Raw genomic sequence first — 123,821 nt, 5'->3', positions numbered from 1 at the left:
TTAAATCCTTTGATCCTCTAATTATCAAGTTACCCTCTGGCCAATGTAATTATGACTTGTGTATATTTAAAGAAGTTTCTATATATATCTTTATTCTCATAAAGCAAATGCATTACATCGGTACAGAGATAACAAATACAACAATAAATATTTACAATATGTACAAAACAAGCGAGAGAGGTTACAAAAGTTACAAGCCAGGAGTACATCACGGGCCGACAAACACAAGTATTTATATTTTCTATAAAAAAAAAAAAAAGCTTCTTCAGAACTGGTTTTCTTGTACTTGACATAAATTCAGAGAATTTAACTGTATTTTGCCGTTTTGTAGTATATGCAGTTAAAAACTCTTTTCGTTTTTGATTGAAAAATTTGCATTCAAATATAAAATGATATTTGTCACCTATTTGTCGATTGTTACATAGACTGCAAAAGCGGTTTTCTCCGATTACGTTTTGCCATCTTCCTGTTTAAATCGGCAACTTAGTATTAGTCGTTTGAAATCGACAACAAACAATAGCGTCTTTGAAGTCCAAAATATTAAAATATTCTTCAATTCCAAGTTTTTCTTAAAAATTTTGTAGTTTATACCTTTTGACGAATTTTGAATGAGGGAATTCCAGTTCTGAATATATTGATCTAGTAATCTCTGCTTTATGACAGTTTTTAACCATTCTTTATTAACAAAATTTTGTGACTCCCATATGTTTGAGAAACCACAAGCTTGAAATATTTTTTGTATAAACAAGATCCATTTTATCTGGTTATTATGTAGCGACAACGTGTCACCCTATTCAATATATAGTAAAGATAACATTAAAAAAAAATTTAAGATTTTCAAGCGGTGTGGTTGGGTGTCACGTTGACAGGGGGGGGGGGGGGGGGGGCTGGGTTCACCATAATTATGATTAAAACATGGTTTTTTTACTGCCTCTTATTAACAGAAACTAAAATCTCATTAAAAATGAAAAATCAGAATATATTTTAATATAAAATTTGTAGAACAGAAGTTAAGTATCCCATAAAACATAATGAATCATTATACATGCAGAGACCAAAGCAGCAAAGATATAGTCAATAGAATCTATTTGCATTTGCCTATGTTCTATCCTTATAAAACCTTGCTGTGGGGCATGGTCTCTGACATCAGAAAAATGAATGAAGTATTGGCAACTGGACGTTGTAGCAACCAAATATAAATCCTCACTTTTCCGTGAAGTGTTCACAATTATTTGTCGTTTTAAAATTAAAAGGATTAAAAATTCCCAAACTGAAAAGAGTTGAAAATACTTTATTACTTTAGAAGTAAAAATTATAGCAGACAGTATAAATACGGCAGAAACAAACAAATGGGAAAAAAATAGAGAACAATTTGAAATACCATATATACATGTTTAAACAGTATACTAGCAGATTATGAACGGGTCAAGGTTGAGCGAATGTGAATTTCTACCTATTACACTATTTTAAAAGGTGACAATCACTTTTTTGAGGCACGTGTCAAATACACATTAGATAACTTTCTAATTAAAAAAGGTATAATTGTAAAATTTAAAATTATGAATTTTTACAAAGTCTATTTTTATATGCCATGTCCTTTGTAACAGTTGTATCATTCCATCAGGTCCTTAGTGCACAATTTTGTTCTTAGTGCACTAAGGAGGTCCTTTACTACGGACCCCATATATTTGAAGCTGTTCAAAATACTGTACATTATAGGTACGTGTATCAGATTGAACAATAATTGTCATATCTATAAAAAGAATAAGTAATCTGGTATGAAATATGTCCACTGGAACGACCGTGCAAGTGCTATATATATATTATAGCCAGTCAAGGTCGTTAAAAACTTCCATTTGTTGTTGTCCACTGAAAATAAGCTCTTGAATACACGAATCCCCGTTTTATTAATGCCAAATTTATTTGTTAGTATTTCTTATTCTTTTTCTTATGATTTTATCATATTTTTTTGGTGAAATTTTCTGTGTGGTTGAACATGAAATTGCCTCCGATGCTACAAAGAAAATTTGTTTAATGTCAAATGTTGGAATATATGCTAAGCATTACACGTGGACAGGATGTTCCCCAAAAAATAAGTTATACACACCCCGAGGGTACACGCTAGTGTCATATGGAAAATTACTGGGTCACCTGTAAGATGGTAATCAGCCATGCAACTAATCAGGTTACTTAGCTGACCATGTCACTGTCTTCAATTTAAAGTTTATCGGTAGATCAAAATGATAAATTCGTTTTAATTAAACATTTCAGATCTAAAGGATTTATCATTATACAGTCATTCCCCAAAAATGGGTACAATTACAAAATTTCAGTGTCGCCGGCAAATAACCACAAAATGCAAGCTTAACATATGTCACAGATAATCTTTTTCGTGTTCTAAGTGATTAATATGTATACTAAAATAAAATTATATTCTTTTGTGATGTATATCGTAAATATGTTTGTGTGATTTTGTATTCAATATACGGAAATCACACGAATTCCGAATGTCGCCAAGAAAAACTCCAAATATCGGTGTGAATTAAAATACTTTATTTCATCTAAATCATGATTAGATTTGTTTTTTTTATTTGACACTATATTGATTTTTATCCACAAAAATATTTTAGAATCAAAAGTTATAATATACACTTTGATTTACCCATTAAACCAATGTCGCCGATAAACGTATAACCTACCGTAACGTATCTTTAGGTACAGTCAAAACATATTTATATGATTGGAAATCATGCCCAAAGTGACTTTAAGCAAAGTTGATACATCAAATTTTAAAATCCTGCCTTTAACTTTTATTGCAATGAAACGAAAAATGAAAAAAAATCTTCTCTTTCTCTTTTTTTCGATTGTCGCATATAAGAATCCAACCTACGTAACGCGTATTTTGGAACGCACTAACCAAGAACAAATCAAAATAATGATTATTTCATTGAAAGCACCCATAAAGCTTCTCAATAATCAGTTTTGAGAAAGCAACTCAACAATATTGTTACATATTTCCATGTATAATGTAAATAAAACTAACCTCCGTTTAAATAACCTCCGTGACGCAGTTATTTACAGTTAAGTTGTCAGACTTGTTTTATCAGTATCAGCGACTGCCGACACTGCCGAAAGTCATTTTTGTAGCAGACATCATTTATTATAAAGAAAACAGACAAACAAAATACAGATTTTGAGAAAAAAAATGTTGTTTTGAGAAAGGTAGATTAACTTGTTTTTTCCCTATTATGTGAGCAACATTATAACGTTTAATAAACGTTATATTAGCCATTTTCTTAGATTTAAAATAGTCTACAACACAACTTGTGTAATTACGACGACGATCATAACTTTAACAGCGGTTTATGGCAAACATTTTCAAGATTATTTAGGACTCATCAACGGAGGTTATGCAAATAAAAAAAATCTAAAGATGCATGTAAACACGATCATACCAATTGAAATTCTTGTACATTGTTATAGATACCAAATTAGTTCATCAATTATCACTAATAAAAATCAAAAGATGATGTCAATCATAGACGACATCATTGATTTACGTTACGGAGGATAGAAATTTAAGGAAAAAAAGTTTTTTTTCACTAACAGGACTTTACTCTTTTTAGATAACGATTTACTAAGAAAAATGTTTAATTCTGTTGTCTTGTTTGTCATTTAATTCCAATATTTACATTCATTAATATGTTTGCTGTTGGTAAGAACTGGAATTGTCCGTTATGGAGGTTTTAAATGTCGTTACGGAGGATAGAAATTTTCGAAATGAAACTATTTTGACTCCAAAACTTCATAGTTGAGTATAATACATACATTATGGTGTGAAGGAAGATGACATTATCTGTATAGAGCTAATAAAATTAAGTTGAACAGTATTCGGTTTAGGTAAAACATATTTTTGAGTGAAAGTTTATGAATCGTTACGGAGATTTTGACAAGAACAAGTCCATTTGACTAAAAGAAACATATAACTTGATAGAAAACATTTTTTTAGTTTGTAATGTCAATAAATTGTTTAGAAAAGCTAGCATTAAAGAGTTAAGTGTTACTATGTATCAGCATTCAGATACTGGTTTGATATCAACCTCCGTAACAAAGATGGGGGTGTGGATTAATACAAGCATAACAAATACATACAAGTGATTCAAAACATAAATAATAGGGTTTTTCCTGGGAAGCTGTATTATGAAACTAAAATATTATACAGCATAACATTTCATTAGTTTAAATTTATTACTAAATAAGTTGTGAAAACTTCTTATTTGAATTATTTTTTAAACACTATATTAATTCAGACCTTAAAATTGGTATTTGCTTTCAATATATACAGAATAATACGTATAAATCAGTTTGCTATGGTGGTAAATGTAACCCATGTCACATGAGCCTGGATTTAAATCTTGTGTTTTTCTCTAATGCAATTTTTAAGATGACTTTATACAACACTAACCTCCGATACGTTCATACTTACCTTGTCTTACAAAAAATGCTGAAACTAGAAAACAACTAAAATGGTGTAAGTAAAAATTAAAAAAATGACAGACTAGATATAGACACAGAAGAAAACAACACTCTCTCTCTGCTCAGTTGAAATTTATTTTTTAACAGTGTCTACATTCGAATTGTACCCATTTTTTGGGAATGACTGTATAATGAAGTGAAATAATTAAACCATATCGTACTATTTCTCAAAAGATTATTTATTTTCAATTTTTTTTTATCTATGCCGGGAAAGAATTGAAAACTGTATTTATAATTTTTAAATTTATTTTATAAAAAATCCGTGTAGGTCTCATGAAATGGAACCCACGCATGCCTACTTAAGATTTATAAAGGAGTAGGTTCAGTAAGACCCCTTTTCGGCCCCAAAATATAGCAGTTTAAAAACTTTTACTAAATTGTATCGTACTAGAACCGAACACCTGTTTTGGGATATATACTACATATAGTTAATTTACCGTAAATAACTGCGAGAAAATGAATAATACACAAGTTGATAATTGTCTCTTCTCTGCTTATTAATTTGCATGCAATATTTTCTCTGATTTACTTGTGAGATCACCGACACTAATAATAATTACCTAAAAAAATTAGGTGCTCCGTACTGGGAAGATCATATCGGATCATTGGTTCCATTCCCCCAATTAAATGAGTCTACACGTCTCCTTAGAAAAAATGCCTTGCAATGCGTCTGGACTACTAAGTACTTCCATATAATTTCGAAAACAGATAATAATCTATTTCACTGGATGAGATTGGGCTGACGGATTTTTAAATGGAAATGTATTAATTTTTATTTATAGCACAAGTTTTACAAGGCAAGATTATTCACCCTTTTCGCCCTACAAATCAAATGGTTGCCTCCTTACACCTACACGAGCTAAAACATATACATATGAACATTTGATATCATTTATTTTGTGTGACAACTCTTCACCAATGACCTGAGTGAAAGGTTGACATGGGCAGATCCAGAAATTTCCATTTAAAAAAAAAAAAAGAATTTGGGGGGGGGGGGATGCTTGCTCCAATCATGCTTCAGTGATTCCCTATATAATCAACAAAATATTTCACACCAAAAAGGGGGGCGGGGCTTTCTCCTTAATCATGTTAATAAGAAATCTCTGTTTTCAGGCATATATAGGCTCATATGAATTTGCCTTTTGAAGAACTGAAATAAATATGAAACGGCTAATGAGTTTTCAGTAGCTGCGGTATCGTAGCTCTATTAGGTCCTTATGTTATTTTTTGACTATTTGCGGACCATCTGGTCCGCAAATAGTCAAAAAATAACATAAGGACCAGATGGTCCGCAAATAGTCAAAAAATAACATAAGGACCTAATAGAGCTACGATACCGCAGCTAAGTTTTGACTATTTGCGGACCATCTATGGTCCGCAAATAGTCAAAAAATAACATAAGGACCTAATAGAGCTACGATACCGCAGCTAAGTTTTCAGATGCTTTACATTAAAATACATCATGTACATACATGTGACATACACAATTATATATAAATGTAGAATCAAATCTTGATAAATGTATGTAGTTGAAATTGTTAGCTTTAAATATTAAAAAAATGAACTCCCAAAGTTTAAACACAATTAAGAATGACCATGCACATGATGTAGTCTGTAATGACTATGCCATTGCCATGAAGCTAGATCATTGTAGGTAAACTGTCATCTGTTCCCTTAAATCTTTGTCCCCAGTCACCCCAAGTTTGATTTAAATTTATAGTCAAGTATATATCTACTCTATTAGGTCTCTAGTTTGGATAGTGTATAACTTGCAAATTAAAATCATACTCCTTCCAAATTTCTTTCTTTAAAATATTATGGATGAAATAGCAAGTAAAGGATGAAATTAAATTGGATGAAATGTGGCAATTTTTTTTGGTAAAGTCATGAAAGTAGTATGTCTGAAGTTGTCAAACTTAATTATAGACCCTTCAGGGGCGGATCCAGTCATTTTAAAAAGGGGTTTCCTAACCCAGGAAAAAAAAAGGGGGGGGGGATAATTACATGTCCCCATTCAAATGCATTGATAGTCCAAAAAAGGGGGGTCTTTGACACATTCCCCATTCCCATTCTCTATTTATCATGTAGTCGTTGTAGTCCGAAGACACTTGGTTTTCCCATAATTACTTTTAGTATAAGTTAACAGAAATCTATGAAACTCAAACACAGGGTTTGTGACCAGGGTTTTTGTCCAGAGTTTAGGAATTACATGAATTAGGGGCCAAAAGGGGCCAATATTAAACTTTTGTTTGATTTTATAGAAAATTGAATTATTGGGGTTCTTTGATATATATATATATATATATATTCCAAATCTAACTGTGTATTTAGATTCCTAGTTTTTTGGTCATGTTTAAATTGGTCTATCTTAAGGTTCAAAGGGTCCAAAATTAAACTTACATTGACTTATTTTGATTTTAATAATATTTAAATTCTTGGTGTTCTTTAATCATGTTAATATGCTGAATCTGAATATTTACTTAGATTTTTAGTATGGGCCCAAATTTCAAGTTGGTCCAAATTGGGGTCCAATATTTTACTTTGTTTATTTAAAAAAAAATGAATATATGGGGTTCTTTGATATGCTGAATCTAACCATTCATTTAGATTTTTGATATTTTGGCCCGTTATCAAATTGGTCCACATTGAGATCTAAAGGGTCCAAAAATGAACTTAATTTGATTTCATCAAATAATGAATTATTTGGGTTCTTTGATCATGTTGATATGCTGCATCTAACCATGTATTAAGATTTTGAATATTGGACCATTTTAGAGGTTAATTGTCAATTTAAAATTTTTAAGTACTTGGACCACATTCATTCAATGTCAGAAACCTATGCTGCATCAACTATTGAATCACAATCCAAATTTACAATTCAGAGTTGTATCCATAAAATTGAGAATGGAAATGGGGAATTTGTCTAAGAGACAACAACCCGACCAAATAAAAAAACAACAGCAGAAGGTCACCAACAGGTCTTCAATGTAGCGAGAAATTCCTGCACCTGGAAGCGTCCTTCAGCTGGCCCCTAAACAACTATATACTAGTTCAGTGATAATGAACGCCATACTAATTTTCAAAGTGTACACAAGAAACTAAAATTAAAATAAAACAAGACTAACAAAGGCCAGAGGCTCCCGACTTGGGACAGGCGCAAAATGCGGCGGGGTTAAACATGTTTGTGAGATCTCAACCTCCCCCTATACCTCTAACCAATGTAGAAAAGTTTGAATTGAATGTTGTGTCCATACTTGCTCCAACTGTTCAGGGTTTAAAGTGTACGTTTGTATCAAGCTGAGCCATGCATAGCATTCGTATTGGTTATTTATATATTAATTTGAAATTTTGACGAGTGAGACACATACAGATTATACTGTAAACAATATTTCAGAGTTTAACGTAGTCAAGCAAAACAAATCATAGAAGAATAGTTGAATCATGTTTTTGTTGTCCAATGAAAAATTAGTACGAACACCAAGAAAAAGTATGGGAATGTTTGTTTTTTAAACTATTCACCAGGGTGAAAGTCTTTGAAAGTCATGACTGACAAAAAGTTTGTGAAATGAAAACGCACAAATATTCCATTCTTATTAAATATTATTGTATATAAAGAAAATACTGATGTTTAATAATAGTTTTTACCCTTTTTATGTTTTATAGGACAAGAAATATAGAAAAATAATGAAAAATATAAACAGTTTCAATAGAAATGAGCGACAAAACAAGATAAACAGAATACAACAAGGCCTAAATGGTAAGACCACTTCTATATACTGTAAATTCAGAAATTATTGCTTGCATTTATTATTGTGATTTTTCAGGGAATGGACAACTTATTGTGATTACAAAAAAAATCTGCATCAATTATATAAATATGTTTCTGTTATCAAAATAAGATTTCTTATTTTTGCGATACTCACCCAGTCACATTAATCGCATTACTAAAAACCTCTGGATAATTTCTAAATTACAGTAATAAACATGATAAAAGTAATTGCCTTTGAATGATGACTCTTATAAAAATAAGAAGATGTGGTATGGTAAATGAGTGACTTATCCACCGAGTTCAAAGAAGTGGATGCAAGAAATTAACTATGATGGGCTGGCCTTCAATAATGAGACAACACTTCCTTTATAGGTCAGCCAATAAAGATCCCAACATGAAAAGATTTAAACAATCCAATTTAGTTCAACATGTTCAAAAACAATAACAATTAATAAAAAAATATCATGTCTGTGAGCACTCAACCTCTTACCTGACCATAATATAGGACAGTGGTTCAAATAACACAACATATGAACATTCTATAACAACTTTTGCAAGTGGCTAAACTTTAAATATCACTGCAAGGCACTAAACAACGAATATTAAATCTTGGACACAAAGCACTGAAATAAGAGAACTCATATAAAGCATGACAAGTAAGAATATCAAATGAAAGTTTCTCAAATGTTAAAGTCATATGAAACGAGTGAGTGATGAAAAATAAAGTTTGTCCAACTTTTGAACCAATGCATGTATACATCATAAACTTAGTCCTCTGTGCACGATTTTATCATTATTTTCACAAGTATATCATATAAATCGTCAATTTTTTTTTCTCTCTGTTTGTTATGATTTAACAAATAATGCTGCTCATTAAATGCCGTGTTTTGAAGCTGAGTTTTACCGATTGTCACCTTATAGTAAACAAATCACAAAAAGCATGGGTATTGAGCACGTGTTTAACATGTATAATCAGCTATTTGTTTATTTCAATGACAGATCCTTGCATATTGTGGTCACCGGATTTTTGCAAGGAGGATTACGCTCGGGTCACTATGTATATGGAAAATATGTATCGGTGAATTGCTTCCTGGAAGCAAGCAATTAAAAATAAGTAAACTTCTTCTAAATGTGGACAAATTAAAGAATTTTCCTCAGAAAAAAGTATATGTACTTAAGTTGCATAATGAAAACTATCCATTTAGTTATAAAAAACATAATTATTATACATATTTTTTTTTTAATTTGAGGTTTCTTATGACTTTAATTAAAACATGATAAAATAAACTTATATATATTGCTGTTTTTTTCTCCATTTATCATGTTTATAACTTTTTTTTTATTTTGTGTATTTATAGGTCAGATATCTTGGTTTTTATGATCATCGTCAGGTCCTGCAAGTCTATACTGAAGAGGAAACTTATTTGTTAATACTTTTCTACATAATGTGCTTATTGGATTAATCAATGTGAAATGAACTCAATTGTGTGTTTTTCTGGAAAAAGAAATAGAAAAAATTCTACAAAATTGCTATAAACAAAATGGAGTACTATCAAAGATGCACAAGAACACAATGGTGTAAAATGTAACAACCTACATATTCACCGATGGATTATGGAGAAATTAAGAAAAAAAATAGTATCTTTGTCATGTTTGTTGTCGAAATAAACACATGCGTTATCCATTCATGTACATAATATTATGTACATGGCTCTCCATCATATCAAATATACAGAGAAGATGTTTGAAGAACAAGTTGCCAAAATTTATTCAACCAATTGAAGGAAGATGTCTTGTGGATGGAATTATTTATGCACTGAACTGTTATGTAGGGGGTAGAATAATTATACACATCAGCTTATGCTTATGACCTTAGATATACTATTGCTGTATGTTGATTGTCTTTTGCTTATGACCTTAGATATACAATGTATAATATTGCTGCATGTTTATGCTTATGACCTTAGATATATTATTGCTGCATGTTTATGCTTATGACCTTAGATATACTATTGCTGTATGTTGATTGTCTTTTGCTTATGACCTTAGATATACAATGTATAATATTGCTGCATGTTTATGCTTATGACCTTAGATATATTATTGCTGCATGTTTATGCTTATGACCTTTAATATAGATATACTATTGCTGTATGTTGATTGTCTTTTGCTTATGACCTTAGATATACAATGTATAATATTGCTGCATGTTTATGCTTATGACCTTCGATATATTATTGCTGTATGTTTATTGTCACTTGCTTATGACCTTAGATATATTATTCATGTTATTTGTGCAGGTTTATTGACACTTGCTTAAGTTATTTTATTGCTGTTTGTTTAACTTTCTGTATTTGTTTCACACATTTTACTTGATGGTGTTATCTCAGTGAAAGATGAAATATTAAAACACAAGTGCCTTATTTGTTATACCAATTGTAATGTTTTGTCTTTTTGAAAATGATATTCTCAAATGTACATAACTTAAATTAGGGACGACATCAAAAGATCGATGTAGGATAAAAAACTTAAATCAAATAGTTTGGGGGTGGGGGGGTCAACATTGCTGCAAGTTTTGTTAATCTAAAATCGATTTTACCTATATTCATATAGGTAAATCAATTTTTCCCAAATTAAGTTAAGGGGGGTGGTCAGCGAAAAAACTATGTGAATTAAGTTTTTTATCCTACATTGAACTTTTGATGTCGTCCCTTAAGAAGTGTTGAAATTAAGTAAGGATATGGTATGTGATTGCCAATGAGACAACTAAAAACCAGAGATAAAGGTATTTTCAGCCAGTGACTGAACAGCGTCAACAATGAGCAAGACCTATCAACATTTAAATGTCTGCATGAAAAAAACACAAAAACATTCAAATGGATAAACATAAGACACTGTGTGCAATGGTGTGAAAGCTATATATGCAAAACTATATACTGAAAATTCAGAAATTATTGCTAGCAATTGTAAGTGCGATTTTTCTCAATTTCATCATTTTTTTGTGTGCAAAATTTAGAATAATCCTGTTTAGTTCATAAAAAATTTCAATATGCAAGTGTATATTATTGTGATTATAACCCTGTCACTATTTTCACAATAATAAAAACAGCAATAATTTCTGAATTTATAGTAGTTAAATTTTTGACACATAGTGATTTACTTTCAATTAAGCATGCCAAGACAAAAATCGTATAACACACAATTATATATTTCTACAATTAAGATTCAAAGAAAAATTTGTACCCATAATAACTTAGTCCGTTTTGTGAAATTGCTTCACTCATGCAATGAGAGAATTTTTTTTATGTTTTCATTTTAGTTATATCACTTCCCATGTGAACAATTATTGTTCCCATGGGAAAGCATATTGTTCCCTAGGGAAAAATTATTGTTCCCATGGGAAAAATTATTGTTCCCATGGGAAAAAATATTGTTCCCATGGGAAAAAATATTGTTCCCATGGGAAAAGTATTTTCCCATGGGAAGAAAAGGAGTTCCCTTGGGAAGAAAAATTCCCTTGGGAAATTTAGAACTTCCCATGGGAACAAACAATTTACTTATGTTCCCATGGGAACTTTAAAGTTCCTATGGGAACTCTAAACTTCCCATGGGAAAAGTAATTTTTCCCATGGGAAATTTCAATGTTCCCATGGGAAATTCTAATATTCCCATGGGAATTATCAAATTTCCCATGGGAAATGTACTTTTAATCAGCTGCAGTGACAAGAGTGACAACAGTGACAAGTTGGGACATATGGCATTTTTTTAATTTTTCAATAATCTATCACTGGGCAAATTTTTTTTTTGATATCTTGTAAACCGACAAAGTCAGATTTGCCGATACCGGAATGGCAAATTTGTCCCGCACAGTGTTCAAATATGTTACACATAAACTAACGACAACCACTGAATTACAGGCTCCTGACTTGGGACAGGCACATACATAAATAATGTGGCGGGGTTAAACATGTTACATGCACATTCATGGCTACAATCTGTTGATACCTGTATTTTTTGCACAAGGTAATATTTTTCTGTCTTTTAAAGACGTCGTTCAACTTGATGGATGTGTACTGATTGATATTTTAGTCTTAGATAAATAGTTTATTTTATTAAATGTTAGTGGCTGTGAACTAGCCACTAGTAACTGAGAGTACTCTCAGATTTGTACTTCGTGTATTTTTGTTGTTGGGATGTACAATGTACAAGTACCCTGCCACGTCTGTGTTAGATTTGTTTTGCTGTGTATCGATCTGATGAGTTACACCCCAGCTCCTTTGTTCTAACAGGGGTGATCTGAGCCGGATCACCCCAGTTTGAGTTTCTTTGTTATGTAAGCTTTCATTTGTTCTGTAACATTTTGGCGGGAATGTCAAATCCACTTTAAAACTTATAATTAATTATACGGAAAAGACTATTTGTCAAAAATCACGTAGAAAAAATCCGGTGTATATGCTTGGATTCGAACTCAACATCTTTAGCATATCAAGCTACGATACACACCAGTACACCAGGACGACTGGATACGAACTATCAGTAATTTAACATACTTAAAGGAAGCAAGATATTTTTATATGTGGGGCGAGTTGGCACACCTTTATTCAGTGGGGTTTGAACCCTTTTCGTTTATAAGTGAGTTGTCAGACTGATTGTTTAAATTAATTTTACACTTTTTCATAAGTGGGGCGAGTCGGTAAACAAGAGTGAGGCGATTTTTTTTATAAAGTGGCGATATAGTGTGTGCCGATTGGCCAGTGGGGCGAGTTTACATTGTTTGATATCAACTCATCGTGTTCGGAGGTCATAAAGGGTATACATCATATAGTAATATATAAAGTATATTATAATGGTTGTGTGGCATTCTAAACTAGATTTTATGAATTGTAAATGGTTTTTCGTATAATCTAAAACAGCTGGGATGTAAAATCGGACTTGGTGTATCAGTGTTAGATCACCCTCTGGCCTCCGGCCATCGTGGTGATCTTACACTGACACATCGCGTCCTCATGGGATAACTATTACTTAAGCCTTGTCAACTGATTTTCACTCGGATGAACTTGAGGGAGTCCGTTGTAATGCTCAGTATCAATGGGAATTAAAGGGCTACTTTTTTGTTGTTTTTCAACCCGAGGAAATAAACCTACGCGTACAAAAACTTGTCGCTTGATTTCATGATGTCATATTTGCTCTAAAATCAGAATTGCTACCTAATTAAGATTATCTGCTTCTGATAGAAGTTAATTTTCATATCATTGTTAAAATAGCCAGTACTATATCAGATAACACAAATAATCATGCGTGCTGACGGAGGTGAATAACATTAATACGCATCCATTTTCTTACATGATCAACGGTTAAAATTACCAATCTTGAATATCACTTATTTTTAAGAACTTGAGGTACAAAATGTATATATATATATCTGAGTAGTAATATGAAAGTTTGATATTAATAAACTATAAAAGGTTTATTTTAAGAAGACGGATAGAATAGAAAAATTGGATTGCTCCATTCATCATGTTTGCCCCTTCTCTTAATTGTTTTTTCTTGTCAAATGCGCATGCATGTGTCTAAAATAACCCGTGGTTGTGTCTTGTTCATTGGTTGTCGTTTGTTGCTGTGTAACATATTTGTTTTTCGTTCATTTATTTTTTATACATGCATATGAACATTAATTAGGCCGTCAGCTTTCTCGTTTGAATTGGTTTACATATGTGATTTCGGAACCTTTTATAACTGACTATGCAGAATTGGCTTTGCTGATTGTTGGAGGCCATACGATGACCTAAAGCTGTTAATTTGTGTGTCATTTAGTCTCTAGTGGAGAGTTGTCTCATTAGAAATCGTACCACATCTTCTTTTTTCATATAGACTATATATTTATAATGTACATGTAACCGATGGTTTCAGGATATTGATTCATTTTTCATTGAGGTGTAATTTTACGTTAAATTCTTTCGAAATTATATTCAAGATTACTCAAAGTTTTGAAGACATAGTTGTGGTTTTGTGTAATATTCAGACATTAAAATAACTTGCGTCTAATTATCTGTTTTAGAATTTCCATTATCAATGTAACAATGTCTTTTACTGTGAATCTAGGCAAAGATTTTGTATGATTTGTCGATATTATGAAATAGAGTCAGGTTGCAATTGGCCCTAGTACCCTTTGAATGCAAAGTCAAATCGAACTTTTATATACTCTTGAACGTGTTGGAAAAGGAATGTATTCGCGATATGACGTCTGTATGACATTGTATCGGACTGTGAACATTTTATATAATTCATATTCTTGCATTTAGACAGTGCCTTATACTTTTCTCTTTCAGTTGTCCCATTCGATATCAGCTGTTCGATATATTATCATACTAGTATTCAATTTTATGCAAATATATGATACAAAACGTAAGAATATCAATGTAAGTGATTTCTACTAAACAGTCTACAGGGAGATTAAATTCTGTGCAATTTATTTGACAGACATCAGATCTTGGGGTCATCCGAAGTAGTAGTACGTCAGTGCTTTGATTATAGTTTTGTTTTATGGTTCATCACTTTACCAGGTTAGACGGAGGGTTAGTGCGCCTTACAACTAGTTCAACCCCGCAACATTCTGCACATACACGTCCCAGGTCAAGACTCATGTAATTCAGTGGTTGTCGTTTGTTGCTGTATTTTAAATTTGTTTTTCGTTTAATATTTTTTTGTTCATAATTCAGGCCTTCAGTTTTCTAGTTTGAATTGTTTTACATTTCTTATTTCGGTGCCTTTTATATTTGACTTTGCGGTCTATGTTTTGCTAATTGTTGGACGCCGTACGGTGACCCTATATTTGTCTTCTGTCATTTAGTCTCTGGCGGAGAGTTGTCTTATTGACAATTATACCACATCTTCTAATCTTTATTCATTATATGTTTTTATTCACCAACCACTAACAACTGTTTACTTCAACAAAAGACAAACAAACAATGAGAAACAACATCGAATGATAGGCGATTATATGTGTCGATAGGTGTTTTATCTAGGCATTTTAATTTGTTTTGAAATGTTCGAGACTAGTATCATCAATATTTAATACCAATGTATATTGCTTTGAATGTACAATGGGTTGAGATCTCATAAAACATTGTTTAACCCCGCCTCATTTTTACGCCTGTCCCAAGTCACGAGTTTCTGGCCTTTGTTAGTCTTGTATGTTTTTTAAAGGAGTAGGTTCGGTAAGACCCCTTTTTGGCCCCAAAATATAGCAGTTTTAGAAAATTATGAAAATGTAATCTTTAAGCTATATTTTAGAAAGTAAAATGCTTCTGTTACATGAATATGAGCTGTTTTTGACAATACTATGCACAAATATCGCGTTCTAGCATCATTAAGTCATGCTAAATTACTGAAATCTTCAAAATTTTAGCATTTTTGTTAATTTTTAGACGGTTTCCGTCTAAAATGAAAGTGGCCGCATTCGTGTTCATTCATAATATTGAAATGTAAGGTAGCAATACACAGTTAGAAGTTTAGTTTCGCATTATGGCCCCTGTGAATTTTTTAAATATGAAAGTTTTTGTACAATAAAATTGATTTTTAGATAATTGAAGAATAATATAGCCTTCTTAGTGGGTTTATATGAACATTTAGATTGATTTTAACATGTTTTATAGGCCATTTCAATGATTGACAGTCCGTATTTTCCTATCCGTACCGTTCATAGGTCCATAAATTATTGTAGTGTTTATCAACAAAGATTTTGCGCTCGATCTTTTCAATTCAATTTTATGGAAAAACGAGCAGGAAGACATATGATTTTTTTTGGACCACTTGATAGATATAAACCTATGGATTCAGGAAAGGTATCACTGTAATTCATTGAAATTTTCCTTTAGACCAAATTTTGGAGACTTTTGTGACATGTTCACCCCCCTTTTTTGCTATATTTTGTATCTAAGAAATGCAGATTGTTGCCATGGTTACACCCAAAAGGGATTATATTTCACCCTTATGACCATTAGAAATCAAATCTATGGAAGATTCTCTTTCTACAAGTATATACATGTATAACACACAAATAAAGCCTTCTTTGTTAGACAGGGGGAGAAAGAGGGTGTTTAAAAATTATGAGTGTCAATTTTAAGTTTTTTTCCTAACTGTGTATTGCTACCTTATGGCATTTTACAAAGCAAATTATTGCCTTTTTTTTAGACAAACATACCACAAAACTATTGATATTTAGGTTATAGATACAATTTTAAGGGAGAAACAACCTTTAGTATGCCAATATATGTTAGTTTTGTTGTTTATTGTCCTTAGCAACCAATATAGACATTTTGACACAAAGACTTGGTTCCGTTATTAATTGATACTTTATTGGCTACCCCTTGGAAAAGAAGATTGCGCGTTATGTAGAAACCTTAGAAGGGAACGCTTTATATTTTTTCATGCGACTAAATCAAATTTATTATTTTAGCAAGTATAAAGTCACAATTTAGCATGAATTAAGCCCAATTTTTTCCACGCTGTTATAAATAAATTCAGTATTGACTAAATTTTAACCAAGGCCTTGGTATGGTAATACACAACAAAATTGACATTCTAGAGCTTTAAAATAGCTTTAACTTGTAAAAGTTGTCTACTGTTAAGGTTATTTTAGGTTTTTAAACAAGGAAAGACAGGCTTAGAAGGTATAGTTTTAGAAAATTGACTAAAAAAGGAGAAAATGTACTTTGACATGGCATGTTTCATAAAATCACTTTTTTGTTGCATTTCAGTGTCAACTGCTAACCTTCATAAAATATTTATTTCTGAACCGATTTTCAAAACAAGCAGGCGAAAATGCTCGTTTTAACTAGTAGAAAACAGAAATCCATTTAAAGTGGAATTGGGAAAAAAAATGTTAATCCTTAAGGTAGCAATACACAGTTAGAAGTTTAGTTTCGCATTATGGCCCCTGTGAATTTTTTAAATATGAAAGTTTTTGTACAATAAAATTGATTTTTAGATAATTGAAGAATAATATAGCCTTCTTAGTGGGTTTATATGAACATTTAGATTGATTTTAACATGTTTTATAGGCCATTTCAATGATTGACAGTCCGTATTTTCCTATCCGTACCGTTCATAGGTCCATAAATTATTGTAGTATTTATCAACAAAGATTTTGCGCTCGATCTTTTCAATTCAATTTTATGGAAAAACGAGCAGGAAGACATATGATTTTTTTTGGACCACTTGATAGATATAAACCTATGGATTCAGGAAAGGTATCACTGTAATTCATTGAAATTTTCCTTTAGACCAAATTTTGGAGACTTTTGTGACATGTTCACCCCCCTTTTTTGCTATATTTTGTATCTAAGAAATGCAGATTGTTGCCATGGTTACACCCAAAAGGGATTATATTTCACCCTTATGACCATTAGAAATCAAATCTATGGAAGATTCTCTTTCTACAAGTATATACATGTATAACACACAAATAAAGCCTTCTTTGTTAGACAGGGGGAGAAAGAGGGTGTTTAAAAATTATGAGTGTCAATTTTAAGTTTTTTTCCTAACTGTGTATTGCTACCTTATGGCATTTTACAAAGCAAATTATTGCCTTTTTTTTAGACAAACATACCACAAAACTATTGATATTTAGGTTATAGATACAATTTTAAGGGAGAAACAACCTTTAGTATGCCAATATATGTTAGTTTTGTTGTTTATTGTCCTTAGCAACCAATATAGACATTTTGACACAAAGACTTGGTTCCGTTATTAATTGATACTTTATTGGCTACCCCTTGGAAAAGAAGATTGCGCGTTATGTAGAAACCTTAGAAGGGAACGCTTTATATTTTTTCATGCGACTAAATCAAATTTATTATTTTAGCAAGTATAAAGTCACAATTTAGCATGAATTAAGCCCAATTTTTTCCACGCTGTTATAAATAAATTCAGTATTGACTAAATTTTAACCAAGGCCTTGGTATGGTAATACACAACAAAATTGACATTCTAGAGCTTTAAAATAGCTTTAACTTGTAAAAGTTGTCTACTGTTAAGGTTATTTTAGGTTTTTAAACAAGGAAAGACAGGCTTAGAAGGTATAGTTTTAGAAAATTGACTAAAAAAGGAGAAAATGTACTTTGACATGGCATGTTTCATAAAATCACTTTTTTGTTGCATTTCAGTGTCAACTGCTAACCTTCATAAAATATTTATTTCTGAACCGATTTTCAAAACAAGCAGGCGAAAATGCTCGTTTTAACTAGTAGAAAACAGAAATCCATTTAAAGTGGAATTGGGAAAAAAAATGTTAATCCTTAAGGTAGCAATACACAGTTAGAAGTTTAGTTTCGCATTATGGCCCCTGTGAATTTTTTAAATATGAAAGTTTTTGTACAATAAAATTGATTTTTAGATAATTGAAGAATAATATAGCCTTCTTAGTGGGTTTATATGAACATTTAGATTGATTTTAACATGTTTTATAGGCCATTTCAATGATTGACAGTCCGTATTTTCCTATCCGTACCGTTCATAGGTCCATAAATTATTGTAGTGTTTATCAACAAAGATTTTGCGCTCGATCTTTTCAATTCAATTTTATGGAAAAACGAGCAGGAAGACATATGATTTTTTTTGGACCACTTGATAGATATAAACCTATGGATTCAGGAAAGGTATCACTGTAATTCATTGAAATTTTCCTTTAGACCAAATTTTGGAGACTTTTGTGACATGTTCACCCCCCTTTTTTGCTATATTTTGTATCTAAGAAATGCAGATTGTTGCCATGGTTACACCCAAAAGGGATTATATTTCACCCTTATGACCATTAGAAATCAAATCTATGGAAGATTCTCTTTCTACAAGTATATACATGTATAACACACAAATAAAGCCTTCTTTGTTAGACAGGGGGAGAAAGAGGGTGTTTAAAAATTATGAGTGTCAATTTTAAGTTTTTTTCCTAACTGTGTATTGCTACCTAAGTTGTATTTGATGATAATACAAAACATATATAAAGGTTGAGGATGAACACGGATGCGGCCACTTTCATTTTTGACAAAAACCATCTGAAAAGTGACGTTTTTGGGGATATTTGATAGCTTTTTCATATTTAGCTTGAATCAGAGCGTTTTTAATGACTAAATCAGTTAAAATCTGTCACATAAACTAATCGAATCAATTGAAATAGACACTTAAGTGTTTAAAAAGTGTTCAAAAACTTTCGTTAGATGAACCTGAAATTTGAGGCCAAAATCGGCCCTTACCGGACCTACTCCTACTTACATGTTTAGGAGTTAAGCTAGTATGACGTTTCTGTACGCTGAAATAGTACACATAATTTTTTTTAGAGGCCGCTAAAGCCCGTCTCATGGCGAGATATTTTCTCAGTGTGTTGAATACCCAATGGTGGCCTTCGGCTGTTTGATGTCCACTTCCATTCATAGTTTTATCTACATGATGTTAGGAGACCTTTCAAATAGTCTCGCTAATGGAAGCTTGTTTGAGTGTTCCGGGTGGATTATAATAATCACGTCGAACCAGCTTTGGAAAAATGAAATACTTGTGTGATAGAACGGCATATCATCGGTAATAATCGATTGCGATAAATCTGTATTTCCAATAATTTATTCATGTTTTGTTAGTTTTACCATCATCTTCCATCATTAAAACTTTCATAGAATATTGTCTGCCCGATGCATCTATATGAAAATAATAATTTGTCGAATGACACATATAAATCTAAATTTATTTTTTTTGCTTGTTCCCGGACATATACAAGCTATTGTTAATCAATCGATTTCTTGCGTTAACTTAGCGAAATATGCTTCCTGTTTTAGCATTTGTTTATCTAAATGCGGGGAGAAAATACAAAGATGGCAATGAACAAAATGTACAATCTAAGATAAAGCATACCCGTTCCAACTGAATTTCAGGTTAGGGGGAGGGTTTGGCATTAGGTTGGTACCCTCCGTAAAATATTCAGTATGCTTCAGAATAAACAAATATTAAGTATTGTCAAGAATTTCAATAACGGCCGGGAAACCGACTAGTTTGGCATTTACTTATTTGTTTAATTCCGCCTCATTCTGTACGTGATTTTCCCAAGTCGGGGATCTGTAATTCAGTGGCTGTCTTCTGGCGCCGAATATCTTTTTTTTGGGTCATTATTTTGTAAATAAATATCAGGCCTTCAGTTTTCTCATTTGAATTGCTTAACATTTATCATTTCTTGGGCTATTATAACGGACTATACGGTATGGGTTTTGCTCATTGTTGATGCCCGTATGGTGACCTATGGTTGCAAAATTCTATGACATTTGGTCTCTGGTGAAGAGTTGTCTCATAGGCAATCATCACGCATATTCTTATTTTCAAACATAAATTTATATGTACTTATAGGCAACAATCAACAGCTTCAAAACACAACACATTACAAAGAAAACTCAACATTGTGGAAAACATTAGGGATGACATCAAAAAATCAATGTAAGATAAAAAACTTAATTCAAATAGTTTGGGGGTGGGGGGATTGAACTGCTGCAAGATTTGGTTATCCGACATTGATTTTTACATATATCCATATGTGTCAATCAATTTTTCTAAAATTAAGTAAATAGGGGGGTAGGGGGGTCAGTGAAAAAACTATTTGAATTAAGTTTTTTATCCTTCATTGAACTTTTGATGTCGTCCCTTACGTACCTGTTCATTTTCAACATTGTCCTATATGCTTACCTGACTTTTGCTCGAGGTACATTTTAAGTTAAGAAAGAGAAATATACTCCCTGTGCAGTAGCATGTGTCGTTTTTCAATGGACATATATATATGTTTTGCACATTTTATTTTTTAAAACCTTTATTTTTTCTACATTTAAATTTTAACAATATCAAGTATTGCTAAAAATATTTACAAATTTTGATAAAACATGCACTTGTTGTTATTTCATTATTCATTTGCAGAAACAAAATCGTATTTTTCAATGGCAATGTCTTCAAGAAATCAAGCAAGATTAACAATCGTCCTTTTGTTCTTTTTTCTTGGCTAAACACTTACTTTTTGAATGAACTTTATGCTTATGTGATTTCAGTTGATCCTTTCTACCGAATGATTTTTCGCATTGATCACAGGAGTGTGGTTTAAGGCCAGTATGGATAAATTCGTGCCTTTTTAATTGAGATAAAGTAATGAACATCTTCTCGCAGTGACTGCATTTATAAGGCTTGATGCCAGCATGATTTCTATAATGACTCGTTAATGAGGCCTCGAACACAAAATCCTGTCCACATTCTTCACATTTATATGGCCTGTCGCCCGTATGAACCATCATGTGTTTATTTAGTATAGATTTATAAGCAAATGTTTTCTGACACACATCACATGACCAAGGTCGCGCCACTGCCGACTGAGAATGTCGTTTGGTATGTTCTTTCAATTCTGAATTTCGCATAAATGATTTTTTGCAAATAACACATTGGAAAGGACGTTCGCCTGTATGCGTTCTTGTGTGAACACGCAGATCTACACTAGTTCTAAGTTCTTTGTTACAAACGTTGCAGACGTAGGTTTGTGTTCCCTTTTCCGTAGCACGACCTTTACGATCTTTATGCCCGGTTGTCATTTTATTTTTCTCTGACGCAGACGCACCTCCGTCAAGTGATTTGTCATTAGTATTTTCACTGCTGTTCCGCATTTTACAATGAAAGCGTAAATGTTTCCTTAGATGGTTGAAAACGAAGGTCATTCCACACAGTTTACAATTATATGGGCGTTCACCAGTATGAATATTCATATGATTCTTCAAATTAAATGACAAAGTGAAGCCTTTATTACAAACAGTGCACTTAAGAGGCCGTTCCTTGGTATGTGTATAGATATGATGTTTTAAAACCGTTCTCAATCGAAATTTTTTGTCACAGTAGGTACATTGATGGGGTTTTTCACCAGTGTGCAGCCAAATGTGTTCTTTCAATTTCTTTTTGTCACTGAATTTTCTTCCACATTGTTCACACTGATACGGTTTGATGCCATAATGCACCATCATATGATATTTTAAATGGTACGCTCTTTTAAATGTTTTATCGCATAGTTTGCAAATGTGCTTTCTAAATCCTATATGCATTTCAGAGATATGTTTTCTCATGTAACTGATGTGTTTAAAACCTTTTCCACAGTGTTTGCAAGTAACACTGTTTTTCTCTGCATGTGTTCCCTTATGGGTGTTCAACGCTATTTGCAATCTGAAAGTCATTGAGCAAATATCACAGGAGTATGGCTTGTCGCCGGTGTGGATGGACTTGTGGTCTTTAAAAGAACCGAGCCTGCTGAAACTCTTAGAGCATAAAGTACACTTATAAGGCTTTTCCCCAGTATGAACGCGCATGTGTACTCTCAAGTGGCTTTTATCTATAAATGCTTTGTCGCATACGGTGCATTTGCAAGAACGTTCGCCAGTATGTGTCATCACGTGGACATCTAAATGATGCTTCCGGCCAAATGCTTTATCACAATATTCACATTTAAATGGTTTAATCCCCGAATGGATCCTTTCATGCGTTTGTAAGTTGACCTTTTGGGAGAAGCTCTTGTTGCATGTAAGGCACTGAAAGGGTTTAATACCATCGTGTGTTTGTTTATGTTTTTCCAAAGCATTTTTAGCTGCAAAATCTTTGTTACAAATATTACAAACAAATTTAGTAACTCCACGGTGTCTTTGCATGTGGTACCTAAATGAACGTGGATCACGAAGTTTTTTATTGCAAATATCACAAACAAATATTTTACGGGTGGATTTTCCATCACTTCCGGTTGAATCTGCAGGTTTAGTTGTTGGTTTTGTATCATTCGTGGCGACTGTGTGCTTTCCACACATTGGTTTGATTTTTTCAAATAATTGGAGTGATTCAGATGAATCGCTTGCCTTACTCGATTGGATTGCTCTGGTAGAACCAGTTGGTTGGTCTTTTAGGCTGATGTTAATTTTAGGGTCCGTTTCAGTTGTATTACTCATTTGTATTTCTACTACTGGTTCGTCTGATTCGAATACCCCGGATGTATTATCTGGTCTGTCTGAAGAATCGTCTAGTTCAATTATGATTGGTGTATCCTGTGATTGGGATGCCCTACATGTATCTCCTGCTTCATTTGTCTTATATAAATCAGCTCGTTTGAATATCTCTATAGTTTCTAGTTGTTGGTTGATCGCGGGTGAACCGTCTGATTGGATTATCTCAACTGAATCATCTGACTGGATTATTTCGATTGAATCATCTTGTCGGGTTATCTTTGGTGAATCGTCTGAGTGGATTATATCGGGTAAATCATCTGGTATGATTATCTTGGGTAAATTGTTTTGTTGGATTATCTCGGGTGAATCTTCTGATTCGATTATTTTTACTAAATCACCGGACTGGATTATTTCGACTGAATCATCTTGTCGGATTATCTCGGGTGAATCGTCTGAGTGGATTATCTCGGATGAATCGTCTGAGTGGATTATCTCGGGTGAATCTTTTGACTGAATTTTTTCGGACGAATCATCTGGTTGGTTTATCCCGTATGAATCATTTGGCTGGCTGATCTCAGATGAAACATTTGATTGGTTGTCATCGGATATATTTATCTCGAATGAATCATCTAGTTGGATTATATCAGATGAATCATTTAGATTGTTTGTCATGGGCGTTTCGTCCGTTTTGGATGCCTTTGTTATATCGTCTTTATCGATTGTTTCGGATATTATATCGGGTTTAGTTATGTCGCTATGATCATGCAATTCGATTGCTTTGCGTGTAGCTTTTGGAAGTCCTTGTTTTGTGGAGTCATTTGATTTTAGTATTTTAGACGCTAAATTGTCGAGCTTCAATCTCGGTTTTAACTTTTTATGTTTCATTTTGTTATCGATGTTTATCCTTATTGGCCGACTTTTCGATTTCGACTCGATAAGCCTTTTTATCGACTTTCCTTTCGAAAGATTATTTTCTAATTTATCATTGACTTCGATTCTGTTCAGAAATACCACTGAATTGTAAAGTTTAGGATCTACATTTTCTATTTGTCGTTTAGGTGACTTGGTTCTGCCTTTTGGAATGTACTTTACATCTTTGAGATTATTTTCTATGCTGGGAATAGGCATTGACTCTAAATTGACCGTCGGTAGTATGTCCGTGGGAAAAGATTTTATTCCTGACCTCTCAGTATGTTTGATTTTAGAGAGACACACTACAGAACTAAACATTTTGTCTCTAAATTGTCCTGTCTGCAGATTAGGACCATCTTGTAGCTCGTGTACTTCTGGTTGTGATGAAACTGTTTGTTCAGAAATGTTTGAGACTTCATTCGCTTTAATGTTAGTGAGACAAACTACCGAATTGAACATTTTATCATCATTTTGTCCTGTCTTCAGATTAGAAACATTTTCTTGCATTGGCGTTACTGTTTTTGAAGCATACGTTTGTTTTGACTTTTCCGGAATTTCATCAGTGTTGATTCTAGTAAGACTAACCATGGCATCAAAAATGTTATCACTATGTTGTACGGTCTGCAAGTTTGAACTATTTTGCAGTATTGGCGTTACTGTTTTGGAAGCATGTGTTTGTTTGGACTTTTTCGTTATTATATCAGTGTTGATTTTAGCAAGACATACCACTGGGTTAATCAGTTTGTCCCCATGTTTTCCTGTCTGCATGTTTAAGCTTTTTTGCAGTTTGGGCGTTTCTGTTTTTGAAGCATGCCTTTGTTCTGATTTTTTCGTAACTTCATTTGTGTCAATCTTAGCAAGGCAAACCACAGGGTTAAGGTTAAGCGTTTTATTCCCATTTTGTCCTGTCTGCAGGTTTGAACTATTTTGCAGTATACGCGTTTCCGTTTTTGAAGCATGCTCCTGTTTTGGGTTTTCTGATACTTTATTTGTGTCGATCTTAGCGAGGCAAACCACAGGGTTAAGCATTTGATCCCTATTTTGTCCTGTCTGCATGTTAGAACCAGTTTGCAGTATTGGTGTTACTGTTTTTGAAGCATGGTTTTGGTCCGAGTTTTCGGTAATTTTATCATTGTGGATTTTTGTAAGACAAACAATCGAGCTAAAGACTTTATCATCATATCGTCCCGTCGGTAGCTTAGAAGATTCATGATATTCTTGCAGTGAAACTGTTTTAGAGGCATTCTTTTGTCCTGAGATTATAGCTGTTTTGAGTTTTGTAAGAACGAGTTTAGAGTTATATATTTTATTGCCTGCATCGCGGTCACGTGGTACAGGACTATGACCCGTATTTGACATTCTATTCGATATATCTACTATGAACTTCTGTCTTTCTTTTCACGCTGAACAATTTGCATTGTCTTTTTCATTGGCAACGGTCCTCCACCTTATTGGTTTTCTTAACAACCTCAATGGTTCTGTCAAAATTACCTGTACAAAAAAATAACTGTTGTAAGTATATAGCAAAACCATTAATATTTTTATTTAATATTAAACGACAATGTTGCTGCTATAGTTGCCAAAACCTGCAACAGTATTTTACTAGTTGAGAAGAAAAAGTATTTTATTTCACTAGTTTTTATACAATTTTTTTTTTACTTTCATTTAGTATAAATGTATACTATAGATTTTAAATGTAAATGTGTAAAAAATTGTGTATGTATACATGTATATTGTGACTTAAAAGTCTCTCATAAATCTGTTTAAGATTGGTGCATACAATGCAAATGTTTTAATGTTTTATGTTTATTTCTGTGAATCTCATTTTATGAAAAAAAAAACACTTTGTATTTGGTGAAAAAATAAAATATTGAATCCTTTTACAAATTAGCACCTGATTTTAATTTATAAATTTTGGTATATTATATGTATCTAATCGTGCTAGAGAAAACAAATATCACGGTATGATTATCAATAAAGGAATTCTGATTAATTTTTTTTTATACTTGATTCTAGTTATAAATTAATCGTGTATTATCAATGATGCTATTAACGTGATTGTCATAAAACGGTAATCAGTAACACTGTACCATTATAACATTAAACATCTTAAATTCAGGGGTCTTCTATTTATTAATTCATGAAGTGTTATGTAAATAAATTCTCGAAGCGTTTACATTTAAGCTAAATAATACATGGGCCATCAGAGAAGGTCCGTTGATTTCAATAGAAACCAACAAAAGCCCAACCATAGCTTGTTGATCTAATGAGATAAAAGCGAACAATAATGGCAACACAATTGAGAAATTGTGGTATTAACAAACAAGATCATGTCTATAATCTCGTATACGTTATAAATTGTGGTATTATAATCAGACCGTGACTATAATCTAGGAAACGTTATCGTAGGTCTGTTGATTTTGTTGGTTTTTAAAATATTTGACTGGACAGGTTTAGTTCTATATGATGGCGAGTGCGAAGATATGCTCTTGATACGTCAAAAATATCTTGGAACAACTCTTGTATACGTAATTGATCTTGATGGCGATTTATGTTTCTGTTTCATTTTTCACATATTTATAGGCCATGGACTATCTAGAGATGAACATATTGTAAGCACACATTTCTGATGATGCCTTTACATTTCGTGCCGGTCTGACGTAAACGCCACGGCTATTTTTCGTAGGTTAATAATTGCAAGACAAATTTTTGACCTTTTAGTATTTTTCATTTTAGCTGTTTATAAAATTTCTGCAATTCCCTGTCTGCTTACTTTCTAATCAACCAAAGTGTGTTTGAATTCCTTAATTGGTCTGGTCCAGAATATATATAAATGACACATTTGTTACTTGACTTTGATAAATAAAAAAATCATATACTGAGAAACACAAGAAACAGAACATATCTTTGCAGGCGGCGAGGACTACTTGAATTTAAAATTTATTTTTTGACATTTTAGCCTTTGCTTGTAACCGATTTAAATTTGGAAAGAAAAATATACAAGCATTTATGAAGCAAACATTCAGATTCAATCAGACAAGGAAATGTGCTTGTGAAAATGTAAAAAAATCAAAGGTCTGAGTTTTGATAAGACCAATTACAATATTTAAGTGTAATACTATCCTTTAAAATGCTGTGAAGTAAAGGTTGGAAATGAGGTTGAAGATTTATTTTCAATCGTTTTTTTACTGGTCGCAATACTGAAAACAGTTCGATTTTAATAGTATTTGTTCAAATATGACCCCCCGAACAAAAACAACAACAAAAACCAAAAAACACAAAAAAAAAACCAACCAACTTCAAAGCCACCCTCCCAACCTCCATTTACATGATTTGAGAAAAGAACTGAAAATTAGTAATTGTAGGGTTAGAGGAAACACGTTTTTAAAGCCTAAAATTTCAGACAGCAAAAAATGTGAAACAGAAACAACTATTGGTTCTCCTTTTTGTTTGACAGTAAACAGGCTTCTTTTTCCTTAAACCAAATATGATTTTCGTTTTCGTTTTAACCAATCACATTAAGCCATGTGATTTTCTAGTTGCAACTCACATATAACGGCTGAGCGTTCCTTCTGTTGTTCAGTATATCCGTGTAATTAAGTGAAAGAAATTTACATCATAAATAGAAAGTTAAGTTCCCTCTGTGGATGAATACTCTACACATGCTACACTCAGAGACTCGTACATTTTTGATAACAAGGAAGATCCCGTACCGCATGGTCGAACATGAAAACATGGATAAGGTTCAATTGGACCCTTTAGCTAAAATTGCCATGTTTACACCACACAAATTACTACTGTTAGTGCAGACAAGAGGGTCTGGTTGGATGGGAAGATGTGGTTTTCTTCATTTTTTAGACCATTTTCTCTATTCTATATATATTTTGCCCATTATTCAGTTAATTATTTAAAATTGACCACCTCGATCATTCTTCTCTATTCTTTGTTTTTTGCCAATTATTCTGTATTCTGTAAACCCCCGTCCACACCCTCGGGTAAAACTTTTCATCTGGAAAATTTTTGAGGCATTGAATGACCTAGATTTTAAAATTAAATGAATTTTATGTTTCAGGAAAATAAATTCTTAATCAGAATTTTCTACGTACTTTTTATCGTTCCTACAGTAGATACAAAAACGTTTGGAATTATCGTTGATCATCTCAACAAGATTGATATTCTCGATTGATCCGGTCCGGCGAAAGCGAGAAAAGCAGTCGAGTCAAGTTGAGATGACCAATGATAATCTGTATATCGCCGTTTTACCTATGACGACGTTGTCGATTTCATTAGCAACGCCACGTGTCTCCTTAAGTTTCTAGCGATCAAGCGAGTAGCATGATGAAAAATTATCACAAAAAAAAAGATCAAAGGAAAAATGCACAAAATAGCGATAATAATAAATTATCGTCGAAGATAACTGCATAAATAGAGAAGCGAATATCTGAACAGAATAGGACATTTCTAGAATATGGGTCATGACATCTGACATGCCTTTAAAGAGGGGGGATAGGAGGGGTCCTGATCCCGAAATCCCAGGCTTAAAAACACGAAATCCCGAAATCCCGGGCTTAAAAACATGAAATCCTGAGGAACCGAAATTCGAAAAAAAGAATTCCCGGATCCCGAAAGGGTCAATCCCGAAATCCCGAGCTTAAAAACACCCGATCCCGGAGTCCCGATAAAGGTCCTATCCCCCCTCTTTAAAGTTATAAACTTTTCCAGGTGCATAGGTTTGTCTGTACGAGTCAATGTTGACGTGTAAAGTAAACACTGCCATTTTATATAGTCAAAATATAAACGAAAGATTGTTTGTCCAATGCGTTCCCGAACTGTCCATGACAATATACCTTTAGACTCAGGGCCATTATCACTTACCTTTTCATAAGTACTGATTACATTTGAGCACCGATGAACAACATATCTAGCATGTCTAGCAGGGTAGTATTTTATTTCCTTGTTCAAGTTAAAACGTGACTACACAAAATGGTCACATGACATATATAGATTGTATGTTAGTTTTAGTAATAATTATTTCTTTTAACGAACGGCGTCGCATACCAAAAGAAGACAATTTAAACATGTATTTTTCTTCGGTAGAATTTAAGGTGGCCATGGTAAATCGTTTCATTCTTTACACCTGTGATTCATTCACCCTAATATTATATATTATTATAATTGTTGTCCTTTCTGTTTATAGTCCAGTCAATCTAGCCAAAAAAAAATCACCCAACCTCAAAGAAATTGCAACAAAAGCTTAAGGTTTCTTGGTATTATGATTCGATCTATTGACCATTTAAAAAATCGACAGAAATCGAATTTTTGGGTCAAAATAAAAGTTTTAATTTGCACAAAAATCGCTGAAAACTGGAAAATTTCTTATATTTTACTATAATGACAAAACTATAAGAAATGAGTATAAAATAAGATGACAGTAAGGGGAACTACTTATAATATTAGTTTCTTTTAACTTATTATAAGTTAGTGTCGTCATAATGTATATTCGTTAAACGTTATATATATTATATATAATTGTCTGGTTGGTTGTCCAGACGGATTTCGACAAATTAAATAAAACTTTAAAAAAAATTAAAACAAATAATGTTTTTTTTTCTATTTATGTGAATTAATAAGTTATCAAACAGCCTGAAGATATGATTAAAGATAAAATTTGAAATGAGTCGCCAAACCTAAGGCTAGCTCATTTTCTTGATATCTTTTAACGTGAATAAAATATCTTATAAACTAATCGATTGAGATATCTTATAAATATAACATAAGATACCTTACATATTAAATAAGTTATAGTTTTATATATTAAGTAAGATATCTTATATAAATTATGATGATTCAAAACTGAATATGCGGATTGGTTCTGCGGCAAAAATGAACAATGTCGAGCAACATAGAAAGTTCTCTCTTGGCTATTTACATTTCAAACGGTCGCAATATTATACAATGCAAATTAGGTACAACTGGCCATCGTGTTATCTTGTTCCTTTCTGATTATGTTTTTAGGGTAGCCCTAAATAGCCTCAACTGTGTTGGCTGATCATGTTTATAAACTGTTCTTATCCCTGATGATCCTTGGACAGAAAGATACGTCGTAGGCATTGTTCTTTTTTTGTTGAAGCGGGTTTTACCGCTGGTTTAGTTATTCTAATAAGGTCACATATTGGTGACAGTCTATGTCCTAAAAATCATGCTGGATCAAGTACCCTTAAGGGGGCTCGCGGGTCTAAATCAAATTTTTTATTTAATATAGGATTTCGCTATATTTTTCTATAAATGAACTTTATCTTATACCTAATAGAAAAATGAAATAAAAAAATGGGGTCACTGTTCATTTACGCTCACAATCTGACTTCGAAAGAAGCATACATTTTTGTTAATGTCCTTTTTTTCTGTTGAACTTATAGGAGAAATAGCGGTAATATCGAAATAAAAAAAGAACTAAATTACACAAATCGCTTAAATTTTACAATTATTTAATTTATGTACAGCTTATTCGAAAACAACAATAAAAAATATAGGTCACCGATGAGTTAAAAAAGATATTTCAATTTTAATGCCAAAAAATGTCATTTTTTAAACCAAAGGGAGATAATTTGGAGCTTTTTCAATGATATCTACATTTTAAAAATCATTTGGGGCCAACACGAATTGATTTTATGGAATGGTTTTTGTCCCATATGACAAATTTGCAAAGTAACAACTACTAAAGGTAATTAATAAAATTTGTAATGAAAAATAAATGTTTTTTCTGAAACCTTATACCCGCGAGCCTCCTTAACTGTTTTATGTATGCAGATGACCTCATTATGATTTCTGAAACTTCATCTGGATTACAAAATTGTTTAGATAATTTAATGGGTTATTGTAATAAATGGGGACTAGAAATTAACATGAAAAAAACAAAAGTATTAATTTTTAATAACACAGGAAGAATATCAAAGGAAAAATTCACATTTAATGGTCAGCTTATTAATAATGAGAAAAAGTATAATTATCTTGGCATGATATTCACTGTATCTGACAGATTTACAGATGCTAAGTTTAATCATTATAATAAAGCATTAAAAGCCTTTTTTTAAATTAAAAAGACATTTTACCCATTTTAAACCTAATATTAAAACACTTTTACATCTTTTTGACCACATATTGAAGCCAATTTTGTTATATGGCTCAGAAATTTGGGGCCAATTCTTTCCAAATAAGTTGCAATCAAAAGGAGACAACTATTTTTTCCAAATGTGCAAAGTTCTAGTTATCGGAAAATTGCATGTTAAATTTTGTAAATATTCTCTACAGGTACATAGAAGATCAACTAACCTAGCAGTGATGGGAGAGTTGGGGTGCTACCCCCTATCTCTTGAGGTTATTCTTAATATGACTAAATTTTGGCTCAGACTCACAGAACAAAATAGCTCCCTCATTAAAGAAGCATTTCAAGAGTCCAAAATTTTATCTAAAATATATAAAGACAATTGGGTGGGAAGCATTTATTCATTATTTAAATATCTTAATTTAACCCCAAATATTTGTTAAATCACAAATCTCATATAAAGTCAATTATCATTAAAAAACTCCGAATTAAATATGATGAAATTTGGCTTAACCAACTAAATAATGACAAACCTGGCATGGTGCAAGGAAATAAATTAAGGACCTATAGACTATTTAAAAATAATATAGGCCTTGAAAAATATTTATTGTTAAATAATTGTAAAACATTAAATGAGTTAACCAAGTTTAGAATTAGTGCCCATGAACTTGAAATAGAAAATGGAAGACATAAAGGAATACCCCCAGATAAAAGATTTTGTAAATTATGTAATTATGACATTGTTGAGGATAAAATTCATTTTCTTCTTCAATGTCCATCACTTAAAACTGAAAGGTCCAGTTTTATTTTAGATTTATCCTCTAAATTTACTAATTTTAAAACTTTAAATGACCAATCTTAATTTGTATGGTTGATGTCAAATGAAGATCCATTTGTTAATAACATAATGATTAAATTAATAGATAGTTTAATAAAGACTAAAAGAGTAAAATCAAGTATTAATACATGAGTAGCCCACATCTGTTCTTCTTATTATAAAACGGTACTGATTGTGTTCACACACTCATTATCTTTGAGAATATATACTGTGTTTGTTGTCTCCCTTCTCTTATATAATATATAATAGTTTTAGTTTTATTGTCATGTATTGTAATTTCAATGAAAAAAATCACCACAATTATTTGTACACTTTAATTTAAACTGTAATTGTGCTGCTCCTCGGGGCGTCTTGATTGACAAATAAAAATTGTTGTTGTTGTTGTTGTTGCCTGAATAGCATGCATAATCTGTTTGTTTTCCTCCGTTCTTCGAACTTCCGGTACGTTGTTGAGGAAGCAGCACGCAAAATTTACTCTTGAACAAAATCGCTACAAGATTGACTATAATCAGCCGAACAACTAAAATAAACGATTTAAAACGGTAAGAAGATTTCGTTTGATATTAACTCTGATCTTTGTGTAATTTATTTGGCCATATTCTCTTAAAACCGTTTTCTACAAAAAACTTAGGCAAAACAAGAAGGAATTTGTATCTATAGTCATAACGTCACTATACCTCGGAACAATTGAAAACAATCGGATAACCAAAGCAACGTCAAAATGGCCGCAAATACCCAACAAACCGACGATGAATTATCGGGAAACTTGTTATATGACAAAGATGCTAGAGTTATCCTTATGGAAATCCTGAAGTCGCTACGAGTTCTAACGGATAGGATCGAGAAAATAGAGAAAGAAGTACAGAAAATCGATGGTATAAAGGAAGGCCTGTCAAATTTGTCTACAAGAGTACAGACAAATGAGGAAGCAATTGTCGAAATCCAAGACCGAAATAGCAAAGTTGAAGAAAGTGTTGAAAAAATGGGTCAGATCGTTCATACTATAGTTGACAAATATTCAGCAAATGCTGATGAGATATCTCAAATAAAAGACAGGATGGAGACGATAGGAGAGGACAATGGAACATCCTCAAACATAGTGTAGATTATTGCGTTGCGTTGTGTATTTGATCGTAAGCTAACTAAGGCGTTAAAGATAGAACTACGTCTGCCATTATACGTTTCTATTCAATACAACATAAAGTATAACAATTACGCGACATCACAAAGATTCGGCCGTACCGCAAAAAGGTACGTTGATATTAGCGCAATTCTTGACATTCTGGGGCCGCAGAAAATGATATTTAACTTAAATTTGAAATACAATATGAAAAATTCGTAAATTGTGACATAAAATGAAATAAAATCATAGTTAAAGTCTCTCAATAGTTTTTTAACTGTTCACGTCTGAATAATTTAACTTTTTCACAAGTCTATATAATAACTGGAGTTAATTGAACAGTCTATACATCCACTAATTTCTCCAGGGCAGAAAAGTTCTCCAGCGGAGAAAAGTTCTCCAGGGCAGAAAAGTTCATTCACTGTCATCATGTGTACTGCGTATTTCCAACGGATAGAGCTTCACAATCGGACGGTTGGTGATTCCTGTGTCGGTCTTGATAACAGCTGATCGAATGAGTCCATCCTTTCCACGAACTAAATCTTGTACAACTGCTAATTTCCACATTATACGATTTGTGTCATTGTGTACTTGTACAATGTCACCTATTTGTATTGTTTGTTCGTTTCTTCCAGATGTACGGTGGAATTCACGGAGTGACGTCAGATATTCGTGTTTCCATCTTGAGCGAAAATGGTTGATTAGTTCATTATTTCTCTGTAGATTTTTATTCAGTTTCACGTGCAAGTCTTCTGAAGTAACACTGTCTATATTCTGTTCCGATTGGTTGTCAAGTCGACGACCATATAACAGGTGCGCTGGCGTCAGCGGTTCGGGATCTTTAATATCAGTAGAAATGTGAGTTATAGGACGATTATTTAGAGTTCCCTCGATTTCGACTGATTTGACGGAGATATTAGTACGCTTTAGAATGTACAAATATGCAGTTACAGCAGATATTGAAAAAGCATTTTTGCATATTGAATTAGATGTTGATGACAGAGATGTCACAAGATTTTATTGGTTAGAAAATCCCATGGACACAGAAAGCCGTTTGATTACTTACCGGTTTAAGGTTGTACTTTTCGGCGCCACCTGCTCGCCATTCATGTTAAGCGCCACGCTAATGAAACATTTTAGAGACAATCCGTCAACTACATCAACAGAGTTACAGAGAAATTTATACGTGGATAACGTTCTGACCAGTTTTACAGATAAACAATCACTTTTGAAATTCTACACTGAGTCAAGAAAATTATTGTCAGAAGCAGGATTCAACTTACGGTCTTGGAATTCTAATAGTACGGAATTACAGAACGTCGCAGGACTAGACAAGATCGGCGACAATGACGACATAGTCAAAATTTTAGGCATGAGATGGGATAGGGAATCCGATGATTTGAAATTTCAACAGATTGAATTTATGGAAAAGGACAGAATGATAACAAAACGCGAGGTTTTGCGCACATCGTCTAGAATTTTCGACCCCCTTGGATTAATCACGCCAATTACGGTGAAAGCTAAGCTGTTTATGCAGACTTTATGGAAAGCAAAGTTAGATTGGGATGAATGTTTGTCCGACGAACTGAGAAGTAAATGGCAGGTAATAGCTTTAGATATCGAGGAGGCTACCAAAATAGTATTTCCACGAATGTTAACGGAAGGAGTAATTAACGAGAAAACGTCACTACATATTTTCACAGACGCCAGTCAGTTAGCATACGGGGCTTGTGCTTACTTAGTTACAGCAAATTCATCGATCCTCGTCATGGCTAAAAACAGAGTAGTACCCGTTAAACCGATTTCATTACCACGTTTAGAACTTATGGGCGCGCTTATCGGCGCCAGATTAGCAACGCATCTTCTTAAAGTCATACCAACAGAACATGTGTATATGTGGAGCGATAGCCAAATTGTTTTGAGTTGGATTAAATCGTCAAAAATCTTAAAACCGTTCGTAGAAAATCGGCTTAAAGAAATACGAAAATTAACAGAGAATGCTGAATGGAATTATTGTCCAACAGATGACAATCCAGCTGATTACTTAACTCGCGGAATTTACGCTAAACAACTTTATAACAACAGCTTATGGATGAACGGTCCACAATGGATTTTAAATCGTAAAAATTGGCCGACATGGACGAGGAAAATTGAAGATTGCAGCACGATGGTAACTGTTAGTGATGAAAATACAGATGATGAAAGTACAAATGCTTCAAAACCTGGAACATCTCGGGATCTTTCTTAAGGCGACGAATAACGCTTTCCGTTCTGCGTTTTGCGATGTCTTCATTTGTCGGTAGTTCTGGCGCATTCTCTCTCCATGGTAATTTCGTAACATACTTATTATTTTTCTTCGTAATGGAGGTTTGTAAGTAATTTTCAATTGATTCAGCTAGGTCTGGATCATTTTGTTCTTTAGCGTCAATTCCCAATGATTCAAGCTTCCAAAATTTTTCAAGATCGCACTCTTCTTGTTTGTGACATACTAGTATATTCATCATTGAGAAAGATGCATTACTGGTTCGTGTAGGGACAGGACCGGAAAGTAAATATCCAATTTTCGAGCTAACTGCGGTTGGACCGTTTCCACGCACTATTTTGTCTTGAACTATGTCCCAGTAGAAATCACCTCCAATTAATAAGGATATTTCAAATTGCTCTCCATCCATGACTGGGTGTGCTAATTGTAGACCACGTAAATAAGAAAACTTCTGCGTTATTCCTATGTTGTGAGTTTGAAGTGGTGAAGCAATGGTTGGTACAATTAAAACTTTAATAGGGATTAATTCTCCTTCGGTAGACTTAAGATTAATTGTTGTTTTGTCAAGATTTCTCACCTTTTTTGTAGTACTTCCAAATGTAGCTATACTTAATGTTTCAGAACCTTCTTTTTTAATGTCCAATTTAGCTGCTAGTTCTTCTGTTATAAATGAGCGCTGAGCTCCCTCGTCAAAGAGTATTCTTGCATCTATACATGTATTCTTGTGAACGACTGGACTGAATGCGGTTTTCAGTAAAACAGTGGACCTTTCTTCGCTAGCGGTATACAACATAGAAGTTTCTGTGTCTACTTTACTTTGTGATTGTTCAGTTTCAATATGATGTTTATTTGAGTACGAGTTCTGTTTACATAATGAAGAGTGATGCTTCCGGTGGCAACACTTACACGTATTCTTTGATTTGCAATCGGCTATTTTATGCTTACCCAAACAATTGAAGCATAATCTCTTTTCTTTTATAATGACTACTCTTTTATCGTGATCTATGACATTTTTACATTCGTTTGGCCAGTGGTTTCCGTCACAATATGTGCATTGTTTCTTCCGATTCGAGTTTAATGATTTGTCTGTTGTGTTTATCGGACGGGTTTTATCTGTAGTTACTCGTTTAACGCCTGTTACGAAATTTGCGCTAGGGGTTGCGGTTGAATACGTCTGGGTATAATCTCCGTATCCGGACTCTTGAATAGAAATCTCTTTACCTATCGCGTTTCTAAGCGATTGAATATTCCAACTGTCGCTCCCGTTTTCTCGTGTTATATTTTTTTCGTACTTCATGCGGTATCTTCCCGAGAATTACTGGTATCAATAGCGATCCGTACATTTCTGACATTGTCCGAGAGACTCTAGACCCCGTATGTAAGCTTCTGATTTGTCATGAAATGTTCTCAAACTTTCTAATGTATCATGTGGTGCGGGTATATCAAGTAGTGCTCTCATATATGCATTAATGATTTTATGCGGTTGCCCATAGCGGTTTCTCAATAATTCAATTGCTTTGTGATAGTTTGGATTTGTCATGGTCAATCCTGAAATTACGTTTGCAGCTTCAAATTGAAGCAATGAGTTCAAGTACGAAAATTTCTGAATGTCAGTTAATGTGTGATTGTGATGAATCGTGGTCTCGTATGAATCCCAGAAATATTGCCATTGTAGAATGTCTCCATTAAAATTGGGAAGAGATAGCTTTGGTAGGCGATGGTTATTACTTGAGGTCGAACTTGACTGAGATAGCTGCTGACTTGTGTGAGTAAATGGGTTTGTGTACGGAACAAACTCTGGTGCGCTTGAATCTAGTATCGAAGATGTTGCTTTTGGTACGGGTTTTAAGAACTTTTTAAATTTTCGAATTTTACCCTCTAAATCTAAATAATACTCATCTGTTTCAAGAATTTCATTTGTAATATCTTCTGATTCGACTGCATTTAATATCTGTTCGTCTATTGAGGCTAACGTCTTCTTTTTCTTCTCAATTGCTTCGAGCAATGTTGATACTTCCTCCGTGTCTATTTCTGAATCTCCGATGGCTTCCTCCAGTTTTTTAAAAACTTTTGTTACTGCTGCTTTGTTCCCCGCTCTCAAGGATTTTAATCGGCTGATGTCCATTCTCTCCGTTTGAAGTCACGGCACCAATGTAGACTATTGCGTTGCGTTGTGTATTTGATCGTAAGCTAACTAAGGCGTTAAAGATAGAACTACGTCTGCCATTATACGTTTCTATTCAATACAACATAAAGTATAACAATTACGCGACGTCACAAAGATTCGGCCGTACCGCAAAAAGGTACGTTGATATTAGCGCAATTCTTGACACATAGCCATTAAGGAATTAAAAGCCGATATGTTAGACCTAAAATGCAGAAGCATGAGCGATAACCTAGTATTCTCCGGTTTAGCGTTTCAGCGGGAAGAATCGTGCCAATTGAAAATTCAGAACTTTTTATTAAACGAACTGGACATACCGTATAAAGTAAATCTCGGTAGCGTTCATCGATTTGGAAAACCCGGACTGAACGGAGCCCGTCCTATTGTAGCCAAATTCATCCACAAAGATGAGCTTAAAGATGTACTTAAAAATACATTCAAGCTGAAAGGGAAACAATTTGGGATAAGCGAACAATTTCCAATTGAAATTGAAAGAAAACGGAAAGAACTCTACCCTGTAATGAAGAAGGCTAAGAAGGAGGGTAAAAAAGTTAAACTGGTAAGAGATAAATTATATATCAATGGGAAACCGCATGTTTCACTCGACACAAAACCAAACGGCACTGAATATAGGGATGTTCTACTACGTCAAGCCCAACAAAATTCGTATAGAAACAAAACTGTAAATGAACGCCCTTTTAAAAGGTCCCGACAGGAATCCGGAAGCAATGACGCCATTAATGAGGAAACCATAACCACGCCGATGTAGGACGGGTCGAGAGAGTCCTAAAAAAATCAGAATGATCAGTTAAATTATTTAAATCTTACTTGTATTAATTGTTGTGGAATTAAATCAAAACTCAAATATCCTGAATTTACGGAACTGCTACATATAAAACGGATATTGCTGGCATTGTAGAAACAAAACTAGACGATATTGATGATATACAATTACAGGGATATGAATTGATTTATAAAAACAGAAATAAAATTGGCAAAAGAAGGTCGGGGGGTTTAGCTGTAGCGTACAAAAACCATCTCAAAGATAATATTGAATATATCAAAACTGAAAGTAAGTTTGTTTTGTGGTGTAAAATATCGAAAGTAATAAATAGATTAGATGACATTCTTTTGGGAATTATTTACATCCCTCCTGAATATACTTCATATTCATCCATTGATGCAATAAACGAAATTGAGATGGAATTATTTGAACTATCACATAAGTTTTCAAAATGTTTACTCGTTGGCGATTTTAACGCAAGAACCGGGTCCGAGGATGATTTTATATTTGTTCCCGATAGTGAATCTCATGTTGTAGATATCGAAAATATACAAATAAATGCTGTTTGCAATTTAGACCAGTATGACTTCTCTCGCAAAAGGAACAGTAGAGATAAAAACAAGAATAGGTTTGGAAATCAACTACTAGAATTTTGCAAGGGAAATAACTTCTTCATCATGAATGGGAGAACTCTAGGTGACATAGATGGAAAGTTCACATGCCGTAATTCAAGCGTTGTTGATTATTGCCTATGCAGCGCAGAACTTATTCAAAATTTTACCGATTTTAAAGTACTTGATTTTTCAAGTCTCTATTCAGATGTTCATTCCCCAATCGAGATATCCTTGAAACAAACAGATCAAGAAGTCAGCACAAAATGTAGCGATGATACTAGAACAAATGAACAAAAAATAAACAATTGGACTAATGAAAAATCATACAAATTCTTAGAATGCTTGAACCTTACAGAAATAGAAAATATTAATCCTGAACTTGATGGCACAACAGTAGTGACGCAAGAAACAGTAGATATGATAATCAGTTAAATAGGCAAAGTGTTAATAAATTCAGCGGGAAACACTTTTGGGTTTAAAGTCAGTGCAGGAAAGAAGTCAAAACATAGAAAAAATAAACAATGGTTTGACCATAATTGCAAAGCCGCTAGGTCAGAATTCCGTAAGATGAAACGAAATAAAAATAAGTCACCGTTCCACAGAGCACTTGTGTCAGATGCCGAGAAGAGATATAAAAATACAATGAATAAAGCTCATAAGAAATACAGAAGCGATTTCCGAAAGAAAATGGATGATCTAAAGCAAAAGGATGCTAAGGAATTTTGGCGACTTCTTAATGAAAACAAAAGTACAGCTCAGCCTAAGATTGATTTCGACAAATTGGTCTTATATTTCAAAGAGTTAAACAGTGATCTGAGAGATGATACAGAAGAGCAACAAATTGAAAGTACTATTTCCCACGAAGAAATAAACGATGAGTTAAATAGCAGAATTACAAAACATGAAATTCTTAAAGCGCTGAAAAATCTGAAAAATAACAAAGCATGCGCCGAAGACAAACTGATTAATGAATATTTAAAAACATCCGCACATGTTCTGATCGACATATATGTGAAAATTTTCAACCTAGTTTTCGACTCCGGAAAAATCCCAAAACAATGGGTCCAAGGAATGATAAAACCTGTCTACAAGAACAAAGGTGACAAACGCAACCCCAAAAATTACAGACCAATAACTATTGTGAGCTGTTTCGGAAAAGTCTTTACAGCGGTATTAAATGAACGCCTTAAAAGATTCTCAGAACAAACATATCTTCTTAAAGAAAATCAAAATGGTTTCCGAGAAAAATACTCAACAATTGATTGTGCGTTTCTTCTGAACTCTCTAATTGAAGTTTTACAACACTCAAAAAAGAAACTATTTTGCGCATTTGTAGACTTTGAAAAGGCCTTCGATACGGTTAATCGTAATTTCTTATGGTTTAAAATGTTGAACAACAATATAAAGGGGAAAATGTTTAATACTATTTTTAGCATGTACCAGAATATTAAATCCAGCTTGAGCTATAATGGTCAAAATTGTGAACCTTTCGCTTGTGAAATCGGTGTCAGACAAGGAGAAAATCTGTCACCGTTTTTATTTTCTTTATACTTGAATGACCTAGAAGACTATCTCATCATGGAAAATGTTTTAGGTATGAACACAATAAGTAAAGATATAGAAGAAAAACTTGGAACTTTAATGAAATTATTCATAATTCTCTACGCAGATGACACTGTTATCATGGCAGAATCACCTGACCAACTGCAACATGCACTTAACAAATTTAAAAAGTATTGCGAAACCTGGAAGATGCGAGTAAATGTTGCTAAAACTAAAATCTTAATTTTTTCAAAAGGAAGAACTACAAACCTTCCACTTTTCCGATTCAACAATCATCATATTGAAACTGTAAAACACTTTAACTACTTAGGAATTATTTTCAGCAAAACAGGCAGCTTTAAACAATGCAAACAACATCTAAAGGACAAAGCAACAAGTGCAATGTACGAAGTTTTAAGGAAGGGAAGAATTCACAATCTATCAATTAAATGCCATGTAGATTTGTTTGACTTACTGGTAAAACCTATTCTGCTATATGGATGCGAAATATGGGGTTACGAAAACATAGATATACTAGAAAGAGTTCAAACTAAATTTTTTAAACTACTTTTACATCTTAAGCCATCTACTCAAAACGACTTCATTTATGGAGAACTGGGTCTGTTTCCCCTAGAAATAGATATAAACACTTAAATTATATCTTATTGGACAAAGTTAATTACCGGTAAAGAAAGTAAGCTCGCTGCTGTAATGTTTAGATACCTTTTCAAGTTAGCACAAGAAACAACATTTCGATCGCGATCGTTAGACATGATGAAAAGTATTCTAGACAATTGTGGATTCTCTTACTTATGGTCATTCCAAAACACATCACCTAACATTAAATCGATAATTAAACAAAGACTAGAAGATCGGTTTACACAGTCATGGTCAGGAAAGGTAAACGATTCGCCGAAAGCCCTGAATTATCGCCTATACAAGACATAACACAATTTCGAACACTACCTTAACGTACTTGATGAAAAAGATATAATAACAATGTCGCGGTTTAGGACAATGAACCATAAACTGCCGATTGAAAATGGTAGATGGCAAAACATTCCCCGAGAACAGAGAAAGTGTCCGTTGTGCAGAGTTGCTATAGGTGACGAATACCACTATGTAATGGAATGCAGCAGTCTTTTGACAGATAGAACACTACTTATTGACAAGAAATACCTAACGAACTTTAATGTTTTAAAATTTAATGCTATTATGAACCAAAAACAGAAATCTAAACTTCGAAAATTGTGCCAATATATTAGAATTATAAATGACAAACTGGATTCTCTCTGATGTTAACCTGTCGGCTATACTGATCATACCGTTGTAAAAAAACTCATATTTATTATGGAACGCCGTAGCTGCCTTATGTGTACTTGTTTTTAGATACGCTTATACTTTTCAATATATGCACATAGTTTTTCTATATATGCACATACCTTTTCTCTATATGCACATAGTTTACTTTATATGCACATAGTTTACTTTATATGCACATAGTTTTTCTATATATGCACATAGTTTTTCTATTTATGCACATAGTTTTACTATATATGCACATACTTTTTCTCTATACGCACATACTTGTTCTCTATATGCACATAGTTTACTTTATATGCACATAGTTTTTCTCTATATGCACATAGTTTTTCTATATATGCGCATAGTTTACTATGTATACACATCGTTCTCCGTGTGTATACTTTTCCCTTATTTTCTTGATAATTCTTCAAGGATATACTTGTATTCAATATACTTTACTATTTCCTGATTGAAGGAATCCTGGGTACCGTAATGGTAAATAAAATGGCAGAGCCACTGATGCTGACTGTTTTAAGGAAAGTGGGATTGCAAGAAGTTTACGAAAGTTTTGAACGGGAAGCTATAACTCCTGATATAATAAGTCTGCTTTCAAAACAAAATTTGCAGTTTTTAGGTATTCCAAACGCAACCGACATGATGAGATTGCGGGCAGAATGTGTAAAATATGGAAAATCCAAACCACAGAAAATAGGAGGATACTCTGGAGCACCAAAATTTGATATTGATAAATTAACATTAGACAGTTTGTTAGATTGTGGATTCCAAATATCCGATATTGCAAAACTTTTATTAGTATCAGAGCGCACAATATATCGCCGAATGGCTCAGTTTGGATTGTCAAAACAAGGCTATTCAGAAATAGACGATGGTGATCTGGAAAGAGTAGTTTCGGAAACCATTAAAGATTTCCCAATGTGTGGCGAGCAAATGCTTCGACAACTGTTAAGAACGAAGGGTTTAAAAATACAACGACTGCATTCATGAAATAGATTCGTCTGGAGTTCGAGCAAGGAAAGCTGGTCGTCTCCATCGTAATGGCCCCTAACCATTTGTGGCACATAGACACCAACCATAAACTAATTCGATGGAGGTTTGTAATAATTGGTGGCATTGACGGGTTTAGTAGGATGATTATGTTTCTTTCGTGTAATGACAATAACACTTCTAAAACTGTTTTGGAAAGCTTTCTCACCGGTGTTGATAATTATGGCATACCATTAAAAGTAAGATCCGACAAGGGACGGGAAAATGTTTCTGTAGCAGATTTTATGCTGACGGAACGAGGTGAAAGCGGCATGGTCACAGGTCCCAGTACACATAATCAACGGATCGAAAGACTCTGGAGGGACATTTTTTGAAGGCGTCTTGTGCTATTTTTATAATCTTTTCTACTACATGGAGGATCATGATATCCTTGACCCCTTAAATGATCTACATTTGGCAGCGCTGCACTATAATTTCAAGGATGAAATTAACAGAAGACTGAATGTGTGGTCTACAGCATGGGGTTGTCACAGAATAAGGACCGTTAAGGCTACTCCCCTGCAGCTTTGGGGCTCAGGGCAAGTTCAGAACCCAGTTGGCATGCAAATGAATGAGACGGAATTACCAGAATTAGGAGTTGGAGAACAGAACAATGAAGCTCCCAGAGATGGAGAAAGGCCAATATTTCAACCCTTAAATCTTATAAATGAACAATGTAGGGAGATCCTAAATAATTAATTGAATCGAACAGGCGAGAACTTTGGTATTGATGACTATTTAAAGTCTTTGGAGATCATTTCGGCAAATAATTAACATTAACAAAATCATTAAAATTACATGTGATTTAAAGTAAAACATTGTTGTTGTTGTTGTTGTTTTAGCATGATTAAAGACATAATATTGTTTTTGGTACTAGGAAGATTTTGTATTGATTCTGCACCTTTATCAACAGTTAAGATAACTTAGTACCTAAACTTTTCTCTATTATTCACCAGCAACCACAAAATATAGGCAATCTAGCATTACATAGCTCGTCTCAAACCAGGTTCTGATTACAGAACATATTGACATGTAGTAGTTATAAAAGTAAAACTAGAGGTATTTTATGCAATGCTCACACAGGGCTACCCCACGTACACATCAACATAATTAGTAAATTATTCCGTATAAGGTACCCCCAGTTACAAGAGTTTGTGACCTTGACATACTTTATGTGCCTGTCCCAAGCCAGGATCCAGTGTTCAGTGGCTGTCTTTTTTTATTTGTTGTTTTGTTTTCATGGGGTCATTTTGTCGCTGTGTCTTCCAGGTTGTTTATGTCTAGTTGCTTGCACTTTTTGTAAGGAGCCTGCTTGAACTCACTTGGTAGTGTAGGTGATGCCATTGTTGAAGACCACTACAGTGACCTTTGGCTGTTGTTTTGTGCATGTCCTTGTGCTGTTCTGTGGTGGGATGATATATCATGTGTTTTTTTTTATCCCCTATCAGTTCTTTTATATATAATGATGGACTAGTGTTGCAAAGTGTTCAAAAGCTGTTGTATTTGCAAAGATGCGGCATAAAAATGACATGAAATTTCATTCAAAAAGATTGCATTTTATGAACAAGTAGATGTAAATTGTAATGCATAAAGCATTTACACTTTGAGCTTAGCATAATAATACATGTACGGGTTAAGTCTTCTGTGAACTTAATAAATATGGAAATAAGACATATTTGGCACTTGCAATGTTTTATGAAGTCAAGTAGTATACAGTGTATTCCTTTTAATCACATAACCAATTTGTTATAGAACAAGAGGCTCAAGTGGTGAGCCTGTAACCTCACCTGGTATGCTTGGTATAGGACCTCCCATAGATGGTTAATACCAAGTTTCAGTTCATTTGGCTCTACTGCTACAGAGGAGAAGAAGTTTTAAATTTCAACCAATCAAAACATGTAAATCCTCATGGCAGCCATTTTATTTTTAACGGACCTGGATGATTTATGCAAATTTTGTAACGGACCTCCCATGGATGCTTCATACCAAGTTTCAGTTCAATTGACCCAGGGGTTTCAGAGGAGAAGATCAGAATGTAAAAGTTTACGGACGGACGGACGACGGAAGCCAAGTGATGACAAAAGCTCACATGGCCTTTGGCCAGGTGAGCTAAAAATGTGCAACTAACAGGAATATGCAATTATAATCAAAGCCCCAACGGTGCTAAAACTAATTGCAACTAGAAGTAGGGCTGTCGGAACGACATCAATACCCGCACCCCACATTGTTTTGAAATATTACTATTTTTAATTACTTATTGCACATCTACAGATGATGGACACTCATATGCAACAATGAAGAAGTAGTTCCAGGGACATGAGGCATGCCTGAAATATGACTTAGACACATTTGGGCCTCTTGTTTTGGCCCCTGGACCAAAATAAAAAAATCCTAAACCTTATTGCACATCTGCGAACTATATACAACCATTCTATAATAAAATTGAAACCCCAAAATGCAGAATGAGTTCCAGGGACATACCTCAAATAGGACTTAGACCCAATTGGGCCTATTGTTTGGACTCCTCGACCAAAATCGAAATTCTGAAACCTTATTGCACATCTGCAGATGATGGGCAATCATATGCAATAAGAATTATCTTACTATGGCTTAAAATGAAGGAGGAGATCCAGGGACACGAAAGTGTAAGGGACGGACGGACAGTCAGACGGACAGACAGACGGAGACGAAAACAATATACCCGAACTTTCTTTAGAAAGTGTGGGTATAATAATCAGGAATATGCAAATAACAGGTATGTGATTAAATGGAGACTACTGTATGATAATTTTACTACTCAGGCAATACATACAATGTTACATAATTTAATATCCAAATAAAATTAACTGTGAAATCTAAACACAAATAACAACATCTTAACTATATGAAGAGGCTCCTTAGAGAACAATGTATAAGTGTAAAATACTGTAAAGTACTGCAACAGTACCCAAACATTGTTCCCAATTCTTACCAGTACCTTATTTAAAAAGTACTGTTGCAGAGGTTTGTCACAGTATCAAGGTATAAATGATTAAAATAATTAAGATCTGTGACATTGCTGTTGTTCCCATAGCAATAGTTAATCCTTTAACTTTGTCTTAATAACTCAATAAACCATAATACATGAAATACTAACAATTGTCTAAAATACTACTAACAGTGACAATATCTAAAATCTAAAAACTATCTACATGGTATATCAGAGAAAGCAAGTCGTCAATCAGCACCTTATATAAACAGGTTTGTAGTTAAAAGTTTAACATCATGGTGTCAATCATATGCAATATAGATTATATATATATAATACTGAGAACTCCAGAGGCCATACTGTATTTCAAAGAGGCAAATTACTTGCATATTAACCTCATATATTAACTTGGATGAACTGTTTAAGATGACTAAAAATATGACTAGAATAATGACTAGAACAAATAATACTACATACAATTAATAGTTAGATTGTTTGATTGGTTATTGTTCATAATAAGAGATAATAACTTTATCTAGAAAATGAGTAACAAAATGTTTGGCCACAATTGAAACTAAAGGAGACAAAAATCTTTGAAGCTATCGTCCATCTGCTTGATTCATGTATTCCATAGGTAACATTTAGACACATTGATCCTCAATAAGGCAGGTTCATGTAATCTTCTATTACATTAAAGGAAATTAACACAGAGCATCTCGAATAAGAACTACACCAACCCATAGTAGGTATTTAAAAAGGCATAGTCATAGAGATCAAACAGCTTGTCATCTGCAGGAATTTCTAGTTCTGAAGATGGTCTTGGTAGCATCATTGAATTGGAACATGTATTATCTGTAGGCAGGAAACTAATTCCATCTTCAACAAATTCTATCGAAGGTTGTAGTGTAAATCCCAACACCGGCTCCTCTGATGCACCTGTTACAAATTCCATTAAATTACTCAGGGTCAATCCTAGTCTTCTTCCACCTGAAATACATGTACATTGATTTACTACTATATTTTTATTCACATTTTTATTTATACACATAAGGCCAAACAAAAATAGATGAGTGTTTACTGTTTCCCTATGTACCCTAATTTATTGTCCCCAAATATGCCTACCCTAAATTTTTTATTGACAATTTTGTATGAATTTCCCATAGGTTCCAATGTTAAACTATGTTCGGATTGGTGGCCATCTTGTTTTTCCAATCAGCACAATAAACAGTCCTTTTTAAGGTCCATCCAATGATCATTCATGCTATGTTTGTTAACATTTGGCCCAGTGGTTTCAGAAGAGAAGAAGAAAATGTGAAAAGTTAACGACAACAACGGACGCCAAGTGTGAGCTAAAAATCAGAAGGCAAACGTCTTGTAATTGACATTTATAGTCCAACGCTAACAAAAGAGGCAAACACATTACCACTCATCACAGTGACACGCTAAACTGTCAGAACTATTTTGGATCAGTTTATATAAAATCAGGAGTTGTCTGTAGACAAGATCACCTAGAGCATGCATTTCTTTTACTGTTCACTTCTAGTAATATTAATACGCTGAATAATTAATATTTTATTATTTTATTAATTTATTAAAATTGATAACAATTAAAAAATATTAACCCTTTTACAAATTCATTTATACGGATAAACTGTAAAATATTTTTTGCTTATCCTTAAATAAACCGGGTACTCCAATGACCCCCTCGAATTTTTGAATGCAAACTTAAAATTTTCTTACTTCCAACAGATCTGACATATCTAACAAATGCTGAATAAGCACGGTCTTCTTGAATTCGAGTGTTAGATCCTTTCTCTGAAAATGATGGCTTAAGGATGAGTAGGACTCATTTCAGTGTCAGTGGTACAGAGCTTGGTCTTAGGAGGTGGAGAAAAGCTGGCAATACTGTTCCAATCTGAAAATATTTTAAAACAAGACTAACAAGAGTTCTTTTAGCACTACATGTATGAAGAAAACTGGAGGCTCTTAAGAGCCTGTATCGCTCACCTGGATTTACCTTTTCACCTTGAGTGAGACGAAAAAATTTAAGTGCTGCAGTGAATTTAGCTGGTTTTTCTATAGAGAACCATATGAGGACCAGTACTGCTTAGTCTTGTTCCAACTGGCTAAGTGGTTTCAAGCAAGAAAATTTTTAAATGAATTTTCCCATAGGATACTAGATGAAACTAAGTTTGGCTGTGTTGGCCATCTTAGTTAACAATCCAGGTGATTGGACACAGAGGACCGAAAAAATCTGTTTCAGGGGCGACAACTCCTACATCAGTTAACGAATCATTTTGACAAATTTTGGAATATGTCAGTCTAATAATACTGAACATTTTTACAGAGGATGACCTTGAGGTCACTCCGATGTATTGTTATCGCTTAAATTTCCGTCATTCATAAATTATAGTCAAATTAGTTTTGGGTTTTCAACACCAGTGAAAAAAGTGCATTTTCATACCTGCGATTTCTGTTCTCCGGTTGTACGATGTTTCAACAAAATAAGGAATCATTTCAGTTGTTGATTTAGTGGTGAAAATTTGACTGAATTATATCTGAATAAATACGATTTTATATGTTCAATTGGTGTTTCAGAAAGAGGTCAAGTGCTCTTGTTCATTCATAAACTTATCGTTCATTCATAAATTTATCGTAAAATAAAAATCACTACACAGGTTATACGTGTAGTGTAAATTACCACCTGTAATCTAAAAATATCGGTCTCACTAATAACGACAAGAAGAATTTTAGCGACAAGAAGCGTCAAGAACGGACAGTCAAGAAGAATAAATTAAGCGACAAGAAGACTATTTAGCGACATGAATATTAACTTCTCGTATCGCATGAGGATGACACATATCAAATGAACAATTATGTGTGGGACTAAGTTTTAAGAAATGATGTCAAAGTAACACTATGAAAATATTTTTAGTAAGCTGAAATATATATTTATTTTTTACATGTTTATGTCTTGTAAGTTATTTTATTTCTGTCCCATTTTTCAACATTAGCGTCTCGAAAGGTGAAATGTTTTAACTGAATAGTTAATTTAAATTATTTATGAAAATTGTTAAAATTAAATAAATGAAAGTAATTATTGCCCAGTTACAAACAATACCAGGGGATAATCCATAATTACCCCCAACTTTAGCCTGGTAAACTTGTTGTCTCCTTGTGAAATATAAAACATATTAAAAATGATTTCCTGCTTAAGTCTTTTATTGATATAAAGTCAAAACCTTCTTGCTTTTCACTAGACAACCATGTCCTGTCAGGTTTATTCTTATATATGTAGATGAAAAATAAAAGTCCCCAAAACATTAACATGGCAGCAATTGCTTTTACAGCCTTTAAGGCTTTGATTTTTTTTACAGAAGAGTGTCCACCATGCACTTGCACTGCACAATAATAATAGTAGAATAGAATTATCATATACAAATAGATGAAAATTATATATACATGCAATCGTAATATTAATAATATATATAACAACAAACCAGTGTATTCTCTACGACTATTATTATATAAGTATAATAGTCCAAGGTATACTGATTTCTTGCACTACAATATAATAGTTATTACGGTGAGGTTGAATTTCCTGTCATTTATTCATCATCCAAGCACGAACTTCTATCAGAAAAAAAATATCTCTGTAAATTAACCCAAGTTTCAGGTATATATAGAGATGCATGTGATCTGTTTCTGTGACATGCGCTTTTGACCATCCACAAGAACCTGCGGTCATCCGATGTTCAGTACTTCAGTACTTTGATTATCCCTGCAAGAAATTTGCTAAAGGCAACGGTTTATGAGTTATTTGCATAAACTGGCAGATGACCCCTAAGTTCTATTGATAGTAACGTTGTTCATGTTTTTTCATGGAACAAAAATCCCAACGGTTATTTTGTGTCGGGTACCCTAAGGAACATATATGCTAACTGAAATTGAATTCTGTACAATGGATAATGAGAAGAATTTTCAAAGTTGCACATGCAAAAAATGTCAAAAAAAAACTGTTTCAGGGGCCGTAACTTCTACATCGGTTGAGGAATCGTTTTGAAAATTTCAACATAGGTCTGTCTAATGATGCTGAAGATTTATAACATTGACAGAAATTTGCTAAAGGCAACGGTTTTTGACATATTTGCAAAAAACTGCCATCTGACCCATATGTTCCATTTTTAGTAACGGTGGCCATGTTTTATCATGAATCAATAATTCCAACGGTCATTTTGTGTGGGATACCCTAAGAAACATATATGCCAAGTTTGGTTCCAATTGGCCCAGTGGTTTTAGAGGAGATGATCCTTAAAGAAAAGTTAACGCTGGACAACGGACGATGGACAACGGACGCCAAGTGATGGCAAAAGCTCACATGACCTTTTAGGTCAGGTGAGCTAAAAATGACTTAGACACGCACAAAACACTATATCCCCTTGTTGGACTCACAGATCATAAGAATTCAATATTTTACAATGGTTTTCCATGTCATCATTCTGTTGGCTAAAATTCAATGACGCTTCTTGTATTTTTGTATGCTTACCCGTACAAGTCCTAAACAGTCTAGACCAATCCTCAAGTTTTTGGTGCAGATTGATTCAGGGTCATCTTTACCAAATATATCATTTAAAATCTCTTCACCTAAGAATGTTGGTATGGATCCATTCTGCAGTATGCTTAGTGCTGTTTGAAAGAAATTGATATAATTGACTGACATATAAACTTCTAATGTATACAAAACCAAGAGGCTGAAACACTAACCTAACTCAAATTAGCCATGTCTGCCATTTTGACTTAACTAAACTATAATGAAAAAAAATCTACACTCAACGCAGCATGATATGACCACAGCTTGTCGTCAAGGGAATCTGAACACTATTAAAAAACATATTTTTGATTTAGACCCCTTTTTGGTACTTAATATCTCTGAAACGGTAGAAGTTACATTAAATCAATTAAAAAGGGCAGGATTTTTTTCTAAGAATTACAATGAATAAAACAGTAAAACCCCATCTGAATCTTACTATTTCTGGCATCGCCCTAAATAACCCCTCTTTGACTTAGGGAGCTACCATTTGATTTTTATGGGGGGGCTAGGATGAAAAATTTTGTCCTGCATTTTTTTTTAGCCGTAATCTCTGTCCTACCTTTTTATTTTTCACTCTGTTCGGTCCTGCCTTTTTTTTTTTAGTTTATCCTGACTTTTTTTTACCTAAATTGTCGTCCTGACTTTTTTTTTTTGCAAATGTCTCATCCTGCCTTTTTTTTTTACTCAAAACTCCGTCCTGCCTATTTTTTTCAAATTTCATCCTAGCCCCCCCATAAAAATCAAATGGTAGCTCCCTTAATTAATCTAAAAAAATGTTAAAAGTCACACCAAAGCAGACAAAATCTTTAAGGCAAGGAATTTAATGCAAAAAAGCGCGTCAAAATCTTACTTCATTTAAAATTTTACTTTTAAGACCCTTCCCCCCCCCCCATTTCATGCATTTGTAGTATATTAATATCCCTAAGGCTGAGTAGCAGTCCTGATAAAGCATAATTTACCCATAATTTTTCCAATTGTTCTGTAGTCTGTTGCCATATAGTCTCGAAGTCCATTTTGAAAGTACTTTCTGCTGTCTATAAAAATACAAGAATCAGTATGTGTATCAAGCAAATTTTTAGTGCATTTTTTTTTAACACATTATATTACAAAAACTGATTCCCCTTTTGAATTGATTACAATCCTTTATTTTTTTCATTTGAGAGCAAACAGGACACAGGGCATGTTGGACATTATAATAAAACAAATTTCTGGCCCCTGCCCTTGCTATATTCAAAATTTCATGTAATTTGGTTTGCCCGAGACCACAAATAGTACTGTGTGCATTTTTATTTCAAAATTTTGACATATTATAAAAAATTGCACCAGCACAAACCGACTGATTCATATAATTCATTACATGTTTTTTTTTTCTATGATTTAATTCATCCCTTTCCTTTCATTTTGGGCATATAACACTAAACAGTTATAATGAGGAACTAAATTTGTGGACAACGAAAATCATGCCCAATAATTGAGGTCTTGGGCGACATGAAGACCCCTCCCCCCAAAACAAACCGGATTTGCATGGGGAAAAAATTTGTTCTAGTTGTTTACCTCATGATAGAATTGAACTTCTAGGGTCTTTCTCAAACCTTTATCTTTTGTCTGAGCTATTTCGTCCAAGGCAGTTTCTAATAGCTTCTCACGGTTGACCATTATGAAGTTTGTTTCTCCTTCACATGTCTCTCCACTGTGACAGCTGACATCTATATCAAGTTTTCTTCCAGTAACTATTTTTCCCTGGATGAATCTTAGAATTTCTACTGGATCTGTAATGTTTTCATTAAAAACTATCTCTATTGCGTTGGTAACTATGTAGTCAATTCCACTTTTATCCTCTGCAAAATCTGTATTGGATATATCTGCAGGACCTGTGCATGTTACAGTATTTGGAGGTTCAATTATGTATTGTGCTGTGTCTTCTGCATTTGAAATGTCAACATATTCTGCATGACTCTGAGTGCTAGCAGGTAGGTGTACATATAATGAACTAGATGTTGTAGTTGAACTAGAAAAGGATTTGTCAACGGGCGGATTTTGAATATATATACAAGTAACAATGTCTTCAGATGCAGAAGCGGTGTACTTATATTTTCCAAATCCTGAGTACATGTACTAGTACATGCCACTTGCATATGCTCAGCCTCTTTGTGATCTAACTTATTGTAGCTAGGAGTCAAATGGGGATCTTTAAGATCTTCAGAATCACTACTGTGGGTAGAATCATCAATACAATCTATACTAAGAAAGCTTTTACATTTTGTTAAATGTTCCCGAGATTCTCTGACAGAATATTCAGATAAACAGTTATGACATTTAACTTTGGCTTCTGCATCAGAAAATTTTTTAATAGCTGTTACAGAGATATTCTTCTGTATGGGTCTAATGTATAATTTAGCTTGAGGTCCTAAATAACATCTTAGATTTCGAACATTCCACTCACATTCAACCAGATTTAACTCTCTGGAATTTTGACGACAAATTAGCAATTCAAACCCACCACATTGCTTCAGTTGAGGAAAACCTATTGTTTCATTATCAATGGTTTCATCAGAAACATTTTTTTCCATAACAATTGCTTCGGTGTCATCGGTTTGGAATCTTATTTTCCGATGACCTAATCCGGCTTTAAATAGGATCTCTCTTTCAGTAGGTGATGGAACGGTTTTTGCTTCCTTATCAGCCAAACAAACTACTGTTACAGTCCAAGATCTAGAATTAGTTCCACTTGCTTTACTTTTCTTTTTTCTCGAGTGCATATTTTTACCATCAATATCCAATTCTGGTAAGACATGGGGAGATCTTTTGTGTGATGCTCTCTTCCCCGTACCAAATAAAGTATTCCTGTGCTGCAGGATGTTTCTGGCAATTGATGACTGTTTAGTTGTTGATAACTGAGACTCTTCTTCCGATTTTTTCAATTCTAACCGGACTTTCTCCGTTATTCTGGCGATGTCACCTAATTTATGAACGCCTAACTTGTTAATATGTGATTCATTAAGGCTTAAAAAACATTGCAAGTCAATACCTTCCTTTTGGAATTGGGGAATTAAGTGATTTAGACCTAAGTCTTCTAGAATGTTTTTTATCTGTTCCTCTCCGTTTTTCGCCATTTTAATTGAATAATAGTTTAGTCGATGTCGGTAAAGAAATATTAAATTTCTGGCAAAAACGTATCTTTTGAAAACTATGAGTCATCTATGTGCATATGGAGAAAAAGTATGTGCATATAGAGAAAAAGTATGTGCATATAGAGAAAAAGTATGTGCATATAGAGAAAAAGTATGTTCGTATAGAGAAAAAGTATGTGCATATAGAGAAAAAGTATGTTCGTATAGAGAAAAAGTATGTGCATATATAGAAAAAGTATGTGCATATATAGAAAAACTATGTGCATATAAAGTAAACTATGTGCATATATAGAAAAACTATGTGCATATAAAGTAAACTATGTGCATATATAGAAAAACTATGTGCATATAAAGTAAACTATGTGCATATAAAGTAAACTATGTGCATATAGAGTAAAACTATGTGCATATATAGAAAAACTATGTGCATATAAAGTAAACTATGTGCATATAGAGAAAAAGTATGTGCATATATAGAAAAAGTATGTGCATATATAGAAATACTATGTGCATATATTGAAAAGTATAAGCGTATCTAGAAACAAGTACACATAAGGCAGTTACGGCGTTCCATACTTCCTCAACAAATGTATACATGTATGCAATGTAATGTAAACTAATGTGTTTTTCTGTATACCTTTGTCCAACTTAGGTGATACCAGAATAAAATGATATATAAAGGCTTTCCCAATTTAGAGTTTTAACCATATATGTGACACAGCCAGGTGTTTGGTCTGTGTGGTTGTTGTTCACAAATAGTGCTGTTCTTTTCTGTACCTGGTCTATCACCTTTATCTTATTTTTGGTTTATTGGATCCATACTGTGCATGCATAGTCCAATGCAGATCTTACCCTTAGTACATATGCAGCTGTCTTTACAGATTTTGTGAAGGCTTTAAAATTTCTGCATATTTCTCATATATCAAATCAGTGAGTCTAAGATATCTTATAAAACTAATCAAAGTACTGAAGTACTGAACATCGGATGACCGCAAGTTCTTGTGGATGGTCCGACTATCACTTGTCTCAGAAAAAAATCACACCTCTATACCTGAAACTGAGGTTAATTTACAGATATATTTTTTTCTGGGACAATTTCGTGTGTGGATGATAAATTAATGACAGGGAATTCCTCCCCACCGTAATGACTATTATATTATAGTGGTACAAATCAGTATACTCTGGTTTATTGTTATATATTATTATAGTAATACTTGTTTATTACAGTTACATGTATATATCATTTTTATGCATTTGTATATCATTCTATTCTACTATATTGATAATAGTACAGTGCAAGTGCATGGTGGACACGTCACTCTTCTGTAATAGTAATAATCGATTTTTCTAATAGAATGGATTTGAGTAGGCATTCGTTTTTTCCCGCAAAAATGTTTAATTATCCGCTGAGTTATTGTTCCTTAAAATTTCGTTCTTGAGATATTCTTCCGCATGCGTGTTCATGTATATTAATGATTTTTCACTTATATGTAAAATTGAAAGTGGAAATGTGGAATGTGTTTAAGAGACAACAAACCCGAACATAGAGCAGACAACAACAGAAGGTCACCAACAGGTCTTCAATATAGCAAAACATTTTAATATTATTAATTCATCTTCTTTAAGAAGTATTTGACAAGTATTCATTGTATATCATGCATCGGGAAAATACCACAACAGTACAAAAGATCAATACTAAGTGTTGGTCATGGATCTGAATCATCGCACCTCTTAAACAACAAATGTTATACCTAAAATCAAGTTATTCTACTTCAATTTGAAAAGGGAACATTATTTCGTTAAAAAATTACTTTGCTATTAATCTTTTTATTTCAAAGACAATCCGGTAGATGTTTAAATTTTTCTATGTAAACCTCATGTTTCAACGTCATGTTTCACATTGTTGTGACAGAGGGTAACTTTGTTGCTAATGTTTTCTGTATAACATTGTATTCATAATTCTGGACTTGATAGAAAATAACCCTTTTTTTAATGGTAATCATGAACACAAATCCTAATGTATCTGTCATAATGATAGCTATGTGTGCATAATTATAAATATATATATATATATATATATATATATATATATATATATATATATATATATATATATATATATATGATCTGCTTTCCTGCTTCTGTGTTGAGAGAACGTTAAAATTACAATTATTGTTTATGTCGCTGTACATTTTAGGGCAATCGTCGTGGTCCGTGTTTAAGTGATGTCGATTTATTTACGAACCATAGACAACGTTTGAGAATTAAAAAAAAACCAAAAAACTTTACAGCGTCACGGTTGAAATACAGGACTGGGTTGCACACACGTCTATGAAGTTCAATTCTTTATTAACCAAATGTTTTACAACATATACATGTAAGTACATGTATAATCAATATATACTAAATATAGATTACAAAAATATACGATCATGACAAAAACAGACAGAAGTATCAAGTACACAAAAAATAAATACATATAAATATAATTCCAAATAGCAAATATTTGAATTACAAATCATCTTACTGAAAACTGTCATTTCTGAGCTTCAGGGCCCGTATGCATAAAGCTACTTAAGTTAAGATTTTCCTTAGTAAACACTTAAGTTAAGGAAACTCCGCCCTTTTTATCTAAGTGGTATGCATAAAAAATCTTAAACTAAGTATTTCTAAGTAAAATCTTAGTTGTTTTAAGTCACGCCCACAAAACTGAAGTGGTATGCATAAAACTCCTTATACTAAGGAAACGCCTAAGATAACACTTAAGTCTAAGGTACCTGTAGAGCTACCTTAAATTTTCAAAAATATAGTTAGAAATTAGTCGAAAGTTTGCGTTTTTGGTAGAACATTATTATGTTACCTACAATTTGATTGATTAATATATAATATATCAGTAATAAACTAATTATTCGTTTATTTATTGCTAAAATTTAACCCCAACTCTTTAAAATAAAAGCATGCATTGATCAATAAATTAAAATAATCATAACAAACTTTTACACGGAGGAGTACATGTGATGAGCTAATATTTATCATACGGTAACTAGAGAAAGGTTCCGATTTTTAAAAGTATTCCTTAGTTAAGTGAATACTTAAGTAAGTTTATGCATACCATTTAAGAATTTGACTTAACTAAGGAAATTCTTAGTGAAATCTAAGTTTAAGGAATACTTAAGTTAAGATGTTTTATGCATACGGCCCCAGTGCTGTAAATATATATTTCCCCAAGTTGCACAAGTCTTTTACATTAGTAGTGCTTAATAGTTGTAAAAGTTTATAAACAGATGGTTTACGCCTTATGGTTTTATCAAACATTCACGCAAATTAGAATATGATGGACATGATAAAATAAAAATCCATCAATACCATGACTCTTTACTTCTCTTTAAACTAGATATAGCACATAGTATTTCTTTATTGGTAATAACACAATCTAATTCCTCATATACCGGTATTTCATCATTATTTGAATTTCCATTTCTTGAATTTTCCTCTGAATTAATTTCGGACGCTATTCGTTTAAAATGATAAAAAATTCCTTCCCCGTAGCTTTAGGTTTAACTTTACGCTTAGATGAAAATTTTCTATAGAATAGTTTAGGATTGTGTCTCTTTAAGCTTTCTAACATATTTCCTTGTTGCTTTTTATAATTCCGTTTCAGTTTTGCTTCAAGTAATTTATAATTTCGTTTTGCTGTTACTAAGTTCAAATGATGTGTACTACACTTGCTATGGTTAAACACATTCAGTGAGACATCTTTTATAAAGATTATACCGACGTTTACATTCATCATTAAACCATGGTTTGTCTTCAATTACAGGCATAATTCTGTCCTGTTCTTTCCTAGACGTACTCACTTTTGGTATAACTTTAAAGTTGGAGACATGATTCCATTTAAAAATTCACTGAAGTCGGAAACAGTTTTATCTATGCCATCCTGTGATTCTAAATTTAAATTTTCACACAATGAGTTGAGATTGAAAATGATAGATGTTTGCTGATAAATAAACGAACACCTCATTCATCTTTCTTTGGTACCCAAATATGGAAATATTTATTAATCTGCAATTCCTGCATATTTACTTCTAAAAAACTACAAGAAGAAATTCTGAGTCGACAATATTCTCCTTAAAAATAAAAATATAAATAAACGAGTAAACCTAATAGTACGATGACCAGACCCAATATTTTTTAGATTTAATCGTCAAACCTACTATATGGCTATATTATATATCATTGGATTAGGAAAATGAGTACTATTGAAATATCGATGTCGTCAAAAAGAAATGTGGTAACACTTTTGCATAAAATGAGGTCAAAGATCAAATTCTGTTTTTATTTTTTCTTCTTCTATACTTTCAAAATTTGAAGAAATATACAACAATTGAAGTTAAATTCTAGATCAATTTGCAATGAATCATCTCGAAAATGTTTAAAAAAAAAATGAAAAAGAAATCGATTTATTCTGGAAATTGGCGTTTTTCAAATATTTGTTCTATTACACAAGATCAACACCTATTCTGTTCAAATTAGTGTAGTTACAGTGGAGATCACTTCTAACCTCTCATTAGAACTGTCAGAATATTCTGTCATAGAACTGACTGTACATCCAAAGGAAGGTGTCAAACGCGGAGCTGTGTTTGATGAAAAAATAAATAGGTATTTAGCAGTTTAAGTACAAACAATTGTAACATTGTATTTGCGGTTTTTGTAATCAATTTCTTTGATAACCGAAGTTCTAAAACATCCCTAGCCCTTACTCCCTTTCACAATTCCATTATGGCACGGTCGAGAAAACAGTCCAGACGAGATGCTTTCTTAATGTCCTTAATGAAAGATAGAAATACTGTTTCAAGTGAAAGGTTAGTTTATAATTTGAATCTCTGTGTCTTTATATATTTCTTACTTGCAACCTGAAAATTTTGCCGAGTTATGTACCGTATTACATCCATGGGAACCACAGAAAATAAACAACTTCGCAAATGCATCTCATTCTGATTTTAGTGGTTTGTGGCGAACACATGTATATTGATTCTGGCACGACCACCGAAAATCAAAACAAGTAAAAAAAAAATAGTATGGAAAGGACAATTAAAAATCACGGCGGAAAGGAGAAATTTTCGTTTGCAAAATCTAATACTTCTATTGGTCAGGTGAGCTGTTGTGATCTGTGTCGTCTCACTTTGCTTCCGTCGGTCCGCCCGTCTATCTGTCAACTCTTCACATTTCCATCGTCTTAACCAAGTTTGTTGGGGCTTCCGTCGGTCCGCTCGTCTATCTGTCAACTCTTCACATTTCCATCGTCTTAACCAAGTTTGTTGGGGCTGGTGTTATGGAGTGTTAAAGTCATTATTAAGTGAACCGGTTTCATTTCACATTATCGAAACCATGTAAAATTGGCTTTAATAGATACATTGACGATCTGCATACAAGGGTTATTTATTTTTGCTATGTTTCTATATTTCTTTTTGTCACAACTACCAGCACCATGTCTTTCAAGGATTGGTTGAGATATGTATTACCTGATATTGCTCTATAGACCATTTTACAACAAGTGCTGGTGCATGTCTTGATTGTAGATTGGTTTGCATAGGAACAAAGAATCAAAATAAAATGATCTGCATCTGTTTTTGGGCTGCAGCTTTATAAACAAATATATATGCAATATGAATCTCTTAGTGCATAAGTTAGGGGAGTTAGGAGATTGTTGTAGATTTTTCTAATTTGTAGGAGACCTTGTCATCATAACTCGAAGGTTCTTCGCGGAACAGAAACATATTGTTTCACCTCTCTCCATCAATCTGTCTGTCAGTCATTAGTGATTGTAGATTGTTGTCAGAGTGGATTTAGGTGGTTTCTTCTTGAAACTTTAATTTCTCGCCTATTTTATTTCACAATAGTCCAAAATACCTATATTCCACCCCTTTAGAAGAATATTTCAATAATGTTACCTCAAAAATTTTTCGCCTCGCTCCGCTCGGCAAAAAAAAAGTTTGCGCCCCCCCTAATCCAAAATCATGGATCCGCCCCTGGGTATCACACAGGTTCCCGTAAAATTTTGACGTCATAAAACAAAATATCTAACGCCACAATGGAAAAGTAATATTTGTATGCTTCAAAAGTTCAAGAGGCCGGGTCAGCCAGGATTAGCGATAAGGTGTATTGTGTTTCAAAGTTGGTGTCATTTTTATCATACGATCCGTCCTCACATAGAAATAATAGTGGTTTACCATGTTTACAATGAGGCTTTATACATGTATATTTACATGATAAAGTGTAAATAAGTTCAGTTTTGGTGGATGCGGTCAAATAATTTTGTTAAAACAACTCTCACTCAGTCTGATATATCGAAACCACTGAAATTTGTTTACAATTCAATTTTTTGATAAAAAAAGGACTTGAATGACTTGCTGATATTCTAAATTGATGTGGAAATTTTTTGTAGCCAATGTGTTCCAATATTCATTGATATTGCTGTCATTTGAATTATACAATCCATCGTAATATGTATTGCTATAAGTGATTCAGTATGCGGCTATATATATATTAAGATTTACATAACAAAGTGTAATTATGGTCAGTTTTGGTTGATGCTGTCACATATGGTCAGTTTTGGTTGATGCATTTCAAATATGGTCAGTTTTGGTTGATGCGGACAAATAATTTTGTTATATTCATGAGTCAGTCTGAGATATCAAAACTACTGAAATTAGTTTACGATTCAAAATTTTGATGAAAAAGAGGACATGCTGGCACTATAAACTGATGTGAGCATAATTTTATTTTCCAATATTGCTTTCATTTATATTAAACAATCCATCCTGATATAAAAATATAGGTGATTTACTTTGCGGCTATTAAGATTGACATCATGTACATAATAAAGCGCAAATATGGTCAGTTTTGGTTGATGCGGACAAACTGTTTTGTTATACCAGTCAGTCTGAGGTATGATAGCTACTGATATTTGTTTATGATGCAATATTTTGAATAAAAAGAGGACATGCTGGCATTCTAAATTGATGCAAATGAAATTAGGTAGCATTGTGTTCCAATATTTCTATCATTTGTATTTTCATGATTTTACAATCCATCCTTACATAAAAATATTACAGATTTACTATGTGACTATAAGAGTTACATAAAAAAAGAGCAAATATGGTCAGTTTTGGTTGATGCAATCAAATATGGTCAGTTTTGGTTGATGCGGTCAAATATGGTCAGTTTTGGTTGATGCTGTCAAATATGGTCAGTTTTGATTGATGCAGACAAATAATTTTGTTACATGATTACATGTTACTGTCAGTCTGAGGCATAAAAACTACTGATATTTGTTTCTGATGCGATATTTTGAATAAAAATAGGAAATGCTGGCACTCTCAATTGATGCGATAAAAAAAAATTGTGGTCATTGATTTCAAATATTGTTGTTATTTATATACTACAGTCCCTCTTGACCTAAAATTATAACTGAATTACTGTGCAGCTATTTAGATTTACATAAAAAAAAAGCAAATATGGTAAGTTTTGGTTGATGCGGTCAAAAGATTTTATTATACGACTCAGTCTGAAGTATGAAAACTACTGATATTTGTTTATGATTCAATATTTTGAATAAAAAGAGGACATGCTCATTGGCAGATCAAGGGGGGGGGGGGGGGGGTGGGGGGTTCAGGAGTTGGAACCCCCTTTTTTTACGATCAATGCATTTGAATGGGAACATATAGTTGGACCCCCCCCCCTTTTTTAAATGGCTGGATCTGCCCCTGCATGCTGGCACTATAAATTGATGCGAACAAAATTGTTTTCCAATAATATTGCTGTAACTTGTATAGTACAGTCCCTCTTGACCTAAAATTAAAACTGAAGTACCGTGTGCAGCTATATAGATTTGCAGAAAGAAAGAGCAAATAATGTCAGTTTATTACATTGGTTGCAATGAATTACATTGATTTCTCGGTTAGATAAAAACCGATAATTTCACATGTGAAATAAACGTGGTTATTTCACTCTCTGACGTCATACAACAATAGGCGTTGTCAAGACGTCGATAACGTCGGATCAAAACAAATTGTCAATGCGTAGGAAAAAGATATAGTTCCTTACATTTTCTACATTAATTTAAAAAAAAGCCAAATTTTGCCAATGTAATAAAAAGAATAACTAATCGCCGTATTTGAATATCAAAAATAAGACAACTTGTGACCGAACGCCGCTATGGATTAAACTCGTGCTGCGCACTCGTTTAATCCATGCGTCGTTCGGTCACGCGTTGTCTTATTTTTGATATTCAAATACGGCGATTAGTTATACTATAATTAGATTGATGTGGTCAAAAGATTTTTGTTAAACAGGTCCGTCCGAGGTATGAAAACTACTCGTAAACAGATATTACATTTGGTTAATGAGGTCAGATAATTTTGTTATGTGATAACGAGCCATCCTGACTCCCACAATAACAAATGTAAAACAATTTAAATAATAACTCCCCCCCTCCCCCATAATACTAATTAACGGCCTAATTTATGTACAAAAATGAAAGAAAAACGGGAAATATTTTATGTTACACATCAACCAAAGAAAATCACTGAATTACGGGCTCCTGACTTGGAACAGGCACATACATGCAGAATATGGCGGGGTTAAACATGTTCTCTTGCCGATTATAAATCTGAAATAAAACCGGCAACATAGCAAAACTCTATATAATATTAATCGCTATTTTGCCAAAGCCTTTATATTAAGACAAATATTTCTTAAAACTTATAAATCAATTCTAGCCGTAGAATTTATAAATCAATTTTAGCCGTAGAATTTATAAATTAATTCTGGCCGTAGAATGTATAAATCAATTCTAGCCGTAGAATTTGAAATCAATTCTAACCGTAGAACTGTTCTAGAAGTAGAACTGACCAAAGATTTGGTCAGTTCAAGCTAGAACTGTCTAAAACTGTTCTAGGGTAGAACTGTCAGGATCAGTTCTAGTTAGAACTGTCCAAATCAGTTCTAGGTAGAACTAACCAAATCAGTTCTAGCTAGAACAGTTCTAACCTAGAACTGACTAAAAGGTGTCAGGCTGACAGTTCTACATACTGTTCTAGGACAGTTCTCCTGACAGAATTTATGAGAGGTTAGAACTGATCTCCACTGTACCTTGCCGGCTAACATCCAACCTCATCAATAAATGATGAATATTATTTTTACCTGCATCCTTCTGTCATGAAGGCATATTTTGCATAAGACCATTCATGAAATTCATTAAAACTAAAAAGCACTCAATTATTCGAAAATAGTTACAATTCAACATCCCAATCAAAGAGATCCACACAACAGAATTATATCTTCTGGCTAATTGTCAAGGAACATGATTTGAAATTTCTACATAATTCTGACCCTTTACAGGACCAAAGCCCCGGACATGTAAGGTTTTGTAGTGAACAAACACATGTCTCTTTCACATGCAGATTTTCCTTCAATGAAGACACAAGATCCTGCAAGAATTCTGCTGAAATATGCCTTTTAAAATACACGGGGTGTAATGAATCACTTTACTCTCGCAAACCGTATTCTAAAGGTGACCGGATAGGGGTTTAGCAATGTGTAATGCGTTTCAATTTTTTAGTTTGAACATACTGTTTCAGTGCCGTCTCACAGGAAGGTAACCTGACTAAACTTACATGATCTTACTTGTGGTAAACTTGAATAATTATTATGATGGAGTGGTTTTAAAGAGACAGTTCTGATCACAAACCTTTGAAATTATCTTTCATGCCAAAACAAGGGCTTCATCATTGTCAATATTACCGAAACTCTGAACGCAACTGAAATAGTCGTGCGTGTCCTTCGAAGTCTTGTAGACAGTTTGTATACCTACTCCAAACAGAGACGAAGTTGCGTCGCATCCGGTAAGTACATGTGCAGCAGGCAATAGTTTACAAATTGTTGGGGAAAGACAGACACATAGTTATTGAATGGGTGAAAATCTCCGCCCATCATTTACACTGCTAATGTTCCACATCTGCAACCACAACTCGCTTGTATGTGTCCTATTTTTATAGTAGCGAACACACAAAACAATTACAATTGTATAAGAGGTCCGTATGATTGTTCTTCCACTCTTTCACATTTCCCGTAACTCCGTGGCATTGGGTATAGGCCTTCTCATGAGTACTGAACAAGTTACGACAGCCATGAACAGTGTTGGTAAAAATTACTTAGTTTCAAACGTTCTGACTATGTAAAGCTCACATCATGTGGAATCTTATCGGATTTGTCAAGGTTTTCCAGTCAGGAATACTTCTCCGCTCTATAATCTGATACACTTTGGTGGAAGCTTTAGTCTCTGTGCGGCGTTCCCTTTCGGCAGACTTTATAGAGTTGTTCGTGTCGTAGCGGTCAAAAACATATGCTACTATGTGCGCCATAGAAATTCATTAGGACATATTTTTTTAATAGTAAGCTGCAAGGTCGCCACATGTTTTACCTTTCTTAGCATTAATAAATTGAACCAATGCCATACCATCTCTTATGTAAGTTGTGAGCGATGATATAAAGGAAGGTAGGGAAAGTGCACAAGAGACTTAAGATTCGAATTGCTTCACAAAATCCGACTTGCATGATTTTCTCATGGTGCCGTCATTTTGAAAAGGGGATAATGGAATGGGTGCGACAACACATGTTCTATGATAACATCATTTCTACATTTTGCCGAAATTAGTGCACGTCTAATTACAAGTTATGGATTTATGCGACCTGAAAGTATTTCCCCCGATTTATTTTTCAGGTTTGTGTTCGACTTTGATATTGGACTATAAAAACTCCTTGTGATCTTAAGAAAGAGCACTAATGATAAAATGTTTAGACATTTTCAAGCCTTCCTCGACAACTGTGAGCAAAGAACCTCGAATATGTCTTGAAGCATGCATTTAAGAAGAGATATTGATAAGACATTGAGGGTGGGATTCCACACCAAAGGGATCAGTCATGGATCATTTAGATGGTTCACAATGGCAATAACATGTTCTTTATCTCTGTTCATTGCTGTTGGCTTTGTTTCTTACTGTGAATTTGCATAATTTTCAGCATTTCCATCCCTTTTCAGTATTACACGACTAATGGATTAAATGAAATGTCTAGTAAGGGCCCATCTAACAAGCGCAGACTTTTGAATTGTTATGCCTACAGTGCCACCTAATCCCCTTGAGGCTTTTATAACGGTCTTTTCTGTTGCCATGTCATAGTACTTTTAAAATGTCCAGGAATCTGTCTAAAAAGCAAAGTAGCCATCTATAAAAGGTGATCAAATGTTCACAGAAAATTGAAGCATATCGAGTATGTAAAAATCATATCACGGATGTTATTTTACAATGTTGACCTCAAAACTTTTCTTAGTCGATTTTTCGTTCAAGTTAATTAACGTACTTCAAAGCCCATTTTACGAAAATTGCACCGTACGATTTTTTGACGACAAGTCAAAATGTTAAGTGTAACCTTTGAACTACCAATACTGTGATTTATAGCCGTATAGTCCGAATGACAATTAAACTCCTTAAATAAGCGACTTTTCCTTTCTCGGTCACCGTACTATAAGTAGAACAATGACTTATACGGATAATGGTTTTACCAGCACAGACAAGTCCACTTGATAACCTAGTCAGCAGATTATATCTTGATGTTTACTTAATATTTACAATTAGTCATTTCTAGATAATTAAATAGTAGTAAGAAAATGAGTTAATTTGAAATCCTTTCAAGCCATTGATAGAAGATGGCCTTAACAAATGTGAATAAGTTTTTTAAGATATTAAATCAGTTCTTTTTCATGTATTATGTGACTGACTTCCGATATATAAAGGCAACAGAAGTCAATTTTGCTTTACAGTTAGTTAAAATGAAAAAATTATTTCCTGTGGACACTAAACATTAAAGAATATTGTAAAATTGTTGACGTGGTGTTATTAAGATTTAGGATCATTTAGTTTATCACGAAACAAAGGTTGCACGAAACAAATTAAATTTATTACAATACCGCCAACCTTTAAATGAACTTTATGTCATTTTTTAATCAACTATAGGATTTACACTCAACATGTATTGTTGCCCATGCTCATATTGCTTAAACCAATTTGGTCTAAATGTCCAAATCGTACTTGATGAATTGAATAAACTCCTAAAAGCGCATATAAATAATGGCTATGAACATGTGCAATAAAATTATACTTGATAAACGCATTCCTATACACACGTGCAAAGACAGCGCACTTGAAGAATACATTTCTATAAACGCGTGTGAGTATGAAGCGCTATTGATAAATACATTCCAATAAAAGTATACATTTGAAGACACAAAATTACTTGGATACTTTTTGCAATGGTAATCAGTCAACTATATTTAAGTTCTGTCTGGCAAAGTTCATGTAACTTTGATGTAATTTTCATGGATTATTGATATTCTTCAATTTATGTGATAATTTGTTTTTTTTTACTTGTTCTTGAACATGTATTGTTTAGCCTTTCCTAAAAAGAATCAACCATATATGGTAAGTAAAGCAATCGAGACATTTCATATTCTAATTGAAACTAAATATCCGTACTCGTTCATTTTTGTCGATGCGTAAAAGAATCATGGCGTAACAATCTTGTATGCTATGTTGTATTTTTTATTAGAGTTACAACATGATAAATGCCACTGTAGACAATCGCTTCGTCTTCATAAGTCTAGAATTACTGAAATAATTGAACATAGACAGCTAGTACATAGCCTATTGTCAATTATTTCAGTAATTTTAAGTAAACTTTTTATTTTAATTTTTAGACGCTATCAATCAAATTATTTTTTTCAAATTTAAAACTATAAGGTATGGAGATAATCTGGATTCAGAATATTGTTTTTGTCATCTGCTTGACCACAACATTTAAAAAAAATGAAATAGAGGATATTAAGCACATTTCTTTACGAAAATAAAAACCAACAGTCCCCATCCCCTCTCTTCCTTTCTTTTTTATAAGGTTTAATGATCAGTCACGAACTATAAACTGACTCTCATGATAGTATTTCTAAAGTTCTAGTTTTTAATGAATGAAATATGTCATGTTATAGTTAAACCTGTTGCAACACTGCATTCGTGGTTTGATTAACTACATCTTAATGTCGTAATTGAATTTGCATGTTTATGTTCTGTTTATGGTAATATCAATCATTTAAGTCTTTAAAGACATCTTGTAAATATTTCTGGTTAACGCATTTAATAGAGTTTAACATGTTCAATACTAAAAATAATTATATAATTGTCTTTGATCACCACAATTATAACGAATGAAATTGAACACTTTTACATGTAAGATTGACTGCCATTCTAACTAGAACTGTTTCTGTAAATCTTCATCAGGTACCATTGTATTTCACAAATAATTAAAATACGTAGCACTTTTTTTTTAAAGAATATGCGTTACATGTGCTGACATGAATATCAATTATTTGGTCATTTTTATTTATTTTGTGAATTTTTTGAAAAACTAAGGATTTTCTTTTCCCAGGCATAGAACTCCTTAGCCGTTTTTGGCACAACTTTTTGGCATTTTGGGTACTCAATGGTCTTCAACTTTGTACTTGTTTTGCTTTTTCATTATTTTAAATTATAATCCTGGTACCTTTGATAACTATTTACAATAAACTACTGATTAAAATTTGTAGGATCCAATATGCAGAAGAATCAAAGGAAACACAAATATAATGTAACAAAAATGGTCCCCTAAAAGTGCCATGTACATTTATAGATTTCAGAGTAACTTGAAATTTATATTGTCAACAGGATCTAATTATTATTCATTCACTGTAATTTATGAATGTATTTATAACAAAGACTCATTGTGGTTTTATTTATTAACAGTTGAAATACAAAACATAAAAAACGCATAATGATCGCCATTAGAATGTTTTATAAGCTTAAAGTATGGAAGATTTATATATGTCATGTACATGTCTGTGAACTTTTTGAAGTTCAGAATTCTTCGATTAAAAAAACCCCATTCAAATTTGAGTTATGTGTACTGGCGTCAAGTGAGATATTCAAAACGAGAGACATGTGCCCATTATTAAAGCACAACCAAAAAGGCATATATTTCATTTCGTTTGAATTTGAATTTTCCCGTATGCTATTTGTATTACTTATATATAGATGGGAACTAGTTTAACTAGAGCTGAAACTAGTTCTGCGACAGTACGTACTACTTATAAAATTTGATGTTACGCGCACAAGGCACGAGCACAGTTTTGGCGATTTCTACGGGTGGGATTTCATGGTACTATATAAAGTTTGGCATTTAAATGTATTAGTATCGAAGGTGCTCGCAGTTATATTCCCATCGTCACGAAGTTAGTCGCATTTAGTGGTTCGTCCATATTTTTTCATAAACGGGGACCCACTGACTGTCTCACAGGGGCCCCGCTAACATTATGCTTCAGTGATTCCCTTTATAACCAACCAAATTGAGGATCTAGATCCGTTTAGTATATTAGTATCAGGCATATTACAGTGGCTGCTATGTTTATTAAATGTATTTATGTGTTGTTTGAATCATGGAAACCTGTATTATACAGTTAATTAACACATGACATACTAGGTAAAATCTCTTTGTTCTTAGTGTGCTATTAGTCCTATAATATAAGACGTTTTTTTTATCGGATATATTTTTTTTACAATCAATGTTGAAACCCATCCGATAAAAAACGTTGAATGTAAATAATATGAAACTCCAAAGTCTTATATTATAGGACTAACTGTGCTATAATCTGAATAATGCACTTCTAACGTCCTTTAACTACCTCAGATATATACTGCACAGTTCTAATGTATTTTTACCTTCAGGGGCAGTGCCTGGATTTTGAAAGGGGTTTTATCCTAAAAAATAAAATAAAAACAATATCACCGAGTGCAGCGAGACTAAACACAACGATGGTATGCTAAAACACAATACGTTGTCGAATCCAAGGGTGGTCGACCTATTCACCCCACCCTCGAATATGCCATCTGCCTTGAAGTTACGACAATGTTGATTAACATCGAAGTTTCAGAATAGGAAAACAGAAAGGTTTCTCATTCCTTTCTTTGTTATATTTCGTGTATACAATTTAAATGTAGATACTCAACTATTTGCAACAAGATGAGTACCGTTGTGTGAAAAGTCAGTTCCTACTAGAAGACTTTCCCTTGGCCTTTTAGTTCGAAGATAAATAAACTGTACCTTTTAAAAAACAAGCAAACAAACACAAAGGAAAACAAAATATCGAAAAAACATTAGTTTCACTTACATGTATATGATTATATTCGACGTCAAACTAAAAAAAACCGAAGATGTGGTATGATTGCCAATGAGACGACTCTCCACAAAAGACCAACATGACACATAAATTAACAACTATAGGTCACCGTACGGCCTTCACCAATGAACAAAGTTCATACCGTATATAGTCAGCTATAAAAGCCCCCGAAATGACAATGTAAAACGAGAAAAAAATGAACGAATAACAAATATGAAACAAATAAACAAACGTCAACTACCGAATTTGTCAGGTTTTTGGACGTTAACTGGGCAAGTCTACACCAAATGGCAATTACATTGTATCAAACCTAAATCTCGAAGAAAATACCACAATAATGTTTTGCTCGCACATTGTCAAAATAATGGAATTATATGCGTGTGAGGTTTTGATTGATATAAAACAGGTAAAACTCCACAATTTTCTACAGAAAGAAATGATTTTGCCAAGTCTGTATTATGTCAGTTGTTTCCATTGGTTTGATGTGTTTGAGCTTTTGATTATGCCATTAGATAAAGGACTTTCCGTTTTGAGTTAGGTATTTTTGTTATTTTACTTTTTGCTTTATACCGTATCGATATACGTGTTTTATTTTTCTTTCTTTTTGAAATAGCTGCGATGATTCATTTTTAGCCTAAAATACAAAGATTTAGGAACATTGAACAGAGATTTAATGTCCATTTAAAAAAGAATAAATTGGATGGAAATATACTCATTTCTTAGATTATTTCCAGTATATAGAAATTTGAAGATGCGATATGAGTGAAAATGAGACAACTCTCCATCAAAGTCACAATGTAAAAAAAGTAAACAGCACAAACCATATTACAAGATGCTCTGAAAGGATCAGCAGTTCAGTATTGAATTCTCACACACTTACATGTAATCTTGTCATGGCAAATTGAAATAAAGCAGTACAAAGGAATGCTCGATGGAAAACTACAAACAGGAAAAAGAGGCATAATTTTGAAAACTACACATGTTATTTGTCTTAAGACTGTCGTCCACCATGTTCATTAAATAACACTATAGACACTTTTAATTTGCAAAACACCCATTTGCTGATCCACCACCACCTCTTCTTAGAGCTAAAATGTACATATCATGCATATAACCAAATTGTGCAGAATAACATGGGTTTCAATAAATTCAGTGCTTTTCTGCTGTTATTATTAAATACATTTTGTTATTTGATTTAGAAAATCATGAATATCCCATGGGACAGGGCAAAATACCATGGGATTGACCATGATGACTGTGTCCGTAGAAGAGTATTGCTCCCAATTCGTCATTTATACAAGATTCAAATCCTACCATTGGCATGTTAATACACGTGATAGGGCTCTCAAAAGAAAAAAAGAACTGATGGATTGTCCTAGAAGCATATTTAATTTTATTAGAATAATAATGGTCTATAAGCAGGTGCATGTATTTCATGTTTGAAGCGATGCAAATTTTTAATTTGATAATTTGATTTGAGTTTTACCAAAAAAATACATTGTAGCAAAGAGGAAGAATAATTGTGGTCTGAGGCCAGAAACATGAAAACAATTGAATTTAACAGAAAGGAAACAGATAACGGACTTTGGAAAAAAGTGAGATTGCTTTTGATACCTTTTATGAAATTCTCCAGACATGATATCTTTTTACAAAAAAAAAAAATCCTACAACAGTATACAACTGTGTATGCCCGCGATTTCGCGGGTGTGATCTAGTATAGATTAAACAAATACAATGGGGTAAGGATGTAGGTAAAATAATTGCATTTGCATTGCAACCGTGCATTTGAGGTATTTTTTGTTCTTCAAGAAAACAATGCCAGTGCTGATATATAAATCAAAGGATTTTGTTTCGGAGAAACACAATACATATAAAATTATCAATAAAAGTAAGCATTTAATGTTGAACGGTCTGAATTCAATGCTTATACAGAGAGTTTCATATTCATAAAAAAAATCAAATTTCAAAAAGGGGATTTATATAACATTGTGTTGCTTTTTAAAAAACAAAATCTCAAGATATATAGGTATTAAAATTTACCTGAAGCAGAAGAAGAACAATTTATCTATTTGGTCCTCACAAACTATGTCAGTGCTATTTCATTTCATCCATTGAAATGATGATTACCTATGTATTTACATTTGGTTCATTATAAAAAGTGAACTCTTATTAAGGTTTGAATATTACAATGAAAAGGCTAATTTTGTAAGGTCACTCGAAAGTGTGAATATGTTCTAAATTGGTCAGACAATACAGTACTTGGTTATCAAGGCCGTAACTAGGCATATATTTTTAGTGAGGCAAAATAATTGAGCCGAGCGAGGGTATGGAATGAATGGTGCAAAATCCTGCATTCTAGGCATTTCCAGAGGGTTTGACAACGTTTTAAATTTGGACACTTTTTATATAAAATTTTCATATTCAAGACATTTATAAAAACCAAATTTTTAACAACTTCATTTCAATTTTATGTCAGATAAACATTCAAATTAATATCAATTTGAGTCTGTCGCCAACGCATAGAACAAACACAGATTCAGTAGAGTTTGCCAATTTGTATATGGCCGGTTTCGTCAAATCGTTTCAGAATATTTAGTCTGCTGACATCCTTAACACGATGAACATGGATCATGGCAAGACCGCACAATCTCTCGCCACTCATGCATGCCCCTTCCAAAGTTTTCAGTCGTTTCAGGGCAGTGTGTGTTTCTAGCGGCAGCACACCTATCATCAACACAATGATCGACGTCTTCTACCGATTCATTCTCAATCAGCACTCTGGTAGCAGCATTGGAAGTAACAGTGTCTGCAAAAGGGAATTAAGCTTTCCAGTAAGCACCATCATACACTCGCTGTTACAAAATATTAAACTGGCTTTTATGCTGACAAAGAGTAAACAAACTAAGGATAGAATGAGATAAGATATATGTATATGGTTCTATCTTTTCTTGTATGATATGGGTATAGGGGAATGACTCAATTGGAATGGAGTTTTCGTCGTTTACATGTAGGTCCGTGATTTCAAATTATTTCTGGAACTAGTCGGTGGTAAAATATTTTAGTTCCAGAATCTATAAATTTAAAGGTTAGGGGTTGGGGTGTCCAATTCCGAAATCCCGAATATAAAGACACGACATTACGTAGTCCCGAAAAAGTAAAGACAAAAACCCGTTTAAAAGGTACTACCGTTCCTCAATGAATTAAAATTGGAATACGTGATATTCTTTCAATTTTTAATGTTAAAGAAACATGGATAAAAACTAATCCATGCATGTTTCATATTATTTATATTTCGTTTATCTGTAAAGAGAATGAGAAAAGTAGGGAAACGGATAAATGAATACGCACACAGTACTGCCCTTTGCGATACCCAGTACTTGATTTGTCAGTCTACTTGTCGTTTTTGGATTAGTTCCAATGAATTTATATTCAATACTCAGACTCTGTTCACAAACAACATTAGTTTACTAGAATTATTCCTTCTTTACCTTTAGTATCGCTTTTCCTTTTTCTGCAAGAGCCTGTTTTAAACCAGAGATCCATGATGATAATCGTTTCTAGGTTAATGTAATCGAGAAACATCACCCGTTTGGATGCTGGATTATATCCAGAAAGAAAAATTTAAAAGGATTGATGATAAGGTTGAGACAGAACAAAAAATAACTGAGTCAAAATTTTAGTGAGGCAATTGCCTCACTTGCCTCAATGGTAGTTACGGCCTTGGTTATGTTTTATGAAGATTTAAGCCCTCGGCTTCGCCTTTGGCTTAAATCTTCATAAAACATGACCAAGTATTGTCTAACCTATAAGTAAACATGTTTACTGTAGATGGCGTTTGGTGTGAACACGGCCTAAGGTGATTATATTATGTTCAACAGTTACAAGTACATGTATTAAGATAGTTTGTTTGTGCTTGTAATATTCAATAACAAATTAGTATTCACAATAATTGTCTTGCATGGTGTTCCTACAGTTTGAGCATGCTGTGTCTTGCTAAATCGACGCGCTGAGTCTTACTGCTATAACACACCGAGTCATACTACTCTGACACGCTAAGTCTTACTACTCCGACTATCTGAATGTTACTACACTGATGCGCTGAGTCTTACTAATCTGACAAGCCACTTTGCTACTTTGACTAGCTGCATGAGTCTTACTATTCTAACACACTGAGTCAACGTCTTAGTATTCTGACATACTTCGTTTTACTTCTAAGACACGTTCAGTCTTACTAATGTTTTACGACACACTGCATTTTTAATAATTTTACACGTTGAGTTTTACTTCTCTGACATGCTGCGTTTTCTTCTTTCACAGGCTGTGTCTTTCCTCTCTGACACACAGCGTCCTACTACTTCGACTTGACGAGTCAGACTACTCAAACAAGCAGAATCTTACTACACTAAAAAAGCTGCGTTTTCCTTATTTGACTCGATGCGTCTATCTTATTTGACATACTGCGTCTTCCTTTTTTGACACGATATGTCTTCTTTATTTCACATGCTGAGTCTTCCTTATTTGACACGATGCGTCTATCTTATTTGACATACTGCGTCTTCCTTATTTGACACGATGCGTCTATCTTATTTGACATACTGCGTCTTCCTTATTTGACACGATGCGTCTATCTTATTTGACATACTGCGTCTTCCTTATTTGACACGCTGTGTCTTCCTTTTTTGACACGCTATGTCTTCTTTATTTCACATGTTGAGTCTTCCTTATTTGACACGATGCGTCTATCTTATTTGACACTGCGTCTTCCTTATTTGACACGATATGTCTTCTTTATTTCACATGCTGAGTCTTCCTTATTTGACACGATGCGTCTATCTTATTTGACATACTGCGTCTTCCTTATTTGACACGATGCGTCTATCTTATTTGACATACTGCGTCTTCCTTATTTGACACGCTGCGTCTTCCTTTTTTGACACGCTATGTCTTCTTTATTTCACATGCTGAGTCTTCCTTATTTGACACACTCCGTCTTCATTATTTGACACGCTGTGTCTTCCTTATTTGACACGCTGTGTCTTCCTTATTTGACACGCTGTGTCTTCATTATTTAACACACTGATTCCTACTAATTTTACACACTGTGTCGTACTACTCTGACACGCTGCACCCTATTACTCCGACTAACTGAGTCTAACCATTCTGACTGGCCGAGTCTAACTACTACCACTAGCTGAGTCTTACTACTCTGACACGCTGCACCCTATTACTCCGACTGACCGAGTCTAACCACTTTGACTGGCCGAGTCTAACTACTACCACTAGCTGAGTCTTACTACTCGAACTAAATAACTACTGTGACATGCTACATCTTACATATCTGAAACGCCGATTCCGACTGCTAGTATTCTAACCAGCTCTGACAATCTACGTCCCATTTCTCCTATTAGCTGTGTATAACTACTCGTACTAGCCGAGAATCAATACTCCGAATGCTCCGACACGCTATAACACACTGTGTTCTACTATACACAAATAAGCGGAGTTCTACTACTCCAACTAGCTAGTATACTAAGCACGCTGACTCTTCCTATTTTGACAGACGGAGTCTTACGACTCTGACACGGGGAGTAAGATTAAATTCGGTCAGGTTTGAATGAAAATAAACACTACACTGATACTAAAGCGTATCCTTCTGAAGTCGAAACGACCAGGTGTTGCATTCAATCAATAACAGAGCCATCAAATACTAGTTTTGCATTTCGATTTCATATTTATATATATGACATCCCATACATTTTATGAATTTGAAGATACGATTACTTATGCTTCAATAATGCATGAAAATATTCAGATACAGTTATGTCTTTGTCAAAATATACTTAAATTTAGGAGATAACGCGTCGCCAGTAAACTTAAAAAGTAATGGCAATCGAGTCCTTGAAAAAGCTTTCCTTTTTGAACTGTCACTCAATATCCAAATGGCTAAGATTGTTCACTTTATTGATATACAGATTTTTCATCCATTTTAATGTGATTCGTTGTAAAAATTATGTTCGACAAATATCCATAAAAATTGAAGGTCAAATGATTGGATATGGCAATTTGCGAATACTGCAAAAATTAACCCACATCTAAACATTTAGCAAATCTACAAGATGTTTTAAATCTAGCAAAAGTTATATGTACACACATATTCATATGGTATAATCTTTGATCTTGTAAAGTCATTATGAAAAAATTCAAATTATATATCGACAATTCTATTAAATATTTGTTTGAATCTGCACATACGTATTCTCATCTATGTATCAAAATTAATTCAATTTCACGTAATTTTGTATTATTAATAAGCATATTTACAGTCTACCGTAACTACTTTTGTATAATTCGAGCATTTCGAGACATTTTAATGTCTTTACCATGGGAGGAAATATAAAATGTGTAACGTTACGCATAAAAAAGCAAATACAATAATAAGACACAAATGGTGTAAATATTACACATGATTAGGCGATTGTCTGGCAGTGTTCTTGTTCATCCTACATATAGAAACATTGAGCTATCTTTGGTTTCTATACAACTTTGTTTTTCTTGAAATGTCAATCATTGTCCAATCCCTGAGACTTTACGATGTTATCACCATGAGACTTTCAAAGAAACATTGAAACTACTTTTACAGGTTCTTCAATTTTCAACCTCTCTAACCAATATGTAGCCATTGGCCCCTTTCCCTGCAAATATTTGAAAAACATTAGTGTATAATTTCATTAAAAAAAATTCTGTCGTCTCCACCCTAGATTCTCAGATTAGTTGAAAGATTCGGGTTAAATGTCGGAGAATAGAAGTTTCTTTTTGCGCATCAGCAATACAACGCCGACCAAAGATTATAAATACTTATACCTGTTAAAACCAAACTGTTATGTCTATAATTCTCCTCACATGTAACTTTAAATTGAAACAAATACAAGTATGAAAACATATAAGATCGTAATGTTTTATATAATAAGCTAAAATTTTAGATCGATTATATAATTTCCTTTTCCCTTTGTATGAATTGATGTACCTATATACGTTACAAATATTTGTAATATCCCTAGATTTCTTTTGTACTTGTCTGACATGTTCCTGTTAAAAGTATTCTTGCCGACTTGAACGGAACAAATCATGCCATCTTTTATAGATTTTCACCTTGCTGCACATGTCGTCCATTATATACAACTAGAGATTACCACAGGGATTCCACATTTCATCATTGGCTGATCATTACCGACAACTAGAAATTACTATAAGACTACGGGTGAAATGCTCGACCTCTGTGTACATCGAAGTACAAGCTATAGAAAGTTTAGTCTGGAGAAAAAAATCAACCATAAAAGCAAGACACCTAACTTGCTCTTTAGTTCTTTACATCATTGGTTTTTTTTTGTGTTTGGTGGATCATAGTAGACAAATTTGCAATCATATACCATATCTTGCAATCTAAATTTTGAAATCAGAGTAGCAAGTTTGTTTTGCTCAGTGAAGGATACTTCGCCTTATCAAAAAAGACACATACAAAGAACAAGATAAGTTACCTTAACATCAATGATACCTCTAAACTCAGTAACAAAATTTCCATGATCGTTTAACAGAGCTTGTGTAACACAGCTTATGTGTATTCTTCCACCTGAAATGAAACAGACATCAATTGCAATGATTATAACGATCGCTTGAATTGCTAGTGTACACATTACTCATATATCCATGTCCCTGTTATACCAGAGGCCAAAATAAAATGACCATGAATAGTGAGCTTTTGCTTAGAATTAAGTAAAAAGTCCGCACTTTGAGATTGAAAACAGAAGTAAAAGCGCTGTTTCTTTCATTCGATCTTGACAAGTCCGATTAATGATTTTGTGCTATGCATTTCTATTCCACCATTTATCGATTTTTCAACCAATTAGAGGTATTCACGAAAAAGTGTGGACAACCGCAATACTTATGTTGGTAATACTACTTAATATCATTTACCTTGTTTGTCATCGGCTATCGGTAATAATGATTTTACGATCGTTCAGTCAGTCAGAGGCCTTCCAATGGGGATTTAAATAGAATAAAAGAGTAAAGTGCATGTGCATAAGAAGAAACAAGAATGTTTAAGTGTTCAACATTAAACTCGATACACAAGATTAATTCCTCTGCTAGTTTTTTGTATTATTTGTTTTAAGCCTTGGGAACCTTTGGCGACCCCAGTTTTAATGTCTATAAAAAGTGCGATGTGATAATTAAGCGTTACAGGGGAACGTTAATCTAATCTAAACCAGTCAAATGACAACCTGAGTGTGTCGAGAAATGGTCTTGTCCACACCATTATGAAAACAATTCTATGTATATCCATAATTTGAAGGAAAATTGATGATAAGTCTTACCCATGCCACTAGACTCCATTCTCGATGCTGTATTGACAGTGTCTCCAAACAAACAATATCTCGGCATTTTAGTACCAACAACACCAGCAACACATGGTCCTAAAATATATCAATGTAGATATTTATACATAAACAATACATACGATGTATAACAAGACCTAGTAAAAATGTTGGACAACCAACAGACAGCACCACCTACATATATCTCTACATATATAACATTCGAATGCTTGCACACAAAGAAGCATTGAACAACAGCAATTTTGTATTTTACATTACTTTCATTTAAATCTACCAATGATATTAATCTTAAAAGTTTTATGCAACCAGGGTGAAATACCAATGAGTAAACTTCCTGTTTATTTAATCTAAACATTACTTTATAATTTATTTACATAACATGTACATGTATGTTTCATTGTAATACGTTATTTTGATTGGCAAACTGCAAGCTCGTGTCATTCTGAAATCAACCTTCATTTCCATATCAAATGTAATAATATTTATATTGACACGAGCTTCCAAAATAAAGTTCACATGTAAATAAGATAAAAAAAAAACTTGACAGAAAACGTGTTTTCATGATCATATAAAAAAAATGTTATTATAAGTATTGAATGCTTCTTTTAGTAATGTTATAGGGTTGTAAAAGCGATGACCTTGCGTACATTTTTAGAATGAAGCGCTTCGATCCGCTCTTCATACAAAATGTACTTCGTTCAAATCTTTTTCACCCCAAAAAATTAATAAAAAGAAGCTATCAATTCTTAAATTCATACCTAGATGTCAATTTTAATGCACTTTTATAATTATGTATGAGATTTTCGTTGTAACCATACTCATTAACAAGTAAACAAGAAAACCTATTTCGACATTACCGAAACTGTTCTCATCACACTGAACACGTGTATCAAGTTTTAAGTTGATATAATTACATAACATGCATGTTATATTATAATACGCTATTTTAGTTGGCTAACAGGAATCTCACAATTTTCTGAAAGCAACTTTCATTTCAAAATGAAATTTAACGAGTTCCACCAAAAAATGCACAAGTAAATAAAAGAAAAAAACTTGATGTTTTCCTGAATCCTATCAAAACAAAACTGTAAATAATATGTATTGAATACTTCTTTTAGTTTAAAAAAGTTGTTAAAGCTTTGACCTTGCGCACATTTTCAGAATGAAGCGTTTCATACAAACGTACATCGGTCAACGTTTTGACATTCCTAAAATTTACAAAAAGAAGCATTCAATTCTTAATTAAAGACACACTGTCCAAAACCAAAAGTATAATCTATCGTTAATCAGAACCTTAACCTAATACAAGACGGGCGGAAGAATGCACATGCCGGAAAGCATCATCCTCCTTTATTATCGCATACGGGGTATACACATGCCAATTTGATCAAAGTTATTTTTATAACCAACCTGAATGTACTCCAATCCTTATCTGCAGAGCTCTACCCGGCATGTGTGGTATAGTATAACCGTTGACTTCCTGTCGGATTCTTAGGGCCATTGATGCTATTTCTGGTGCATGTTTCCCTCCGTTATGTGTCGGTACACCACTGGCAACCATGTAGGCATCTCCAATCGTTTCTACTTTATAAACATCATACTTATCTATACATTCGTCAAACAAACTAAAATGTAAATAGAATTATGATTATGTAAGTGTTTATCACTTTTAGCGGGAAGTTTAAAAAATGAATCAATTATTACTAGCTGTTTCAGAATCTAAAGGATTATTGGTAATTTCGTACATCATTACGAAAACAACGTCACGTCATTGGTTTAATTTTCATTTTTAATGATGCGTTTAACCAATCAAGACGTTTTGGTGTACATTTTTTAGAACGTTACCCAGAATGCATTAGATTTTGAACCGGCGAATTTCACATTCTACAACACAACCATTTACTTATAATCAGCGGCATACACAATAAGTTTTAAAAACTAGCGATTTGTAAACATCCAACATCAACTATAGTTTTTTTTCACTTTTTTAGAGGATGGACGGATAGTGTGATGGATCGATGGATGGATACATTGATAAATGGATATGTGAGTTCATGAATGGGTGGATAAACGGATGATTGACAGGTTTAGTAGATGAATGGATTGATTGGTATTTAACTTCCATTGGTTATTTTAAGTCGTCCGAATTGTGTTAGTTTTTATAGTGATTTAGCTTATAAACATGATGTAGACTATTGTACTCCTATTTTTGATTGTTTTTACCTATTATGCCCGTGTTACTTTGTTCACACTTTGTTGTCAATATAAAGAATTTTATGTAACTGTCATACAAGTGAGAGGCAGGTTTAATCCACCATTCACCATTACATGCCCGTACCAAGTCAGGAGTATACATGATTGGTGTGATCTATTCTTTTATTATTGATCTTACCATTTGATTAAAGACTTTCGGTTTGTATTATTCCTCGGAGTTTGGTTGTATTTTAATTTAATGTCTTTTGCCATTTATTAAATTTCTCATTTAAGACAAAGTCTCATACAGAAATATGAGTCGTCCGCGCTTTAATTGATATAATACTTATTCTATCTTTTTAAATTCGGTCATCGTAAAATATATAATGCTATTCTTTTTCTATCGGCTAAAAGAACAGCCTTTTTTAAGAACACGATGAAATATAACAGTTTTTCTACAACCTATTTAAATATAATCTTAATTAAAATGTCAATTGTTCTTGAACAATTGAGAGGTCTTTCCTTTTGTAATGTAAAATACATGTTCCAATAGACGTAGAATGTATTGAAAAGCTTGAAAACACACTGAAAATCCTTTAAATAAGGTCAAAAACACATAATTCGCTATCTGGGACATGACCTTGACCTTTGACCTTGTGACCTTTGTCAAGGTCATAAGTCCCCAATATCATTGCTGAAGACCCCATGGGTCTAGGACCTTTGGTTATATAGTAAAAGCTGATTTTGTCTTTTCAGAAACCTAAATCAGGGGTTATGCCCCTTACAGAAAGGTCAAATCTCTTCGGTCAAATGTAACAAAGTTGCACCTTAATGACCCAAACATTTTCCACTATTCAAAACTTCTGTAAGTATAATGGTTTCTGAGATGTTCTGATAACAAGGTGTTAGGTCAAAGGTCAAGGTCAACATACACATTTGACCTTGAGATATTTTTCATAGTCACATGAATTGATGATGAATGGTGAAGATCCTAGGTGTCTACGACTTACGGTTTCTGAGTTTTGGTGGCCAACCGACACCGGTTAATTCTAATAGGGGCATAACCCTACCAATGAGTCGTTGAATCTTTTCGATCCAAATGTAACGAAGAACCAGGGTCTGGTCCTGAACAAATTTCATCCTTTGTTTTTTTTTCTACCTATTACGGTTACGGTGTTGGAATGATAACAAGGTTTTTGGGTTTCGGTGGGATTACTCCAAACCGACAAAATATTTTGACTCAAAGGGTGAGTTCCGGATAGGTATTCATGACACCGATACAAAGTGTGAACATGAAAGCGACACGTCTTACGGTTACGGAGGCTAACTTCGTCATAGTTTGGCGGAAAAAGAATAATAATTAAAAACCAATTGTTCAGAGAACAATTGAAGGTCTTTCCACCAGTTAATATCTATTTTGATATTAAAATATTAAAAATCAGTCTAAAATGTCAGTTCATATGGCTTTATGATGTATAGATATGAATTTAAAGCAAAGGTCAAAATCTAGAACCTCAAATTAACCTATGACCTTGACCTCAATTGTCAAGATCACAAATTGAGGATCTCAAATCAAAAGACCCTAGGTCTCTAATATGTATGGTTAATAAGTTATATCACTTTACACATAATTTTAGATATGATAGGGGCAAAAACTCCCATTCATTGTCTATGCACCCTTTCAACTAAAATTATTAAGTTACGACATGTCGCAACTAACAAGTTAGTCAAAATAATTTGTCGATATCTAATACGGTTTTTGGAAATGAGTGGAAATAAGCCTAATTCAAAAGTTAGAATATGACCTTGATCTTTGACCCTTGACCTAATTTTCATTTTTTTGGACCAAGGACCTCAAATCAAAATATCCTAGGTCTCTATCACTTATGGTGTTCCAGTTTAAAATACATTTCAAAATTTAAATACAAAAGGGGAAATAACTCTCATATGGAGCGTTCATATTGCTTCGGTCGAAATTGGACAAATCATGCGAAGGATATAACGAGCAATTTTATAAAATAAATTTGTCGTAATCTTTTACGGTTGCGAAGGAGTCGTGATCACAAGGAAAACAGTGTTTGGGGAGATAACTCCTACAAAGAAAAGTATTCGGTTACGCAGGGTAAATTCCAAAAGCGCATAAACTGTTCGATATCATATACCAAATATCTAAGCGACATATTGCGAAACAAATGTTTATCGCAAGAACAAAATTTGGCGGAAGAAAAAAAAATAATCAGAAGAAAATCAATAGGTCTTTCCACAGAAAAGTGGAAAGACCTAATAATAAACAGAAGAAATACAGTAAGGTCTTTCTCTTTTGAAAAAGGAAAAAGGAAAGAATAAAATCTCAGTCGAAACGCCGTAGCATATTTAACATAAACTTGGATATGATTTAGTGATGATTTTAATGAAAACAATTTGTTTCTATTGACTTAAGTATAGGCTATTACGTATACTATTTAGAAAATTATATATGAACTTTTGTTCTGGTTCCTAGAATTCTTATTCATTATGATAGATTAAATCATATATAAATACTATTAATAGTACCTGTATAAATCGTTGAGTAGGTTAACAATGTCTAGTGGTTGACTTTGAACTCCAATTGTGGTAAAACCAACGATATCACTAAAGTATATCGTGACTTCATTGAAATGTTCAGCATCAGAAGTATTCCCTGTTTTCAAGATATTAGCAATTTTCTTTGGTAACATCTGATAAAGTAGGTTATCAGTCTTTTTCTTCTCCTGTGCTAGCTCGTCACTTTTCCGCTTGACTTTACTAGCATACTTTGACAAGTTTCCAGTGAGTGTGGCAATGCAGTACATATACCAAGTGGACAAGATACCACTAAGTGATAAAGCAACTATTAAAGTGGACAGAAAAAGTGTAAACTCAAATTGTGCGATCGATTGTAGTTCTTTTAGACCGGATCGTATCTCTTTATTGATAGACTCACGAATTTCGAAGAAGATATCAATAAACACTGTCATATTGCTAAACCATTCTATACTGTAAGCTTCTCTCTCAGGTAGTGAAGTAGAACTGCAAATATTTTCATACTCCATGAATAATTGAAATGAATCATGAGCATTGATAAAATTTGACAAATTTGCCGAGCTTTGTTTGTGCTCTGTAAGCTGTATTTCAATCTTTCTATCATGATACATAGCCGTGTCTAAAAATGCAGATGACCTTCCCTGCAATGACTTATAATTTGTCTCTATATCTTTAGATGGCCACCCACATGACGTAAAAAATGTCGTCCCAAGAGCTCTCTGTATGCCTCTGTCATCTGTCATCGATAACAAAGCGCCACTAGCCACAATTAACATCTGCACAGCAGCGTTATCCGGTGGAGTTAAAGACTGGGAAATATACTTCAATAAAGCGTTTGTTAGTGTTGTATAAAAGTCTAAATTATACACGATATCTATAGATCTAATATCTACATCCTGTCTATGTCTGTTTAAGGAAAATATTAAGTCATCAACTGACCATTGAGTGTTCTGAATAGAAATACCAACGCCAGGCCAGTTTACATTCCACAAACTAGTATTCGTTTCTTGTCTAAGTACATGAAGTTGATCTAATATAGAAGATGAAAAGTTTGATGCCCATATGAAGGATGTAGACATACCTCGTTCTCTTTGAATATGTTTTACCAAATCACTGATCTTAAGACTGTAGTTAATACTCTCTATAGCTGTAGATGTACTTTGTCGGATTTCAGACGCTCGACTTAAAGAGAACGAAGACAGCATTAGCATTGCTGAGATAGGTACGATGATGACAACGAACATTTTCCAGTGCTTGCAAAGTCTCTTTATAGTAGATGCACTATTTTCTTCTATTACAGTGCTAAGTATCTTTCGGTCACTCTCGTTACCAACGCTCGACGCTTTGGATCCAAAATCTAACCGCCACTCTGGACTTATTTTCCCGCTTTTCATCATTTCTCAAAATTGTTTTGGCATCTGATTTTTTGCTGTCTGTAAAAATAATTAATGAAAGGAATTGGTATAGAATAAATACAAAATGCTAAATGACATTTATGGTATTTATTTCGTATACTTTAAATGTACATTGTCCAGTTATTGACTAAAACTTGTTTCAAATTAGATTACCATAACGATACAATGTCTTGAAATATCTTTTCTCCTTACAAGGAAACAAACACATAATTCATTTGTATCGTTCTTATTACACTGGTTCAACAGATACAGAGAGATGAAAGGACAACATGCATGTACCAAATATTTTTTTTATTTTTCAGAAGCATGACATTGTCTGAGTGTTAATTTCATTTTCTTTCTTTCACATGACCATTGGATCATATAGGTAAAAACAAATATTTACCGCTTCAAATTGAATACTAAATAAAGATGCTATCTATATAGCATATACCAATCATCTTTAACTAGAGCCTGATTCATTCCTAAACCCCCCGATTGAACCCAACAGTGAAGATAATGAACCCATATATACAAAGGCCATCAATACACTTCTTTTGTCGGGTTTTTATTTTTTTAATGAGATCAAGATCGATAAGCGAAACTAGAAGGTGGGTTAATATTCTAATAACACCATGCAATTAGTCATGATACTACGTTTAATGAGATTTAATAAACCACGAGGTCGGATTATTAGAAGTCGATTAAATACAGGGATCATGTCCAAATTGAAGAAATGAAAAAAATAGACACACTGCATGAGGAGATGTGGTATGGTTGCCAATGTATATCGAAGAGATGTGGTATGATTGCCAATAAGACATAAAGACGTAGATGGTAGCAAAGATTGTTTTCCATAAGGGAGAAACCATTTTAAATAAAAAAAGGGGAGAGGTAGATGGTGGTGGGTAGGGGGTGTATTTTATTTAAAACAAATTTATTTAGTTTTTTCGACGCTATCAATTACATTATTTTTCTCAACAATTTAACACTATAAGGTAAGGGGGAAATCTGCATTCAGAATAGTTTTTAGGTCATTTGCCTGATCAGAATATTTTTTCTTCATCAAATTGGGGAGCAGAATATATTTTTAGGACGAAACCATAACCCCCTTGAAGTTAAAAGGTCGTTCCCTAACCCATTATGCGACCCGTAGAGAAATAAAAATATAAAACATAAAACAATCCAATGATATCTCGTATACTTGATAATGATATTTTGAACACTCATTTGGTTAATATAACGTCTAAGCTGAACCCAATGTGAATAAAACGATTTAGTTGTATTTGAAATTATGACTCCTTTGTATCACAATATGTTATCATGTATATTTTAACTTCAGCACTTGGCTGTCGAGGCACGATTACTATATGCTTAACTGTTGTGAACAAGGAAAAAATTGTCAGTAAAATATTATTGATTCTTGTCATATGAAATATTGTTATCTTATTGCAATCTGCCTATTTTTCTAAAACAAAGTAATTAATAAATCAATTGATGAAAAGAAAAATAATAGGGAAATATGCATGGAAGTTTCACTAGTCCTAAACGAGTCATTTTGTGTCTTGTGGAGAGTTACTTCATTGGCAATCGTACATCATCCAATTCTTACATTAAGCATTTGAAAACACATTGAATATCAGAAAATGTATTTACTTCTTTTAATTATTATTTAAACGTTTTAGTTTGAACAGACTACAATGCAAGCCTTAAAATTTTCAACACATCTATATATAAAACTTATTTTTAATTCTCAAAGAGCCCCTTTTTATGATAGAAAACTAATGACATGTAATGACGTAGAATTAATCATCTCTTTGTTCGTATATGGGGCATACATTCTTTTATTAAGAACTGTTCCAGCTGCGTATGAAAATATTTTCCTATTACATAACGACGATAGGTTTTACTTAACACCTGAGCCTGAGACTTTTGTTTCATATTATCTAATATTTCTATTTTTATTAACACACTGTCTCTTGATGTCTTTTACACCACATATCAACATTAAAACGCTGTATAGGCGTTAAAACAGAACATTGTGTTAATACGTATAGATTATTACATGTCATTTTTCATATCAGACCCTTTATCGGCCCAAGGTTATGATATCAGCCCAAGAGCCGCAGGCTCGAGGGCTAATATCATGAACGAGGGCCGATAAAGGGTCTGATATGAAAAATGACATGTAATTATCTTTTTATCATATACTTCAGCAGAAGAAATACAGACAAGAACTATTAAAATTTTATTTTGTTTGTCTTTGCGCTTTCAGATAATATTTACAGCCTACAACCAAAAAAAATCTTATCTTTAACTTTTTTTTATTGATATTACAAGCATTTGATTTATCTTATCACATCAACTATCATGTTCTTCAATAATATTGTCACCTCATTTACGTCTTTCAAAACATTTTTAACTTAATTTATTTTTGCTCCTCAACCATTTTGTGAAAAGTCTTATCACTTGCCGTTTTCCGCGTTCTGTTGTCGTTTCAAACAAATTTCCGGAAATGCACGAAGTTGCATGTGATAAACGTCACGGAAATTAACGGAAAGGCATGTGATAACATTCCGGAAGCAGTCAATAAAGGTACCTTTATCAGCCCGCTATGGAGTTTCTTATGAATCTGATCAATAAACCTAGTAATCCTTTCATAGCCTTTTGATATTTTCAAATGTTATTGAACTGTAAAATTTTAGTAATATTTTATACAAGTATATGATAAAATAGTTTATTATATAGAAAGTAATCTTTTATTTGAGTTGTCTTAGCGAATAATATATGAGACAACTATTTCTAATTAACATAGAAGTTGTATATTTTAGTGTTATTAACTGGCTGTTTCTGTATTGTATATATGTTTTTTAAAAATGTGATTCTCCTTTCTTGTTTTTAAGAGAAATTAGTTTTGATAAAACAGTTTTAATGTAATTATCTCAAATTTGTCAAATGCATTAACACTTACCACGGCCGACACTCGGCTAACCGAGAGATTGGTCGGTTAATCTATATTGAGTATGCGGCTATATGGGAGATTGGTCTGTTAATCGGGTTGGTTATACGTCTGTTAAGAGTAAAACGCACAATTTAATGTTAAACTGTATCAAATATACAGATTTTTGGCATATTATAAAAACCAAATCAAAAAAAGAAAAGTGTCTGACAAAATGATACCTATCATAGAACATTTTCCACTTGTAAAAACATTTCATAGTCTACGCAGTTTTCAGTAAAATTAAAAGGCGTCGCGCAAGTATGTAGTATTTATGCTTATACGCATAGGAATTTTTTAATAAAAGTCGAAACAAACAATTTTAGATATCATTTAAAGGACATAAAATAGTACTTTGGGTCTAAAAAATAAAGGAGTAGGTCCGGTAAGGACCGATTTTGGCCTCAAATTTTAGGTTCATCTAACGAAAGATTTTGACCACTTTTTAAACACTTAAGTGTCTATTTCATTTAAATTTAATTAGTTTATGTGAAAGATTTTATCTGATTTGTCATGAAAAACGACCCGGTTCAAGCTCAAATACGAAAAATCACCAAATATGCCGAAAAATGTCACTTTTCAGATGGTTTTCGTCAAAAATGGAAGTGGCCGCATCCGTGTTCATCCTCAATCTTTATATATGTTATGTATTATCATAAAATACAACTTACATTTTAATATTAAGGATCAACACGAATGCGGCCACTTTCGTTTCACACGAAGACAGTGTAAAATTTAACTAAAATGCTAGAATTGTGAAGATTTCAGTAATTTAGCATGACTTAATGGTGCTAGTACCTGATATATGTGCATTGTATTTTCAAAAACAGCCCATATTGATGTAGCAGAAGCATTGAATTTCTACTGAAAAATAAATAACTAAAAGTTTACACTTAAGCAATTTTGTAAACCTGCTATATTTTGGGGCCAAAAAGGGGTCTTACTGGACCTAATCTTTTGCATTGGTGAATATTTCATAATTGTAATATAACGTGAATATTACCACATTTTAGTGAAAATTATGGGAATAAAGTCTGTTAATGGGTTGGACAATTGAAATTGTGTCAGTTAAGAGTTATTTAGCCACAGTTATTTTTGCTACCTTTATATTTTCCCATAGAAAAAGTTAAGAATAAGTAATAAAAAAATGATAATACGGTGCAACAGTATCCTACGGAAGCGAATTAGCGCCACACATTTAAAAAAAAATTTCTTCCTATATTTGCGTTACAATGCAAACCTCAAATATCTTGAGTGCAATTGTTCATTAAGTTTTGTAAAAAATGTCCGTCTGTCATTCATTTCAGTTGTGATTTACTAGTAAGAGCATTTATATTTTGACTTTCTTTGCATTTTATTGAAGGGTGTCACTTCAATATAGCGTGATATAAATTGACCGCTGGAATATGCATGAATTTATTATTAATGTTTTCAATCAGCCTCAATTTTTGTGTCTGTTCAAAGTAGCACGTTCTCAAATCCGACTGAAAGTGTCTTTCTTATACAACACAGGGTACCGGTAAAATAAATATAAATCTGTCCAGTGCATATAACGTGTTGTCATTCTCTTATGCACATGATATTTGTCACTGGACGAAAAATCCTTATTCGTAAGCATCCTCCAATTGGTTCGTTATTTCTATTACTTAATCATATGTTGTTTACAAAAAAAAGTAAAATCACAAAAATACTGAACTTAGAGGAAAATCAATTCGGAAAGTCCATAATCACATGGCAAAATCAAATAACAAAACGTATCAAAAACGAATGGACAGGAACTGTCATATTTCTGACTTGGTACAGGCATTTTCAAATGTAGAAAATGGTGGATTAAACCTGGTTCTATAGCGCTAACCCTCTCACTTAAATGACAGTCTCATAAAATTCCGTTATATTTACATTGATGGCGTTAAATAAACAGACACAATAAATAAAATAGTCAAAATATGGATACATTAGTCACCATCGTATAACAATTTTAAAAGGAACAATTTAACAGAACACAAAAACATCTACTATCTACGAACACATTCATTGATTTGAGTGTCTGACATCAGAAAATTTTATACGTCACATAAATTTGTCGTTCAATGTGCATACAAACGATTTTAAAATTTTACATAGGCAATGTTAGTCATTCTCAAGAAGTACATGGAAAGGAGCGAATGCAGCTACATTTGGTCATCTTTAGTTTTTATACATTTATTCCGTTTAGTTCCTTTCTTCATAAGTGTAGAGGAGAACGGCAGTTGTCCGCATGTAAACTTCTAGCATTTGTCACCAATATGAGTACATCGCAATCCGTTACTGTTTCAACACCCAGGGGTGTTTCATGTGTGTATTCTTAAACAATTATTATTTTTTCTCTCTTTTTTAGCAATGCATCACTCTCTACTGTCCTTATCTATTATTCTATATTCTGCTACTCCATCCAGATTATCGTGTATACCATGAAGGTTCGGATTGGGGGTGTTGTTTATTTCTGTATTCTTTAAATTGTTATGTCACGTTTCTTCCGTGACGTTGTTTCCTTTTACCTTTTATTTATCTTACTCATTATTCTTTCTCTATTTATATTTTAGCATCCCAATATATTTTACTTACTGATGTTTAGTTACATTACGACGTTTATCTCTGATTTATATACTGGTTACCAATGTAGATGACAAGTTGGTGTCATGCATGACAATTAAACAGAATCCACATGACATATGCGACCATTCTTGGATGAAATTAACATTACTTTAATATTACACTTTTTGAAACCGTTTTTATCAATTTTCTATTTCCAATGTTTAAATTGTTCATTGTTCACAGTGGCGGAACCAGCCATTTAAAAAAAGGGGGGGGGGTCCCAACCAAGAGTAAAAGGGGGGGTCCAATTATATGCTCCCATTCAAATGCATTGATCGGCAAAAAAAGGGGGGTTCCAACCCCCGGAACCCCCCCTGGATCCGCCACTAATTCATGTGTTGTTTCCGTATATTTTATGTTTCATTGCTCATGTGTTGTTTCCGTATATTTTAGCCGCTCGTCTTGAGCCTACCCATTTGATCCGATAACATTCCATATAGCAATAAAATTATACTTTTATTGCCATTCATAACTCTTAACAGACCAATTAACAGACCGAGTTTTATACATCCGACCCATTAACAGACCAGGTTTTAATTAAAGATTGATTTATGTCACCAAAATACAGATTTTCGTGAAGATTTTTCACACAATGATTTCAGTATGGTAAACAAACATAATGCCTGTCTTCTTTCGATGTTTAAAATATTGCATGCACGTAAATTCAACCAACGTGTCATTTTGTGTACAGTTTGTGTGTGTAAAATGTGTATAAATTTATTGATGAGTAACCCACCTTTTCATTTTATAGATCGAACATTGAAGCTAGAAAAATAATTATTACACCACTGGATTCAGTACATTAAATCGTTTTGTTAGACATGAATATTTTTTATGATTAACATATATTTAAAAAGTTATACAGTGAAACATGCTGAACTTTCAATGATTTTCTCGATAACACATGATTAACAGACTTTAGCCAACCCGATTAACAGACCAACCGCCGATATAGCCGCATACTCAATATAGATTAACCGACCAAACTCTCGGTTAGCCGAGTGTCGGCCGTGCTTACATGATGTATGTACGCGCGTTTTATAGACATTCTTTGGAAATAAATACGTGTATTTTTCTGTCATCTAATTGAGATCGTATCACTGCTTGTATATGGCAATATGAATGCTGTTATATCTGTTTTTCTCCCCAATTAATTGATAAATCCTTGAAGTTTTAGGTAACAAACGATTTATGTGTATCAAATTATTGATTGGTACATGTGCTCGTCTAATGACAAATGTGTGAGTAGACACTCTTAATTGAGACCAAACACATATTATTTATAGAATAATTAATGCTTCTTTTTTATCAAACAATGATTCTGGAAATGCGATAGAGACAACTCATTATCGTTACTAAATATATTATACTGTCGGTTGTCGTCAATATAATACGTCCATGTTATGTTCTACTGTAAACAGCTTCTTGTATTTCTCTCCATTAATTTGACGACGATAAATTTCAAAATAAGTTATACAAAATTTCGTTTACTGACATTGAGGTTGACAACTTTGATTCGTTTCAACTTTAATAAAAATTGCGGTCAATTTTCGTTTTATAGTGTGTTTTTGGAATGCACTCAGTTTTAAAACATGACACCATTTAGTATCAAAGAGGCGAAACTAAACAATAGAAAATATTTCTGATGACTTAGCATTTAGTAATTTGTAACAAAAAAGGACGAAACCATTGATATTTATGCCAATATTTTGAATTTGTTTTGTCTTTCCCACTCACTTGATCAATATTTTTTAATTGAGCGTTTTCCACGATCAAAGTTGTACCATTCTTTTAGGGTTTGTGTTACAGTTCAGAAATATGTCTTAATGTTGCTAGAAAATATGCTCCACTGTTTGGGAAATTTAATTTTAATGGAAAGAATAACACGATAAGTCATTGAGAGAATAACCTAAAAGTAAAAACATAAAACTCATCAAAGAACCAAAAATGTTAAGATAGGGTAAGCATGGAATATTGTGGTATGCACGAAATGAGACAAGTCTTCACCCGCTACCAACATGACATAGAAGTTTACAAATATAATAGGTCACCATACATCAACCAACAATAAGCAACATCCATAAGCACAACATAGACAACACAACAACCGAAAAGGCAGAAGTATGTTAGTTCAGTGGTCTTAGGAAATGTGAGTGATTTGTAGGATTTATTTGCCATTGTTTTGCTTATGTGGCCTTATGATGTTCCGTGGGTTTTTGTCGTCAGTGGCCTCATTCTTTAGTAACCTTAAGGTGCTTAGGTATTCTATAGGGACACATTTTTGTACAACAATTGGTTAAACATGTTAAAATTAAATAGCATTGCATTTCAAAGATTTAAAAATTATTTAACGATGCCTTCTATTTGTTAAAGGAGCAAAACTTTAGTGTTAGAAATATATAAACATTTGCTTAGTAGTTAACATGAATAAACTTACTACATCAACGATGTATTACAAATACAAATGAGAGGTTTAGTTACAAAACCAGGATTAATCCACCATTTTCTACATACGAGAATGCCTGTACCAAGCAAGAATATGAGAGCTGTTATCCATTCGTTTGATGTTTTTGAGCTTTTGTTTTTTTGCCATTGATTAATGACTTTTTGTTTAGAATTTTCCTTGGAGTTCAGTGTTTGTGATTTTACTTTTTTCGCTACAATGAAAGAAGGATCGCAGTTAATTAACGTTTAGAATTCAAGAATTCTGAAATATAAACATCTCGTCAAGCACTCGTGTATCTCTTGCCACAATTAGACATTTTTGTAATCTGTGAAGTCTTATTCCATTCCTATAAATATTGTTTTGGGACAGATTATATTTTAAGAAAATCTTCTTGTTTTTACAATGTTGAGGTCTGTTAATGCTACATTGTTCCAATGATAATACATGAATCTAAATGTTTATTTCTTAAAATTTAGGAAGAACTAAGAGGTCCTAAATGTTTGCTAAGTTTTTTAGTAGAATATGCTTTGTAATTGTCGAAGCCTTTCTGTGGTGAAACGCACTGTGGGTATAATCGACCGTTGTTCCGTTAATTTTGAATGTTTAAACAAGTTTCTTATTGTTCTTCTTTGTCCATTTTCATTTGAATATTTTGTATGTGCTAAACTCTCAAATATGTTATTTGATGCAGTTCAAAAATTATATAGGTGTGTTTTGTTTTTTCCTACGGAATTAAAACCATCGTTCGTCTTAGTTCAGGATATCAACTAAAAAAGGTACCCAACGAGTATTCGAGTACTAAGTAATTAGTTCGAATACCAAACAAATTTTCGAATATCGGTCATCTGTTTCATTGTTGCTGTCTCTTTTATACAAGTGGACAAATAGGATAACTATTATTCTGACTTTAATTTATAAATGAGTAAATATGTCCTTCATTTGAGGGGAAATTGTATATATGCTATTGATTTCGTTTTTTTTATATGGACAAAGTAAAAAGTAAAATCACAAAAATACTGAACCCCGAGGAAAATTCAAAACGGAAAGTCCCTAATTAAATTGCGAAATCAAATGATAAAACACATCAAACGAATGGACAACTGTCATATTCCTTACTTGGTACAGGCATTTTTAAATGTAGAAAATGGTGGATTGAACCTGGTTTTATATCGCTAAACCTTTGAACAGCAGTATACTACTGTTGTCTTTATCTGTATGGCAGTCGCATCAAATTTCATTATATTTACAACGATGCGTGAACAAAACAGACTAATAGGTAAACATTTTAAAATAGGGATACAGCAGTCATCACTGTGTCATAATCTCAATTAGAACCCCCCCAAAAATGTGACTTATCGATAAAAATAAAAATAAAAATAATAATAATAATAATAATAGTTAAAAACAAATATTATAATAAGATAATAATTGAAAAAAAATAAAATAAGATAAATAAAATAATAATAATAACAATAACAATAATAATAACATCAAAAATATTGCTTTAAAGTGTTAAAATAACTAACCTGTTACAGTACATGTACTTGATTTACTGTTTTTAGATTACTACTAATGTTCTTTCATCTATGTTTTTATTCGGTAATTAACTATACGTTGAAAATATACAGCTTATTTATTATATCGTATAATGAAAATCCATAAGCCTGCTATTGTATTGGTCACCTCATTAACGAGTCTACTTCAGCCCACTGAAGTGTCTATATAACAATAACTTTCCGTTCAACATAGATAAAGGTATAAAGCATAAAGCATAATCATAATTACAGCGGCATATGTACTTAAATCTAGGTACAAATCAATGTACTAGCATCCTTGTAGTTCGGTTACTTGTTTTACGTCTAAGAGCTGGATAAGATAAGATAGCAATTTGATATTTACAAAACAAATATGATGTGTTTTATCATTTGATTTTTCCATTTGATTAGGGAATTTCCGTTTTGAATTTAACTCGGAGTTCAGTATTTTTATGATATTACTTTTTTATGCATTGTCGCGTTAATCAAACTATATTATTAATTGGGAGTTATTTCGAACTTTTGTGAAACTCGTAGAAGTGAATCTGAATATCAAAAAAATATTGAAAGCATTCATTTTTTAAGATATATAAAAATAACAAATTAAACTAATATGATACAGAGGTTTTAAATGTATAAATGTATATAGGATACGTGTATAGGCCCAAGAAAGAGAAATAAATGTCTCCTTCAATTTGGATTTTCTAGAAATTCTATCATACAAAGATTTTAAAGAAATGAGATATCTTCATTTAATACAATGTGATATGGAGTTCATTTCGCTGAATTAATCATTTTAGGTGGAATCGAGACAAATTTCGTGAGTTCGATTTCAAAGCGTCATTACATCACAACTATTTTTTAGCTTACCTAATACCAGTTTTAGATCTCTTATAAAAAAAAGATGTGGTATGATTGCCAATGAGACATATCTTCACAAGAGACCAAGTAGTACAGAAATTTAAAACAACTATAGATCACCGTACTACCTTTAACAATGAGCAAAGCAACAATACTTGACTAATTAAGCCAACAGTAGTTTATCGATGGTCAATTCGCTTATTTGATTATGAAAATTAAAACCAAGGTAACTAAAAAAAATATATGGGGGAATAGCTTAAACTCTCAAAATCGATGACGAGTGCGGTGACAAGTTTAGCGTATCATGCTCTATATGCCCTACCTGCCATGTGAATTCACAGTCATTCAAAATGTTGTAATCGTAAACCAAATAGGTCACAATCGGTAAAAATACACATGTTTAGACATGTAATCTTTTATGTAAAGATCTAATCCTTTGAAGACATATTGCAAGTCAGTTGAGACACAGACATATCATATCGGTCAACGTATTCGCAATGGTGACCGTAATGAGGTGTCGATTTCACTCGTTCTAACATTCGAATAGCTCTGTTGCAGCAACAGTTTTCAACTACAGGGCAAATTCATTTATTTCTGAATGTGCATAAAATGGAAATTGGGGGTCGGGGGAAATATTGTAACGAGATTTGTCGAGAATTTAAAGGTAAAGTAGTGGTTTAGTCTATTTTGAGCTAGAAACGATATGGTATTTTGTTTTGTTTTTACACTTGAAAAAGTTTAGGAAAATGAAAAGTGTAATGTTAATGCACTGGTCTACACTCCACCAAATCTATGCTTTTCCTATGACTGATGGTCAAAGGTGAAATTTGGATTGCAATAACTTAAAAACCATTAAGTTCAATGTTTTCGTCTAGCAGAATGTTACTCAACGGAAAATTGACATGTATGTTACGACAGTTATTAACCAAATGTATATTGCAAACTATTTAACAAAAGTGAAAACCCAGTCTGCTTTCTACATATTTATACGTGGTTCACAGTCTAGCGAATCTACAAAACTGCATGCTTCATATAGCAGACCTCTGGACTTGACTGGACAATGTATATTTGTCAGACTATAAAAATGAAAACGCATGGAAGAAGAAAATACATAGTCGAACAAACTGTTTTTGGGTTGAATTAAGAATAAGGATTTTTTTTCAAATATCAGTTTGTATACCAATTTCCTACAAACATCGAATTTGTCAAAAGTATATTCGTATATTGATTATTTATCAAATATAAAAAAAATGACTGCTCTAATTTGTTACATTTGTCTAATAAAGGAATTTCAAGATTGTACTTTGTCGCTTTTTTTTTTATTTTATTGGGTTCAGTTTTACATATTGAGTTGTTTATTGTTGTGCAGGCCGTTTCATTTGTAAGAAATCGTAAGTGAATACTAAATAAATGGAATGAATAATGCAATAACTCAACGGGCATGCAATATTTGAGCGGGAAAATGCACATAGGGTCACTTGAGTGCCGACATCATATGATATTTTAGCGCCGGAATATTAACCTTACCTGGGTTTCCAAAAAGGTCGTTCGTATCGAAATTTCGTGTGATACTTTTATATGAATTAAGAAAATATTTTCAAAAAGTAAGAAAAAGTTTACGTTTTGAAAATGAATATATTCAATATTATTGAACAACCGAGTTATTCCACTGGTACTAGCTAGTTAATAGGAGAGTAGTCCTGAGTTAATATATACTTGTCAATAAAGTCTATTATTATAATTAATTAGATATGCAAATTTCTTTGTTCCATATTTCTTATATTTATAAAATGAAATGTTTTATAACAGTGTTTTGTTTTCTTTTTAGATTTTTTTTTTTGCGTTATAAACTCCACATCTTATTAACTATATACTTCCTGAAATCCTTTTTCCACCGCTCCGTGGTTAGCAGGGGTAACATGTTATATATGACGAACTGAAGAGGTTCTCCTTCATTAAACTATTTTTTTTCTCTCGCTATAATTTCCTATGTTTATTTATTTTCTCTCACTCAAATGACCTACAATTTCGGATTTCAAATGTCCTATACTTTGTCGCTTAAATGTTAATCGTTTCATCGCTCAAATGTCCATGCCATTTTGCCCTACTGTTCATTGTCGAATTCACTACGGGTAAACGGTAAGTAAGTAAATACAAAACAAAATAAAAATACCAAAAAACAGTAAAATATATGATAATAGCAAACAATAGGTGCATCAAATATACCGACAAATAGCATATGACGTTACATGTAATATACGACATTATTCTAGGCTTTAAAAAATACTAAGTTTACACAAAAAACAAGACAGACAAACTTATAGCTAAAGCAGAAAAACAAATAAAGTGAATATAAAACTCACAAGAGATAAAAAAAACAACAACAAAAAAACCCAACAACATTAAGTTAAACGAGCCCATAAAATAATGTGGGTTTAAAACGTTTTTATACGATGCATTTTCATACATCTGTCATAAATCATGCGCCTATATACATATGTTGTCGTTTGATGGTGTGTTTGATAAGTTTTTCTCGTTTCTCATTGTTTTTTTTTATGTATAGACCGTTGGTTTTTCCTGTTTGAATTCTAGTTTTTCCTAGTAATTTTTGGGGGTCTTTATAGCTTGCTGTTCGGTGTGAGCTAAGGCTCTGTGTCGAAGGCTCTTTTGACCTGTAATTGTTAAAACTTTTTACACATTGTGACTTTCACCTGTACTTATTACATCGTACATGATTATCCTTATCAACATATTGTACCTACTGAAAGGAATGATTCATAGAATTAGAAGCTATTGCTGCAAGATATTACAAAACGGTTAAAAGAGAAGAAGTTTAAGATGATTAAATGTTAACCAGATACGTCAAAACTATGTTTGTCTACATTATCCATATAGACTGAAACTCCATCAACCGCGAGACGCACTAATAATGAAACAGAGGCATTTCATAAGCACTATTAACAATGATTGTTTTTTTTTGTAATTTTTGACATTATCGTAAATATCCAAGCCCCTTCTTACACTAAACTGCACAGTATCATTATGAAGCCGGCATAACTCAGAAAAGGAAACATTTGCCATTGAAAAACACAAGACCTATACAAGGGGTGAACTGAGTCGTAGAAATTCATTATGTGTCTGAAATAAAATTGTCAGGCTTTTCTATAATTATTTGTTTGACTGGAAATAGTTTAATGTTTCTTTGCATACTTTAATACAAGTTTCATTAACCAACTCGAAATGACCTTTAAATCAATCAAATGAAATGCAAATGCCGGTCCATTGCTTATTGGTTGAAAATAAATTGGTTCAATCGTATTTTGTTTTTACCTTTGCTGCGATTGATACTAGTGACACAAATGTAGCATTGGCGCAATCGGATTTCTCCCTATATTTTTTAAATTACATAAAACCAGTTTAAATTCATTATGTAAAATGAATTTATGTCGATGTTACTATCCCTTTTAATGTATACGATAGTGAGGTTTTGGGGAAGTTGTGAAACTACGGCTTGCAATTGTTTTCCCATATAATATTTGTCCCTCATAATATAGCACAAATACAATAAAACCAAAAGTATTTTCTTAATTTTATTTCCCAGAGTTTCTAGAGTAACCGCGGAGACACTGACGTTTGAAGAAAACGTTCACAGAACATAATTTTTATTAAAAACAAATATGTCAAACTGAGCAAAAAGAAAGTAATTTCCAAATGGTGGATATAAACACATTCAAAAGTTAAGACAGCAAGTGCGGGTTCTCCATTGCTATTACACATAATGTCATTTGTATGAAATCTTTAAATCAATTGGCTTCCAACATGATTCTTAAACGTAGTAAACACAGAATTTATAAGAATTTACATCATTAAATACATTTTGTACGATGTAAAGGAAGTAGCAAAGTTATAAGGGATATTGCTTTTTTTAGACGACTAGCTTCTATATCTAAAACCATGTTCCAATCTTTAGTATTTTTTCATTCCGATTGTTTAAGAATTTGACTAATTGATTTTGTTTTCTATTAAATGTATAGAGGACTCTACTATATTTGGTACTCTAAATTAGGTTGTAATTTCTAAAGAACGATTGTTGTCACGAAAGTGCAATTAACTCGCTTTAGTGCTATAGCGTCATAGCTGTATCTGTCCTTCATTTTCATGATGAAGTCAAAAGTTCTTGCTATTCTTTGAAAAATCTTATTGTGATGTTTTGGAAATGAAAGACCATGCCTTATGACGGCGTATATATACAGAACATAAGTTTTTGCAGAACATTGAAAGACAGATTACATTTGTTTACATATCGTCGAAAACTATGATAGACCTTTTATTGTTTATTTTTTCTGGTGTCTAAGAAAAGAATGTGGAGTTTTTCAATTTGAGATCATTGAGCATTCTACTCGTATAACCCATTAAACAATAGTTGCATTCACGTGATTTTAGATAAATATTTAGCGTTTTTTTTAGTTTGCAATATACGCGTGAGGTTTGGCTAGCAATTAAACCAGGTTCAACCTACCATATTATTAAATGTCATGTACCAAGTCGGGAATATAGCAGTTGTTATCGAATAGTTTGTTTCTATATGTATGTTGGGGTTGGTTTAAGTAAATGTTCAGTGTTTCTATTGTTCCATTGTTTTCCTCTTTGTTTTATTTTTCTCGGGGTTTTTGGTTTAGGTCCCGTATTTTCCCCCTGTTTAATCAATATATGACTATTTAACAGCAGTATACTACTGTTGCCGTTCTGAAATATAAGTTATAGATGACCATGAGGATTTCCCACTTGTATAAACGAACATACCACCCTTTTTTCTCTGATTTGTAGATTTCTTAATAAATGGGACCTATCAACAAGTTCATATTTTTCTTTGAACAACACAATAGATACAACTTGTAGAAAAAAAACTTCTGACAATTTCGGAGAACTAAATTTAGTTAAAAAATAAACCATATTGCTTTTGATTAAGTTTTTAACTTTGTGGTTTCTATGCAATAATCGGTCATTTTGATTTAAACAACTCTTTACGACAGCAAACAATAAATAATTAATTTTCAGTCTTTAAGTAAATTTTCTAATTTATCAACTGCGGTAAATGTAGAACTGTATCAATACGCTTGCAGTCAATTCAGATTTGTTTAGTTTATGTTCAGACAGTTCTGTAGTTACTAACCGGTACAAATCAACATCACAGTTCCTCAAAAGGTTCTAAATTTTATTGAATTTAGAATGAAAAAATGGAAGAACACATGATGTTCTTTTCAATCTATTTAAAGCCTTTTGCCACATTTACGTGATTGGTCATGTTTGCTCTGTTAATTGTGCATTCCCGAATCAACGTTCACCAAATATTCAGGTAATTTAAATAAGCAGTTCTACAACCAATGTTATATTAATCTCGGAGGAGAAAGTACTGTCCAGCTCAATTAACTGATAATAATACAAACAACTATGTTCTTTTTTTATATATATAAAACTATATTAAAAGTACATACATTAATTAGAATATAGTAAAGTGCTCTCGACCAATGACATTGTAGGATTTGATGTGTCTTAATTGTGAAGAAAGAATAAAAATTAATGTTCTTAGTGGGTGATTGTCCTAATGTTTAGGTCTTTTGGAATTTAAAAACAAAGAATTTCAATAAAAGAGTTACAACTGCCCGAAGCCATTAATATTTATTAATTACATCAATCAGCTGGAAAAGACTAGATTTAATGAACGGATTAAAGATAAAATTGTAAAACAAACAAATAAATAAAGATAGGATCATGAGCATTCAAAAGGATAAAACCAAAGGATTTCGAAAATCTGACAAAATTTCCAAAACATGACAAGCAAACATCCTTAAATGATATTAGCTGTTACTGCAACTACCAAAATTCTTCTATCTTTATTTATTCCCTTTTTTCTTTTTATTAAAATTAAAATTTTATTTATTTTGCAATAGGTTTTCAGAACTTTAACTGGTCTATGATAAAGCTTTGAAAAATCAGTTATAATTTGAATATTGATAACTTAAGAATTATAACAACAAAAAATATCAAAGCAATGCTATAAAAACAGAAACAATTAAAACCTTAATAAAAACAATTCAATTCTGATCGTTAGCTTATAAGATTATATAATTCCAGCCTACGGTTGGCAAGGATATTACTTTTATTAGAGCAGGAGATTTGATTAACCTTTGAATTTCATATAAAAGATATTTAATTGAACTTTTCAATTTTGATTAGTAATCACAATTTAAAGAGATGATATTTGATATACAAAATTGGAATATTGGCTGTTGAATAAAATTAAGTTGTGACTAACATCTAGATTTATTGATTAGAAATGTAAATAGACGACACCTCCGTACTAAAAGATTCATGATTTGTATTTGTACTCACAATGAGGAAACTTATATCATTTCTACGTAGTTTTTGTGTATTCTAACGTCTCACTTTTTTTTATTGGAAATTCTGTACTTATTATAAAGTTCGTACATTACCAACAAGTAAAATAACACAAATCTCTAAACGGAAAGTCCTTAATAAAATGGCGTAATCAAAAGCTAAAACACAACAAAGGAATGGATGATAACTGTCATACTCCTGACTTGATAAAGTTTTTTGCATAAAATGGTGGATTTAACATGGTTTTATAGCTAGCTCACTCATGAATTAATATTTTTGAAAAGAATGTCAAGCTGAGATTAGTTTATCGCCTATCCAAATGTGGAACTGTACATGTTTAATTAAGTTGGTGACGTGGTTCAGAAATTGTTTGTTTAGTAAGATCGGGGGTTCTTGCATTAGTAATTCAACTTATCTTTTCTTGCATTTGAAATCCAATTCATCTATAAATTTAAGAAGATGCAGTATGAGTGCCAATGCGACAACTCTCAATCCAAGTCACAATTTGTAAAAGTATACCATTATAAGTCAAAGTACGGTCTTCAACACGGAGCCTTGGCTCACACCCTACCTCAAGCTATTAAACGAAAAACGAAAAACGAGAAACACATGTGAACCACAATAACATAAGACAACCACTAAACATTAGGGTCTTGAGTTAGACAGGTGCAAACACATGCACTGAATTTAAAACGTTTGAATAGGGGCCATCGTTCTCCCAACCTGAAAGACTTTTGTATAAACACAACATAAAAAGACACACTATACAATATCAATTGAAATGGCATAACTCAATCAAAAGACATTTTAACAAGTGAAATACACTGAACGAAATCTGATATATGACACAATGTAAATACAAAACTAATATTATAACAAAGGGGGTCAGAGGTTAAACAATATCAGAAAGATAACTAAAACCTTGAAAAAATTACCTGAAAAGAAAAACACGTACACAGGTAAAACATTATTTTGTAGTAAAGTATACAATAGAGTACGGAAATGTATATTACAAAATAAATAATGGTGTTGTTCATAATATACCCAGATATACCTCGCCTTATTTTGTGTAATTTTGTTGCTAAGTTGGTTTATAAATGACGATAACAAAAGAGGTTTTAATTATGTATATCAACGTCACCTTTAATTCATCATTTACATTTACAAATAGATTTCATTTATCAGGTATTGGTGAAAATAAGTCAACGACCACATACAGAAATAATTTCAGTTTCACACATGTTATTCACAAAATATTTAAAAAAAACAACAGAAACTTGACAAATGCCGGTCACATAGTTCTGGGCAAAATGATTAAAAACTTTTTAAACTAGACCTTTTATAAATCATTTCATGTTTTTTGTGAAATAATTTCAGAACATTTGCAAAACATGTGTAAAAACAACTGACGAAAGGACAGTATGATGAAACTTCGTCCTTTGGCTTGAAAATCTCGCAAATTTACTTCAAACTGTATCAATAGATCAGCAATACAGTTCTCGTTTTCAATATGAACAAATGGGCTTGTATGTTTAAAAAAACCAGTTAATAGCATTGTTCTGTCTCGTATAAGACCAAAGACCCCACAAAAAAGAATAAGCACCACAATTAAAATTTCTTTTTATTATACATAATTATTCTTGTTAGAAGGTGTTAAAATATTTCCCTGATGGAGATTAAACAAAACATTGTGCCTCGTTTTGAGATAGATCTAAGTAAAATACGCCATAGGTTCGTGTTCCAAAGGAGAAATACATCTGGTAATTTTGCGGAGGTTTGGATACCATTGTATTTGTAAGAATGTAATGTACTAATTTTAAGGCACATAAGTTGACACTTCTTAAAAAGCTCGACAAATCCCGTTTTTAATGTTAAAAATCATCTGTACAAGTGTAGAAATACCGTGTCAAACTTGATGCAGCGGTAGAATCTATACATATCTAGTTTCGTCTAGTACCGCGAATTTCTAACCGAACTTTGGTTAAATAAGAATAATCAACACGTCAGGTAAACATGGTTAAGATTAAATCGAGTTAGATTTAGAAAAACATTATAAAGTGGTTTTTGTGCATTTCCCGGACCATTTTTCTTCAAGCAGGAGGTATTTATGATCTCCAGTTCGATGCTTTAATATCGATAATATTTTTCTCCAGATATGAAAGTTATTCAGTCTTAGATTGTAGTTGAACTATATGCAAAATCACCAACATATGTTTTTTTTCAAATATCGCATTACAGATGATAGACATAAAGTGAGGGAACTATTCATATAAAGAATATCTCACAGTTATCTTTTCTTTTGAATTGAGAATTTATATCTCTTGTTGTTTTAAATTTTTGTTTATTGTTATAATAAATTATCTAACGTTTTGAGTACGCTCCTTTGTTTTCAATTTTTTTTCTTCTTTCTCGCCATTTTATTTATGCTTATCATTATATCTGTACTATCTATTGTATAAATGGTTTCTCTTTTGACGATCGTTTAATCAATTTTACAGTAGTTATTGAAATCTTAATGCATTTCACAAAGTTTCTGAATTTTTTGAATTTCAATTTAAATTGCGTTACTGTTTAGACAATTACTTATATCGATAGTTATCAACTGTACCACGCTTATGATTCAATACGACATACGCGCGTTTTGTCTACATAATAGACTCATCAGTGACGCTCAGATCAAAATAGTAATAAAGCCAAACAAGTACAAAGTTGAAAAGCATTGAAGACCCAAATTCCAAAAAGTTGTGCCAAATCCGGCTAAGGTAATCTATGCCTGGGATAAGAAAATCCTCATATTTCGGAACAATCATACTTTTGTTAACAGGACAGTTATTAACATGACCATATACTTTATTCCGAATACTTCTGATGTGTGTGTACAAATAGACACATAAACCGTTAGATAGTTAGATTATATTTTTTAAACAGTTAATTCAAAATATTTGTTTATGAGTTTGAATGTGACTTGCTATTTGAGTCATTTTTTTATAATGTACTGATTCAATACCAGTATGATTCATGTGATTGACAAGATAAAAGATAAATAATATATATTAATAGGAAGACAAAAAAAAAATCAGTTTAGTAATGAACTGTAGTAAATCAATAGGTCACACCATCTTTTGAATATCATCTTTCCATTAGTATCAAATTATTAATGACATGGCCAGAGAAGACGAACAAATCAGTTAACCATCTAGATGTTCTCAAAATTAAAAAAATTAAAAGAATATGTCTCATTTATTGAACACTCGCCTAAAGTTAACTATATAATAATCCCATATGGTAAGCTACGCAAATGAAAATTTCTTTATACCACCCGACAACTATTGATCACCAGTGTCACATAGCTGTTAAAAGCAGTCATAAGGGTAGGAGTTTTGTTTAACTTAGTTCCGTTTCAAATATTCCTTATGTTAATTGGATAAAACCGATGTGGTTAAAAGGGGCATTATTTGTCTAATTCAGGTTTACCAATTTAACTCAAATTTTCATATTTGATTACTTACATCTTACATCAAAACTTAGATTCAAATCACAAAAAAGAAACAAATACACTTGTTAAGTACTAGTATTTTGCATTGTGCGTGTACCTAAGACTAGACGCCTTCGATATAACCATTGTATGACCTTTCAGAAATTCCGATAGTCAAATGACCCGCTGTAACCATAGATATAAATATAATCATACAAACAAGCAAGTGCAAAAAATGTTTTAGGTCTGTTTGATTCCATGTGATTGCTTAAAAGTATATGAATCATCGTTTCAACTATGTGAAAATATTTTCCGAATTGTCCTGCTGATTTCTTTCTTCCATTTAACTATTACGAAATTCTTTTCTTTTTAATATTTTAAACACATTCCTTGTATATGAGTAATCTCGCCGGCTCTCAAATTGAACGTCTTAAATGTTATTTAAGGTGGTACCTAATACTACAAGGAGATAACTCTGTAAAATCAGCTAAACGTTTTAATTACGTTGTGATCTTATGGGATTATTAAGCTTCTCAATGATCAAAACTAGTGTTTGTCAAACTGCTATGATATAACCAGTGTAATTTTTCTGATAAAATGGTTGGTTCAAATTTTGAGAAATTTTTATATTTTTGTCAAAGGGTCAAAGTAGATACTTTGTCAAAATTTTATGAAAATTAAACGAGCCAAATTAATTTTAGTGACACCTTAACAATATTTAATAAATTTTTGAAACATTGGGTAAAGTTATTTCAACATGTTATATACTAAAAAAGTCCAAAGACAAAATTACGATCTAGAGTATGTTTGATATCATATATAGACATGATACAGGTATATCGTGAATTAAAAAATTGTGTGTATAAGACAGATCTTTGCTCAATCTTAAAAAATCTTCAACAATTTACCAACAGGAATATAACAGTTGTTATTCATTCGTTTGATGTGTTTGAGATTTAAGTTTGCTATAACGGAATTTCCGTTTTGAATTTCCCGTATTTGCGGTATTTTGTTTTTACTTTTTAGGACGTTAAATTATTGGCGTATGGTTTTAGACTAAGACATAAAACTGTCCAATCTAATCGTTTAACATTTATATGCGTATGAGAATTTAGAGATTGACATGATTTATAGGCACCTTTATATCACTAATTACTTTGCACTGCCCACTTATTTTATTGTGATTATTAGTGTAATTGGTTTGCTTTTCCAATGATGGTTATCCCACATATTCTTTTAACCATACTAACAATACTAATTATCAAACGTGTTAGAATGATACTTTGTTATACGTATTTCAGTTTAAAATAAGCTTTAAATTAGGGATGTCAACGATTTCGAGTATTCGTGTATCGCTCGGTAGTATCGAGTAAAGAATACTAAAATGAAAATTCACTTATCAGTTTTTGTAAGAATGCCGTTCTTTTAGAAAAAAAAACCCAACATTTTTATGAAGAAATTTAATATTATTCACAAATTTAGATACGCTCCAAATGTTTGTGTTTAATTGTAATTTACAATTCCCTCGCACTGATGAAGGCTACACGAGCACCTTTCTCTTTCCAAACCTTACACTTTAAGTTACTCGTGTCTTAGTCATTCAAACATATCTGTACCGTCAGAGCAAATATGTTCATCACCAGGACCTGCGAAGTTTCGAACAACGTTAAAAATGACTCTTCTCAGAAAATGTACATGTTGAAAAGATAATATTTCTAAATAACAACAAATTCGTTGCACTCTGTGTCGACCATTAGAGAATGGTTAAAAACATCAGTGTGTTCTAATCATCAGACCTTTATTGATTGCGTTTTTGTACGATTCACAAATACTGTTGTTTGAGTATTTATTTTATATATGTTTATGTTTTTTAATTGATAAATTAGATTATTGCCAGGTTAATTATTATTGCATGTGTGAAATGAGCTAGATTTATTGTTTACAATTCCTAAGACTAATATCTAGTGTCAGGTTATAATGTTGAAGGTTTTCCGTCCTTAATACACAACCCACAAAAACGTAAAATGGACAAATTAAATTTCCCCCGATTTTGCAGATGTTTTTTTCGAGGAAGTACTCGCGTTTCGCTCGGTAAATCTTACGAGTACGCGATAGTTAATCCGAGTTGACATCCCTACTGTAAATACATTGTACGATGATAAAAAAAAATGATACATAATGTTGCTCTTCATTTTCACTAAATTCCCATTTCAAAGCGATAATCTTTTTTTTTAATTGCATCTTTTTCTACCTCTTACAATACATATATTTCTGCCAAAGATATAATTTCAGGACTAATATATAGGACTGTTAATTTTTAATACTATATTTTTCATTACGAGTATAACGTAATGCTTTGTCCCTAACTTATTTTCAATTTTTTAATCCAATTTCATTTGTAAGGAAACGGATTGAAAATGTTTGTTTATCAAAGTTTACGGAGAGAAGATGACGTCACTTATGTTGTAACAAATTGTGTCCCTATCTATTTTTCTACTTCTGCAAATGAAATATGTTTAAACTAAACTTAAGTTTACTCCGTCATTTATTTACAAAACATACGATCGAGGGAGATATTTAACTGAAATAATACACACGAACATTTTGTTACTTTAATCTGATAACCTTTCTGCTGGAATATTTAAAAAAATTTCTTCATATACCATCTGTACTACATTTTGTTTATAAGAAGGATTAGATTATTCAATTGCAATAAACATACACATTGAAATACCTATCAGAATGTTTTTGAGAAACTTTTCTGTGATTTATTCTCCATTCGGATTTGTGAACTATATCCTGTGACCGTTTTTTCTTCCGTCTACCGAATAGATATGTACCACACAAACAGCAATATAGTTAGGTAATATATATTGCCAACTAAACCAGAAGGATATCATATACTGAAAGCGAGGGCATATCCTCCTCTTAATACAAAAAAATAACATTTACTCAATTTTTAAGATATCTTGAACTAATTATTGTTAGTTTTGGTAAATATTTAAGGAATGGTTGTCTCAATCATGTTAATACGGTTATTCAATATACATGATATAAACACATATCATTATTTTCCTGAATAGTTGCGAATAGCAGTACGTGTTATATTGTTTAAGTGTATAAAATGTGAGTGTTTTGCCTAGTAGATGCAAACAAAAGATGAATAATTAGCTATCAAAAGTACCATGATTATAATTAAGTACGCCAGACGCGCATTTCGTCTTCATAAAACTCATCAGTGACGCTCATATCAAAATAGTTATAAAGCCAAAAAAGTACAAAGTTGAAGAGCATTGAGGATCCAAAACTCCAAAAAGTTGTGCCAAATACGGATAATGTAATCTATTACTGGGATAAGAAAAAATCAGTCAAAGTTTTGTAAACAGGAAATTTATAAAAATGACCACATATTTGATATTCATGTGAACACCGAAGTGCTGACTACTGGGCTGGTGATATCCTCGGGGACGAAACGTCTACCAGCAGTGGCATCGACCCAGTGGTGTAAATAGCTATCAAAGGTACCAGGTTATAATTTAGAATAAACGGAGATGTTAGTCAAACGAAAGTGCAAACGCAACCCAATTAAACAAAACTTTGTTGTAAAACGTAAGACTTTACAATAGAGATGTGTTTACAATTATATGTGTCAAGCATCGAATCGCCCCAAGTTGATTATGGCGCATTAAAAGCAATTGCGAAAAATGTAATTAAAACAAAGCACAAAAGAGGACGTTTTATCAGGCCATCTTATATTATAGTCGTTATGTTGTCATGACAAACACATAACCTTGGGTTACTCTTTTAGAACACGATTTGGAGTAACATATAAACAATTATTTTGTATATCTTTAAAATAAATAGCAGCCTTCGTAAGAACTTAAAATAAATAATGTTACCGACGAAAGGATGAAAATATACATCCTGTCCAAAATAATTGAAACGATTGATTGATTTATTGTTGGTTGCTTAAATGAAATGAAATAAGTCTGCCACGCAATAGCCAAACATGAAAATATTATTCCACAAAAATCGTCATTTATTCTATTAAGATTGAGAAATTATAAAAACTCTCAAACATCTAAACAAAGTACACTACTGTCGAAAACACTTGTTAACTGATGTTTCAAACTATAAGACATTTCACTCGATACAAACACGTTAAGATAAGACACAAATAAATGTACATTAAAATTTGGACGAACAAAATTTATCAATTTAACATTATATCTATATTGTTTTAAACTGTCTCATTATATCTATATTGTTTACAACTGTCTCATTATATCTATATTGTTTACAACTGTCTCATTATATCTATATTGTTTACAACCGTCTCATTATATCTATATTGTTTAAAACTGTCTTTTGTTTTGTGATAAAAATTAATCAAAGTCTCATAAAATACTTGAGCTTATTGGTATTTATCAGTTATTGTTTGTTGTCTCAATAAAACTATATTTGTAAAACCGGTGTTTCCAAGTCCGACAGAACAGCATACTATCTATGTAAAGTCACTATAAATAGTGGTGACATATACATTCTTACAACCGTGATAGTATTTTTTACGATTAAAAAAAAAATGAAACGTTTAAATTTACAAAAATTATAATATATAATAATATTATGTCTTACCAGTATATGATAATCTTTTAAACATGTGCATCCAATATCTATGTGAATATACATTCAGGTAGACAGTTAACGGAGTTAATATGATCTTATATAGATCTAATGTCCCTAATGACAAACTAACAGAACGAGGATTGAAATTAATACAGTCTCTATTAATGGTTCATTAAAAGATCTTTTTAAGTTATAAGAGTATAATAAGACATTATAGATTTTTCGTTTTTGTTGAAAGCGATATTTCTCAGCAAAAACTCATCAGAAATGGGGTTGTGGATATGCCAGTTACAATGAATTAGTAAACGTGATGGAGTATTTATATTTTTAATTTTGTCCCGTTATACCATCATTTCTATTTCTATATTATTCAGGTTGTAATAAGTTCATTCAAAGTTGTTTATCAAATCATAAAAAGCGACAATAAAAGGGAAGGCATATTGAAATATTTGTGTAAATGAGTAGATTGGGTGATTGATTAGTATTTAACACTCCTCTCCACACTATTGTGCTATCTCGTGGCGGTCATTTTTGTTGGTGATGAAAGCCTGAGAACCCGGAGAAAACCACCAGTATTTGGTAGGAATACTGACAATCATAGTCAATTTATATTAAAGTCAAGATCACCTGTCATGTGCCAGATTAAAAATGACAAACTCAGTGTTTAAAGAAAAGTGAAGCAGGAGAACAACTATTAAGACAACTTTACCGCCGGCAGACGCCCCTGTATTTAGTAGATGATTCAATTTTATTTCAACTCTACTTACTGAAGTTACTAGTTCTAACATTGCATTCTATTGGAGTAAATATAAAAAAGAAGATGTGGTATGATTGCTAAGTTTATTTTCTATTTTACAAATAACACATCGTCTTGAGGGTAAAGTAAGCCAAACATTGGTATCATAAGGAAAAATAACAATTCCTGTTCTTATAAAAAAGAAGATGTTATATGATTGCCAATGAGACAACTGTGCACTAGAGACAAAAATGACACAGAAATTAACAACTATAGGTCACCGTAGGACCTTCAACAATGACCAAAGCCCATAACACATAGTCAGCTATAAAAGTCCCCGAAATGACAATGTAAAACAATTCAAACGAGAAAACTTGTTTCTATTATCATTTTTCACTATGAAGATAATGTACTGAATTGGCATATAATAATTCAGTTTATGTAGTTTGAACACTTGAGAAACAAAAACAAAGAAGTCTTACACCTATCCTAGTGAAATCTAAAATGAAAACGTGGACTGTCACATTAATTCCAACAATTGATTGTTTATACATAATTAATTCTAGATACGATATTATATAAAGTCGTTAAAATGTCAGCATCAGGTGTTGAAAGATGATATATAATATGACGATCGGGTTTTTGTGTTACATAAAGGGGAAGGAATTCTTAGGAAAGTGCATAAACGACAGTTATGCAAGGAAATTAAAAATTTTCCGTTCTATAGTACTTGTGATAAGACAGAGAGAATCCCGAGAGTCTATTGAGGCTGTTCAAAGAGTTATAAGAAAGTAGTTTAATACTTATTATTACATTACATGCATATTTCGTAATATTTCGTAATTTAAACATTAAACAGAAATCACGTGGCATTTAGAATTTTATTTCACTATAGGTTTTGCAATTTGTGACTGCACTTGCTTCAGCTGACAGTTCATAGTTTGTGTAAGCTTTGATCATGTACTACATACAAAACATGCCTCGGTGACAGATTATACACACTAACATAGTAACAAAAAGGAGTATTCAATTCTTCAATATTTAATCCTTACCTTGTGTTAAAAAAACCCCATATAGATCGATCTAAATCAGCAAAATAAAAAAGCAGAAATAAAAAGAAATACTTTAAATGGTGTTTTCTTTTCCTTCTCTTTACACGATACTTAGGACTGAATGTTTGGAAAATTCAAAATAATAATATGAAAAACTGGTTTGAATAATAGGTAATAAAATTTAATCCTGAAAAATATAAGTGAAGGGAATGATTAAACATGTAGCATTTTCTTGTTTACTCTGTATGCATAAAAAGGTGGTACTATACTGAACTTATTTTGATTAACATTTTGATCACCTATGTCAAGGATTTATTTTATGAAAGCAATCAACTTTTATTAAAAATATAGCAAAGTAGAAATAATCGATTGTATTGATATTTAAGTACAGCTGTTTATAAGAACCATGCAGAGTGCCATATAAATGTGATATATAGGGGGTTCCAGATTTTATCTATTTGTTGTCGAGTGGTTTTCTTGGTTTTAAACACAAATAAAACACTCCTCAGGTTTTGGATTCTTTATTATGATAACGAAAAGGTTGTAAACAAAAGACCCTGTAATTAAATATAAAATTATAACCAATGGTTCAGGAATAATAATATGAGTACAATATGAACTCAATGAATTTCCAATTAAAATAAATAATACAATTTCTTAATCTTTCTCTTATTTTGTTATTCTAACTGATTAAGTTGCTTATTGATTTAACAAACTATTCAATTAATATAATGTCTTAGAAATATAACTACATGCAAAACTAGATTCTACATGAAACAAACTAAATAGCTAATGTTAAGCAAAAGCAAAGCAATTAAAAATAAGCATAATCAAACAAAATAATAAGCATTGGTAGCAAAACATATACAACCCAACTCAATGCTTACCTCACACTTAGATGCAAAGGTCAATAACAATATCCCCTCATGGGATGGAATCAACAGTACATAGTCATAGTAACTCCTGAACATAAAATAAGGAATATAACTATTGTGCCACAAAAAATGAACAATTACACTAATACACATTTTGTACATGAAACTTTACTTTTAATTTATATTTACTAGTTTAATGAAAAATACTACTCAGATAGTTTATATTAATATCTTATGGTTTTAAATATTAACTCATTTAACGTTTTAAATACTTTTTATAGTTTTTAACCATTTAATCAATATAGCTGTATTATTCGTCAGTCAATCAATTCATTCATTTCAAATACACTAGAATTATTAATTAAATGACAATTAAATATATGGGAGTAATTATAAATACCTAAATGAATAATATGGTGACAAATTAACACAGTGGCTGAGTATAAAGACTGAAATGGACATCATAATATGAATTAGTATGAATAGTTCAAAATGTCTTCCTTCATGCTGAGTAAATCCAAAAGAAGAAATTCAAGGAACAAAGAGATTTCCCTCCACACATATATACATGTGATATAACTGACCAATGAGAATAGACAAAGTGACCAATACTGACCATCAGTACTATGAATATGCATTTAAAGGGTTCACATACCAGAACTCAGGTCATCACCTTAATTAGCATATAAAGATAAACAAAACAGCATGCTTTATTCTTTAATTATTGACATCAGATTCTATTCTGTAAATAAGTAAACAAAATCCAATAAATACGTTCCAATGGATATTTTATTATACAGAAAAACATAACATCATATAGATCAAAGTACAATTCTGAAAGTTAAAACTATATACATACAAACCATTTAAATTTCACCCTTCCACATATAATTGGCCTAGAAGATTTTTCTGAATTAGGATTTTGCGAAACTATAAAATTTTCTCTGGTGTTTTTTTTTTTAGAAAAATGCAAATGTGTATAAAATAGTAAGCACTGTAGTTATGAAGTTTGGATATAACTTTACCAAATTAAATAGAAAAGTTCCGAGTTCATCATCTGATAATTTTTTTTTAGAGTAAGCAAATGATGAACTTCATGGGATTGCAGTAGCCGGGCCAACCTGGTTTATGGTAGGGCAATATAGATATGGCCCTAACAATTGTAAGAAAATTCTTAATTTCTTATGGCACACACCCGTCTGAGATGTCATTCCACCAGCATAAAAAAATTCACCTGTAACATAATAACAACAAACCAATAATAGAATCATTTTGTCAAAGCATTTCTAAACTAAAACTGAAGTGTGATGGACGGACGGATATATACGGACAGGCAAATTGAACACATTTGAAGTTGATGGTGACCTAAAAAAGTAATTATAGTCAATTGGTGATCGCTAATATCAGAAGTCCAGTATAATGGAATCCTCCTAATACATGTATATACATGTAGCTATTAACATATCATTAATAACTCCGTTGTTTTACTACTATTCCGCAATCAGAATCCAGGATCTCCGAGATAGACAAATAGAATACATATGCTAAGTTGGAATTGTACTAATCCCTGTAAAATAATTATGATATTACCGGCAAAATGATCAAATCAAAATTATCAAGCAAAATAATTGTATCAATTAAGAATCATTACTTACTATGCGTCGTTCTACATATATCTCATAAGTTCAAGATTCCGATAACATTATATATCTTGTTTTGTATGTGTGTGTTGGGGAGGGGGTTCAGCTGAAGCACACTTCTTATCCTTCTGAAATCTCCTTCCTCTCCTTTAAGATAGTAAACATGTAAAAAGGTATCATTTGTTTAGGTTGAATCTTCAAAAAATTGTTTTGCTATTCTCAACGGTTTTTTTTTAACCTTTACATGAATTACTCCCCTATTTTTTCTATCTGTCTCTGTAACCTTTATAAAAGACTGCATTAATCCCGAGATTTGGAATGAAACCACTAAGCTGAAAATGTCTGCATAAATACAAGATTATTAACAGTAATAATTTGAAGACAAATTCCACACATGGTATTCAATTAACTGCAACACTATAAACAGCACAGTACATACCAATCTTATTTGTCTTTGAAACTGTCAAGGCAGTTGCTATTTTTCCAGCTAGCCGGACGAATAATACCACGACTATTTGTCCGGCCAGTACAATGCACGTGTCACTATTTGTGTGTGCGTGTACTATTATCTTCAGCAGCACCAGGGGGTAGCAAATGTTTGTAATCTTTATTGTTAGGGCCTAATCTTGTTACTGGCAATTAAAATTGTTGTTTTCTTCTTACTTTTATATAGTCCAATGTGGATAACCAATAATTAGAAAAAAATCATATATATTCCATATTTTTTTTATATAAGAAGAGAGAAGAAACTACTTGTAAAAAAAACTTGGGTTGTGTTTGACTCGTTCATTTTAAGTTAACGTAAAGGATTTTGTCTAGCTAAAAAGGTACAAAATTATTATGTGTGTAACTGTCAATGAGAATTAAAGACCCCTTGACATAAAGTTATCCATATTTTGAGTGAGGAGTGGTAGTTTTTTCTGTAATCCCCCAAAAAACAAAGTTAACAACACTGTTAAAATTTTATTCAGAAATACTAGGTGGGATTTTATTTTATTTACGTGATGGGGTCGGGGTGACACGGTGTGCTCCTTTTCCCAAATTCCTCTTTTCTTCTCCTGATCCCATCTTTGTTGTACCGTGTATTTCATTACCCCACTTTTTATAATCCTATATCCAACATCCCTACTTCTAGTATGTAACCTCAACCCCCCTTATATACCACTTCGAAGACTACTTGCAAGATTCATTTTAGGAATATAACTAAGCTTAATTTTATTCAGTTAGACATGCAATTTTAAAGGCCTTTCTCAACTTCTCTTGCTTTAAACTTCTTTTCCACCATTTACACAGCTGTAGCGAGTCGAATAATTTGTAAAACTATAGTTCTCCGATTAATTATCTTTTTTTTCCCATTTTCCTTGTGATTTCATTTTTTTTGATTCCCTTTAATAAGATTATATCATTCTTGAAGTTCATACTATCGTGTTCCATTGTCAAATTCTGAAAACTGATCAGATTACACGCGCCGCCTTGGTGCTACTGAAAATAATATTACACGCAATTCCAAACGCATATAATATGACATGTGCATTGCAATGGCCGGATAAAGATCCCAAGCACTATGCCTCCAGCTAGCCGGACAAATAGCCACTCTGAATTAGCAATGCTTCTAGTCCCAACAAGTTGTAATCATTCATGAATACGAGACTTTAGTGTCCCATGTGAAATAAAAGAATAAATTTCAAATGTCCCACGCATTGTGCACACATTTGATCGATTCAAGATACAAAGGCAAAAACTAAAATAAACACTTTTATGGCCGTGCCGCAATTTATTTGGGGGGTGGGGGAGCGTTGTTGTAGGTTTAACCCATGTCCGTCCGGCAGTACATTAGTCGTCACAAAGTTGGTTTCCATTTTCTAATTTTAGTTTGCTTCAATAAAATCTTATGAAACATGTATACACAATGCTTATTACCACAAAACAGATATCAAGTTTGAAATTTCGTTGGTGTCAGTGTTAACTGTATAATTGCCTTAAATGGCCTGGTTAACTATAAAGAAATTTCTAAAAGTGACCATTTGACCTTAGGAGAACCTTTCTGGAGCCCCTTTTTTGGTCATACATACAATATTATATTTTTCGACTTTCATGAGATTTTTTTTTTTTTTTTTTTTTATCTTTTCTGTTAATTTAAAAAAGAAGATGTGGTATAATTGTCAATGAGACAAATCTCTACAAGAGACCAACATGACACAGAAATTAACAACTATAGGTTATCATACGTCCTTCAACAATGAGCAAAGCCCATGCCGCATAGTCAGCTGTAAAAGGTCCCGAAATGACAATTGAAAACAATTCAAACAAGTAAAACTAACGGCCGAACTTTGGTGTTGGGTTTATATCTATTAACATAACCCCCATTAGATTTCATGAATTTGTGATATGACATAGAGAAGTTATTGAAATTTATTCTTTGAAAAATCGACGGGCGTAACATGCGCTCGTGGTGCAGCTGTTTATTTTTATTTTATGGAATTACACCACTTTAAAAGTCTAGGATCAGCCCCTAAAGGTATGAGTACATTCGAACTGTGCAGTATATCTGAGGTAGTTATAATGTACACCTTAGCATTGCATTATCCTGATTGTAGCACAGTAATAGCAAAGAGAGTTTACCTTTGTTATGTGTAAAGTGTTCTGTTAAAAGACAAAGACTTTATATGTTTTCGTTTGGTCTGTCAATCCATCTGTCTGTCTTTGTCACTTCAGTTTCAGTTTGGAAATGCTTAAACCAAATGTTTCTATTATCGGTTTGTAAGCTTATATTTATAAGTGAGATTTCAAGTTGGGTCTCTTGCTGCATGCAATTTATGAGAGTTAATGCGCTAGGAAAATTAGAATTTTGCCAAAATTTCCTAATTTTTTCAAATTTGTAAAAGGACATTATATTGTCGAAGCAATATTTTCAAATATTATACGGACCTTGATAAAAGCTAAAATGTGCTATTGCAATCTCCATGAAGTCCATCATCTGTTAGTAACATGTCATGAATAATTATAGATTACCAGATTGAAACCAAATGTTGTAGGAAAAAGTAGTATAACAAATACGGAACACTGAGGATAAGTCTCTAAGCAAATAACAAAATCAAAATCTCAAACACATCAAACGAATGGATAAAAACTGTCATATATTATTGACTGGGTATAGACATTTTCTTATGTAGAAAATGGTATATAAAAACCTGGTTTTATAGCTAAACCTCTGAATTTTCCTTATAAGGATTTATGAAATATTCAAACAAAAAATACTCAACCTCCACTCCTCACCAACAATGCCACAGTGTATATATTCAAATTTGTAGAGTCTTCTCAAGGAGTAAAGACAGGACTGAGAGTTTAACAGATTAAAGCATGCAGTTATATTCCCATTAGAAAAATGAAAATATTAACATAATTATCAGTATTTTTTAACACAAAATCATATATATTATATATCATATGATTGGATGTTGTTATGGGTGGTATTTGTTACTATGACAAATGTTGTAATAATACTTAACCGTTGTAGTTTAGATCTAGAGTATATATAAGCTTCTATGTATTCTCATAAAGGTTTGGAAACAATTGGGAACATGGAATTCCCTATACTGCAGAATTCAACAAATAATAACTCTTTTTCCAAGGGGAAAATACGTTAATATGGTGATAAAATTCAAGAGAGCCCAACACAATATTCTATTTATTTTGGTCAAGTAGTATTCAAGCTTTGTTACTACAATACTAGCTATGCTTTACTTATTTGCACTTTTCAATAAAAAAAAACAACACGAGAACATTTTATAATTTCACAAAACTCCATGATTCAGCATGCTCAGAAAAAATAAAAATATGTGTTTTTTGGTATATTTTTTGTATATTTTAACAAAAAATCTAATGGTCCGGTTGAACTGCAATCTGAAGGAAGTATGTTTCTCAGTTTCAAACTAACTAACTAGTTAATATCGATAGGGGATTAATAAAGGAATCAAAAGAGTAAAAAATGTACTTGTTTTCGAGATACTAGCCATTGAAATTTTGGCAGGAAGATATTCTCTCTTGACTTTTCCTAGCTTTATCATTGACAAGTTTACATTCTCAAAAACTATCAAAGAATTATTGAAATTCTATAAGACTTTTACAGATGGCTTATCATTATACATGTACCAGATTTTAAAAAAAGATAAATTTAGGAGTATGCCATCATTTTAAGATGGAAAATCACATCTCCATGGCTTCCTATGACGATCGCCCTTTTTAAAAGTATTGGATTTAAATAACACAAAGGGTGATGGTTGGTACCTAAAGTAAGCTTACCCAATATGCCTGTTCGAACCCATGCACTTCAACAGTGGTCGGTTTATTGTATAAATAGATATAGAAAGATGTGGTGTGAGTGCCAATGAGACAACTCTCCATCCAAATAACAATATATTTGTTGAGTATATAGGGACATTTTTTAAATTTAGACTAAAGAACATTGTAGCCCTAATGTAATTTTCTCCGACATCTTCCGACCTTATATGTACTAATTTGTTTCTATTGTTATAACTATTATTTGACCCTTAGACAACTTTTGACTTTGCTTCTTTCAATTTTCTTTAACATGTTTAGATAACCATTGAATAATAGAGTAATTTAATTCTGATCATCTGCACTGTCATGTTAGGTATTGTACAGATTCTTGCTTAGTTCATTTGAAAGAGCAGTATCTGTAAGCCGCTTTGTATTTTGTGGAGACATTTTGGAGAATACATGATATTTTACAAGGGTGAGGTTTAGCGCTATAAAACTAGGTTCAATCCACCATTTTCTACATTTGAAAATGCCTATACAAAGTCAGGAATATGACAGTTGTTTTCCATTCGTTTGATGTGTTTTATCCTTTGATTTTGCCAGTATTGTGATTTTTTAAATTTATTTTCTTTAGATAATAATGTTAGTGCCACTAAGTATTATACAGAAATTTTGTTCTAAACTTACGATTAATGTCAATACCTTAACTTGATGAAGTAAAAATATAAAACAGATATAATGAATGATTATATTACTTGTTTTCCGTTTGCTGTTTTGTCATAAATCTAGCTGCTAGTTTTTCGTTTGAACTATTTAACATTTTGTCATGCTGAGGCTTTTAAAAGGGGCCAATACACAATCATTTGTGCTGAACAATTATCTCTAGCTATTCAAATCCGCTTCATGTGCACTCTGTTGGATAGCAGTATCATTGGCTATCATAACAAATGTGTTTAGAATTTACTTATGAACAACATCAAATTCTACAAAGGTTTGTGTGTCAATTGTTTAGTAAAGATAAAGAGTTTCTGATGCCAAAAGGAATGCTATGGAACCGACATAGAGCAGAACGGTTTGTTTTAACTACTTACTATGTTGGAGTTATAACGCAAACTTTTGCAAAATAAACACTGGCTTATAATTTCAAGTGTCTAATCAAGTTGCTTATTTTCTATTAGAAAATTTAAAAGAGTATTATCACTTGCAAATGAATAATTCTACCTAATTAAATCCGTATTCACGTGACCGTCAAATAGGCCAATTAGCTAGAAATTGGTTACGTATGTAAAATTCATGTTCAGCCATTAAAAGGAAAGAATGTCAACATTGAATTTGAAACAAAGGTGAACCATTTCGTTGACTGATTCTATCCACAAAACACCAATCTTATACGTGTTCATTAAATGTTTTTAACATATAACATGAAATTAAATAGACATATAAAAGGACAATTGGACGAGGTCGCAATCTATTCATATTTATGTTAGTGTTTATATCGGTTCATGTGATCGTCGGCAATATTCAGTGATCATCTTGATAGTTAATTAGATAGCATCTAGACTAAAATATTCATGAAGTTCTGATATATATATTTTAGAGAACATGCAAATCTTTATTCAGAGTTAATTTAATTTAGATATATGTTTAAGTATGTTAGAAATCAACTATGAGAATTTGAGTCAAATTGTAGAACATGAATTTGACAGCTAGTGCCCCTTTAACGCAAATAAATACAGACTGCACATAGCAACCTATGATAACTGCTGAAGTACTGTTAGACACAAACATCAATTGTGGGGGAGAAAATAATTTTCGTGAGTACACATACCTCCCGTAAACATGGACAGAGATGTAACAACATAACTTTAGAACGAACGTTATATATCAGTATAAAAAGATAATATATCAAATAAGTGCTTCGGAAAATACAAGTAAGAAAAATACAAAAAACTCAACGTAACAATGCAATCTAAGAGTATTAGTTTTCATCGGAGCTCGTTAAATGACAGTTATAATATCAACCATATTCTTTCCAACCTAATTCATAAACATCCATCAGCACACTTCAAAAAGTCCCAAGTCAGGAGCCTGTAGTGTTGTGATTGTCGTTGGCTTATAGCTGTTTTGTTTATTTTGTTTTATAAGAAATTAGAATTTAAGTTTATTCGTTTGAATTGTTTTTTACTTTACATCTCATGGCCTTTAATAGCTGACAATAGGGAATCAGTGTTCACAATGTTGAAGGCTGTATGAAGGCCTGCACAACTAAATTTGGTGCATAGTTGCCTCGTTGGAAATTAGATCACATCTCCGATTTTTTTAACTTGTTAAAATACGTCATGGCCTCTACATGAGAACAGCATAACCTAAGACATTACCAAACTATAAGTATTGACAGTATGTAGGACCATAAACGTTACAAACATAGATGGCAGGATATGCTTACGCTGTAACGTACACATTTTTGCTCTTTTACGGTCGCATCCGTTTTTTAACTGAATTTTAGAATTCTGAATAAATTTGGCAGATTTTTCATCAGTAAAGAACTGCTGTCTCTTATTTAGCTATGTATGTATCTATAAATAAATCAATGGCATTACCGGTTGAGACAATACTCAAAGATCTTGCTACAAAACTATATTGATAACTTTCAATCCTGGTATCTATGATGAATTTATTTATCTTCAACATGTTCAAAAATAAGTTTTTATCATGTCAACAAATTAAATATGCCTTCATGAATCGATTGTATTCATATCTAAATTATAACCGGCATGTCTTCCAATAAATCATGACAGGAACCATTGTCAAATGCTGCCTTATTGTACACACATCAATGGTAACTCTGTCTCGTCAACTGCTGCCTTATTATGAACACAAAAATGGTAACTCTGGCTCTTTAAATCTGCTTTATTATAAGCACCTAAATGGTAACTCTGCCTCATGGTACTTGCATGTTTCTGTTGATTATACTGTGATCAATACTCCTTTCATTTATAATAAGTGTTATGCCTTACGGATATCTTTTAACTTTCAATAATTTTATATAAAGCAAACGAATTTTGATAATGTTAAATAAATGAAATTAAATGTAAAATTATCAGCGTTAATAATTTATATTGACCATTGTCAGCCTTATGGTTAGTCTGTACTATTACTTTTAGTGAGACAATTGCAGTCTTCTTGCATGTAAATTAATAGTGAAGGAAGAGTGATAATTATTGTGCATATTTTTATTGTTATTTAATTGATAGTAATAAAATGAAGAAAATTGAATCAAATTAATAATTAAGTTGAATGTATCTCGTTTAAATTTACACAAAAGAGCAATTTATTTGTATTGAAGTCTTTCCGTAATGATAACAATAGATCAACTAAGGCTTAATCAATTTGGATTTTGCTAATTGTTGGATGTCGGACGGGTGACCTATTTTTGTTAACTTTTATATCATTTGGTCTCTGGTAGAGAACTGTCTCATTTAAAATGACATCTTATTTTCTTATTGCTATATTAACAATGATGGGAGGTTCAAATGCATATTATCAATTACGAAAGGTTTTGTTTGAATGATTTTTGCCGTTCACAGTCTTAATATTTTTACAGAGCAAAAGGTGACTTACGACTATTTTGTAACGATGTTAGATTGAAAATAAAGAAATGCTTTATATATTCGAACAATTTTATTGGTTAACCATAAACCTTGTAGCCACACTTGTCAAAATCAATTATCTGTCTTATTCAGTATGTAGGTGTGCTAATACCTGTAGTTGTTTCCTTCTTTTGGAGTCAACTCTGCGGATGTGTAAATGCACAGCAAATTCTGGTTTGATTGATGTGTTTCAAGTAAGCACATTTTTGAGAGTATACCATCATTTTAAGACGGACAATCGCTTCTCTATTGCTTTCTATGTGGAACGCCCTTTTTAAAAGTACGGGATTTGAATAAAACAAAGGGTGATGTTTGATACCTAAACTAAGCTTACCCACTATGCCTGTTCGAACTCTTGCACATCGCCAGTGGTCGGTTTATTGTATAATACATACTTTGTGAGTATATGTGAGGGACATTACAATTCAGACTAGAGTATCCCTAATGAAATTCTCTCCGGCATATGTGCAGATGTGTTTCTATTGTTAAAAATATTATTTGACCCTTAAACATCTTTTGACTTTGATCTTATTCACGTAGGCTTCCAATTTTCTTCAAAATGTTTAAAACACAATTGAAGATAAGTGTAATATATTTCCAATCATCTGCACTCTCATGTTAAGTATTGTAAAGATTCTTATCCTAGTATATTTTAAAGAACAGTATCGGTAAACCGCTTTGTATTTTCTGGAGACATTTCATAATGTGTATCAGTGGGTAAATACCCCTGCATTTGCAAACCGTCGAGGGTTCCAGTCGACACATATCTACTGCTTTACATTTTGTTTTGCGACGATTCAATTGATATTATGGAGAATACATGATAATTACGTTATTATTCTATTTAATATGAGCCAGGTTGTAACACAATGATATAGATGGTTTGAGTTAGGAATATGGCAGTTGTTCCTATGATTAATACATTATATAAGGACTTTATCCTTTTAAATTTATTTTGTACTTTTGTTGTACTTTTTTTAATTCAGATCCTGATAACAAAATAAAGTAGATATATAAATAAAAATTCTTCCAATCAATAATACTTATTCTAGTAAACTCTAAAACACTAAAGCATTTATTGAAGTCTTCTTCTGCGTTTGTTTAGTATGTGCGCATGTGTATGTTTTTTGTTGATTTTGATGTTTGTTGTTAGGCTGATCCATTGATTGTTCCATTATTTTTGATAATTCGTTTTATTTGTGGTTCCATCATCTATTGAATATGTTCGGAACAGTTTTGCAACGTAAATGTATCAATAATCCACGCCATGTGATGAACTAAGAATAATTATGAATACTGCTAATGAAGTTTGTATTTTCGTTTTACCGACTCTTTTTCATTAGGATTTAATGAATAAAGCAAATCAAAACCGATTTAGTTTTATATTTCAGTTCATGACCGAGAGTAGAAAATAACTTCAGAACGAATAATAAAAATCTCATTCTACAGTTTACATTAAAATATTAGCGTAATTAGAAAATAATGTTAGAAATGTTTCCGAGATCAATTTGCTCCCATTGATAGATACATGTACAGACTGAATGTCTTTATGATCAAAACCCAAGCTAAGTTGAATAAATTAGCTGATTTTCTTTAAAGATTAGGATTCATGCCTTTTAAAAAAAAAACGGATTCCTCTTTTCATCATATTTTTGTAGACAAGCAAGATTTATGAAATATCTTCATTAATAAAAAAAAAACAACGTTATATAACGTTACCATAATAGTCGAGAAAGATTTCAAATATACATCTAAACTTAATAACTAATATTCATTCCCAACAAAACCTTCATCAGAATAATATAAGCTTAGATATAACTTATGTTAAACGTATTATATTCAAAACATTAGGAAACACAATAGTTACTCTTGAAAAGTTAATAGTTATCAAAAGTACCAGGTTTGTAATTTAGTACGCCAGACGCGCGTTTCGTCTACATAAGACTCATCAGTGACGCTCATATCAAAATATTTATAAAGCCAAACAAGTACAAAGTTGAAGAGCATTAAGGAGTCAAAATTCCTAAAGTTGTGCCAAATACGGCTAAGGTAATCTATGCCTGGGATAAGAAAATCCTTAGTTTTACGAAAAATTCAAAGTTTTGTAAACAGGAAATTTATAAAAATGACCACATTATTGATATTCATGTCAACACCGAAGTGTTAACTACTGGGCTGGTGATACCCTCGGGGACGAAACGTCCACCAGCAGGGGCATCGACCCAGTGGTGTAAATAGTTATCAAAAGTACCAGGATTATAATTTAGTACGCCAGACGCGCGTTTCGTCTACATAAGACTCATCAGTGACGCTCATATCAAAATATTTATAAAGCCAAACAAGTACAAAATTGAAGAGCATTAAGGAGTAAAAATTCCTAAAGTTGTGCCAAATACGGCTAAATTAATCTATGCCTGGGATAAGAAAATCCTTAGTTTTACGAAAAATTCAAAGTTTTGTAAACAGGAAATTTATAAAAATGACCACATTATTGATATTCATGTCAACACCGAAGTGTTAACTACTGGGCTGGTGATACCCTTGGGGACGAAACGTCCACCAGCAGTGGCATCGACCCAGTGGTGTAAATAGTTATCAAAAGTACCAGGATTATAATTTAGTACGCCAGACGCGCGTTTCGTCTACATAAGACTCATCAGTGACGCTCATATCAAAATATTTATATAGCCAAACAAGTACAAAGTTGAAGAGCATTAAGGAGTAAAAATTCCTAAAGTTGTGCCAAATACGGCTAAGGTAATCTATGCCTGGGATAAGAAAATCCTTAGTTTTACGAAAAATTCAAAGTTTTGTAAACAGGAAATTTATAAAAATGACCACATTATTGAAATTCATGTCAACACCGAAGTGTTAACTACTGGGCTGGTGATACCCTCGGGGACGAAACGTCCACCAGCATTGGCATCGACCCAGTGGTGTACATTGTTACCAAAAGTACCAGGATTATAATTTAGTACGCCAGACGCGCGTTTCGTCTACATAAGACTCATCAGTGACGCTCATATCAAAATATTTATAAAGCAAAGTTGAAGAGCATTAAGGAGTCAAAATTCCTAAAACA

General features: G+C 32.6%; 6 protein-coding genes and 1 long non-coding RNA gene across 7 annotated transcripts; 2 read left to right on the top strand and 5 right to left on the bottom strand.

The window, feature by feature from the left end:
* Positions 1-5,163: 5,163 nt before the first annotated feature.
* LOC139523301 (uncharacterized) lies at positions 5,164-9,763 on the top strand. The gene is made up of 3 exons (XR_011664589.1): positions 5,164-5,298; positions 8,200-8,293; positions 9,664-9,763. It is a non-coding gene; the product is annotated as an uncharacterized lncRNA (long non-coding RNA).
* An 11,352-nt stretch (positions 9,764-21,115) lies between these two features.
* On the bottom strand, positions 21,116-29,209 carry LOC139523299 (uncharacterized). Its single transcript, XM_071317167.1, has 2 exons — positions 29,083-29,209; positions 21,116-25,698 (listed from the first exon to the last, which is right to left on the bottom strand). The coding sequence occupies exon 2, from the start codon at positions 25,564-25,566 to the stop codon at positions 21,301-21,303; it is 4,266 nt and encodes a 1,421-aa protein (XP_071173268.1). The 5' UTR covers positions 25,567-25,698; positions 29,083-29,209; the 3' UTR covers positions 21,116-21,300.
* Positions 29,210-34,198: 4,989 nt separating this feature from the next.
* On the top strand, positions 34,199-35,515 carry LOC139525012 (uncharacterized). Its single transcript, XM_071320188.1, has one exon. It carries the CDS (start codon positions 34,199-34,201, stop codon positions 35,513-35,515), a length of 1,317 nt encoding a protein of 438 aa, XP_071176289.1.
* Positions 35,516-36,854: 1,339 nt separating this feature from the next.
* LOC139525011 (uncharacterized) lies at positions 36,855-37,655 on the bottom strand. The gene has a single exon (XM_071320186.1). It carries the CDS (start codon positions 37,653-37,655, stop codon positions 36,855-36,857), a length of 801 nt encoding a protein of 266 aa, XP_071176287.1.
* Positions 37,656-45,792: 8,137 nt separating this feature from the next.
* LOC139525010 (uncharacterized) lies at positions 45,793-52,198 on the bottom strand. Its single transcript, XM_071320185.1, has 5 exons — positions 52,135-52,198; positions 51,502-51,576; positions 50,498-50,637; positions 47,692-47,866; positions 45,793-46,938 (listed from the first exon to the last, which is right to left on the bottom strand). Exons 1-4 carry the CDS (start codon positions 52,196-52,198, stop codon positions 47,798-47,800), a joined length of 348 nt encoding a protein of 115 aa, XP_071176286.1. The 3' UTR covers positions 45,793-46,938; positions 47,692-47,797.
* A 245-nt stretch (positions 52,199-52,443) lies between these two features.
* On the bottom strand, positions 52,444-53,992 carry LOC139525009 (uncharacterized). Its single transcript, XM_071320184.1, has one exon. It carries the CDS (start codon positions 53,653-53,655, stop codon positions 52,444-52,446), a length of 1,212 nt encoding a protein of 403 aa, XP_071176285.1. The 5' UTR covers positions 53,656-53,992.
* A 20,944-nt stretch (positions 53,993-74,936) lies between these two features.
* On the bottom strand, positions 74,937-83,101 carry LOC139523298 (retinal guanylyl cyclase 1-like). Its single transcript, XM_071317166.1, has 5 exons — positions 82,129-83,101; positions 78,793-79,007; positions 77,362-77,460; positions 76,528-76,619; positions 74,937-75,684 (listed from the first exon to the last, which is right to left on the bottom strand). Exons 1-5 carry the CDS (start codon positions 82,911-82,913, stop codon positions 75,604-75,606), a joined length of 1,272 nt encoding a protein of 423 aa, XP_071173267.1. The 5' UTR covers positions 82,914-83,101; the 3' UTR covers positions 74,937-75,603.
* Positions 83,102-123,821: the final 40,720 nt, after the last annotated feature.

This window comes from Mytilus edulis, chromosome 5 (assembly GCF_963676685.1).
Source record: "Mytilus edulis chromosome 5, xbMytEdul2.2, whole genome shotgun sequence".
NCBI classification, from domain to species: Eukaryota; Metazoa; Mollusca; class Bivalvia; order Mytilida; family Mytilidae; genus Mytilus; species Mytilus edulis.
The sequence above is the reverse complement of the archived record's forward strand: the minus strand, read 5'-3'. Positions and strand labels throughout refer to the sequence as shown.

Coding starts and splice junctions, on each gene's coding strand:
- LOC139523299 (XM_071317167.1), bottom strand. CDS start 25,566: ATGTCAAATACGGGTCATAGTCCTGTACCACGTGACCGCGATGCAGGC.
- LOC139525012 (XM_071320188.1), top strand. CDS start 34,199: ATGTACAAATATGCAGTTACAGCAGATATTGAAAAAGCATTTTTGCAT.
- LOC139525011 (XM_071320186.1), bottom strand. CDS start 37,655: ATGGACATCAGCCGATTAAAATCCTTGAGAGCGGGGAACAAAGCAGCA.
- LOC139525010 (XM_071320185.1), bottom strand. CDS start 52,198: ATGGTCAACCGTGAGAAGCTATTAGAAACTGCCTTGGACGAAATAGCT. Junction 51,577..52,134: donor AGCTCAGACAAAAGATAAAG/GTTTGAGAAAGA, acceptor GTATTTTTATAG/ACAGCAGAAAGTACTTTCAA. Junction 47,867..50,497: donor ACTGTTTAGGACTTGTACGG/GTAAGCATACAA, acceptor AAATATTTTCAG/ATTGGAACAGTATTGCCAGC.
- LOC139525009 (XM_071320184.1), bottom strand. CDS start 53,655: ATGGCGAAAAACGGAGAGGAACAGATAAAAAACATTCTAGAAGACTTA.
- LOC139523298 (XM_071317166.1), bottom strand. CDS start 82,913: ATGTTAATTGTGGCTAGTGGCGCTTTGTTATCGATGACAGATGACAGA. Junction 77,461..78,792: donor AAGGATTGGAGTACATTCAG/GTTGGTTATAAA, acceptor GATATATTTTAG/GACCATGTGTTGCTGGTGTT. Junction 76,620..77,361: donor AATGGAGTCTAGTGGCATGG/GTAAGACTTATC, acceptor GTTTCATTTCAG/GTGGAAGAATACACATAAGC.